General features: G+C 41.6%; 3 protein-coding genes across 8 annotated transcripts in view; all 3 read left to right on the top strand.

Annotated features, from left to right (window-relative positions):
- The window catches only part of fjx1 (four-jointed box kinase 1), a 4,629-nt gene extending 1,031 nt beyond the window's left edge, over positions 1–3,598 (top strand). Inside the window, exon 1 of the mRNA XM_079346519.1 lies at positions 1–3,598. This exon is cut by the window's left edge and continues 1,031 nt beyond it. Coding sequence (XP_079202645.1) covers positions 1–759 — 759 coding nt within the window. The 3' untranslated portion in view covers positions 760–3,598.
- Positions 3,599–21,456: 17,858 nt separating this feature from the next.
- On the top strand, positions 21,457–70,793 carry trim44 (tripartite motif containing 44). Of its 6 annotated transcripts, none has more exons than XM_079346140.1 (7): positions 21,464–21,970; positions 22,150–22,221; positions 22,742–23,430; positions 25,592–25,669; positions 34,124–34,417; positions 42,844–42,866; positions 67,028–70,793. In XM_079346140.1, coding segments are annotated over exons 1-7 (1,242 nt in total). In that variant the 5' UTR covers positions 21,464–21,969; the 3' UTR covers positions 67,113–70,793. The 6 variants fall into 6 exon arrangements, with proteins under 6 accessions (XP_079202271.1, XP_079202266.1, XP_079202269.1 ...); XM_079346143.1 differs by lacking the exon at positions 22,150–22,221 and adding an exon at positions 22,291–22,352 and having other exon boundaries at positions 21,467–21,970; XM_079346142.1 differs by having other exon boundaries at positions 21,467–21,970; positions 22,147–22,221.
- Positions 70,794–88,391: 17,598 nt separating this feature from the next.
- The window catches only part of ldlrad3 (low density lipoprotein receptor class A domain containing 3), an 82,257-nt gene continuing 53,148 nt past the window's right edge, over positions 88,392–117,500 (top strand). The window contains exon 1 of the mRNA XM_079345794.1: positions 88,392–89,033. Within this exon, the coding sequence (XP_079201920.1) occupies positions 88,979–89,033 (55 nt within the window). The 5' untranslated portion in view covers positions 88,392–88,978. The remainder of the gene's footprint in view (positions 89,034–117,500) is intronic.

Below are 117,500 nucleotides of genomic sequence, written 5' to 3'. Positions count from 1 at the left end.
GTGCGTTATGGAATTAACGCGGATCAGGTGCAAGGGGAAACTTTGACTTATTACCTCGCCAGTTTGCTCGGCATCACAAACCTGCCTCCTCTCATACTGTCCCAGCTGAGCGGTGACAGCGAACAATGGGATGCTGTGAGGGCGAGGATAGACGGTTTACAGTGGAGTGATGGAGCCGTGGTTTCCCTCACTGAGTGGGTCTCCAACCTGACGGGGGTGGTCACACCTGCGCCGCTCAGACCGGAGAGCAGCGGGCTGCATCCCGTGCAGCTCGAGCTCCGGAACAAGACGACAGCGGAGCTGCTGGAGCTGATGCAGTGGACTGACCTGATCGTATTTGACTACCTGACTGCGAACTTCGACAGACTGGTCAGTAACCTGTTCAGCCTGCAGTGGGACTCGCGCGTAATGGAGAGGGACACGAACAACCTCCTCAAAACACCACGCGGTGACCTTGTGTTTATAGACAACGAGGCCGGGCTCGTGCACGGGTTCCGGGTGTTGAACATGTGGGAGAAATATCATAGTACAGTACTGAGCTCGGTGTGTGTGTTCAGAAAAAGGACAACGCAGCGCGTGGCGGAGCTGCACAAGCGCAAAGACTCCAGGAAAAGGCTGCTGGAGCTCTACAGAGACAGCGAGCCTTTGTCCCTGGAATTGGGATTTCTCTCAGACGAGCACGCTGCTGTTCTCCAGGAGAGGATAGACAGATTATACAAACACATTTTGCATTGCAAAGGGAAGTACAGCCAGCTGTGAACGTTCAGCACGCGCAGGTGAAGGATTTGTTTTCTGCACGGTATAATGAGCTCTGCGAAAAGCGACTGGCACACCTGTGCTAAACTATTGCGCATTACACTAAACTGTCTTGAATATCCAGCTGAACTACCTCTTGTGAATATAATGTGTTGCCTACTTTATAAATAACTTAATTTTACACATGTTTATAAGCTCCCTGTGTTTCCCACTGTACTCTCACAGAGATGATTATGGCCGGAGATGATGTGTTATTTCATCCATCTGAAGGTTAATTTGAAAGAAAAGGCTAAATTTGTGACTTGAGCTTTATAATACAGTCCTTCTTGTGTGTTTGGGTTATTGCCTTGTTTTCAGCTACAGTATTCTTATGGTACAATTCTAAGCCTTAACATAATTTAACCGTTGGAAACTGTATTTGTTGTTAATATCTGGTGCACATTTTCAAGAAATCTTTTGCACATATGATTAGGCAGTACCTGCACTCTTGTTTTTGAATTGCATATTAAGCCTTAAAATCACAGGTGTATCATACATTGTGTATGTTGTAAATACTGTCCACCAAACTGATTTTTTTTATTTGATGTTTCACTTATTTAATGTGCATTGTAACATTCCAAAATCTCTTGTCCTTTTTGATAAAAAAAAAACAACTTTAATTTAATTTAAAATTGTTGTCTGTGCTTTATATGCAGTTTCTACTTAACGTAATTAAAGTGCATCAAATATTTACCTAGTCTTTGTGGAGCACTGTGATTTTCCAAGGCTCTGTACTGGCCCATTACAGTGCTTTCATTGTGCTGTAGTAATATCTTGCACTGGCTCACTGTTCCCCAGGAGCCATTCTGTCAGCCAAAGGCACGCTACAACAGGAATCTCTAATCCCTTTCATAATCTCAGCCACAATGATAAAGTGAAGGAGACAACTGACATCCTTTCAGAAGGGTTTTACTGTCCCCTAACTCTATCAAAACGTCTTTCTTTTGAGGAAAAGAAGACAGATTACAGAATATTCGTCACTGTAGTAATATATACGGTCAAACTGAGGCCATGGCCGCTTTCTTTATTGGTTCAATGTGTCTGGCTAAAATGCGAGAAAAGTCCATTTGTCGTTGCATGTGCTGTAGTGAGAGGCCAACCCTGCAATAAATGAGCGCTTTGGTCTCAGAGGGGGAGCCTTGTTTACAGTCTTTCAGAGGTTGAATTAGTGACTGTGTAAGAGAAAAAAGTACAGGTAATGCCCTGAGGTCAGCTGTATTACTTTCCTTTGAGTCTATATGCTTTCACTTTGCCCATCGGTTTCTAGTTTAACCCCTGTGAAAGGATCCTCTCCTTGTTAGTTCCACTTTTAAGCCCAGTTCATCCCAGAGCACATCAGAGGGAAAGTCAATGAGCAAACTTTTAAAGGCCTAATTCTTTCCAGCCTCTTCCTGATCCGCAACTCATCTGGTTGCTCTTACAACTTTTTTTTTTATGCAAGCCAACTCCAGAGCCCACCACTATTTTGGACATCTCCAAAGAGTGCCTTTTGCTTAAATCGTGGCACATTTCAGGCCCTATACAGCTTTAGTATCAGTGATTTATGCTCCATCCTTCTTGGTTCACTATGTGGTTGCAGAGACGCTGCAGACGTTTAAGCAGGTGCAACTTGAGTCTTTTTTTCCAGACTAACAGCCTGCTGCAGCTCTAATAGGGACTTGGGGATCAATATGTGCACTGGCTTGTGTATAGAGGAAAGCAGGTCATGTTAATGTGCTGGGAGTGGGGTTAGTATCAGTATGTGAACACGTGTGTTTTGTCAGGGGGGGAGGAGGAGGGCTTGCAGCTGGGCATGGCTCTCTGAGCATGTGGGTTAATGCAGAAAAGAGAGATTTACGACAGCGTGCAGACACCGGGGATTAGACCCAATGTTAAAGTGAAGACTGCAGGTCTGAACCAGACTCGCAACCCTTCCTCTCCCCCTGCCTCGCACGATTTCCCCTCCCTCATGTGTTTCTCCCACATCCAGCAGCTCATCCGTCTTCAGTGTAAACATAACTGTCAACTTCATTTGTTGGCTAAATGGAAAATGAAAGTTTCATTTTCCCTAATTAGCTTTTTTTTATGCTTTCCTTCACACACAAAAAAAGCTGTTTTTTAATCAGGGGCCGTGCCAGCAGTAATCACACTAATGGTAGATTTCAAAGAGGTTGTTGAATCACCCTTTTAACTGTTCACATGTGTTGCCTCCCTCACTCTGTCAGCCTGGTTTATTTCAGTTTTTTTTCACCCAAGGGCAACTAAATCTTCATGCTCATAACTGTGTGACATGTTGTAATGAGTGCAACTTGTCCCTGCTCATGGTACCAGTGCAGCACTTTATTATGCAGTATTATATGGTTCTCACCAGATGTGCTTGTTTTCTGTGTCGGGAAGCGGAATCACACACACATTCAAGACAGTCACACAGCCGGGGGGCCCATAGCAGGCCCGAGCAAAGACCCCAGGTACTCGGGCTGATCTTGTCTTCTTTGTGCACACTGCAAACATTCCAGAGGAGCAGAGGGAGGATCATCTCCATGGATACACAAACGCACACAGGAACTTCTCAGGGAGGAGAGTGGAAGGAGTCCCAGCTGTGTACATAAAGCGTTATCAAAGTTGGCTGAGGTTCTGTTTCAGGTTTTTCAAAAACTTCCAAAAAGGGATAATCAGCAGGTTTTATTTAAAAATCAAATTTATTCGAACACATTCTGTGAAACACTATTTATTTTTTTGCTTATTAGGAATGAAGATCAATACCTCTCATGGCTGTTCAATCACTATCAGGTTAAAGCCAGCAGCCAGTTAGCTTAGCGTGGCTTAGGGCTTTTACATAGCCTGTTGCTTTAAGCAGAATCCGCAAAGCAAACTGTTTGCGCCATCCTCTTATTGATTCGACAAACTCAATAAGGGTTTCAACTTACAAATGGAACAATTGAAAGCAATTGTCATTGAAAGCAACTTAGATGAATTGCAAATATACAACTATTCCTCTAAACCTTAAATCCTTGAAGAATAAACAGCTGCTGCAAGATATCAACTCTGTTAAATTTGATAAAGAGAGCTGATAAAAATTTTAAACAAGGTACTTCATCTGAAATCAAGCATCTAACAGCCTCAATCACTCCCTTTCCCTGAGAGCCTGCCATGTGCGATTGGACGGACATTACTGGCATTCTTTCATGGCTACACAGTGCAAGGAACTTCCTGTGCATGACTGAATGATTTCATTATGAAACTCGGCACACACTAAGGGGGAGAGTCACTTAGTCACAGTTCAGTGGACACGGGCCATGAAGGGTAAACTGGGGGGTCTGTGCAACGACTGGAGGGGCTTTGGCAGTGTAACGACTGGCCAGGCAGGCTGTGATGTGCCTGGAGAGCTGGCACAAAGCCTGGCTTTGTCCAAACCAGGCCTGAAAGCATAAGGTCAGGGCCTTTGGGCATTTTTTCTCAAGACAAAGTGGAAGGTAATGAGTAACAAAGGCAGGCGGGAACAAGGGCTGCACATACCACAGCTAATAAGAGGAGCTAAAATGTGTTAAGTGTACTGACCTCCTCTGTTGTCATCCCAGCATGAGTACGTCCAAATTCATTTAAGTCTACATCTTCTTTGTCTTTCCCTATTAATGTATGTAGGTGTTAAAATTGGGATCGTCTTTCCCCCTTGGCGACGATCCGTAGATGTGGGTTGTGGATTTGCGGCGCAGAGTCACATTTCATCACATGCTGCAAGTTTAACGAGCGTGTGCATCTGGAAACATCACGAGGGACACTGAGTTGTGTTAATCTCTGCCATATGGAATTTTTAAAGTCAGCTGTGAGAACACAGGTGTTTATTAATTTAAAGGGAATACGAATAGAAGAAAGGGAAAGTAAAGGCATGAGTCACGGCTTAAATTCTCCCCCGTGTGTGTGACGATTACAAACTCAGTACTAGTTTTTTTTTCCCTCTACTGAACATGAATTTTCCCTAAACTGCCACGGCCCAAATATCTTCAGCCAACAAATTTGCATCCTTGGGTGTTGAAATCTTTTTTGTTACAGTAATTAATAGACAAGAGAGTCGACTAATGCATCTGTCTTGCTGCGACCCACTCCTTCAGGACAGCCGTTCTTGTAGATAATGGAAAAGATTACATCCCTCATGAGTTTTTCCATCGTTAAAGGCTGAGTCAAATCTTTCACAAAGGAGTTTATATTTAAAAGAAATAAAATGAACGTATGAAATCCACATATGCCTCCTCATTCTTTTAGTTATTATTAGATTGAGAGCCATAATATAGCCGACAGCCCGTTTACAAACAGTCAAATAGATCTGCCTGTAATCCGTTAAAACTGTTTGAGAAACAAAAACTGTTTAAAGTCAATTTGGATTTCCTCCTTTTTCCCCCTTAATACGATTTGCCACATGCCAGTCATAGCACACGTAAAAATAAATCCTGATTAATTTCAGCACATAATTCCATCCTATTTGTTATGCTTAGTCCCTCCAGCACTGTCTAGCAAATGTCAGACCACGTTCTGCTGAATGTCACACGCCTAATTTGATTTCATGAGGAACTACTGCATTTTATTTTGTGAGGAGAATAGGTCTATGGGCACATTTGATGGCAACGTTTATATTTTCATTGACAAAAAAAAGTGCACAACACATTTAGATCTTGGCTGTTAAGGACTACACTAAGTATTCCTGGCACGTTGCAAAGTCCAGTTTTGTTAACTTCATCAAGGATTACCCAGGCATGACATCAGCACTGTTGTTAGGATCTTTGTTAAATGGTTTGTCTTCCCCTCCTTATTAAAGTTGAAAATGCTGCACAGCATTTGATTGACATGCTTGATGGGTTTTGATGCCCCTGTGGTTGATGCCTGTTCATGTCTCAGTTAAGCCAGGGGGACCTGTTTCAAGTACACACTGTTTCACTCATTTGCATTTGGGTTCATCTCTATGTAAATGTGAATTAGTATGCTTATGGAATTGGCTGCTTTTTTTAACTGAAGCAGCCAATTCCACTGATAACTGATCGAATTCACGGTAAGATAATCTATCATTTTGTTCTTGAATGGGTCTTTCTCATGGCCACCTGCACCTTGCTGAGATTGTGGTTGTAAAGAAGATACTGTATTTCTATGCAAATCAGCCAAAGTGTCAGACAAGGAGTAGATTTTTCCTAACAAGCTCGCAGGACATATGGTTGGGTCTTCCTGCAAAGAAAGCAAATTTGTTCTTACAAAGATCCTAAGAATTGTCTTGGGGTGAGTCATAAAGCTGTTAATGAAGAATATACAACTTTTTGATTCAGGAGATGTTGCCCTTGAGCACCAGTGTGGAACCAAAACCAATTTCTATTTGGCGACAACTCCACCATACTGAAACCTCTTCTGTCATACATCCACATTGAAAACTGCATACAGGGATTTTAAGAACAAATGTCTCACTAAGAATGGTTGGTGTTGGAGGCCAAATGAGTGGATGACTTTCCTGATTCTGATAAAGTATTCAACAGCAACCCAACGTATATTTTTTGCACATTTTATCGATGAATTCTGAAAATCCTTTCTAAAACTCTACACCTAGTCAACTCTTGAAGCTATCTGTTCATTTGTAGGACTTTATTAAATCAGGGGACGTGCTGTGGCTGTGTCATACTGTCTTTGTCCTCCCCATGCCTGAAAGTGCAAACAGAATCGATACAGGGAAGGGGACAGAGGACGTGAGATACTTGATAGCGAATACCTACAACCCGCTGAAACAGCACATTCCACCCTGCTTGCTGACCACTTGTTCTCTGAATGTTAGTGCTGGCTAGAGGCAGCAAGCTGTCGGAGATCTGCGTATGGTCACAGCAGTCATTTTAAATGATGGCACCAACGAGCTCGGCCGGTGCTCAGTAATTTGGTCATTTCTATGTAAATTGCGCCCATAGTAGGCTGTTGTACCACACAAATGCCGAGCTGCGCCTTGCTCAGTAATAGTACGCCGTTGCACTGAAATGATTAAGCTCACTGTGAAGAAAATGTCATGACAGTCACTCAGTTAAGTAGATAGGTCGGCAGGAGTAGAGATAGAACAGAGGAGGAGGGCACTCAGGCATGCTGCTATGAAGACAGACACAAGAGGCAGGCAGTCGATTTGGGTTGCGTCCAGGTGCTGGCCTCTCTCTTTAGAGAGGGGAAGAGGGAAGAGCTCACTGGAGACAAACATTAGGTGCTTTATGGCTGACTCTGCAGTATCATTGTAAAGATTGGACATGAAGGTGAGATAAGGCTGCCTAGTACGGACACAGCAGAATGGAGCAATGCATCAACATTGTGACACAGTTATGTACGTATAGGTTAATGAAGCTAATGTATTCTATGTCAGGATTTTATAAACTTTAAGCTTGGGTACAAAATCTTGGCAGCATTGTGAGCCAATCTCAGCTCTGACAGACATTATTATCCCCTCTGTTATTTGCAGCAATATCCATTGACGGCAATGTTACCTTCAGTATTCTAGGACAATTCATTTCCTACGTATTTGGAGAGGGTGATCTAAGAAAAGTCTCTCATAATTGAAGTTTTAAAACAAAGGTTCTCAGTGGATTTATTTTTTAATCTTTGAATTTGAATGTGTTTTTCAGTACTGCCTAGTAAACAACCTGCTGTAAATAAATCTTTTTTATTTCTATTATCAACTGTCTCCACAAGCAGTCTCTCCTGCTGGATTTCTCGGGGTATTCTTTTGTTATGCAGCTCAGAGTGCCTTATTTTGCAGCAGCTTTTTAAAACAAAGCATTGTGAGTTGATTCTTGTCTTATTTTTGTGTGCACGTGTGCAAAGACCAATTAAAACTGAAGTAGCGAGCCCTTGAACGCCCAATTTGCACTGCATGGCTGCGTTCAAAGCTATCCAAGGAAGCAAATGAGAACCTCCACATATTCTGTGCTGCACTCGTACACCACCATTTATAAGAGATAGGAGGATTACGATTTAACAATTACACTCTTAGCTCTTCTCAGAGTGCGATTCTGCAAAGCGCTGTCTTCCTAGATTCATATTGATTCTCAAACGGCGTTGTTACTACTGGTCTGTGAATTCACAGTGACTTACAGCACTGTATGTGGAGTAACAGTAGAAGCATCACATACATGATGACATGCACAAACATGCAGAGTTGTTCTCCCACGCTAGCTCTGCCGATCCTTGATCGATCCTTCGTTGCCCCTGCACCGCCTCTGTACAGAGGGGGATCACTTCGTACCCCCTTTACACCTCTGTTACATCCACAGTTCAGTACAAACGTCACAGTGATGTATATCGTGCTTGGAACAAGCAGTCTGAATTGGTGCATTGAGATCAGCAGACACACATTAGTAACAGAGTTGAATACATCTTCTGATTGGTCAATACATTCAACAGAAGGCATCAGGAAGTGTCTAAAAGGACAGCAAACAGTTTGTTTCACAGAAGCATGGATAACTGATCACAAGTCTTGTGATAATAGTTCAAACTTGCAGAAAAAACTGTGTTAATCAGCAAGGATTGCTTTGGATCACCATTGGACCTGTACTTCATCAGAGTTCCCTAGTTGTTCTTAACGGAGCGAGAAAGTGGCAAAAAAAACCTCCAAGTAAGTTTACAGAAACTTTTAAAAAGGAACACATTTGCTGGGCCTCATTGTTTCTATTGCCATCTCTATACATTTCAGCCAATAGGACAAATATAATTAGCAACATTGATAAAGAGCCAGATTTGTGTGGCAAAACAACTGACAAAACCTTTTCATCATCCCGTTTTATACACCTCTCATCACAAAAATAATGTCTTTAATCTCAAGCCAACAGAATGGCTGGAGGTGACTTGGACTGTGAGAAATAAAGGCCAACTAAAGGGATGATATAAGAAAAATTAAAAGACACTCGAGTTTTCTTGTCTTTTTTTATTTGATCATTTATGCTTTAAAGATTTTGACTCTCAAAGACATTCCTTCCCCCTTTCACACCTGTAACCTGACTCATCTCAAATAACATGTTTGAGAAATCCAGGCCTCCCACGCCAGCAGCCACAGCAATCATACTCTGACACGACTGCAGGGCGAGGCTCAGTGTCTCGCGTTAAACCAGACACCCTTACATTACCTTCACCAAAGAGGAAACAATGCTGGGTGCAGTGGTTCACTTCCTTCCACACTCAGTTCCAATTCAGGCAGCAAACCTTTGTATTTTTCAAGTTCCACTTTACATAACACAAATCCTTTTGCTGCAGAAATGCAGCATGTGGGAGGTTTCAAAATACACTAAGTACAGAAAAAAAAATAATAACTTGACCGACAAGGTGGGGTTACAGGAAATTCATAGGGCCAATCATTTTGTGAATCGCCAAGGTTGACTTCAATGAAACAAAAAAAGGCTTCGACATGGTGAGCTGGCTGCTAGTTTTTAGGACTTTCTCTGTGCTCACCACTCTCTTTTATTCTATATCCTCACATCTATTGGAGGCCTAAGCAAATATTGCCAATGTGAGCTCCTGTGAGCATTGATTGATTGCGGGTGGGGTCTAATCACCCAGGCAAGTTACAAAGACATCTCTTACAAAAATCAATGCCACTGAAAGAGAAACTAAACCTTTTAAAGTTCCACAAACGTTTCTAATAAAGCACTGTCGACCACAAGGGGAATCTACTATTTTCTCTCCTTTTGTGGTACTGCTTCCATTTTTGAAACCATTGTAATTTATTTGATATCATTTATCCTTCAAAAGGCAAAAGGGGAGCGGGGTTTATTGGACACTTAAGGGTTGGGAATTTATCACTGAGATGAGCTATTGTATATAACTCAGTTTTAATAGCCAAATTGATGGTCTCTTATCAGGAAATGGAAAGGTAAAGAGATTGGCTGTAAGGCCGAAAGCAGACATCTTTAGCAAGGGCAAGGAGAGTGCAGCTAAGTGATTTATTCTTCTGCATGTTGACTTTTATGTTCCCAAGGCTGAGCCAGACATGTGTGGAGGTAGCACAGAGAAACGGTCATGTCAAATGCATGGCTTCATTCCCTCACCAAAAGAAACTGTGGGTCAACTAAAAGATCATTTATTTTGATCAACATTCATTATGTTCCTATTTTTTACATTCTGGCATTTTGATATCTTTTGAATGTTTGCTCTTTGACAGGTTAACCAGCTATTTTACAATGTCATCTACTGATCGGGAAAATCAGTTGCTCGCTAAACCTCTCCCTCCCAAACAGCAATTACCCCAAAACAGATTAGCAATCTTAACTAGGCAAGGCTAAGATTTGTATTTCTCAAGTTGAAGAGTTTTAAATGAGGTCAAAGCAAGAGGGACACTCAATGTTTTAAATGGGAGAATGTCTTTTTTTTTTTTTCTTAAACGAGAGCAAAAGTGTAAATGAATGGACTGAACAGAGTGTTTATCGGCTTTAATCTCCTGCATGCATAAAGACCATACTCTCGTATCTGAACAATATTTCAGTGGCCAAGGAGCACATCTGTCTCGTGTCAGTGATAGACATTTCAGTCAGTAAAAAGAGAAGGTTGCTTTAAGATATGAGATGCAGGATTCACCTGATTTAAGGGCCCATTGTTTTGAATTCTGAGCAGTAAATAAACCTCATTAGCGTCATAAACAGCATGTGTTCCTTGTGAAAATGGAAAGCTAGCAATAGTGATGGGCCTTTTTTTCTCTTTTTTGTTTACTTTGATGATATTTGATGAGCAGAAATATGAAACGATGTAAACAACAGTTGCAGCTCGACACTCCGCATGCTCACACAGTACATGCATGGCAGGAAGGACAACCACCTGGTCATCAGATTCTAAACAACCTTTGCTCTCTCAGTCAGACAAACAAATGGAGGGCCGTGCTGTGACTCAACTGGGAATGACTTTGAGTGTGCAGGCTTAAAGAATGTGAGCTTGCTGTGCAGGAACGACAGTCAGGCCAGGCTGCGACCCCAGCCATGTTCTGCTTTTATAACCCTCAGCCTTTTCAAAAGCAACCCCCCCTCCCACCTCGCTCTGCCAATCCCAGAATTCTCTGCCTTTTGTCTGAAGTTGCCGCTGGACCATATTACATGATCCCATCTGGTAAAGACAAAACGTATGCTGGCATGCCCATGCCGTCTTCGAGCTTGTATTCCACGCTTATTCTGTAACTCAAAGGGATATTACCAACACCAAAGACAGTTGACCGCCATGACTAATCCATCAGCCTTGTTGGCTGTCAACATGTCGCCCTTCATAGGTACCCTCTCTCCTTGTTCCCCCCCTGCTCATCCCTCCCAGGTGTTCCCATAACTCACCGGGCCTCAAATCCCATGCGGGCATTCCTGAACTTCAGAGGAGCACCGGCAGATGAGAGCCTGGATTTATGGCTCACAGATAGAATAAGGGTGGGGGTGATCCGGTGCTCTTCAAAGCAAAGGGCCGGTTGTTGTTCTTTCCTTTGCTCGCTGGTGCACACACACATATACACAGCTCTCTCTCTTCCCCTCTGCGCCTCTTACAGCTGGAGTGCTCACTCTCAGGTTTACTCACAGCTATTGCATCTATAAATTCATCTTTTATAACATATATAAGTCCAGATACAGGCGGCCGATGTGCATCTTTTAACTTTCCCTCGCCTTACTCCTCCAACACTGACAGAAAAACAGAATTACTACAGACGTGATTTAACCCCTCGTTTTCTCATAATATCAAAGGTGACCCTTCAAAGATTGTCTCCGGGCTTCTTTACTGCACCTGCACAACATATTCCTCTGGTTCTTAAATGCCACCTCCCTCTGAGCTATTAGAAACTGTTTGTGTGACTTTGCATACAACATCATAGGTCACAGACAAATGTGCATGTGTGATGACGTGTGCATCGGTCTATATTTGCATAATGTGAGTGTGTTTGTACTTGCTGCCTCTGTTCCAAACCAGCTAGTGTTAGATTGCCGGGAGAGGAGGGGGGGGGGGGGGTTGATGGATTTGTGGATCTGGATCTGGTGTCGTTGCTCCGAGCCGGATGTGTAATGAACCCTGCTTTGCTTCTGCAACATTCGGTCTGATTGATTAGGAGCACAGCCGACTTAACATGCAGGATTGCCGCCTCTTAACAATGCAACAACTACACAGAGCAGATCACACATATAGCCTGAGTGCTACATGTGCTTTTGTCCACAGCCTGCTCATTTAAAGCTGTGCAGTAAGCACACTTTTATTACAGCCACATGTGAATACTGACGCAACGTGCATTTACAATCTCCCCGTCTGTGTTCTGTAGCAGAAAAACACTTTTATAGAAAACACAACTTGAAACTGTGATTCTCTTGCAGCTTTTCACGCCCTTATTCTCACCCCTTCAACCCTTTCCCATTCTCAATTTGAACACTCACTCAGATTTTCCTTTTCAACTTTCCAAACTCTACTCATTGTGAAGGTGGAAAGCTGATGTAATTTGTGGCTGTTAGTCCCAGTTACCAGGGCGATCCAAGCGGCTGTGGTCCTCCCGCTGCTTAATCAGACCACTGTTTGTTCGCTCTCCTTTTTCTCATGGTCCGTTCTGCCAAACCTAAACCAGCCAAACACAAATGAAAAAAACTAAATCTGCATCTAACTGTTCTTTATTTTTCACAGAAACTTTGAAATCAAACTTTCAACACCTCTACACACACACACACACACACACACAATATCCATTCAAACATATCCTGTTCCTATTTTGTCTCTGTGAAGGCCCCCATATTGTTTCTACCTCTACCCCTCGCAGGGAGCCTCTCTAACCTGCCTCATTTCAGTCATTGCAGGAGAGCTCCAAAAGCCTGATGCCCGATATGTGTGTGTGTGTGTGTGTGTGTGTGTGTGTGTGTGTGTGTGTGTGTGTGTGTGTGTGTGTGTGTGTGTGCGCGCGCGCACGTAGTGAGTGTAGTACTGGCCCTGAAGTGACACAGTGAGGGTATAAATAGAGCAGGCCCACAGATCACTGTGCCAGACAGAATGTGGCATCTGCTGTGCTGGGAGTGCAAAGTGTTTGAGAGCCTCTAAACTCCTCACCAACCCCCCCCCCCCATCTTAGTCGCTCATCTTTCTTCCACCTCTTCACTCCTTATTGCCATCCTTCCCCTCTCTTTTTCTCCCTCTTTACCTCTGCTATACTTATCTTTCCTCCTCCTGCTATTTCCCTTCCTCTCTGTCTCTGTGTCTTTGCTTCTCCATCTCCGTCCCTCTCTTGTCTTCCACATGCCCCCCCCCCCCCCCCCCCCCCCCCCCCCCCCTTACACACTACCACACATCTGCTGCCATGTGTTGAGTGTTGTGGAGCAGTCCTATTTTCAATTTAGGCTACAAGATCCGATTCCTAAACACACAGCGGGAACCTGAGAGGGAGGAGGGAATGAGAGAGATAAAAACAAAGGAAGTGGGAAGAGCAAAAAAAAGGGTATTTAGCCCTGCAGTGGTTAACATCAAAGCCCAGTTTTCATATTTACCATGGTTTACAGATTCCACCACTGCCATGCTACATATGCGAAAACAATTTAATCCTGTGGGATTAGGTGATGTACTCGCGAAGCAATCTCGAGTGGGACGGGGCGCGCTGTAAATACAGGAGATAAAAGCAAAGTCATTGTGATTCTCTGCCGGGTATTTTCTAACGGGAGCCGATTATCAATCCTCCTGATTTAGCAATTCGTTTCTTTGTTGTCAGCAGAGCCGTTACAAAGTGACAGTAACCCCACGGCCCCCTCTATCTGACATGAAGCAACACGTTTAGAAAAGTATAAAAACAAATGATCGAAAAATGCCACGTGTTGGTACTTTAAATCATTTCTTTCCATGTACACACCATACAAAAGTTCAATTAAGAGCGGTTTCTTTCTAGCCTCATTGTATTTTCCCTTTTCATTCGTCTACCTTTTTTTTTTTTTATTTCCCAGAAGCACTTTACTTTAATCTCATAATCTGCTTTTGCTGTGACTAGAGATGTGTTCCCTGAAAGACCGGGGAAAAATAGACGGCATAAATACAATGTATGTACACACACACACACACACACACACATTTATGCACACACAATCACAATGTCAGACAAATTAATAAGCAGCTTAACTGTCATTAGATTTCCATTTCCAAAATGATTAATCTATTCTTTCTGCTTCCCTGAGCTCTTTCTTGTCATTCTCTCCCTTTACCCTCAGCTCTCCCACGTTTGTTTGCTGACTCGGCGCTATGTCTGCCCCTCTGGCAGTCCATTAATTGTTTTAAGAGAAGATGTTGGACGGTGACAGGGGGAAGACTCAAAGAAAGAGAGAGAGAGAGAGAGAGAGAGAAAGAGAGAGAGAGGAAGATTGGGAAGTGTCTAACCGTCAGTCAGGGAACAGCGGCAGGTCATCTTTTCATCCTTTTGTTTGCTTGCAGGCAGTGTTCTCGCCTGGGAAGGCGAAATTCAATCTCCATCCTTTCACTCACTCTTTCTTTCTCTCTCCTTCAAATCCCCCCCCCCCACCCTTTCCAAAATCCATTCTCTGTTTCTATCCTCCCCTTCCCTTTTTCTCACTCGTCTTCTTTGTGTCTCTTCCTCACTGCCCCGTTAGTCACATCAGCGGCTCTCACACAACACCTGAGGCGCACAGTTGTTTGAGTGAACATTGTTTGAATCCTCTGCCTTTAAAGTAGTAATTACCTCAGCAATCGTCTCACTCCTTTATCTTCACCCATTCCCTTAATTTAGACCCTGGAAAGAAATAGAGGGTTTTTTTTTTTTTATTGCCATCTTTTGCCTGACAGCCTCAGCTTTCGCTTAAGATCAATGATAGACTCTGATCAAATGGAGGACACAAGGCTCAAAATGAAAAGATAATAAGAGGTTTCTTATGTGCTTTAAAGACCTGTTTTCAGGTCTCTGTGGGAAATGTATTCCCTATCTCTTTTCCAAAACAAGAATCGTGTGGAAACTGTTAAATCATCATGTGTACTCTCAAAGTTGTGAAAGCCTGATTTGGTTTGGCTTTCAAATGAAGTACCACTTGCCAATATGCTAACCATTCAAAGGTGTCTCTTTTTTCCTCTGAGGTCAGCCTCCTGAAGCTTCCTGAACACACTCACCTTAGAGCTGTCCTTCTGTCAGAGTTTTGCAAGCTGAGACACGGGCCGTCATGCGTGAGCCCCCGAGGATGCCAGCGTGGGATTTGGAGGGTTGGAAGGCTTTTGGCACAACAAATTTTCCAGGGCCACATCAGAGCCAGGATGCCATACGTCAGGGGGCACAGAGGAGCATTGTGACCCGGCGCCCACGTTTAGAGGCCTGCTGAGAGGGACCACAGAGGAAAACACTGATATCATTGTTACATAGTGCCAATAGTGTGCTATTCTATGATGTCATAGCAGAAAGTCCAGCTGTGGCCAAGCACGCCTGACTGCTAAAAGAGGCATTTTATCACTACATCGTGTGAACGCTTACAAATTCTGCATGCAAGCCATGGTTGTACTTAGGTGCACTTTGCAGCCATCTTTTCTGCTCTTTTTAAAAAGCTCTCAGCTGCAACATTTTGGAAGCTGCTGACCTAAATGTGTGGGTGGTATGTGCTTCTCTACATAGATTGACTCAGCGGCAAGCACACACTTGTTTGCAAATTGACGAAGCACAGATGTAGAAAGAAATGAGCGTGTTGTGAGTAAAGCCGAGACATAATAACCTCAGACAAAACCTCACTGTGTTTTGACTCATTTCTTTTCTTCCACTGAGAGGAGACACTATAAATCTTCCTCCAACAGATCTTAATAACCAGACGAGGCCAGGGCTACTTGATCAAACAGAGGATCTTTGTTAACTCAGGAGAAGCCAAGACATATTTGACTATTTATAAGAAAACATTAGCATGTGACGTGTTCAGCTGATTGTATTACCAAAAGCAGAGAAGATTAAGCATGACGGAGCAAACAGTTTTTATTCGATGCAGCCGTAACGCTCTTCTGCTGGTTTCTTTTTCTTGAAAGCAAAGTGCTCGGGGTGGAAAGAATTTTCCATTCGTCTCTGCCATATGATATTTAGTTTGGTATTCCAGCCTCTTGCCATGCACACCACATCTTTGGTGTTCCAACGCACAGTGTTTTGCATAGTCTGCCTGCTTGCACTTTAAGCACCTGCGCTATTTCCGTGACTGTCTGTGAAGCCCATACAGTACATCATTACCCACACAACGTGACAACCGGTCCAGATGTGTGAAATAACCTCTAACAGAGACATTGCCTGACTGTGGCAGCTTATTTGTGCTAGCGAGTGTTCCCATTCAGACAGCCGTACAGTGTGTTCACACTTAAAACTCCTCGACAAGCATACTTTTCTACTACATGCTCTGTTCTTACAGTCCATTTCCAAAATCTCTCTTTTGGGCAGCAATCCAACAGTAAGTTCAAGGATGGCCACTTCCTGCGATAAAAGCTACAGTCTTTACACAAATAACCTTTCTAAGCTTGCAGATTGAGTTTACTCTCCTATCTGCAGCCAACAGACCTCTTCTACTGAGGACTGGAAAATTAAACACAGGTCCAATCCCATCATCTGTTCTCTGAGACACAGCTCCACAATGTATTAAGTTGCTGGGTTCAAAATGTATTACCATTCGAAGACTGGGAAATAATGATAGTATTGCATTTTTAAAATGTAAAAGGGGGAAATTTGACTGTATTTGGGACATAATTATTTCACATTCATTGGCAGGCTTGCTTTTGAACTTGGTGTATAGCGGAACTGATGCTTTACACTGCGATGTTCAAAACAGATTTTACAAAGTCATCCGTCTATACTGCCTGTAATTCTCTCCCAAGTGTAGCCAATGAATGAAAGGACTACTGATGTAAGATACATTTCAATTTTCTGCAGGAATACAAGCCCAAGCTTAATTGCTTCCCCACACTGAACTGTGCGGAGAGAATTCAAAGTTATCATATTCGCTGTGCTGGATGTTTGATCCTGAGCGTCATAAGCTCTGTCCCCTGACTCCCTATTTCTGCATCTGTGAGCAAAAGCGGACCGTAAAAATCCCCCGCAGGAAACTGCCTGTTGCACATCACTGCCCCTAGTCTGCTGGTGTAAGACAGTTACCGTGGTTACAGAGCGTGTGTAAGAGGTAGATAAGAGCATGAGGGGGGAAGGCAAAGGTTGGGTACTGTCAAGGATGATGTGCAGTGATGTTTCTTCTAATTTGTGTGCTCGGTCTCAATAAATGTCTGTTCCTCTAATGTCAAACATTATTTTATGTGAATGCAAGCTCAGATTTTCACTTCATCAAGGCTGAAAAACCTGTGAATGACAAAAGAAAAACATCTGGTGCAAGAAAAGGGAAGCAGAAAAAAAATGAAAGTGAACGTGAAGGTGTCGTCTTAATCTCTTGTGTTACATTTATGGCAAAAAAAAAAAATATGTTGTTTCATTGCTAATATACACAAATTCAAAGAGTCATGATTTTACATTTTGGCTCAGAAAACCCACTGACTTTCTATTTCTCGTTCTGTCCATTTGTTTCCAATATGAAAACAGACATGAGGCAGTCTCAAGTTATTATTGATTAAATGACTTATTGATGGAAGGCTCCAGCCCTGAAACTGGATATCGATTCTACCTTTCTAGGGAATAAAAGAGAGGGCCATAAAGAGATATGGTAACCGATCAAAGCCTTCCAGAGGTTAAGAGACATAACTGAATAATAATGTGCTAGTGTATGAGCTGTGACAGGCTACACTGTTGTTTTCTTAAATTGGTAATAACTCACCACTTATTCAATTGAGGAATTTATTTCTTTTCTTTTCAATATGACCAACCAAACAGTGAACCTATAATTCCAACATACAGCCTGTTCGAGAGGCTAGGAAAGTCAAAAAACCCTCAATAAAAAAACTGAAGTGTGAATAAAATATTCTAGAAGTGTGACACCACTCATGCCTCAGCTAAACACAAACCATGTCAAAGCTGAACTCAAATGCACAGGGCCAACATTGTGGAAAGTGTTATTGTTTTTAGCCTTCAACCTCTCTAACAAAGTTATATATTTATGTTTTCAAGAGGGAACACTCAAAATGTGTTTTCCTCCTACTCTGTGAGAGACAGACAGTGAGTGGGAGACAGAGAGAAGTCTAGATGTGCGTGTCACTGGAGATGAGTTGGCTCTTCGCATGTTGATGTGACGGCTCAATCTGGGCATGTTATGATAGAGCATGTTGAAAACAAGGGTTAAAGGAGGATGCATTATTACAATTTGAAAACAGAAGGTCTAAGTTGTAAAAAAAAAAGTATGGTTCAGGATGGTATGAGAAGGTGGAAACTCAAACTTCTGAACTTATAAGTCAAAAGGTTTTATTCGCTGCCTAAACTGTGTTCGACATTCTACTAGCTGGCTTGTCGTTACAGGATATGAATTTATTCATTCATCACATATTATGAAAAAAGGACTTCCAGGACTGAAAAAGAAGGTAATGAGAACATTGTTAACATTAAAGGAAGAATGTGCTTCATTTTACACATAAATACAGCAGACATCAAGTATATCCTCTATAAAAGTCTCTCTGTGCAATGACTGTCAACAGTGAGTGAGAATCGAGTCCCGCCAGCTGTACTGTTGTCAGAGTCGTGTTTACATCATCTTTACATGGGCGGGACGGCCTTGTGTATAAAGGTGTTTTAGTTAAGGACACAGAAAAGAAGTAAAACATACTCATCGCTTAATTGGATGGTCTTTAGATCTCAGTTATTCGCTGTCAATTTAAGTGCCATTTGAAGCTACGAGTTAACCAAAGTGTGCTAGCATTAGCCTGCTAACACAACAATGCAGACCACACGCAATTGCAGCTCCATCAAAGGACAATTTTGCACACTGCTTGCTCCTACTGTTGCTTAATTATGGTGCCTTAAGTTCTTATTCATAAGTTCATCATGCGAACGTGAGAGGAGAGGGGTTGGAGGTGTGCTGCTGGACGAGAACGAGGCTTCAAACTGTTTGTTTTGGTTTCATGCTGGTGCTCAAGAGCGACATCAACTGGATTAAACGGTTTCACATTCTTCCTTTAAGGCTATATTATAAAAAAAAAAAAGAAAGAAAGAAAGAAAAAGATTATGTATCATAGCTTTCCTGTGTAGATTTTCTCTTTCAATGTTCTTCATTGCACATTTGTATTCTTGAAGAGTCTGCCAAATTAAGATTTTACAATGTTTCCGATGACATTTTCCAGGAAATGCTAGCTACCTCTGACCTTCATGGTTGCTCTTTTTTTCTTCCCCTCCTTCCCCTGGAGCTCACTGTTCAATGCCTCAAATCAGACCTGACAGCTGTCCTTCCCCTTCTATTCCCCTAACACAAACATACAAACATAACAAAGCTTCCCCGGTGTCTTCTGTCAGAAAGCAGGATTACTCATTTCACGTGAGCGGCACTAAAGTTAAACACAACATATTTTTTTCACTTTTGTTCAGGATCTGGTTCGAAAGGGGCCATAAGTTTTATAAAAGGTAATTGACTTATCTTGCCTCGTGAGACAGGCTTCAGGAGTCCACAAACAACCGTTAAGAAAAAAAAAGCATATTGATTCTGTTTTATGTTATGCCAGGTTGAAAGAGTTGTGGAAAAGTCAAATGAAAGGCTGTTAAAGTGAAGGGCATTTCATCTTCAGACCAGCAGCTGACACTATGGCAATAAAACAATGTTAAAACTGAGGCATTAGGTAAGTGTTCTCTGTCTATATACTTCCCTGCCAAGGCTTCTCTCCTCACTCTTGGCGCTGCTTTTCTGAGAGCTCCACGTTGTTTGTGTTGCCAACTTCAATTCCTGGGCTTTTGCTGAGCTGTAGATAACACCATTTTGGTAAACAAATTAAGCTCTTATTGAGTGTCACATTGTTTTCACTAACTTGGAGACAAAGAACAAATCATAGTTCCCATCATTAACTGCATATTGTATTCATATTGAGTGCTTATTCTAATGAACTGAAAGTCAATGAGCCTTTTAATTGTTTTCGGTGTGCGAGATGATGCTGTCTCACACTGCTCAGCAGAGTTTTAATGTAGTGAAAGATTTTTAAAACAAGTCAGCTGACCATTTAATGTCTCACACACAGTACTATGTTGTGGGGATCACATTATTAATGCTTGGATTTTATATTGCGGGGACGTGGGTGGCAAAGCAATGTGACTTCTGAAATAAAAGTACCAATCAATGTGTAAAAGTAAAATACCCCCTGGAAACATTTCAGTTTTACATTTACATAAGTACGGATTTAGCGATTCTCACCCCAAAGGCACATTTGATTTTTTTTAGTGGAATATGTGTTCATAAAGTCCTCCTTCCTGTTCGGAGTCTTATGATAAATTGTTGTGGTTGCAATCTTTATAAGACCAATCCTCCTCAAAACAGCTTGGAAACCCTGGCAGAAATAGCGTCATCAACCATTTCAAGTGGATGCTGGAGGCTTTCTTGAAGCTTGGTTCGTGGCTATTTATGTAGTGCCATTCAAATCAGAAGGAAAAAAAAAACAAAAAAACAGTCAACAATTATTTGCCAACTACTGCTTGTGTGAAGCCCAGCTCAATAGCCTCTTTAGATCTCTCTACAGAGAACAGCTTGTTTTTCCTCATCTCTCTGTCTCTCTCCAGACCTCTAATCCTGCTTCATTGTCTCTCAGTGCTAGTTTATCGAGAGGAACGACGTGAACAGAAGGGAAAAGCAGACACCATAATTAGAAACTCTCCATGAACAACACTGTTAAAATTCAAAATTCAAAATTCTTACCTAATTGAAACATTAGTTTAATCCTTCAACAGAACCTTTTTCTATACCTATGTATTCCTTACTGAATGCATGTTTGGCCTGGTCCCTCCAATATGATGCACCGACAAAAACATTCACACTTAAAATGCTTACTGGAGAAACTGTGTTGAATCTTGAATATTTCTTTCACTTACTTTCCGAAATCAATAATGTTCCAATTGGGAGAATAATAAATCAGTCTAACAACCTACCTACCTACCTAAGCAAATTGTGCAATAGGCTATTGATATTAAACTGGATGAACATGTTTTTTCATTAATCCAATACTATGCAATATCTCTACTGTAAAACACTGCCATTTGGTGCATGTTAAATATTTTAATTCTGCTATTTTATTCCTTTTTAACTTGTTTACTGCTTTAGGAGCAATGACCAAATGGCTGAATGTCCCCCAGGCATAAAGTAGCCTATTTCTGATTACCCACTAAAGGTTTATTTTCAACGATAGGTGAAAAATTTCTATCAACTTCACAGTTTATTTTTATTTGTCTGTTAAAAAACTGACAATCCCTCTCATTTTTATGTCATTTAAGTCATCACCAATAGTGTTATAAAGTTATGAACAATGACCATTTTTCAACAAGCATTAAAGGTTTGCTGTTATTGTAAATGTCATTCATAAAAATGTAAGTGAATGTAAACAATACAACCAGAATGGCAATTTATAATTTTAGTTTCAGGAAAGTTCAGTTAACAAACTTGATGAGTACGAAGTCTACTTTCCATAGTCTTTAACATTTTTATTTTATATAAAACAAATGAGCTTTTACACATGGTAACACTCATCTGAGCAGCTTTTCGTGTGTCTCGTGTTGAAATGTTAGTTTTTCGTTTGTATTACTTTATGTAATATTGCTGACCCAGAGATGCGTAAAATGTTACCCGTTTATTCATTTAAGTGCTTAGTATAGAGTTTAAAAGATTATCATTACAAGTACTGTTAATTCAAACATCTGGTAGAGAAATAGTAACACTCGCTTGTGACATGATTAAATGAAGGTAGGAGTCTTTCTCCACCTGTCTCCGGTTGTGAGTTTCACAGTGTTGTTGTCAAACAGGTTTTCTCTCTCCAGCCTCTGTGTGTCTCTGCAGTTCTTACTCACACTGGAGACTACAAGCAGGAAGTAGAAAAAAAAAAGAAGACAGACGCGGATGAAAACAAGGAAGTAAGGCAGTACAGTGTCTGGTCGACGCTGTAGGATCCCACCTGTCTGCTGAAAAGTGAAAGCATTCCTGTCGACAGCTTTGTTATTAGAAGTCATAGCACGACTAGTTGTGCTACGGAAGTTAGCCGTCAAGCTAATTCCTCCAGCTCCGACTCTACTTTATCTAAAAACAAGCACTAAGACAGGAACAAACACAGAGAGAGAGAGAGGAGAGGAAGCCACAGACGAGTAAGTACACTGTAGTGAGTTTCAAATTGGTAAATCCCACAGGATAACACGAGAGAGTGTTTGTGTGTGGGGAAACAGGTCCTGTGTGAGTGTGTGTTTTTTAGACGGAGAAGTAGCACAGAGGTGTTGAGGAAAGAGGGGGAGTTTTCACTTTTTCTACCTGTTGTTTGTGTCAGCAGTGGGAAAAGAGTACACAAACAGAGCACAGGAGAGGAAGGCTCGAGGAGATGAGATAAGAAAGGAGAGAAATGGTGTCTTTCTGTGTGTGTGTGTGTGTGTGTTTTTGCACACGGCTCAGTTATTTCCCTTCATTCTCCCAGATTCACTCCTGCAGAAGTGGAGGGGGGGAAAAGAGACAAGAAAACAAACAAGACATGAAAAGGTCAGGGCCCAGTGACACGCAGAGTGAGGTGAAGGAAGGAGAACTTCACGCTGCGGGTCCAGCAGTTCACACTCAGCACTTTCTGTTTGTGAGTCCGTAAACAACAGCGAGTGTGTTTGCATACAAAGGCAGTGTAGTGACTGCAGACAGACTCCTCCTGTTTATGTCGCCTTTGAACGTGTCCTTTATGGAGCTTGTTTGATAGTGTTGCTCTGAAGGTTGCTTCCTGTGGACTCTGGCTCCCTCCATACATCATCTGTTTGGGGGATATTATATCAGAGGGGATTAGTCCTTAGGATCTTGGACTTTCCCCTGTGCAAATTTGAGAGCTGTTCACAGAAGGTCACAGCTATTAATAACTTGTTCTCTCTTCTGTTTTCTCCTGCAAGACTCACTCCTCTTATCCCCTGAATTATTATCAGCCACTATGGACCAACAAGGGGAACCCCAGGAAGGAGCTATGGGACTGAAACAAGAGGAGCTGCCACAGATGGACGGGTCATGTGACGCATGCGAGCCTGACGAGGCCCAACCGGCCACACAAGTGTGCCACATCTGCAGCTTTGCCTTCTGCCCTGTCCATGCTGACAGACATTCCACGAGCACACATCACCTGCTAATGCCTTATAAGCACGAGGGGACACAAGCGATGGGACTTGGCACCAACAGAGACCCAGTTAGAGTCAGAGGTGCAGCTGAGGAGGATGCAGGCGGAGCTAGAGCAGTAGAAATGGGCGCAGGACAGGCGATGGAACTTCTCGGAGTCGCAATGGCTAATGCAGGAATTCAAGGTGAGGCCGCAGGGGAAAAAGATGAAGCCCAGAGTAGTCCGGAGATGGAGATGGAGGTCGAGCCAGGTGGTGAAGCTGCGGGTGCAGAAGCAGGACAAGTGGCTGGAGGAGAGGCTGGGAAGAGGGACACGGTGACAGTAGAAAGGCTGCGCTGCAAAGAGCACGGACAGGAAGGCTCCCTCTACTGCAAACCAGACGAGAAGATTATCTGCGTTGTGTGTGCTGTGCAGGGTGAGCATCGAGAGCACGAGATCATCACTCTGCATGAGGCATACGTGTGGCAGAAGGTGAGTGGGGCACTCAGAACCTAACAGATAAGACAGCACTGTTTGATTTGTACATGTGCAGGCCTGTAATGTAAGAGCACACTCACCATAGACCCAGTTCCCATGTACGGTGGTGAAGCATCAGATCAATACTTTGCAGTTCACTTAACCAGGTAGACATTTTTATTACATTTTTGGAATGCTTCAAGATCTGATCCTCTCTAAAGTGTTTGACATGCGAGAGAGACGATGAAAACCGACACGATGGTCAGTTATCATTATGACATTTAAGGTGGCTTGGGTTTTTTTTTTTTTTACTTTTTCCGTTTTTTGGGGGGGCTTCTAAGCCTTTAATGGATAGGATGGTGGATAGAGTCGGAAAGTGGGGAGAGACATGCGGTAAAGTTGCCACGGGTCGGACGCGAACCAGGGTCGCCCGCGACGAGAACTGTAGCCTCGATACATGGGAGCGCGCGCAATGCCCCATTTAACCAGGAAACAAAACTCATTGAGATTAAAAAAACGAAGCGAATGACTTTAACTCATGCAATGAGTAACGTGAAAAACACTCCAACTAAACATTTCTGTGGCATCTGGAGGTCTAGTCCAAAGTAGAGAACACAACTGTAACTCTAACAGACTTTTTCGAGTCCTTCTCTTCAGATATGGACCTCTCAAACCTTCTTGATTTCTGGATTATTGACGTCGGGGATGGATTTACACGTCATGTCCACGTTGAGTTCCTGTACTGGTGCTCGTGTATTAACATCTGTACCATGCTGAGTCCCAACTGTACAAGGGCCCGTGTGGTAGGGCACGGTGCGGAGCACTCGCAGCAGTTAAACAAACTAGACTTTGGGAGTCAAACGTGATTGGGCAAAGCACGGACCGCCTAATGCGAGTGTGCCCAAAGACATTATGTTCTTAAAGCGTCGCCTATCCAGTTTGCATTTCTAATTCACTTTTAAATAGTATGTTGATAGCTGAAGGCTCTGTAGTCTGTAAGTCAACTCAGCAGAGCTCAGGGAGAGCTCCGTGTGATATTTCAAACCAAACCGTTTCTCCTGATCACCTGGGATCGTTATTCAAATGTATTCAGTATCACAGCTTGACAAATGACTTGTGCTACCAAAGGTGTAATTAAAACGAAACATTACGAGCTTTTCCATTTGGCTTGTTGCCAATTATGGCTTTAGCCTTCCTACTCATCTCAGCTGGCTTTTTGCTCTCAGTGGATCGAACACGTCCGGGGACTCAGCAGTCCTTCACTGCAGGACTGCAGATGGTCCAGTAAACTGCAGAATGTCTCCCCTGTCATCATCTGTGTCGGCTCAATGCTGCGCAGCACAGTGTTTGGGATGATTATAGCGTCATTTAGAGTCTGATGTTATCAGCACGCTGAACACATTCGGACCGTGTTATTGCACAGAGGACCAATTACCAGCGATGTGATAGCATCAGAAAACAGGAGTTAGTTTGGGATTAATATTTTGAACAGTCTAGGGTTTTTGTTTGTGAACGCTAAAATGAACTGGAACAGAGAATCTCAGGGAGAGCTTCATTTGAAAACAAACCCCTTCAAAAGAAATCGGTGCATTTGGCTCCAGTGGTAATGACCCTCATTGTCTGCTAGCTCCAAATTACAATCCATCCTCTGCCCTGAGGCTCCACCTCTAAAAAACAAAAGTAGAGCGGCACGCTTCACTGGCTAACTCTTACATCACAGCCACATGTGGATTGATGGGAGACAAAGGGGTCACACACACACACACACACACACACACACACACACACACACATTACACAGCCTAAGGCCTCATTATTTACACAAATCTTGAGCTGGCTTCTTCTATCATGCAGCTGTATTCATGTAACAGCAACTCTTCATGTGTGTGAGCAGACGTCGCGGATGCTTTGCGTCGAGCCTGACAGACACTGTATTCAGGGGTGACCGGTGAGCTGTCGAGGATGTGACATGCTCTTCCTCGAGTGTAAACATTGCCTATACATGACCCTGAGATGTGCTTGTTTCTGGAAAGTACACACAGCCTTTGTGTTTTTGTGAAGTTTTCGTTAACCTGGGTGCTTTTAAAAACAGATGAGCAGGAGAGGCGTGCGTGTCGTGCCTCGGCAGTTTCAACCTCTGTCGTCTTCACTGTCTCTTTGTCTGCTTATCCTGTAGAGCAGACCGGGTTATGACCTGCTGGGCTACACACAACAGATGGCTGAGAATGTCAAGACTAAGTGGACAAACCCTGAGGTGAGTGCAGCCCCCCCCCCCCCCCCCCCCCACACACACACACACACACACACACACACACACACACACATATACACACACACACACATATACACACACACACACACACATATACACACACACACACACACACACACACACACACACACATATACACACACACACACATATACACACACACACACACACACACACACACATGCACCCTTACTCAGCACATACAGATCACACGGAGTCCAATCCTGCGGCTTAACGGAAAGGGACAAACTTTCCCCAAAAGATTTGCACTCAACTCTTCTCAATTAGTAATGAGCCCCAACCAGCTCTTATCAAATGGAATGAGATTTGTTCTGCAGCAATGCGGGGCGGATTTGACCTCCTCGTAAGGAATGACAGCACGCCGTGTGCATATTGGATCGTTGTTCATTATTTGATTGTGCCATGTGGCTTGAATTAATTGTTCTCCTACAAAGATACCTCTGAGTGCCATGTAAAGATGTTCACGTTCACCTTTCAGCTTTTCAGACAAAGCAAGCAAACATACTTATACACGAGTAACATGTTGACAGTGCTGTGAGTCATTTGTGTTACTGACTTGTGCCACTTTGCTTTAGTTTCAACTTTATTTGACCTTGGGTTGAAATAATTTACCTATGTATACAAATAGTGTGCCAACTTAAAGCTATAACAAGAATGTTTAAGGTCAGGTACCTTGCATGGTCCTTAAAAAAAAAAAAAAACTACAACCAGCCATTTTCCTTTTATGTGTGAAGCGGTTTGCATTGTTTGCTGTGAATGAGGCTGTAGTCTTATCTTTCTCCCACCTCAAACCCTCTTTGATTCATCTGAGCTTACTTCCCTCAGCGCTGCCATCACGTCCGGACGTCGAGGACCAAAAAATTTTGTTTGTGCATCCACATTCCCGCTCGCCGTTTCCTGTAGTAGACAGCGTTAACATCATAGCACTTCGCCAGTTGGATGGGCCGAGAAACTGTAAACAAACGATGATACGAAACGGCTCTTATTTAACCAAGAGGCATGAAAAAGACTCGACTGAGAAAGTAGGACAATGAGTAATATAGGCAAGGCAAGTTTATTTGTATAGCACATTTCAACAACAAGGCAATTCAAAGTGCTTTACACAAGAAATCAAAAGCATCATGACAGAGGAAAGAAAAGATACATACACATAAAAGTTAAAAATCACTGAAATTACTTAAAACTTAAAATTTGTTCAAGTAAAAACAATTCAAATAAAATTAATTTAAGGAAGAATATAAAAAGGATTTAAAAGTTACAGTGCAGAGTAAAAGATTAAAACCTTTATTAAAATATTTTACACCAGCCTCAACTCGAGCTCTCTCGTTTGTCACCTCGATACTGGAAATGTGTCCACAGCACTGAAGTCTGTGAAAGTCATTTTGATGTGCGGCTGCAAAACGTGTGTCCTCTGTCAGTCTGATCAGTATAAATAATTACAGCGAAGCATTCCCCGTAAGTCTGACTAATTAAACCTGCACACACTGCAGCTCCATGAAATGAGCTTCTCTTTTTTAATTGCTCCTGTGCCTGACTTTCCTAACTAACACACCAATCGGATTTAAAGACGATTCATTATTCATACTTACTCCTCATGCCTTTTATTTTTTATTAAAAAAAGAAAAAAAAAGAAAAGTGTTTTAATGGACTGTGTCTGCAGATTGACGGTGTACTAAATGTTTGATAAAGTTTAAAGAATAGTCTTGTTTTTAACCTGGTTTTGAAGTTGAGGCCGAAGAAAAGCTCAATAAAAGGTCTAATTTCTTATTCAGTGAGCGCAGCAGAAAGCACTGCAGCGCTGTAGACTCTGCGGCCGCGGAGACACAGCAGTCGAGAATGAGATAAAGAGGGATTAAACAGGATTATGTCATAAAGGCACGAGGTGGTAAACATGAGCGTTAATGAATTCGGTCCATATATTCATCATGTTAACCCGTACTCATCTCAGAACGGGGGTTTGTATTGCTCATAAATCCACTTGATGTGTGACTGTCGAGTCGTGTCACTGTCAGGCGTCAGTTGTGTTTTTCAGTCAGATTGCGGCGTTTCATTTAGACTGACTGTGATTCAGAAATTGCTGCGAATCAACAGAACAGAATACTGACGAGGAAAGCCTTAAAGCTGCTTTTAAACCTTTGATGAACTTGGTAAGTTGATACAAATCCATGTTTTCTATTCGGGCAGGATGTTGGGTTTCATAAAGTGTGCTAACCCGAAAAGGTTGCTGATATTTAACTTTATTTTTTTTTCTTCTTGGGGGTGTTTTGTAGGGTTGGTTTGACTTCATCATCGCGTGTTTCTATGTGTGTTCTTTTCGCACACACTTACTCACACAAGCCCTCTATACTCATTTGTGAAGTTGAGCTATGTGTACAGAGGGTTCAGGATAGTTGTTGGGGAATGCAAAAATAAAATAATTAGTTTTTCGCCACTGAGATTATCTCAGGCAGTCGTATGAAAAATAAATAAATAAATGAAATACGGGTCCAAGGCTGAACCAGTAATCAGCTTCTATTTCGCCCTTTTAGTCTGACCTTTAGCAGGTCGGGTCTGAAAAGCCGGTTGCCGTGTTCATTTCACACCCAGCCGCCTTTGTCTTGATATCAGCAATATCAAAACCTGCAAGCTGAATTTTCACAACAAATCAAGCATGAAAAACTGTGGCTGTACTTCCATTACGGATGCCATATTGAGGATATGTTGTGCTTCTGAAAATGCAACTTGACTGCAGACGGGTTATGTGTTGTTGGTCACAGCTACCGTTGACAGCAGCTACACCTCCTCTTCCCTGAACCTTCTCCACAATGTTTCCCCCCCCCCCCCCCCCCGCTAAGAATAAAGTCTCTGAACATATCGGAGCATTTCTCACTAGCCGAAGAGATGTGACCCCAGCACAGTGGCATAGTGTCGAAGGTTAATCTGTCTGGCCTGCCAGAGGTAAGACTTTCACTTGCACCCCACCTGAGTTCATGTCGATTATCATACTGAAATATCAATGCTGCCCCAAGGACTTCCTGGACATTTAGTGTGGGAGACTGTTCCACTGCGGAGGTGTGCTCATGGAAAGCCCTTACCTGCTTGGCTGCAGGGGAGGCGGGGGGGGGCTGTGTTGGAGACCATTATGTGGATTTGTCAGTGCGTCCTCTCTGCGCTTTCAAATGTCAGCGTTCCTTATTATGCATGACAGGCAATCATCAAGAGTGACTGCTCCTGGCGAGGAAAGATGTGTCTGAGTGAGATCCAGAGACGGAGGCGCAGAGGCAAGTAGACCGAGAGAGGTTGAAGCAGGCCGAAATTGCATGTTATTGACGTCTTACAGGATCTAAGTGATGGAAGAGGTGCGAGCTGTGAGGAGGTGAAGGGGTGAGCGAAAAACAACCCTCTGCTGGGGTTTTTTTTTTTTTTTTTTGCTTATCATATCTCCTCAGCCAAATGATGCACTTTGCTGCAGGTGTGGAGGTTTTAATCTCTACAAGCTCACATCTCTGCCCTGGGGGGGGGGGGGGGGGGTGCAATATAATGCAAAAGACAGTGATGACGCTGCACACTTAATGACAAAGGACCAGAGGCGAAATGTCACATGACAGGGGGGCTTAGGTGGCTGTCTCATCATTCAGCCGGTCAGCCTGCTAAAAGTTGTGTGTGATGAATGTTGTGGCTTCAGAGCAGGACAGCAGGATGTCAGAATATTTACCTCACGTTTCCTCTCATGTTTTATTCATCCGACTTCTGCCGCGCAGGGTGTCGTCCAGGACACCCGCTGCCTGTGGAGCCCCTCACCGCGGCGTCAGAGAGAGGAGTCCCGTATCTGGAGGCGGCACAGCGGCATCAAGCCCCCAGTCACATGTGTTTGTGTGTGTGTGCGTTTGAGTGTGTGGTGCCTGCATCCATTTTCCTTGCTTCATAAAATGTACAAGAGCAGGCAGCAGCAGACGCATTAAAGCTGTCTTAAAGGGAGCCGAGGCTGAGGAACAGACGAGAGAGGCATGAAAAGACTTGGCTGCTGCTGTTAGGTGTATTCATCTTGCTCTACCTCATCCTTTTTTCTTTCTCTCTCTTAACCCCCTCTCCCATTGCTCTTTAAGGCTGCCATTCCCTTTCTTTCTCCTCTCACGGCATTCTAATTGAATTACTCGGTATCATTCCCCAGAAAGTTGCTTGGCTGACATTGGCTGTCTGAAAAGCAATAAAAAGGTGCTGCTTGTTGAAACTCTGCTATTATACAACCAAACGCCTTCTGTCTCATTTTCTTCCCTCTCCCTCTTTTAGCTCCTCTTACTCCGACACTTTATACTACTTTGTAGCGCCACTTTGAAGAGCTTATGTTTTCCAAATTAACTTTCAGAGAATTGTTGTGTTATTTTAGAGGCTAAATTAGGGGATCCCATTTCTGAAGGAGATAAAAAGAGAGCCGCAGAGGAAGAGGGGAGTATTTTGCACTTGGAATGAGGCCACAATCGCTGAGGGCAAGGACAGTTCATATCCATTTGCTCCTAATGTTCTATTAATGCTTTTTGGGGCCTTTAAGAAATCGTATCACACAAAAAAACAACAACAAAAAAGATACCACTAAATAAGCAGCAGGGCACTTCCTTTTCAAATAAGGTTTACCCTTTGAACTCTAGTGCTCCCGAAATTCCCCGCATGGAGCATCAAAGTTAGATTCAACATTTTTGCCTCCTTACGCTGATTTACAAAAATGTATTCCGCTTCTGAATTTTTCATCACTTCATTGATGCTGCAGGATACTTTAAATTGGGAAAATGCTCAAGTCCAGGCTGGCAATTTTTTTTATTTTTTTTTTATGCACCATTTTGGATAAGTTGTAGATTGTGATGCTGAACAACTCGCTGGCTGTCTGTTACAACTTTTGAAGGTATAAAAGGAAAAAGGAATGCTTTCGCAATAATAGACTTACTTCTGTGTAGTTGAAGGTTAGGATAAAAGCTGAGGCTACTTTGATATCAGACTGAGCTTTTTTCTTTTTTTTCAGTCTACTTTTGTCTCACGAAAGAAACAAGACGACACACTGTTTTTGTTGTTTTTTTCACACTTGAATATCATCCCTCCCAGGAGCTTTGGTTGTTTTTTTTTTAATCAACGCTAAGGAGTAGCACAACATTTTTAATAGTCGGTTACAAAGTGTGAGAAGTTCATTCTATTTGAGTGTCGCTTTATTGTTATCATGTGAAGTGTAAGAGCGATGTCTAAGAAGGATCCTATTTTAAGGAAGCCACAGATCACAGCTTTCTTTAAGGGAGGAAACATTTTCAATCACAAGGAGATGTTTTCTTCTCACTCACACTTTTCATATTTCCTTTTTATATGGAAAAAAAAAAAGAATGAAGTCACAGTTTCATTATTCCTGCAGAATTGATGCAATACTGCAGATTGTATTGCATCAATTGTATAAGCATACTAAAATGAACTTCTCAAACTTCATTTGCTTGCATAATTTTTTCCAATTCGGAAAATACGAAGAGTACCAACTAACACAACATCTGTAAAATCACATTTAAAAATGAATTTGGCTTTCCTAATCTGCTTTCCTGTTGTCCTACTTATGCTCGAAAATAACATTTGCTTTCTTAATCTGCTACCCAGATGTCCTACCTCTGGCCCAATCTCTCTCTCTCTCTCTCTCTCTCTCTCTCTTTTCGCCTGCCCTCTCTCTAACTCTGCCCTTGTAAGCAGAGTGCTGCTCTCTCTCCCGAGGCCTCATTCTGTGGTTTCTGCTTGCAGCAATGCAAATTTAGATTAGCACACATGAATGCTTCATCCTTGCTCCCCGGACAAACTCTCAGATAAACTCTGTTGCCGAGTGAAAAGGATCGAGGGGCCGAGAGCTCCTGCTCCACAAACGGAGAACACTGATCTAGGATCACGACTCCTATCTGCAGCCAGGGCTACTGAGGCTCGATTAGAGGGCCGGGGGGCTCTGTGGAGGTTGGCACATTCAGTGGTAGAATGTGCCAGATGAGAAATAAAATACTGAGGAGTTTAAATTTTAAATAACTATTCATACCAAATTTTTACCATTATTTATAAAGCTTTGATTTTGCACCATGAGTGACGCTAACTGTTTTCTCTCCGTTCTCTACAACCTGTTGCATGAGACATCAAAGCTTTGTCTTTATACGTTTGTACTAAAATATTGCTTTGTGAATATAAAATAATACTTTGCAAAGTGAAATGAAGCCAGCGATAATTGATGAGTCTGATTGAAGGGCTGAAAAGTTTGAACTACACGTTTATTGTGTAGTTTATTGTGCATGATCATGTTTTATGGTCAGTGATTGCTTTTGTCATTAACAAGAACATGTATTTCTTATTTAACAGCACTGTGCTGCAGCAGTAGTAACATAACTTAACATTTTTACCATTAACCACCAATGCCTATTAATCTTTTTTATTATTATTTGAAATGGGTAAATATTCCAGTTTCCAGTCCTGGTTTAAGTCATTGACTGCTTAGCATTTCAAAATAATCCTTGAGCGCATGAGAGCAGTTGCATGCTAAAGTTAGCCTATCATAGCTAGTCATCAATTAACTAAGATTAAATATGACAGTAATTAATTAAAACATTTTAAATGCTGATGGCATTTTATTTAATAAAGTTCCAGATATGTCCTTTGTCTTGCTAAAGATAAATGCTAAAGTTTAGCAGTTTCCAACACTTGTGGCTCTGGATTTTTGAGACATCAAAACCTGAGCCATAGCCAATGATTCTCGTCTTTGGTTCCATATTGGGTGGAGTTGTTAGTCCGTCAATCATTAATATGGGGGTTCAAATCCCAGCTCCTGCAGCTACATGTCCAACCTGTGATCTGGCAAGAAACTTAAAGTGGCTCCTGCTACTTCGACGATGTATGAATGGGGTCAGATAAGACTGATGGACACTTTACATCGCAGCCTCTGCCATCAGTGTGTGAATGTGGCATGGCTAGGTAGGTGTAACCTGCAGTGTAAAATTACTTAGAGTAGTCAGAAGACTAGAAAAGCGCAATACAAGCTCAAGTCCATTTACTGCCTTGTCAATTTTGAATGTATCTTTTTTTAGTGCTCTGTACTTAGATTAAAAGTCATCACTTCTCTTGAAGATGAAAGCAGCTTTATTTGAGCCCTTCCCTCTGTTACTGTGTGAAAGAATAAGAAGTTTTAGAGGGGTTGTAAGAGTGGTGTGAAAACTGCTTCAGTCTCTCTGATGCCCTGCAGACATCTCACCTAAAGGTAGGGAGCCTGCTGCCTGTTCAAGGCCGTTTAAGTGTTTTCTAAAAAAAAAAGAAGAAGAAGTCAGACTTGCATTTAAGGCATTGATTTTTGTTACGAAAAAAAAGAAAAAGAAAAAAACTCCACTTCTTTACAATTAGATATTTCTAATTTACTTCAGTCTGATGCAAAATGGACCTTGTGCCTTTTTTTCTTTTCTCTGCTCTTACTGAGAAAAGAGAAAAGATTAGGAATGCTATTTTATGCTCTGGGTTTAATGAGCAATTTGCAGAATCTGATCTCTTGAGCAGAAATGGGCAAATACTTGATAAAACCTTGGGCCCCATGGGCGACGTGTCTCTGTCAACCTGACTAAAGACTGATGATCCTTGCTAAACTGGAGGGAGCGAGGCGGCAGGAAGCAGAATAAAATAGACAGAAAGGAAGAGAGTGTCAATGTGCTCGAGGGAAGAGGAGAGACCGAGCAGCTGATGTTCAGAGATTGAAACGATTATAACATATTCAAGAGATGAGATCATGACAGGAGACTTTGGGGTGTTTTTTTTGTTTGTTTGTTTGGGGTTTTTTTACCTCACGACAGGCATCTGCGCTGGAGGTGGAGCCTCCTCCTAGGGAAAGAGTTTGTAGGGAGGCGTCTGTTTATTGAGGTGTTTTAAGGTAATGAGTCATATCTAAAGAGAGCCTCATCAGGGAAGAGGGAAATGGATTAAAAAACTATCCGAGTGAGCAGTTCAGTTGCCTCGCAAGCCAAACAGATGGCTTGCTGTGGTAGAAGGAGCCTCTGAGGTCTCTATCTACAGATGGGATGCATGGAGTTTGCCTCCAGGGGATGTTCTTCACGCTAACAATTAGGCACTGCGCGACAGAGACGTAGCGCGCTTATTAAAATAATATTCACATGTCCAAAAGACAGACGTCTATCACAACACAGTGGTCATTTCATATCTCTCAGCTTTGCCTCAGGATGTGTGAATCATCCTGTGTCAGTTATATCCTCTTTATTTTTAACTTTTCCCTCATCTCTGCGTTCAAAGTGAATCCTCATGACTCATACTCAGACTGAGGTAGCTCATTTATGTTCATATAAAAAAGAAGCCAACTTGGCCACTTTTTGACTCCCCTGATCTCTCTCTCTCTCTCTTTTTCTGTCCCCTTTTCCTCATTACCTCGACTACATCTCTCAGATGTCTACAGATGAGCTGGAGGACTATGTGAATACCCAGTTCGATGAGCTCCGCAGACTGGTGCGTCTGGAGGAGAAGAGGACCCTTCACCTGGTGGACCTCAAGGAAGCGTTCCTGACGGCATCCGCTGCCGAGAAAATCGCCGAGATCAGCGTCGAGACTGAGCGCCTGCAGGAGGAGATGGCCAACATCACACACCAGCTGTGCCTGCTGGAAGAGGCTGAGGAGCAGGGACTATGTCCTGGGTTGGCGTTAGAGGCCCTGGCAGCTGCTGCACCAGTCCACAGAGTACAGGTGAGAAGGATCTTCCTTTCGTATTATCCCTGCTCTGCTCCCTAAACTGCTCACTCGCTGTGCAGTAAATTGCAGGAAGAAAGTTAAGAGAGTTGATAAGGTCAAAGAAGCTCAGCATGACTCATATTCAGGATGCTGTGATTTATTAAGTGTGATATTTTAAGCTCGGAGGCTTTGGCTTCTTAGAGACAGTCCGCATCTTCATTGAGTTTCCCTTGCATAAGCTTTACTGTCTTATGCAGTTCACTTCACATGTCCAATGTGCTTTTGTAAAAAGGACTTGGCCTTGCTTAAATAATGCCCCCTGACACCAGGGAGATATCTAGGTTGAAGAAATTATTGGGATTTTTCCATCATCTGTGTACCTGCTACAGATGGTGGGGGAATAGATTCATGCAAAAATCGAGATTCTTATCTTCTGAGACTTTAAATCGATTTGATGACAAAAAAAGTTTGAGTCAAAAATACTTTAATTCAGTAGACAAATGGAACACCACGAAACTCAGCCAGCCAGCCTGAAGGATGCTAAAATTCAAAAATAGACTCTGCATCACGAATCCAGAATCGCTTTGAAGCGAAAATGGATTCTCAATCAAATCGTGATCCCAAGAATCGGAATCGAAGCAAATCGTGAGACACCCAAAGATTTGCAGGCCTCGTACCTTCCGATTTATGAAGAATTCTCAAATGAAAGCGGGTCTTCAAGTTCCCTTAAAAGACTTAATAACTTAGGCCCTGTTGTTTGAAATGATGTCAGTGGCATTAGAAAGGTGCTGGAGCAAAACAGACAGCCGAGATAACAGCACCACACTAGATCATGTGGCCCACTGAGAGCATAAAAAAGGGTCAATGATTAATTAAACTAAACTTTAAACCGGGAGGTCCAGTGCCAACACTGTTACTGAGGGCAGCGTTGTAAAACCGGACACTATTGCTTCTGTCAATAAACAATTTAAAACACTTTGCCAGCCAGCTCAAAGCGCCCTTTACAGTGCGTGCTGAATGTGATTCAGATAAATATAGATTCAGTAGGTGGCAGTGAGCAGTGTTATCGCATCATGTTTTTGAAAATAACTATACAGACCTGACGCCACAGAGGCTCGATCCAAGACCAAGAAGTTAAACGGTCATCTTTTTAATGATTGCAGCAGCTGCAGCTGCTACGTAGTCATTGCAACAAAGTAGACACTGTAAACAGCTTTGTTCTCAATGAAAGAAGAGACGGCCTCTTTTATCCACACATACATTATGCACACTAAGAGAAATGCAGTTTTTCTTCCACACAGTCAGCCGTGTCACTATGATACAGGTAGTTTGATGCACATGAAGCGTAAAGGTAACGATGGAAGCTTGTTTGTAAGTGACGAAAAAAGCAGCTGTTCGCTCTCTTTTAACACGTCAGCCCTTTAGTCAAAACAAGGTCCTCGTGCCAGACTACTTTTCATACCTGTTCTTACAGTTATTGTATATAATGTATAGTGTTACACAAAGGGCAAACCCTGTCAATGCACCACTTCACATTCTGCAGCGCTGCACTCCTTCATCTCTCTTTCGAGCACTAAAGAGGGTGCTTTTACTGCTGATAGTTCCCACATTAAAAATAACCCATCGCTCCATTTGTCACTCTCTATACTCGATTCACCACCACAGTAAGAAAAGAAGGCTCGAGTGCTCCCTTGCGATGCTCCACAGGACCACGGAGGCTGCAGTAATAGTGGGAGGCTGATGTGCAGATTGCTTTTCTAGCTGAGTAAATAATCCACGCCAGGCCAAGTTCATTAAGGCCTTAATTGAATGCCGATGGTAACCCTGTTTGTTCTCATGTGTTATTGCTGGAGTAAGTAATGGGCAGTCTTATTTGGAAATGTGTGGTCACAGGAGAGGTGTGTGTGTAGGTGGAGAGGGTGTGCTCATTCAGTAATATAGCCATCCAGGATTGCTGTAGCTTAATGTGTGTATTTGGAGACACATTATTCAAAATAAGTGGGCCTGAGTTTTTGTTTGTTGAGACTGAGATTTAAAGTGGATGATTTGGAAGAGTTGACTCAAGTCTAACTGAACCCACCTGAAGTAGTATTTTCTCCACATCCCAACATGCTGAACAAGTTAAACCCCCTGGATCAGGAAAATGCTCAGAACACTTTCAAATATCATACTTGCTCACCCACTCCTCATGACATCACAAAAGGAAGTGTATAACCCCTCCCACAGCTTGTTCTGCCCTCTGAGTCGGCCTTTCCATCACATACAATATGGCATTGTGTGAGAAAGGTCAAACTTTTCCAGAGAGGGGTGTGGTCAGACACAGCTCGTTTGCATTTAAAGCTACAGACGCAGAAACAGCCTGTTCCGGGCAGGGCTGACGTAGAGGGGTTTGTAGGCATGATCAAATACAGGATCAGAGTGGATTTAGGACAACAAACTTCACAGACATGTTTTTGGGGAGCTCTGAGACTTATTTAAAATTGTTGAAAAGGGGGAGAATATGTGACCTTTAACCTTAAAGGGTACTTCTTGTCTACAAATCAAGGCCTTAAAAATCAGTCTGTCTGATGCTGATGTGTTTTTGATAGTTGCAATAGTTTGTATTGATAAAGCTGAAACATTTCCTATTATAAACCAGTATTTTTAACAGTAATATTGCCAGAACTTCCTTCGTTTTTTTGGGGGGTTTTTTTGGTCTTTCCAACAGTCAAAACAGCAAAGAAAAAAAGACTAGAAATCATAATTCTATGATTGATGTCGTTACTCTGTCATACCTACACTGCGGCGCAGTACCAGCAAAAACTCAACATTTATACTTTATAGCCATTCATGACACAAAGGACATGTTGTGTTAAGATTTACCCTCGTTTAGTTTAATTTCTGTTCCTTTGACAGGAGCAACACGTTGTTGGGCTAAAGTTAGCGATGAAGCTACACACGTGGTCCTGAAGAAGGATGCTCTAAAAAACAAACAAACATTACACTGCAAGCAATTCAAATCAATAAACAACATTTAAGAACAATAGTCAAGGATTTTAATCAGTGATCCCTTGATTGGTTTGCCTTCGCCATGATTTTCTTTTCGGTTTAGAAGCACTGAAGCTTGTGCAGTCTCTGATATGGGTGGGAATGGGTTTTGTTTGTTGAGACTGAGATTTGAAGTGGAGCTATCTGAGGAGTTGAATCAAATCCATCTGAACATACCTTCAGCAGTTTCTGTCCTCATCCAAACCTTCTAAATTGTTAAACCTCCTGGATCAAGGAAAAAATACTGGCAAATACTATTCCCCCTCTTGCTCTCCCACTCCTCCACTGTCAGTCCTTCTCTATTATAGAAGAGGGAATCAAAGATCAGAGACTTGGCACTAGAAATACATTACACAGCACTAAAATAAAGCCTCTACCGATCCTTTTGTGTGGATGAAAAAATACAGTGTTTAAACATGCTGACCCTGTTTGGCTTTCGTTTATTTCTTCTCATGTAAAGCATAAACTAATCCTGTTTGCCAGAGAGCTGCAGTCGTAGCCTCCAGCACTTTTTCGAAGTTCCAACTTTTTAGAAAAAAATAAATAAAAGAAAGACTGGCAGCTTCAGAGCCAAGTCAGAGAAGGGATTTCTCTTTTTGTAAAAAAAAAAAAAAAAAAACATCACACAGCAGCAGTGCAACAGCAAACTCCGGGAATAGAGCAACAATGATGTAAAAATGTTCTCACCTGCATATAAACCCATCCTTCAGAAAGTGGCTCCCTACAGAATAGACCATGTAATTGAGGTGAGTCTTTTTTTTTTGCTTAGGGTCAAATAAACAAATTACCACCGGTTCTGTTAATAATCTCACGTCTTTCTTTTAATTCAGGAAGAGGACACACACACACACACACACACACACACACACACACACACACACTATAATGAAGCTCTGCAGGGATGAAAACAGCAGTCTGAAAATTGACCAATCAGCGCAAGCCAGAGGGAGATTATATTAAAAGAATTGGTCTTGATCTGAGTCCATTTATCATCAAAGTTTCTGGCCTCACATTTTTATTAAAAAGTGCCAGTAGGTACTCATTTGTAAAACCACGCAGTGTGTTTACTGGAACGTTCCCAGATGACGATACAGTAATTAAAAAGCTGCGCTGTGTCACTGGGCAGTCAGATATCGGTGAACATTTTCTTAAACATCCTCAAATATGCACGAATGTGGGTGCTCTGGACAGAGATATCAAAACCGTTTTTTTTCCTTACCAACACTAATTAAGTACTGACCAATACCGAACATCTCTGCTGTTATAATCCTAATGTGATTTTAAGTGGAAAATCTATCAAAGTAGGAAACAAAACACGGACGAAAAGCTTGCTTACATTGATCTGCATGTAACTGTCTGCTAGCATCAAACCTTTTTTTTGGGGTGAGGGGGGGGATTGTTCAGAAAGGAGAATAAGATGTCCTTTATTAATTCTTCAAGGAGAAATACAATTTACTCTTTGCTGTAGAGACATGATACACACATGGGCTAAAATACACATACATGCACAAACAGGATCCATGTGGATATACACTAACGGAGAAATGAAAAGAAGAATGAGGGGCTGCACAAGTGGAGAAGCGCCTTGCTCAGAGGCATCTTGGCCTTTCTCAGGAAGTAAACTACCGGCAACTCTCCAGCTACAAGACTACACCAGTATTGGTTATCCATATCCCTCTAGGTACCAGTATTTTGGAATTGCTCTAAAATAAACCCCAAATGATAGACATTTCACAGTTGTTGGAATTAAACAGGCTCGTTCCTGTGTACCGGCCGTCCTCCTTTTTGTCTGCATTGGCGACCTTGTTGTCTAACTACATTTTCACATGTACAACTGAACAAGTCATATAGTCTGTGATAATGTTTACAAAAGTTGAGGCAGATGCTCCACACAGTTGAAGTGATAAAAGACTGGTGGCGTGAAAAAAAAAAAAAAAAAAAAGCCAAGATGCCTAATTAGCCAGGCATCAGAAGTCTGCACCAGTGACCCAACCCTGACTCAGCCGTGACCCAGGTCACAATGAGCTGCCCGCAGGCTCATTTGAAACAACACAGCCCTCTTAAGTTCTACCTTTTTAATCAAGCGGCTGCTCAGTGTTCAGACTGCTTCTCTTTCAAAGCTGTTTATATCCGTTTAGTCCATTTTTAATATGCATGTAGGGGAATAGCTTTGAGTATGACTTTTACATTAACCATGCAACCCTTTAATTCAACTACTAATTAAATTCTGCATCTGCATTTTGAATATTTATGACTGAATCACTGAATGCAAATGTAAGTGTGTCTTTCATATTAGATGTAAAAATTCCTTGTATAATCGTGCTGCATGCTACAAACAGTTAAGTCATGCTTATTAAGCACACTGATTACCCTTATTTAATAGTAAAGAGCAGTTTTTCAAATGAGCTTTCAGCGATGTCACAGCAGATCTTTTGTAGGCGCCGTTCACAGCACACTTCGGATCTGCTCTCATTCACAGTTCAAGAACATTTATTTCCTGGCTGTTGTTTTGAATTATGATTGGAGCAGCTTCCATGTGAGCCCTGGTTATTCTTTGCATTCAGAGACCAGTTTTAATGTGAGCACTTATTGATTGAACTGCCACGGGCCATGTGAATGATATTAAAAAAAAAAGTTGAATCTGGTATTATTCAAGCCTGAAGGTATTGATTTTCCTCTTTACTGTTACAAAGGTAACTGTGGTAATTACAGTCAGAACAAAGCTCTACTGCTAACCGCTGCTCTCAGACAGCATATTTCTTTTAATTTTCTGGGCAGTGGCACTGAAAAACTCTTTAATTCAACCAGATGAAAACATAGCACACACGTGGGACTATAACAACATTCCATTTTATTGTTGCGATCCAATTCAGCCGCAGCAACGATCAGACAAGCAATACAAATGAACTCGACATGCAGTCATCAGTGAAATGGACTGTTGGGCGAGTGAGTCTGGTTGAAACCAGTCGTAGTAGCTCTTATTTTTCATATTAGTAGAGTTACTATCCTGCTCCGTCTGATCAGCAGGAATGACTGCAGTGATAACATTATTGATACGTCACAGTGAAGATCTCCTGGTGTCAAGCCATCAAAGATGATATTTGTTTGGAGCATAACTTTGCCGTTTGTTCTGCTCACTTTAGGGAAAGGGCTGAAATTAATGAAATCATAGAGCAAGTGTTACTCTTTATTAAGCATATTTTTGTAGCGCTTAGTCACTAAGGGCTAGTATGATTAATGATGTGCCATGTTACAGTCCATTTATTGGCTCCGAGCTAAGGGTGATAGAATAAAATGTATCTATCTACAGAAAATATTTGTACCGAAGCAACATAATTAGTTTTTTCAAATAAAAATGTCAAGTGTGTCTTTAAAGGCCACATATTCTACTCCATTTCAACTAGTTAAGTAAGTCTCAGAGATCTGTAGTCCGTTACTGTATTATAGCATGCCTATTTTTAAACCTCTCTTACAGCGCTGCTCAGAACAGGATGATGTTGAAGAATGTGTCTCCATTAAAGGGACACTTCACGTCCGTTGAAACTTTAATCTGTATTGAAATTAGCTCACATACGTAGTAGAAATTTAAAATGACTTTTTAAGTCGGTGCCTTCTTGAAAGCGAATAGGCAGAAAGGGTATTTTTGGCTCACGTGGATGAAAGAAAAGACCTCCCAGAATGCACAGCACGGCAGCAGCCGCCTCCTGTTCCTCCATCAGACGCAACTGCTCATAGCTATATTTCGACTCATAGAGATGCTCCGAACATCCGATTTGAGCACAAGACCTTCAGAGCCCCCTTCATCCATATCAGTTTCAGGTTAAAACATACGTCACACCATTGTCGGTTGTTCTTAGCATAGCAAGATGGCTGAAGTTGCTTTTACATGTTGGCAGTGAGGTCCCGCCCACTGATCTGTGATAGGGCTTTAGCTTCAGTCGATCAAAAAAATGAAGAACTGGCCAAGTAGTTTCACCCCTGCTAACCAAAGCAGCCTCTGATCGGAGGCTCCGTTTCACTCAACAAATACGGAGCTTTCCTGTCTCAGGGGAAAATATAGGCGGGATGCACGACTATTGAAAAATATTACCAGATTTCTAATGATACAAAGCTTAATGCAAATGGATGAGGTATCCCTTAAAGTGTAGGTATATCTGAAAATCTGGTATGTATACATCCAAAACGGGGGAACTGTAGCTTTGATTTACAGAAGGTTTTAGTTAGAGGATATTGTCTGTCGTCTTCTTAGCAGCCTGCCATAGATCACTATGGTAAGATCAGTAAAACAACCAAGCAATGCAGACAAAGAAAGAAGTTTGCCATGCTTTACTTCAACCATTCCAGAGCCTCTTAAGTAAATGTCAGTTTTGCACGCTGATTTCACTAATTGACTCTTGAATCCGCTGAAGTGCTCGACGAAGGTAAACCGTGAAATATCTCCCCGTGTTCTAATATTTGAAGACCTCGTATTTGTCCGGATCTGAAGCTAATTAAATGTTGGAGCCAAATCTTAGTCATTGAGTCAGACAGCAAGTCAGAGCTCAGCAGTCTGCACTCATCAGCTCTCCTCTCTTCTGCTGGGCTGCCAGCGAGCCGCTGCCTCCTCAAGACGCCATTAGTTACACAGTGTCAAAATCCCTTTTCTGGCGCAGCCATCTTAACGCTTCTAGTCAGGGTCCAGTGCTACAGTACAAATACGTCTGGGCAGAATATTAAAGTCAACAAAAAAAGCTGTCTTGAGCTCCATATCTGACTGAAAAATACCAATTAAGATCCAGAATTGTTTAAAAAGTAGTTTTGATCTAGAGCATGACAGTGATTTGTGTGGTGCATAAATACAGAAGCGGTGTGTCATGCATGCTGAACACAGAGAAAACTTGTGTATAGATTCATCGCAATAATTCAAACCTTACTTAAAGCCCTGTGAAAAAAATGCAGGGACAGCTTGCAATTGACTGAATATGTGATTAACTTTTTCATTTGGCTCATGAATACAACCTCCTTCTTGCATTGTTTGTGTATTTGTCAGGGAACAAATCACGTCCATCATTCTCGCATGGAAAAATCTGTTTGGCCCCAATCAAAAGAGAAACAGAAACACCAGCATGTAAATCGTGTTGTTGTTTTTTTTTTTTTTCTTTATCTTTCTTTTTTTTGTGTTGCTTTTTATTTTGTTCCAGACTGCTCCTTTAAAAATGCAACAACTCATGAATAAACATTGGCACAGGAGGAGGATGAAAGTGAAAATTAATGGATCACATTTACAGCCACACCAGCTGTGGACCAAGTTGATGTTAATGATGTTGTTTACCTTTCATTTGTTTTCTACCACACCTGTGCAAAGATTTGAAATATATTTGTTTCTCTCTCTCTCTCTCTCTCTCTCTCTCCCCCCCCCCCCCCCCTGTATTCAGAACGACTTTGAGGCCAGGCCAAGGTAAGTCTGCCAGCTTGATTCATAATGACCTTTTCATAACTAAGGACACTTCCAAATCTCCTCACTCAGGTCCTTGTCCCGTCAGCCACCACAAGACTGACAAGTGTTTATGTGTCATAATAACACACACACACACACACACACACACGCCTTCACACTCACTACAGACAGCAGAGTCACCCATGCACGTAAACCCTCCCCTGCCTTTGAACCTCTGCGATCACATGCGAGTCACGTCGGTGCCCCAGCAAGGCAATTAGTAACTCTCATCTGTGTGTGCTGCTGGGAATCAGAAAGGGTGACAATATGCCGGGTCCAATAAGAGGGTTGAGGACAGTGGATGACAGGCTGGAGGTGTACGTGTGTTTATTTTCATGCATACTTTATGTGTGTGCTTGTGTGTTAGAGCAAGCTGTTTGGTCATTTGCAGGGTCAAGTTGTACCCTCTGTTACAGAATAGTATTAACTACAAAGCTGATGATGTGCATTTGCACACGCGTGTGAGTGAGCTGGACGCGTGTAGCCGTGTTGTTTTTTTCTCCTTTGTTTACGTTTGCCTCGTCTACATATTTCACTTTGTCTGTCTGTTTCAGACAATCTGAAATGGATAGTCCTCTCCCACTCTCCCAGTCCTCTCTCCTTATTGATCTGTTGACACACAAACCCATGCACCTCCTTGTGGAGTGCTCCTAGCACCACCTGCAGTCTCTGCGTCTCCTGCCGGATCTCTCTCCAGGCTTTCATCTTAAAGCACTTCTTCCCTGTACACACACACACACACACACACACACACACACACACACACACACACACACACACACACACACACACACACACACACACACACACACACACACACACACACACACACACACACACACACACACACACACACACACACACACACACTGATAAAAAGAAACCTTCAGCACATCTGTCCTCAGACAAAGGAACCTTATTTTGTTCTGAGAATCGTTTTAAAACTGTTGTATTTTGCAAACTTAATTTTCAATTTCTTGTTGAGGATATACTGACTTTTTCTGCAATTTAGAATGACTGATTATGACATCCCTGGCAAAGTAAGTTATGACCATGGCTGTAAAAATGTGCCAACATGGAATATGTTATTGATCGGTCGGCCAGCATTACGACCCCTAAGCTCCGGAGCAGATGGCAGCAAGCTTGGGCCCAAGGGTGAGATGGAGCTAATAGTTTGCCCTTGGTCAAGGTTACCGCCTCATCTCTGCACCCTCACAGACACTCTGTGATATAATTACTCCCAAAGTCCCTGCATTGCTTTAAAAGCCAGTTGGTGCAGAATCTAGTGGCAAATGACACACAATTTGGAGAGTAATACTACAGGGGAGGCAAGTTTTTGAAGAGGTGAGCAGAAAAGAAATGACAAAAGGGAATTGTGGACAGCTGCAAGTGTAGGTTTATTAAAGTGGGCGAGCGATAAAGATTGGATTTTTTTTTCCTAGGTTTGATGGTAGAACAAATAAAGGTCAAAACAGGTGAACAAGAGATGAGGTCATATTAGAGGGGAGTAGAAAGACAGAGAGATTTTTTGCAGGATCAAACGAGGCGAGGATGTTGAGGGTTTCGTGCAGTGGGATCCAGACAGTAAATTGATTATGGAGCAGAAACACTAATCCGCTGTCTGAGCCCCATATCGCTGCTGTAGACAGAGCATCCCCACAGGAGCACTATCCTGCACCCACATGCATCTTTCCCGGACTCTCTCTCTCCACCCCCCAAACCTCTTAACATAGGTATTCCATGCCTGCCAAGAGTGGTCCTCCTCTGAATATAAATCTTGTTTTACTCCCTTCAGCCCTGCTTTCTCCTCTCTAATGTGATGCACTGCAAATTTCAATTGCAGTCATCGGCTCTAACCCTCTCACATCCCTCTCGTTCCCTGTCTCTGACTTGAACTTTGCATCTTTTTTCACGTATTTATGCATATATTTCTCTTGTATGCTTGAATAGAGAACATCCATGTCATATGTATGAGTGCTTGTAGGAATTATTGGCCAATATAGAAAAAAAAAACTGAACAATGTGTTGTTTTGAGAATTTGCATCTCTTTTATAAATATTTATTTGTTTTTTAAATGCAAAGACCATCACTTGCCCGAAGGTATGAACATATAGACTTTTTTTTTCTCTGCAAATTCTGACATAGTGTTTGTGTGATTGATGTGAATTAATTGCACAATTAAATAATCAGATGGAGCAGTTGAATTCATGATTAAATTTTATATTAATAATAATTAATAACTAACAAAGAGTTTCTTTCAGGAAACTTACCGGTAATCAAATTGGTACTATTCATGAGCATTCACATTTTGCAGTTTTTTGTCGTCAGTTATTGTGTCAAGCCATGTTGCATCTGAAGTCACCACACTACTGATCAATAGATAAGATGAAAATTGTCTCTCTCTCACACGCACGCACGCACACGCACGCACGCCCGAACAGTCAGGGAGGGCTTATTGCTTCTGTAGCACTTTAATTTGAGAAAGGCACTTTTATGTTGTCTCCTGAGATGCACGCTTAAGAGAGAAATAGACACAAAGACAGTAAGACAGTCAATGAGAGGAGAAAGATGTACACTGAGGATTTTCACTAGTTAGACTTACATTTTCCTTACTGCTGGGGAAAAGAGAATTTATTTTTAGTCTTCTTCTATCTTGAAGAAAATCTTTATCTTTTGGTTTCTTTGACAAAGGTTTGAGCTTGGAGGTTTTAGATTTCTAGCCCCAAATAAGCAGTTATTCAGACATTCCTTAAATGAATGTTTCAGTCTCTTTTTTTCTTTCTGATCTGAAACATGTTCACAATAACCGTCAGAATCACACTCAAACTAAGTAAACCAATAAAAATCACAGGAGTATCACAGCAGTAAATTAAAGTAACAAACATAGCTTAGCTCTTCAGTGTCTTCAGCGCACATCTATTTAAAAACAAGGCATAGACAAATTATACTGTAGCTATTGCCATTTTTGTTTTAAAATAAGACTGTTAAGCTTAAAATATTTTATCACAAATATTCACTGATTTGAACTGTTTGTCATGATGAATCACATTTTTGAAATTCTATTTATTTAGCTTAAAGTCTTATTTAATGTGCACCCAAAAGCACAAAATAGTTATAAAGGCTATTTAGAAAAATTAACAAATTCATTTTGGACCTTTCTTCCACTGTAATTAACGGATTACGTTCACAGAAATACAAACAAACATTAGGTTCGTTAGCTAGCTCGAGCTCTTTTTTCAATTGGTTTATTTTTGGGGGGTTTTTCAGTGCGCTCCTTTAAAAATGTGGCAGAAAATGGCAGATAACCTCTTGGGGCAGATAGTTTTGGTTTCATCACAAAAATAAAAACATGTTTTTAAGTCATTGTAGCTACCAGAGGCATTCTATGCTAAACTTTGCTAATGTTAAATTCGAAAGCTGTCTAAATGACTTTTTTTACACCCTTCACATTAGCAGATGTCATAAGCCCTGTGTGGTTGTTTTGACATAAAAATATTGATAATTATATACAATTTGAAGAAACAAACTTAATTTACGCCTTATAAACAAATGTTAGCTTATGGAAACGTTAGCCTGTGGTCGCATAGCTAAATTTGGGACACAGCTGCATGTTATGAGAGCTGGATTTCTAAACTTTTGCTGTGAATGTTGGTGTTCAATTTCATAGGGGCGGAAGAAACATTAAACTCTGGCTGACACCACAGGGGGGATTTGAATTTTTTATATAAACGCTGGTAACCGTCAGCATTAGTAAAACTTAACATACAGCTATCCACAGCAGTGGTTCTTTGGTTTTTTATAGAAGCAAGATCAACTTTAATTTGCGGTACCAAATGTACCAGGCTGCTTTCTTTGCCTCCCGCAGTGAAGCGTCCCTTGTGTTTACGTATCTATCTATTCTATGAACAAAAAGGGAACTGTGGCACAGAAAAAAAATTAAAAATGTATCCTTACAAAAGAGAAAAAACATCCATCCAGAGGTCTACCTCATAACTGATAGGCTGTCATCTCTTGCCTGTCAGTGATGGTTTTCAATGAAATGCATTATCCTGTATCCACTACAGTAAAACCATACTACCTTAACTCTCTCCAGCTGAGCTCAATGCTTTTCTTGCTCAAATAAACGCTCTGACTTATCAGTATCTTGAAGGAAGTTCAGTGCAGATTATTTTTTGTACCATGCTAAGAAATTAAGAATTTAGTTGTGTCATTTGAAAAGTTTATAGATTACATATGATCACGTTTTCTTCTACAAATCCCTAAAAGTTGTGTTTTTTTAACGTATACTCGTACAGAGCAGGTGAAACTGCTGCACACACCAAATGCATGATGCAGAGGAATTAAATAATGAAGGGATCTGATCACATGAAAGTGACATATTCAGACAGCTTACTGGGTTTTTTTCTATCTAATTTTGTTTGCAGATAAAAATAACTGTGGAGGGAAAAATAGAAGTTAAAGTCTGCCAAACCCCCAAGGCTTACTGGAAAAAAAACATGTCACCCTGAAGGAAAAAGAAGAGATACTAGTCTGTGAATAACAAGTAAAGGAAATAGAATAGGTAAATATAACTGATGCTTGGAAAGGGGAGCCTTTTGGCAGCAACAGTATCTGATTTCCTGATCATAGAAGAAGAAAGCATCATGAACTTCGATGACTGTAGCTGATAAGAAGCTTGTTTTTGAACTCAGCTTCATTCAGATGCTTTTTTATGAGAGGAAAAAAACAATAGCAGTTGGAGAGTTAAAGCTCGGTAACATGTGGTAAGTTTGCTTTGCCAGAACTGTGGAGGCTTTCTGGGTGTATCAATCATACAGTGTAATCACAGTAAAATGGTTAATTCTGCTGGGGGAGCGCAGCACTTCTAATTGCAATGAGAGGTCCCCTGTTCATTGCTCCAATCGCCTCTGTATCTCAGGAGCTCCCATCCTATGCTTCAGTCAGTCTAATCATGCAAGCAAGGCCTGGAACACACACGCACACACACACACACACACACACACACACACACACACACACACACACACACACACACACACACACACACACACACACACACACACACACACACACACACACACACACACACAGAGCTGGAAGTTGGCATAATCTGTCACTTATTTTCCTTACTGGTTATTTTTCTCTCTCAGACTTTCAAGAACATAGTGTTTTGTTCAAAAAGAACATTATTTTCTGTTCTGAAATGTCCAACTGTTACTATTAACAGTCTGTACCCTGGTGTATTCATTTTCTCAATCTAACACGGTAAATTGAATTTAAAAAAGGTGTTAAAGGATGTTCATGCTAATAACATCCATGTGTATGCATTAGCATTATGTCAGGATGAATAACAGACATTTAAAAAAAATGTATGGTTAGAAATGTATTAGTCATTTGCAACTAATCATTTGTCATTGGTCTGATTTCAACCCCTTCATAGTTAGTCTTGCGTTGTTTTGAACATATAGCCTATTGATAAAACACGAGAAAATTCACCAAATGGGCCAAGTAAACTCCATCATAACTTATGTCCATCCTCCTCTATAACCTCCTCACTGGAAATATGAATAGTCAGTCAGAAGTAGCACACACAGAAGTTTGGAAAAGTGTTTTCCATTTTCAGTGCTTAAAGCAAACTTTTCTTAATATATGCAGCAGATCTGTTTTTAAATGAGTTGTGTACATTTTCTGTCCCATATTCTCTGTTTTCAAACCACTGCTTTCAATCCCCTATCACTGCATGCTGGCCGCCAGGCGAGAGCAATGGGGCAAAACGCTCAGTATGTCTGACTGAGTGACGGCCGTGGACCACCCTCAATCACTGGCACGGCTAACGTTCACGCCGAACACACAAACCGAGGAGACGGAGCTGACAGGGAAACCAAGCAGGCACTTTGGGACGCGGCTTATCAGCGTGTCTGAGCTGCTTCCCCTTCACTGGGTCAAATAGAAGATGTGTGTGTGTGTGTGGGGAGGGGGGGGGGGGGGTTCAGGGGAGCGTGTCCAGAGGACATGGGATAGCGATGAGGACATAAAGGAAGGATGGGGGTAGGCTGTATTCCTATAATTAAATATTTACAAGCTTTACAAGAGGACCCTCTATAGGACTCTTTTGCCTTCAGACCATTCTGGTGTGTGTGCCAACATGCCCTCATTCAATAATTTAGAATGTAACAGCGAGATGCAGCTGCATCTGTTTTGCTGTGTGTAAGGCCCAGCTGCTTTTTATGACTGTACTAAAACTTTATTATTAATTCCTCTCTCTCTCTCTCTCTCTCTCTCTCTCTCTCTCTCTCTCTCTCTCTCTCTCTCTCTCTCTCTCTCTCTCTCTCTCTCTCTCTCTCTCTCTCTCTCTCTCTCTCTCTCTCTCTCTCTCTCTCTCTCTCTCTCTCTCCCCCTCTCTCTCTCTCTCCCTCCCCCCCTTTCTTTCTCTCTCTCCTTTCGTTCTCATTCTCATGTTTACATGTGTCATATTATCTTGTCTGTCCCTATCTCTCGTCGTCTCTATCTGTCTTCTTCTCTTCTACCTCTCTCTCTCGAGGCCATCACCACTCCACAGGGGTGTATCTGAGGTCCCAAATGAATGCAAGAAACACTCGCACACTCACACTCACACACACCAAACTGACAAATACAGAGACATGCATTTTGAAGACAAGAGACTATAAGCATGCATAATTCATGCCACATGCACAATGTTCTGACAGCTATTTTGATTAGTTACATTTGCGTTTGGTTGCATCTCAAAATGCCTGTTTGGGCATTTGTGTTTCATGGGTATTTTTGACACTATCATTGCTCAACATCAAACACTTTTTAGAAACACAGGGAGAGAAGTTTGCAGGAAAAATGTGTCTGTGTTTGTGTATGTGTTTCTGTTTGCTTCGTCTTTTGTGATGACTAATGGCAGTTATTTGTCTTCTCCTGAATACGTATGAGTTCACTCACCTCCAAAGAGACGCCTCTGACTGAGACTTGTGACTTCTCAGCACCACCCATGTATTTGTTTAGGTGGGAGCATTTAGATTCCATCCAGAGCTTGCAGCGTGATATGACAGTTCAAAGAGCAAGTTGGAGAGATGGAAGCTGTCTAATTGAATATCCTGTTAAAGTGACAAGAGTAAATCATGGCTGTGTACCAGACTGTCAAAATGTAAAACAGACACCAGACCTGACAGGTATGATAATATTCTTCTTTTGATATTGGTTTTGGCTGCGGTTTTGATTGCCAGCTGATATGTTTGATGCTCTTCTGGAATTTTAATTTAGCCGGACTAAAATTGGCACTGCTATTCCATTTTTTAGTAGAGTTGTTCAGTTATTTGAATATACCAAGACCATTATTGGAAAATGCCAGGAAGGTATCAGCGAGCAAAGAATTTATCAGCCCAGCATGACATCAATTTCCTGCACTATAAATGTTTGTTTTTTTTCTTTTCCACTCGGAATCAGAAGCCTACACAATATAGTGCGCTTCACTGCCATCATGGAGGTGTTATGGCTTCCAGTTGTTACAGCTTTATTAAGGCAACGAAAAAGAAACGCTTTTCGGTTATTTATCTCTCCAATAACAATGCCGTGCTTAAAGGCAACGCAGTGCTGCTCGTTCAGTTCAGCAGTATGATGCTAAAAAGCATATCTTAAACCCACAGCAGACACAGGCTGCAAGCTAAGCTACTGTTAGCTCAGATCGATCGCGTGTCCCTGTCTCCAAAACAAACTGACCAGACAGTTCAAACTGGTATTAGAGATTTGTCGTAGCAAATTTTCCTCATGCAAAATCTTTATTTATTCCTTACATTATAGAACCAAACATTCTGTCATTCTCCCACTGAGGGGGGAACACATCAATTTCAAACTGGATTTATTGTATCCAGTTGTTATCTTTCAAAGTCTTTAGATGTAGGATCAGTACTTTATTTCAACCAATGTTTAAATCCATGTACTGGAATCAATATTTGAAAGGGGGGGAGGGAAGTGTTGGGAAATCTGTATTTATTAGCTGTACTGTACATATAGGTCTTTGAGCAGCAGGGACACGGTGTATAGAGTTTGACCAGAGCTTTAAAAGTTCTTCTAGTATTGATCTTCTGTGTAGATAGATACAAGAGCTGTAGTCTGTGATCCAAGAGAGCACAGAGTCGGTTATAAGTGTCTGCCATGCATCCCGGGCTGCACTACAGTGTGGCAGAATCAGATTACTGCTGTGTTTGTGCTGATGCTCTGAGCCCATATACTGCCTATGAATAATAGATTGTTAATCCATGTGTGTGAAATACATCTTTCTCTCCATCGCATACCTTTATTTCTTTCTAGCTTTTTTTTTTTTTTGCTGTGTTTTTTTGGTGTGCGTTCAACGGTGTGTTTGCGCTCACACCTCTCTTTGTCTGCGCGTGTGTGTGCTCTGAAGTGCCTCTCCTTGCAGATCAGTGTCAGCCGCATTGTGACTTTATACCTGGAGAAAAGAAGCTTTGGGATTGTCAGTTTTATTCTGCTGACATTGAAAAGCTGGTAAGAGAGAGTGATTTAACAATTTAACAAGAAGCACCATAGGACATTTTAAATATTCAGCTTTGTTGAACTTTGCCTTAAAGCCTAAAACGAGCTCGATTTAAAACAAAGTAAAGAGTTGGGAACATTTGCAATTCCTATTTCTACGTATCAGACTGCTTTGCTCTCATCCAAAAATGGACATTCTGCGAGTGAGAACATGAGCTGTTTGTGCGTTTACATCATTTGAGGCTTCTAGTAACAACACTGGTGCCGTGAAAGCTTGTGTCGAGGAAACGTAAGTGCTTGTAGTGGTGAATTTTGGAGATGAAATTGAGCACAGGTATGGCGCAACCAGGCTGAGACGAGTGGGTGCGTGAGGAGATGTATTTCAGCTCCACCAAGGAAGATGTGGGATGACTGCTGAAGAGGAAAGTGGAGGTTAAAAAAAAAAAAGAGAGAGAGAGAGGGAAAGCCAAAATTTCAGCAAGCTTTCTGGGCAGGTTGGTAATACAGAATGGAAAGGTATGAAAAATGAAAGAGAGCAGGGCGAATCATCTTTCAGACAGCTCCGGTGAGCAAGCCTACAACAACAGGTACATACAAGCTTCCTCTTGTATGGGCGTGTTATCTCGTCCTGTTTGTTTATATTGTGTTACATCTGCGTCAACACATGACCTCCCTGATAACCTCGTGCCGCGTCGTAACGTGAACGTGATACAGAGTCACCTCCACTCAGCTTTGTTCAGGTCTTCAAGTCGTTGACTGGGGACGTGGCAGTAAATTGAGGCGTAAAATGTCAGGTTTATGTCACATCGTAAAATGTGTTGATGTGTTATTATCCACTTCATCATTTACGGGTAGAGAACAGTGTTTCTACGTTCTGCATCGCTCTCGCTTTCTCTCGCTCTCTCTCTCTTTCAGCCTGTCTTGTTAATTCCCTTTTCGCTGCACCTGCTCATTAGATTACTGACGCAGATTTCTCTGTCTGTCCCTTCTAATAATCACAACATGATTCTGCCGTTAGAGGAGGGCTGAGAGGAAATGGTGTTAGAAATTCAAAAAAATAAATAAATAAATAAATCCAAATGTGATAATTGCAGCGGTGCGTGTGTTTGCGTGCGTGTCTGTGTGCAATCATCTGAAACGAAGAAAGTTCAAGGAAAGTGATAGAGGAAGTGAAGCGAGGAGGTGGTTGGCAGAAGATGGATTGTTACATTGAGGGTGCAGATGTCGTGATTTTGTTTTGTTCTCTGTCCAAATTGCATCACATCTGGCGAGATGCAGCTGTGATGAAATGACCTTCAAGTTTGGATTCATGGGCAGTCTTTGAAATCACACTGCCTGTCTGCCGCTCTTCCTGTCATCACCTCGTCAAGCCTGTGTGCTACTACACGTGTAGATATAATAATGACAGCTAAGTAAAAACACATTTTCATTTCTTAATTTATAATGACTGAATACGATTTATAGATTCATAAGTCTGCAGCCATCCTGGCAGCTCTAAGGTGAACTGCACGATTATGTTAGGAAACGAAATGCTGAAATCTGAACGCCCACATACAAACACTGACATTTTTTAAATGTAAATGTTTGTCTGTGGTTTTACCATTTCAAGACTTTGATCATTCACGTCAGGTTGATATTCGCTTACTGATTTCAAACAAGGATTCACTGGAATGTGGTTAGCATTGCAGATATTCTGTCATACAGCAAAGTGTTTGCAAAACGTATCATTTGGACACCATGACTGGAGAAAAGAGGTCATCAAAATACATCATTAAAGAAGGCATAATATTCTATTTCAAAAAGTCCTTTGGTTGTTCAGACATTTCATTCAAACTCTCCCAATCTAAACCTTATGATGACTCGAGAGGAAAAGTCAGAATGATATCGAGATCGAGTGGATTCATGGACTGCAATTCTTTAAGTGTCCACCGGAGGCTGGCTGCAAGAGTCATGTAGTCCTCATTAGATCGTAAATTAAAGTGAGAATTTTTGTCCAATCATAGTCACAGCCTGGTTTAAAAAGTATTAAGAGCCTGTGAGTTATTCATTCATTTGCATAATTAGGGGCGTGGCTGGTTTGACTGACAGGTGAGCACAGTGGAGATTGTCAAGAGGCTAAAGACCCGCTTCAAATCGTCGTCTTAATCTGCTATTGTTTCAAGATTAATGCAATGTTAGGTTTTCAATATGGCGACCGCCATCATTGCACTTCATAACTCCTCTTCAGGAACCAGTGAGTGACGTCACTGAGACTACGTCCATGCTTTATACAGTTAATGTGTCGAATGGACGGTCCAGCATCTCTCTCTAAAGCCTCAGCACAGGCTTGGATCATGTTAAAAATAGAAGTATAGCATTAATGTCGGAGGATATATTCTGTTTGGATTTGTAACTGTAACTGGTACTCTTTTTGATGTGTACTTTCAAACAGCTAATCAAAATCCTGTCTGTAATGATCAGTAAATGTCAGCGGTGTCGAGCAAACTCAACCTCTCGGGGGGGGGAAAAACTACCAATAAGCTGGTTGCTAATTGGTCTGATGGGCATGTTTCCCACTGTAGCTGTAGGCAATCTGCTGTTAATTTTTAAGTTTTATAAAGCCTTTGATGGGAAGTTTGGTTCAGGTAAATATGACACTCGCATAAAAAGTGGACTGAGCAGTCAGGGCTTCCTCTTTCTCAGTCTGTCGTGTTATCAGCAATGTTTTATAAACATTTAAAAAAAAAAAAAAAAGGACAAAATAAGTTCTTCGGAAAGACTTCCCACATTCTCTCCTTTTCTCATATTTCATCTCTATCTCATACACACACACACACACACACACACACACACACATCTGCATCAGCTCTCATTGCTTTATCCACAAGGCAGACTGTCATACCGAATCTGCCGAGACTTTTCCTTCCGTCCGATCATGCATGCTACACTCACGCAAACACAAGTGAAAGCACTCAAAAGATGTCTCACTGTGTACAAACTTTCATTATTCATTCTAAAAGCCACCACATAAACACAACACACACTGTAACGCGTACTCGCACAGTTCCCGTAATTAGTGGCTAGATGGAGGGAAGAAGCGTCTCTGTTCGCAGAGAGGAAGTAGCTGCCGCACACAGACGCCTTCCTCACACTGTGTCACCTGCAACCTCCCCTATAACCAAACACACACACACACACACACACACACACACACACACACACACACACACACACACACACTTGCACATCAACGTGTTGGCCTTTAGGGGGATTGCAGGTCTGATTTCAGCTCGGTTGAGATGTAGGAGCACGATAGAGGCGGGATGAACCGAGGGGCAATGATTCAGTGCCTTATCAGACCTTTGGCCTTAGGTGTGAACTGTCAACGCTGAAACAACTCTCACACACACACACACACACACACACACCTACACACGCACACACACCACTGGCAAACATCTTAGTTCCACAGTTGGACAGAGCAACTACGTCACAGCATGTGTGTCAGACGGCTCAATGGGACAGTTGTCAGGACACTCTCTCTCTACACTCCACCCCCCCCCCCCCCCCCTCCACCCCCCCCCCCCCCCCCACTCTATTCTCTCTGCACCAGGAAGAAGGAGGAGGAGCGGTGAGCGAAAGTTAGCATGTTTAATTCATCAGCTTCACGACAAGCCCCGTCACCATGTAGATTTATAGGACTGCTGAGAGAAGAATGAGGAGGTAGTTGGGATTTAACTACCTCTGGATGCTAATGGGGGATTTAGCTCGCACTTTAGAGAATCGCCTTAATCCAGCATTGTTCCTTGAAGGGAAGGATGTGAAGGAAAATATGAGAGGCTTTTACTTTGAATTTTTGATTTAAGTCCACAGATGGGGAGACATTAGCATTTTTTTTTTTTTTAAATAGAAACGATGTCTCGTCCTCAAATGTGATTACAGATGAAGATCCAATTTCCGAGGATGTGTCTGCTTCACGATTTAAAACCTAAAAAAAAATATAATAATAATTGCCCTCAATTTCCTCAATGATGAAATATGTGACTGGGGCGCGTCACCTTCATGAGAAGGCAGGCTTTCAGCGCTGCTGTTATACAGGATGCATTAGTGCACATAAAAGTTTATTCGTGAGGCAGCACTGGGGAGCTGTAAAGACTTTATTTCTCTATGTCGCCATGCTGCATCTTGCTGCTGCTGCTTCAGGAACAAAACATCACATTTCGCCGACTTATTAAGTCACAACCAGGCTTTCAGGTCTGCAGCGACCACTTTTGCATTATCGCACAACATTTGCATTGAACGCTTTTCTTGTATGTATCTTTTATGGCGGCGATCATAACTGGCCATTTTTATTTTTGTCCAAAGAAGACGATCTCAGGGCTGCATCCCTTTTTTTTTTTTTTTTTTTTTCAGTGTGTTTAACATTCTGCAGAGCAAAAAAAAAAAAAAAAAGCAGCAAAGGAAGGATGAGGCATATGAGACTTTTATCAGGTGAGATGGGAGTTGTGACAGTCTGGAGCTCAGGTTTTCTGGGTCTGTCTGTCTGGGTGTGTCCTTCACACTGAGAGCTTGGATGACGGCTCTCTGATAAAGGGGAGGAGGGAGTTTTCATGTGACAGAAGGCTTCGCCTAATAGCCGGTCTGTTCGCCAACTTTTTTTTTTTTTTCTCTGTCTCATAGACGCACTCCCTCCTCCTACTCGTCCTCTTCTCTGGCCATATGCCCCCCCTCACATCCCTTCATCTGGTGATGGAGGGACAGTGCAGACGGAGGAGGAGTCTGTATCATCGCTCCAAGTGTTGGTGTAAACAGCCTTTTAATTTTCCAAATCTCTCCAGAGCAATCGACATTCCGCGACAGGCACCTGGGCCGTCGCCTGATTAAGGTGGCGCCGGCGTTCTGCTGTTAGAGAACGGGGGGTTATTTGAAAGAGGCAACGGGGGTGGGAGTTCTGCCAGCCTGCCAAGTGTGTGGGCGCTGCTGTGACCAGTCAGTCTTCATAATGGCTGTCTGGCCCTGGGACAAAGCCAGCTCAGTGGTCACATGACATACATGACAGACTGTTGCAGACCCGGCGAGGAAGGACTCCCCATCTGTAACGCTGGATCAATGGTGCCTATGGAGACAGCAAAGGGCAGAGAGGGGAAAGTTATACAAAGTAGGAGAGAGGAGAAGAAAGTTTGTTCAGTAAATCCAGGAAATAAAGGAGAACAGAGACTGGGTCATATCTACAATAACAGCCATTTTAAAGTGACAGAGTGATTAAAGAAGGCTGAGTTTAAGACGTCCACAGTAAAAGTGAGAATGGAGGCAGCACAGGTTCTCTCCATTCATTACCTATAAGCTGATGCTGCGTGCTTTTTGAGAACAGATAAGTTTATCACTCCAGTGTGTGTGTGGTTTTTTTTTTCCTCCTCACTTCTGTGGATTTGATTCCCAAACTTCAAAGGAGTATTAGGTTGAGAGTTGTATTCTGCATTTCAATTTAAACACATCTGAGGATTTTTTTTTTTGTATTTTTTGCTGATCTTGTTCAGTATCAGATATCTTCAGACCTTCAACCTGTTTAATGAATCAAGATCCAACGGGCTCTGCCTGAGATATCGTGGTTCAGTAGGTATAATAGAACCTGGTCTGGCAAAGCAGGTTATCAGGTTTAATCACAGGAGACATTGTTAGAGGGAATAATAAAAAAAATAGAAAAAAATAAAAAAACATGGCACATAAATTCCTCGGTGCTGTGACTTCCATCTGGTAAGGACGTTTAGATATAGAAGTGTTATGTGTTGAGGTTGTTGGACAGCCAGAGTCACCCCACAGGGGGGGGGGGGGGGGGGTGACTCTTGGATGCTGGAGCTCACCGTCTGGTGTTCCCGAGGTTTTTGGGGACAAATCCGTAAAGGGAGGTTCCCACTTAACAACCCTGGTAATGTACTGGATTTTGCTGCTCATCAGTATAATACACAGTTGAGTTATGGGGCCCGGATGGGGCCATCTGGTAGGTTAGGTAGTATGTGTTGTCACAACCTGGCTCTCCAGTCAACAGGACCCGGGTTACTGTGGTAACTAAGGGCTACAGGGTATGTTACTGAACGTTTCAGGAGGGCTCATATGTTTCCATGGTGACATCATTTATTGACGTAATTAAAAAATGTTGCTTTGGCATTTTTGGTGTGACTGTAAAAGAATGGCAGCTCCTCAAGACAAAAAAAAATCTGTAAATAGTCGAGGTCCATTTCTGTGACGCCTATACCATCGTGTAAAACTGTGCAGACACCCAAAGAAACCAACACTTAGTCAAAGATTTACGATATAAAAGCTCTCATATTGGCAGAAGTCTGAACTGTGGCAGCTCGGGTCATCAGTCATCAGGTTTTTTTTCCCCTCTGCAAAACAACCAGCAGTTATATTCACTTTTAAATCAGCACAGCAGACAGTGGATACCAGAGCACAGTGAGCCATTCACCCTGTTTCACTGATGTCTTTTAATGGCCAGTCTAGCGGTTGCTGCTTTAAACAGCTGTGTATTTATAACTTTGTCAAACAAGTAATGGCATACAATGACACAGTATGAGCTCCTGAAGATCAAGTCTCTTGTTAGCACACCACATCCAACACGCCTGTCCTCTCTCTCTTTCTCGCTCGCTCGCTCTCTCTCTTTAGTGATACTGTTGGGGACCATTAAGGTGATTCCATTATAGCCTCCTCGCTCTCCTCTAAGGGATCTTTTTTAACATCATTCATTGCCATTTAATTTGTGACCGAGAGTATAATGGCCACTGCAAAATTGGACGCCACAGTCCTGTTCCTACACAGGAGCGTGCTATTCAGGATAATTGTTGATCGTCAGATTGCATCTCATTGGAGAGTGGCTATAGAGGAAGCATTATGCTGTCCAGCCCCCCCCCCCCCCCCCCCCCCACACACACACACACACACAGGCATCATCTGCCCAAAGCTAGCGACAACAGGGATGTTCAGCTCCTTGTTCAGGTCTGTTAGAATTCATCACCCATGCTAATGAGTAGCTCTGTTTTTTTTTTGTGGGCGACACGGGTGGGGCCGCTGCTGTTCTCCTCAATGAATCCTTCAATTGTCCCTGCGGCTGCTGAAGATGTTAAAAATCACTAAATGAGCCAGCATAAGATAGAGCCTTCGCCGTAGTTCGATGCTCTTATCTGAACGGCTCTGTGTTAATTCCTCTGTATGATTAAGAGTGGGTACCAGTGTCAAAGTGAGCGAGAAATGAGTTCACGGAAGGATGACGGCGTTCATCCAGCGGCCTACACCTGCTGCGACAACAGACAAAAAGCTGTGTGATTATTGTCATCGGCTGAGCGTTTCATCCCGCTTCACTGACCCTCCCCCGCCTCACTGTTTGTCGCGTATTCACAGGAGATGGCATCCTCGGAGTAATACATGCATCATGTATGGAGTCGACTGCACGCAATCACGGGTCGTAGCGGTACACAACATACTCTGTGATGTACATTTTTAAATAATGGCATGCATGAACATGAGTTTGAAACAGGGTCTACTTGAGGCAATCTTCTGCATGATAAAATGGATTTATCCTCGCCTCTCTTTTTTTTTTGGTGCTGATGAATAATCTACGGCGTACACAAAGAGTCATAATAAAGAGGCCCTAGCTTGCCTGTTGCCTCCTCACTCCCTACATGAACTGATTCAGTCTTTGGATCAGAACAGGAACCAAACTGAGTGTTGCACTACTGACTGAATAATCTGAAGAGACCAGGACCGTTTAAAGTATGGACTAGCTCTGTTTGGAGAAGTTATGGATGTCTTTTTTATATAATGCCTCTCTCTGTCTAATGTCAGGCAGTTTGTTTCTATTTCTCTCACTGATTTTCAGGCATTGAGAAAAAGTCAATGACTCATTTGATTTCTGTATGAATTGTATTTTTGTAGTTTTTTACGGGTTTCATCCCAAAGAGCGTTATAATTACAAAAAGACTTAATTAATATTTAATACGATAAAAGAGACCACTTTTCTCGTCCTGAGCAGGCTGTCATTTTTTAAAAATTTGAATGATAACATTTGGCCAAGCTCAGTCTGGATGTAGAGCTTGTAGGCACTTTATTTCCTGGAGAAAAAAAAAAAAAAAAGAATCGCCCCAGCTCAATAAATCACTATGTAAACAAAGCCAATTCTGCTGCGACTGTGGCTCAACAGGGGTTGCTACACAGATGTTGGCTATAAAGTAATGTGATGAATTCATCATAAAAATGCCCAGGGAGTTCTGAGACCCGTGTGGATAATTCTTTCATCTCATAGAAGAAGAACAGTGCGGTGTTGTTGTTTTTTTTTTTTTTTTTTGTCTAAGGGCAAATCACTCACATCATTTAATCCTTGAACGTCTACTTTGCAGAGTTTGTATTTGTGTGTAATATTTAATCACTTAGAGGCCCGGCGTAGAACGTATCGAGTTGAGACAAAAATCCAAGCAAGCCCACTCAGAGCTCATTTAAAACATTCTATAAAAACAAATGTTGCATTGTCTTCACTTGAAGCGTTTCATGAACGTATAAAAGGTTTCATTGAGAGTAATAATTGTAGCAGTGGGAGTTGTTAATGATTCAATGCAGCAGGTGGTCTGCAAAAATGATCCCATAGTATCACACAAGACAAATGAAAGATTTTTTTTTTTTTTTTTTTTTTTTTTTATTAACTCCTGTGATCATTTCATCGTCAGTGGTAAAAAAAAAAATGATAAAGTGAAACAGTCATAAAATCCAAGCTGTGAGCCATCCTTTGTGCAGCCCACCTCCAGCACCTGCAGAAACACCTGTGCCAACACAGCAGCCTCTCTACACTCAATCTCAATGGAGGCTTCTCTGTACGCCAGCTGCTGTGAAAACACAGATTTTCTATTTCTGCAATGACAGGAGGAAAACTTTTTCAGAAGCAGACCCTGGAGACTGAACACATGGTGTGTTTGATCGACAAATAAAAGAGGAAAAGAAATATTTAAAAAATAAATAAATAAAATAATTTAAAAAAGTCAATCATCATCTAGTAGTACAGTATAAATACAAAAACATGATACACTTTTTAACCTACGACCTCTTCATGTGTGCCGAGTAGATGTCCTCAAGCTTTGAGTTCTGCAGAGCACTTTTAGCTGAATTCACCAGTTCACTTTAAAAAAAAAAAAAAACAGACCCGCCTCATCTAAAAAATCACAATCTGCTCTGTGAATCTTATGTAGTCTGAAGGTCTGTCATGTACAGAGGGGGCAGACTCAGTCATGCATTGAAAGTAATCAAAATTTTAAAACATTTCTAAAAATAACCAGCATGGAGAACAAACGGAGACTCAGGGCAGAGTGCCTTGTTCCTTTTTAGCAGCTGTGTTTCGAGTGATGCAAGATGCATTTATATCTATCTATATCTATATCGACTTAGACAGTCTTAGTAATGATAAGAACGGGTATCTTAAGTTACCTGCTGTCTGTCTTTAACCTGTTGAGCCTTTATTCCGGTGAATTAAAGCTCCTCTGAGGAACTTTTGGTTTGTCTTGAGTTTGTCGCCCCCTGTGGACAATGCAGTACATCTTAATTCCTCCGTCTGTATGTGGAAGGTTTCAACAGACTTGTCTCGCTGTCTTTAAACAGCCACATTGATCAGGCACTGTGAATCTTTACTGTTTCAGCATTGTGCTGTAAAGTTGTCTCATCTGACACCTGGTGGCCTCTACATGCGTAAATAAAAAAGTCAGTGTTTATGCCGGTGGTCTCGTTTGCTTTTAAAGAGGCGTCAATGTTGATTTAAGTTTGTTTCATAACCACTTAAAAACTTCCCAAAGGCGCTTTAATCTGCAATCTACTTCCTTTAAATCTTCAGACAGTCACGTCTCTCTGATAGAGTTTTAAATGTTCTTTTTAAATCAGTTAAACAAACTCTCCTCATGGTAGCTATCAGACGTGCACGTGCCCCATGTACAGAGGCTATAGTCCTCCAAACGGATGGTGCGAGTTCGAATCCGACCTGTTGCTCCCTTACCTGCATGTCACTCCTCTCTCTCTCTCTCTCGCTCTGATTTCTGACTCTGTCCACTATCTCTAAATGAAAGTTTAATAATCCCAAAAATAAACTTTTTTTCAAATGTAATTTTATCGAGTACTTTTTGAGGGTCACGTAAGAAAGCGCAGTCATCTTATTAAAATGTCAACCATGCTCTTGTCTCATTTGTTGAATTAATTAATTATCTTCTGAGACGGATCTGAGAATCATTCAGCCCAGTTAAAACTTGAATGTTTTTGTTTTTTAAATCCAGGTTTCATTACCTCCCCAGTTTTTTTCTTATTTTTGGCCAATCAGCTGCTCTGTTTTGGCTTCTTTTTTTTTTTTTTTTTTTGTAAATATATTCACAGTGACAAAAAGGAAATTGTTTTTTAAAGTGATGGATTCTTTTCCACAGTTTAATTCACATGGTAGAAGGTGCCGCTGACGGCCCTTTATTGTCTCCTATTGTCCCCATATGACAGATTGTTGACACTTTCTGTTCCTGGCTGTGCTCTTAAAGTGCCCTTTATATTAGAACAAAAACAAGCACCCCATCTGATAACGTCATGAGTAACTAGTGACAACGGAACTTTAATAGAAACCAAAAAAAAAAAAAAAAAGCATTCATCACGACTTCCACATCACTTCTATCCATTTTTTGTCTCATCCACAGCAACAAGCTCCCATCGAGATGCTGCCTCGTCCTGCCCACACTCTGTCTCTGCTCTCTTTCTTCTTTGATCCATATCTCTCTTAATCACATCTAAACTGTCTTTTTCCTCTTTTAAAAAAAACCTCCCTCCACCGCTCTGTGTCACTCCTTCACATTTCTCCTCATTAGGTTACATCCATATCTCCGATTCTAGCCAGCAGGATTATCGCGGTGCCAAGTGTTGGGAAGCTCGCGGGGGGGGGGGGAGGTGTTGTTAATGAAAGGTGTGTGTAGGGGCTTTTTCTACATTACACACAGCTATAGAGAGCTGTCAGATATAAGGAGAGAACATAATCCATAGGGGAGAGAGGGGTAAGCTGGCGGAAAAGATAGGAAAAGATGAAAAAGGATGTAAACCTTTTCAGGACAATAGACAGTTTAGCTGGCTGAAAAGAAAATCCGATGTAGTCCCTTATTATTATTTCTTTGTACGTTACATCACGATCTACGCATTCCTTCGTCACGCCATTACCGCCCTACACTCCTTCCTGTGCTCTCCTTTATTGGATCTATTATCTCACATCACAGTCATCTCTTGTCTCTGAGCTGTTTGTAGTGTTAAATCATCCCGCAGAAGCGACAAGATTTACTTCATTAAGTAGACGCAGAGCGCAACGCTTCGCTGGAGACTAAGGGTAAGAGTCTGTCCTCATGGGTCCTATCAGTAACCATTAAGGATCTGCTCTCATTAGACCAAACCTCCAGGCCTCTGGGTGCTTGAGCAATGGCTCCCGCCGTCTGATGTGATGGAGGAGATGGCATCACCGCTGTTTGGAAATGCAAATTGTGATAGTTATTTTCTCTCCTGAGGATGATGTTTGCCACCAGCTAAATGTACACAGCCATATTCTCACTCAACCTCTTTGCTTCATCAAGAAGAACCTCACCTCTCCTCTACCAGGAACGTCGAGCCTTCTCCTCGGCTCTCCCCCCCCCCCCCCCTTTTTTTCCTCGCTCAATTTCTTCTTTTCGTACACCTCGTTTTTTTTTTTTTCATTCAGCATATCAGCGAGCTTGCTGCAGCATGATTATTCATACGAAAACGAGGCTGGCAGGCCTGCCGCACCATGATGGCAGACTTTTTTTTTTTTTCCGGATGATGACTTAGGAGTCCTGCAGCTTCTCCGCCAAGAGCAGGGAATTCAAACTTAATCAGGGCAAAGACCCCTCCCTCCCTCGTCTAGCTCCAGAGAGAGCTCCACAGGGTCGAGGCTAAAACAGGAATAGAACCAGAGAGTCAAAGTCTAGGGTGAAGTCACGCTTGCTCTCCCCCTGTTTTTTTGTTTTTTGTTCTTGCGGGCAGCCTGAGGTTTTCTCTCATGAGCGATGGGTTCATTTTAGAGCTGTTGGAGAAACTTTTCTATTTCACTCAGAGAGGAGACATTAGTTAGATTTGCTTTGCTCCAGTCTATCAGCCCCATCGAAACTCTTATCTCTCTCTCTGACCTGCACACACGCACACAAACACACACACAAGCTGTTCCAAGCTTTAACACACCCAGGCTGCTGTCCATCTATCACAGAGGAGCCCAGCCAGACAGCGAGCTCTGTCGCAGGCCTCCAAGCCCTCACTCCCGCCCCCTGTCCACAGGCCATGGTCACACCAAGGGGAGGAGGCAATGATCGGCCCTGATCAATAATACATCGGCTGCATTAAAGCTTATGAATAAGTCATGGACGGGAAAGGAAGAAGCAAGTCGTCAGATCACACGCACGCACACACGCACACACACACACACACACACACACACACACACACACACACACAGCAAAGTGATCTTTTACCCAGACCAAAGAAGATGAGCAGACAGAAAATAGAGAACAAAGCTGCAGCTTAAACTTGTAGCAAATTTATCACCCACCCACTGACATTTTGTCGCATGCTGAAGCTCCTCTCTGTTTTCCCATTGGCCACCATTCTCTCTCTCTCTCTCTCTCTCTCTATCTCAAGTAATGGCCTTTTTCCTGCAGGCGGAATAAATAAGTTATTACATGCATGTGTCCTAAGGCTTAGCAAAGACCGTTTGAATATAAATAGTTCATTTGCCACCATAGTGTGGGCTGCGCTTTGTGCCATATAAATATATTTGTAATTACTTTTTTCTCTTTTTTTATTTTTTTTTTTATTCCAGAGAGCAGGGTGACTGTTTTGGTTGAATGGAGAAGCAAGATGAAATTTGCCTTACACAAATAAGTTTGCAAGCGTTGCACCCCAAACACCAGCTCAGACTGTAGGGAGCTGTGTGAGCGCAGTGGGCTTAACGTGATGCCATTTTTTTTTTTTATCACGCTCCGTTCCTACAAGAAGGAGTGAACGGGCCTGTGTGAATCTGTCGATGTTTGGATACTGAGCACAAAGCACAAGTGGTACGTTTGTGTAGAATTTGAACGGGAACAGTGTTCTTAAATAATACATGTTTTATGGATTCTTTTGAGAGTTTGTGTAACAACAAACTGTGTGTGTGTGTGTGTGTGTGTGTGTGTGTGTGTGTGTGTGTGTGTGTGTGTGTGTGTGTGTGTGTGTGTGTGTGTGTGTGTGTGTGTGTGTGTGTGTGTGTGTGTGTGTGTGTGTGTGTGTGTGTGTGTGTGTGTGTGTGTGTTTGGCAGTCAGTGAGTTGGCATTTGATGCCAAGCTGTTTGTGTGTGTGTGTGTGTGTGTGCATGCATTATAAAAACCTGGAAGTGTTGCTTATGACTTGACCTCTAAGCATTTTGGAATTAATGCGTGTTGTCTTAAAGGGCCAGCAGGTCTTAAAAATGTTGCCAACTCCCTGCTAGCAGGCATTCATGTTTGTACGCACACACACACACCCACCCACACACACACACACACACACACACACACACACATTTGTGTCTGCTCTTTGATTCGTCGCCCTGATGATGTGCGTAGTGTTGTGATGATGTGCTCCGGGAGGACGTGCCAGGAAGGGAGAAGGAAGCTCTTTGTTTTCTGCCAGCAGAAGTATGTCAGACAGGAATACTCTGAGAGCAGAGCGCCAAAAGATTTCTACCTAACAAACCAACGTGTGGATATTTACTCAAAGACCGTTCAGGGGGAGGTGGAGGTACGCCGCTGAAACAAGTGAGGGAGAAAATCCGACATGGAAGATGTGTGTGGAGATAGAGACCTCAGAGTATTACAAGATGCTCGACTCAGATACTGCACCATGTGTTACCTAACGATCAGCTGCCTTGTGCTCACACTTCTTATGTTCACTTCAGCCAGTTTTATCAACAGGACACAGGAAGTTTAAAGCTTTGCCCGATTGAATAATTTGTAGGAAAAACAACAGTGAGACGACTTTCACCCATAAATATCGAACAGCCTCAGAGAAACGTGTGGTTACATCTCCGTGGAGACCCTTCACCGTTTCAGAGGCCTTTTACATGTTTGTGTGGAATAGAAAAATCAAGAACGAACAATGGTGATTAGCACTGATGCTAACTAAGATCATTTGGCCAAATAGCTGGTCATTAATTCACACATCTAAAATGCACTTTTTTTCGAATCGACACGTAATATTGGATTCTGTAAGTCATAATAAGGCAAAGTGTTTCAATTTGAGGATGTTGCATGACCACTTAAAAAACTTCTCGTAGGGATTTCAATTGAGTTTAAAGTGTAAATGTTTGAACATCCAGAAGGACTAAAGGGCTCTTTTTTTTTTGTACTTTTCTAACTCTACACACATACAACCCGACTTCTTCTTTTCCAGCTGTTTCCTCTTCTCCGTCTTCTTTCTGTGTATTTTTATTAACGCTCACTGTGCTTCTCTCTCGGATAAGTCCTTTATCTCGCTCACTGTGTTGTGTAAAATGTTTGTGAGATGAAGTGATTTGCTGCTATACAAATAACCTGTGGTGTTTTCACAAACTACTCTCGCTACAAATGTGATAAAAACAGAACAGAGGATATCTGCTAATGGACTGATGAAGCGGCTTTATCAACGTGAACGCACTGAGCAGGTTCATTCCCCACAACTGTTTTTTTTTGTTTTTTGTGGTTTTAATACATTAGTGTTGCCCTTGAGGTAAAAACGTCCCTTATATCAGTTTAGGCTGAAAAAATGAAAAGTCATTTAAGCTATAATAGAATCCAAACTCACTTTTAATCCAGTTATGCCTCCAAAAAAAAATAAAATAAAAAAAAGAACTGCATATTCGTATGACCTCTGATATATGAGGGAAAAAACAACTCTTTTTTTTTTTTTTTGATTCTCGCTCACGATTCTAATTCACAAATCTAAATGCAAACTCTCTGCCAAAGGTCGCATGGAAGCGATTGTTTAAAAAGAAACATTTGAGCGGTGAAATTAGATGGCACAGCTCTCGAGTGCATCGAATCTCATTGAATTAAACAGCATCCCCATCCAGAAAACTGTGTGTGCGTGTTTAGACAAACATGCTGACATAAAGTCGACTAAAAATAGAAATGCTGTAGATGTCAGAGGGGGTGGCAAAAAAAAAAAAAAAATCTTAACAAGAACTGAGGAAGGAAAATGACAAGTTTGTGGAAAGAGTCTCGGCGCTCTGGGAGGAGCACTGCTCGATCACCCTCACGACAGCGTCCAATTAGAGCTTATGATTAGTGCAGAATGTCTCCGGTGGAATTGAACCTATCAGCCTGGCTCCGATTGCTACAGGTCCCCAAGATTTAGCTATCACTTTGTCTCTGTCAGCACAGAGCTGCTGATATAAAACGGACCGAACGGATGATCTCCACTGAAGGGGCAGCTTGATTGAAGCTGATTCTATTTCACAAAGTTTATTATGTTTTCATCATCAGTGTGGAGAAGGTGGAGGGGGTGTGATTGAATAACGACATGCAGGTGTTGCTTAAACAGAGGAAAACAAAGCTGATTTGTCCCCTGTTTGTTTTTGTGTTTTTTTTTTCCGTTGCAGGCTGCCAGAGCCCAGAGCAGACCCCAGGAATCCCCGGGACTTGGAAGACAACGATTCAGGACCTTCCATGGACCACGCCCCCTGATCCGTGCACAACAGACTCTTACTCCATCCACCTGTCCTTCAGTGTCTGCTTTAGCCAGCTGAGCTGTCAGGCTGCTCCTCTCTCTCCATCAGCCGTCTGCTCTTTACCACCACCATCTTTCTCTCTCCTTTCCCTCCTCCTCTCTCGGTGCCTGCTGCCAGTGAATCGACCTTGAAGAAAGAAAGGCTGCTGTGACATATATGGATAGTTCCCCCCACCCCCCCTTTTTTTCCTCTGCTCTCCAACTTTTTCTTTTTTTTTTTAATTCCTCGCTGGCTACTAACTTTCTTTAATTGAAGTACGTAAGCTGTGTGCGATCAATTACCATCAGACTCCATTTGCACAGCCAGTCACGTCCTTGGCTTTCTGGTGAGCCTGGCTGACTCAGAGGCGAGCGGAGCGTCTGTTGAACCCAACAGATGTCAGAAGCCGGGAATTTCTTTGACACGTTGCGCTTCACATTTCATTTACTCGCAATATCGTTTGGGTTTTTGTTTTTTTTTGTTTTTTTTTTCTCTCTCGCTGGTTTTGACAAACATTTTGGACCGTCTCACGCATAGAAAGGGAACATTTGTCAGACGCCACAATGCCTTACGCTGTCAGGAGAATATATCAAAGAGATTTCCTGACTTTTTTTCTTTTTTTTTATTGTAAAGAGGAAAAAAAAAAAAGAATGTTTTTCTATTATAAAGTTGTCTTTTATACTTTCCAGCATCATGATGCCTTCACCCCCCTTACTCTTGGCCCCACCTGTTTGTAGGTTTGAGCGCACTTCCTGGTGTGCTTGTCAGATCTATTATCAGAAGCGGGGGGACATTTTGACACCTATTGATTCCACGAACGCTGTTGAATCTTTGCATGGCGAGAAATCGAACTGTAATTTGACTGTGCAAAATAGCACTCCCGCCGTATCAGCTTTCTACGTACTGTAATGTAAAGGCTCATTACTCCTGGCCAATCTGCAGCGTGTGACGGATCACAGCCCAGACGAAAGAGTGCACGTGTGCGTGTGCGCGCGCGTCCACTTTATACCTTGATTCACTCAGCCATAACTATCATTCACCGCCACACATCCGCCTGTATCAGCAGTTTGTCTTTAATGTGATGGATTCCGTTGCCTTACATTCAGATTTGAAAGCAGTGTCACCCATAATATGTAGGACATGTTTGACATGACTTCGTTGCTGCAGCGCTGCACTAAGATTGCACTGAGAGTTGTACACACGCCCAAGGGGGAATGTTTGTGTGTCAACATCCCAATGAAACAACAGCTCATTCTTTATTCTCGAGAAACAAAAGGCGGGAGTGATGCTGCCTGATGCTTCCTCTTGTTTTTATTTGTCTGTTTTTGTCTTAAATCTATAAATAAATAAGAAAAGCCTCTTTCTAAGATTCGATGTGGAAGATGACGTTCTAATTCAAACTCCAGAGCATTTCTTACATTGTTGGATCTTTTTTAGCACACGTAAAAACCACCAGTCATTCAAGACGCCATAACTCCATCAGCCTACAAGCAGGTGAGGATGGGTGGAGACGGGGGGAGACGGGGGGAGAAGATGGACTGGTGTGAAGAGAAAAAAATCAGGAAGAGGAGGATTTGGCAAGTTCTCCCTCATCGAAATTCAAAGCAGCAAACTCATCCCAGATAGGCCTGGGAGTTGGAGGTTTGGGAACAAAGGGAGCAGCAGAGCTCTTTATGGTCTCCACTGCTTTTTCACAGATGCATTTAAAAGGAGACTGGTTTCATACCGACACACCCAGACAAGCCAGAATCTGCTTCCATCAAGTCGAATCCTCAATCCCAAAGCTTTCCCTTCTACTCTGCTCATGTTTTCCTACGTCTCACTTTACCCTGTCTTCCTCCTCAGGATCACACCACTCAGCCCTCATTGGCTTCCCACCTGCTGCCTACCAAAGCCACTTCATCAAGCCCAGAACGCTTCCTCAGCATCTCTCCACATTGAGATATCGACTCAAAGAAACTCATTTAGCCGCTGCCACTGTCTTGTGGGTGGTAACACGTGTGTGTGCATGTCTGTGTGTGCGTGTCTGTGTGTGTGTGTGTGTGTGTGTGTGTGTGGTGGGTTTGCATCCCATTGCGAGTTTCCCTTTGCAGAAATAATGGGGCTTAATGATTTACCGCATGAGGCAATTGATCCACGGCGTCCACTAAGCCACTGCTGACCGACCAAGAAGCAGAGCACTCAGACGCTTTTAGAGGATTTTTTTGTCTCCTTGTGTGTGTTTAAGTTTGGCGTGGGCCTAATTGAATCGGCTCGGAGGAAGGTAAGCCAGATGCAGCTTCCTGTGGCGATTGTAGGGAGGCTGCGTTTAGAGAAGAATCATTATCCCGTCATCTGTCGTCGGAGTCCAGCCTGATCAAAGAAATAATAACAAACCAGCGAGGGGGACAATGTGCCTGTTGTCTGGGGAGGAAATGGAGAGGAAAAGAATTGTCTCATCTCATTTAGCCAGGAAGACCACGAGGTTCTTTCATTTATTTATTTTTTCTCCACACCCAATTACACCTGCTCCTCCAGGTTCACTCCACTGAGCGTGTTCACACAGACACAAAGGCGCTAAAATAAGCACCGACGCCGCCGCCAAAACCTTCGCTTCCAGCAAACGAAACGAAACAAAAGAAAGGGACCGTTTGTGTGTTTGTATTGACATGAATTAATTGCTTCATGGCTTGTGAGATTGAATTAGCTACGTGACATGCTTGCTAGTGGTTACGCGGCTTTGATTACGGTCTTTAATAGAGCCGATTTCTCTCTGCCATCGTTTAGAAAAGGGTTGGAGCCTATGTGGAGCAGCTCCGCCACCCTCCATACCACTAGCACTTAATGATTCTGTTTATGAGCATGCGGAGAGGAAAAAAATGTCTTCAGTAAGAGGCCACGTATTGTCCTGATGCATGTGTGTGCATGCATGCTGCATTTCTGTGTGTGCGCGCGCGTGCGGTGCTTTGCTGTATGTGTGCTCATTGATACTTGTGAGGATGTGTGCGTTAGCCTGTGAAAAATGACAGTTTATTCCGAGAGAGCTGTACCTTTCAAGAGAGTGTGTTGCTTGCCTCACTGTAAATGAACTGTCTTATTCATCTTTCCCCTCTGCCTCCTTATACACAAACACACACACACAACACCCCCCCCCCCCCCCCCCCCCAAAAAAAAAAACAACGTAAACAAGCATGAGCCGAGAGATGCTAACCCAGATTTTTACATTTTCCACTATTTGGTTTTGGTTCAAGAACTCTGGGGAAGCAGTCGTTGACTATTTCAAGGGTGTAAGATGTTTTGGGGTTTTTTTGTATCTTGGAGATGAGCATTTTTTTTTAAAGCTTTGTGGTGAGTTTCAGGAAGTTTTCAATGCATTTTGATCTTGACTTGCAGTTGTAAAGCAAGCGCTTGTAGCGCATTTGCGAGGAAAATGGCCAACCTTAGATGTACATATCAAAATAAGTGTTGCTTCTTGCTGAAAGGAAATGGCATCTTACAATGTGTTGGATGGAAAATCACCTTCCTTTCTCTTTTTCCACATTTGGTTATTAATTACAAAAATGATTTTATGTGGGAGGAATGAAACAAAAAAGAGTTTACCACAAAATTGTTAATCACAGTATGTTGAATAAGTCGTGCATTTTATTCTTTTATTTTTCAAATAAAAATTTGAAAATTCTTTGCTGTGAAATCCCTTAAGATGACTTTCTTCTCTTTAGCCTATGGGGATAAAGGTTTCAATGAGCACCCTGCCTCCAAAGATTATAAACAACGGACTGCCCTGAGGTTGTGCATCCTTCACTCCGCCAAAATCATTCTTCGTTGTAACACTGTTAAAAGTGTACCGTGCTTTGTGTTCACAATTCAAAATAACACGTCAGCTGGTTTCCATTTTGTGGCGGTGCACAACAAAGGGTTAAAGCGCCTCTGAGAAACGCTAACAGGAAACAAATCAATCTCTTCCAAGTTGTCGATTTCTTGGCTCATATGAGATCCAGCAGGCGAGAAGGTGATACAGATTGTGGACCGTCCCAGACTGACTGACTGACAGCAGGCATCTGTCAGAGATGGCAGCTACAGACAGCTGTCTGGCAGCCCCAGCTCATGAACAATGAATGGGTGGAGACAAGACGGTCGGGGAATCCATCTCTCGTCTCTCGACAGCTTCCATTACTCTCACATCCCCAAGTCAGCAAAGACACCTGAGGGCTCCTGTTTCTAACCTCCTGTGCAATCCTCTTTTTTTCACTTTGAGCATCCTATACTCAGACAAGGAAAGTAATGAGAAGCTGGAAAGGTAAAGGACACTGTAAAGTAGGAGGCTCATACATGGGTTTTAACTCAGGATTAAGTTTGCCATGGTGAGAAATGAAAGTGGCCGCGTGAGGAAATAGAGACAAGCAGGTGTGCATGCAATGCAAAGGAGCTTCTTCCAGCTGATTATTGAACGTGCCTGTGAATACAATTTTGCCCAGATAGCACCTACCGCTGTTCTGTCTGGGAGCTGTAACACATTATGCATAACTTTCTCTGTCACAGCTGTGATGAGTCACCTGCACAACATGGACAAATGAGGAGAAGTGGGTGGTAAAAATACAGCATTTGCAGGCAAATGTAAAAGTGAAAAAAAAAATGCCTGCAACTTCTAGGCTTACACGAATGTGTCTGCATAAGTGTGACGTCTGACATTAGACAGCTTGCATTACTGCCCTGCAGATGAAAGTCATCATGTTATTGCAAAGTTTGACATCCGCCCACACTCAGAGTTCACAAAAACATGGCAACCATGCTTGCCCGTGTTATCCCACTCCATCTCTTACTTGCTCCTCATCGCTCTCCATGCCTCTCATCATTCATTCTGTGTACACAGTCTGTCCCTCCCTGGTTGCCCAGGCTCCTCCGGAGCTTGTTAATTGTGTGGCTGACACAGGTCTGTGTTTGAAGCGGCAAAAGTAATTGCTCTGGCTCGGCCTGAGGGGAGGGGAGTTGCAGACATTTGGCCTCTAGGTCTGCCCCAAGGCTATGAGATTAGACACATGCTTGCGTGTTTGATGAGATGGATAGCCTTAGCTGTTGTGTCAGGGACGGAGTCTTTATTAAAGTTAAATCTGACTGAAAATATCTCCACTGTTTACTTTAATGGTGAAGGAAAAACGCATTTCGCCTGTAGCTTCCTCAGGTCGGTTTGATGGAAACACTTATTAAATACAACTTTATTGATTAGCATTTCGAGACCAGGTTAGGACACAAGGATATGTTCAAAAGAAGGATATCAATATAAACATAAATAAAATGCAGAAATCAATCAATGAAGATTCACACCATGCAGCAGAAGAGATGTGCAACAAGGCTAACCGGCTGGCACTATGTTTGAAGACAGAGAGAGAGAAGCCAGGAAAATGTGTTTGACTTCCTTTATTTGGAATTCTAAAGTTACAGGCTATTTATGCTTTGTGATAGCATCTTAAATGAATGTTGATGAAATAATTAATTATCAATTTGTTCTTCTTCCAGCAGGCCTCGCTGTAATTGAACAAACTAACTGGACCTGAATCTAATTCTGGGTACAGCTGAAGACCTCAAATGACCTGAGAGGCCTGATCACTTTATAATGGGTGAGCAATTCAGAAATACGCTATACTGTACAGAGTGATGACCTTTGGAGTACAGCAGGGAACTGTGCTATCCATTCCCTTTATTTGTTTCCCTTCACTTTAATGCAAGGAGCGCAAATGCCATCACTTAGCATAATTTGTAGCCTCACATGCACAAGAGCGTTAGACTTTAACTCCTGTTGTTGTACAAATAGCTTTTCTTCAGTGAGAAGCTTAATGTCAGTGGCACTGATTCATCAAGCTGGCCTGGTTAAGACTACAGAGTCTACTAAGGAAATTGATCCTAAGAAAAAAAACAAATGAAGGAATCCAGTATAACGGGTCAACAAACTTAAAACTAAATATGATTTAATTAAAGGAAGGTCTGACACATCCTGCTACACCTAGCAGTTACATCAAATGTTCAACTACCACCAGAAGTGTGCCAGATTTGTAAAGCCCAAAGCAGCTGCTAGAGGTGGTAGGTTATGGAGGAAGGGAGGACTTAATGTACCTGAGCCAAGAAGGTATCGGTGCTTTACTTATACAAATACTTCACTGAAAACTTTGTACTTTCCCTCCTATCTTACAAAACAAATGACTCCCTTATTTAAATGTACATGTTTAATTCATTGACATTAAATTATCCTTCAATTTTCATCTCAGGATAGATAATGGTTACAGAAATAAGTCATCATCATGACTGATTCAACCTTGATATTCATCGTTTACATTGTATAACAAAAGGTGATTTCTTGAAGTGTTCATTTATGCATACACTATCGCAGTGCAAACATGTTAAAGTTATAAATAAAAAGTATGAGGACAGGAGGAAAGCCATCCAGTGATTTAAATGTCTGTGACCAACAGGAAAAAAAAGAATGTAAGAAAACCAGCAAGATGTTGCTGTACATTTACTTACTGAAAGGAAGGATATGTTTTAGTTTTATAGTGTGAGTATATTTCAGAACGGTCTTTTTCATCTCAAGTCTGTAATTTGCCTTGACTAAATAATTCTAGTACTTTTGCCCCTCCACCTGCTGTATATGTGAGGAATTGCCCTTGACTAACACACTGGCCTGAGAGCTGATTTCTACCTTCAGGCTATAACACAGCTGCCCACTGCAGCTAAACAGGTCATATACAGAGGACATGTTTCATCACAGTGATTGATGAAGTAAAGCATAACAGGTGTTATTTGAGTTTTTCAACTTCAAGGTTGTACAGGTTTTTGCCAAGAGTGGTGTTTTTTTGGCAGTCCAAGGAGTGCTCTCAAAGGACGTCACAGCATCGGATTTTGGAAAGGAATGCAGGAAGCGATTGTGCTATCTATCTCCGTTTTCTTTTATCCAAGAGTATCATTACCCATCCTAACTTTGTTCAGGTCAGAAAGAAACCATCTGTTGTCTTTCACAATCTGCTGCACATATTTATGCCACCCTCTAGTGTGGAAAATGCCATTGATTTGCATGTACTTTTTCAGCCAATCAGGATGAATCCACCAAACCTGGGATATGGACAGCTGGTTGTGAAAAAGCCTGCTCCCAGTCAGGCTCTGTAGAGTTTTTGAAGAGTTTCATAAAAAGACTCAGATGCAGCCACACTGCAAACTTTAAGGTTCTTGGCTGTACAACAACAGACTAAATATAATGGACATAATCATCGTTAACATCATCCATAGGTTGGATGACCTACACAATGGCTGAAAGAAAATGTGATAAACCCTGACCGAGCTTACAAGCAAGGTATGGTGAGCGCTGTACTTAGCACAAACATATCAGTGCAACGATATAAGAATTTCACTCACTGAAAAGGTTTGAGCCCAGATGTCTTGCATAGCCAGTTAGTGCCATAAGTAGTAGGAAAAGCAAACATGGCCAAGAAGTTAACTCCAGTCCCTGAATAACATGTTGCTGTATTGACGAGTACTGTAATAAACGATTCTGTAGTCATGTACATTTAACTTAATATGTCTGATAAAATGTGTTCAATATAAATGCATCCTTGATTTTGTGGCAATTAACTTTCAAACAAAAATGTTTGAGATAGTATCTGCTAATTTTGATTGCATAAAATATTATATTTATGTTTATGTAATTCTAAATTGAGAGAATTTTTAATGAATCCAACTCAATAGAATTAGCCAGTTTTTATTTGACCAGCACTTCCTGTTATATTGCGCCTTTTTTCTTCTTTTGAATTCAGCATTTATCGTCTGGTCACAAGACATAAATAAATGTGGATGATTTACAGTTGTGGTCAAAAGTTTACATACACTTGTAAAGAACACATTCTCATGGCTGCCTTGAGTTTCCAATAATTTCTACAACTCTTATTTTTCTGTGATAGAGTGATTTTTAACACATACTTCTTTGTCACAAAAAACATGAATGAAGTTTGGTTTGGCTAATTTATTACGTGTGAAATGAAAATGTGGCCAAATCTGCTGGGTTAGTAATGCATCATGATGCTCACCTTAAAGCAAAGTGTCAAAGGCTATAATGATGTTTTCATTTACAGGACACTACAGTATTTTTTTTTTTAAAGTGGGTGTTGCCTTGAGAACTTGGAGCACGATCAGTAGTGTGGTATGTTCGGCTGTTTGTCTTTTGTTTCTGAAAATATGCTACCGCTTATTTCTCTCAATTAATTTTCTTTATAAAATACCCGAAACCATCAACTCCTGAATGGAGACTCTTTGGATTAATAACTGCATTTGCAGTATTATTGACAAAATTGTTAATATTCGCATATGGTCCGATTATTGACAGGAACAAAGTTAGTCGGTCTCTATAATCTCAGATGTTTTTGTTTGGTAAGGTTCAGCTACTCAAAACAATTTAAGAACTTACATTTATTGCATACTTTACATCGTTTACTGCAGAATCTAAGCTATGTCTTTCCTACTCAAAACTTTTTGAGCCAGAATCTCTGGGTCACCTGACAGTTTGTTTGTTTATATGTTGTTGTTTCACTTTAATTAATTATATTAAGGAACATTTAAAAAATGCACTGAATATAACAAATATTATTCAGTATATATTAAGTATTATTTAAGTATATATAACTTATATATTGGATTGAATAATTTATATCAGCACCTCTTACTAATTTAGACATTTTCCCTTATTGATTTTTACTTAATATTTTTGTTTGAATTTGGTTAATTCATGTGTGTGCTTTGTTTGAATCTACTCAATTCAAACAGGTTATTCTTTAGCAACTGATTTGAGTTATATTAACTCAACTTTTAACAATGTAAGATTTTATTATTAATAATTCGTGCAATCTGTTGCCTCAATTTTTTTGAGTAGTTAATGTGTATCTCTTTTTACAGATAGTCGGCAGAATCCATCTGTCACTCGTAGCGTCAACACCACATAACTATAAGGCTTTACATGATTAAAAATGTATGACATATCAAAACTCATCCTTTGAAAAGTTGACATATGAATATAGGCTTTTAGACCAAACTTGTTTTTAGCCGTTAGCATGTTTATTTCAACCTGAAAGGGTTGGGTTTTTTTTTTTGCAGCTTTCAGAGAAAAAAAAACCTCAAGAAGAAGCTACTTTCTTTTTTTTTTTTTTGCTTTAATATTTTGACGCTGGCATCATGTTTAAAGTCTGTGCTTGTGTGTACATAAAAAAAATGCTTTAAAAATCCAAAATGGACTGTTCTTGACATGAGAGATTGATTAGACTTGTACTTCCCATTAGAAGGCTGTGCTCATTGGAAAGGTAGACGAAGACTGAAGTTCAAGGGATTCATTTAGTTAGCCATGTGCTCGGTCTACTTCAGCCTTAGAATGTAGTGATTATCATGTTCTCTATAACCTCATGAGAAACAAATGTTAGTACACTAGGTATAATTTTACCAACAACATGGAAAGTTATTTGTGAGCAGCAATGAGACTCTAAAATAATCCAGATCTGTAGATATGAGTAAAGGAAATACAAAATCTCATGCAAATATAGACACAGAAATGTCAAGAGAAGTAAGAATTGAGACAACATGATTATATCCATTTAAGTACTTTGCTAACATCTCATATCGCTGAACTTGTACTTTCTGCGTAAATTAAATATTTCTTCAGAGGACTCTCAGTGAATACTTAATCAGAATGACAAGAGGGTTAAAAGGACTTTAACTAAACGTGCATGTTTTTTTATTTTTAGTACCTCAAACATTCAATTTGATTTCAATGTATTCACCCCTGTCTCACTTTTAGCCACATTTCACCACACATCTCAGTTTCCTGTTTTTGTTGACGTGCCTGTCACTTCTTTGAAGCTGCCAAACTTGTACAATCCGGTACCGACACATATAGCACCGACACCTACAGCTATAGATGTGCTAAAGACCTCTGTTCTGACAGGGTGAGAATGAACTTTCTAAATGTGGCATTACAAACACTTAAGCACTCCCTCTGCATAGAAATCGAAGCATTGTTCTTGAATCTGCTGCAAGTAGACTCCAATCAATACATACCAATGTTACACAGTGTTTTGGATTGGTATTACTGTAGCCTTCAAACTCCCAAATGACATCTGTTCACTACATTCTAAAAAGTATGAACCACAAGAGGAGAAATCAAGAGAAATGAAAGAGAAATTGTGATTTCTTTTCTTTACCCTGGGAGTCTTCCAATTTCTGATGGATTTCTCCCAAACTGGAGCGGCAAATTGGCAGAATAGATGTTTCAGTCGGTTTGGTTTGTGATTTTGAGTCTCCCTTTTTAAGGTAGTGAACAAAGGTTTGGACTCCAGGGGTGATATTCTTTCGCAGGAAAAAAGACAGAACTACATAACAGGCTTGTAGAAATATATTAAATGAGATAGATGGGAACTGTGATGTGGTTTGAAAGCCATAAAAAGAGAAACCTGTAAACAAGGCATGAGGAACTTTCTGCCTATGGATCCTTATTCTAGTGCAGCCAGCTTGAGAATATTTACTTTCATTATACCTTTCAGTCAGGTAGCTGCATTTATGTCTGTAGCCCAGGATTCTAGATTCAATCACCCTTTGGAATTATTGATGCATCCTTTATTTGTGGTAGAGGAAATGGGACATGGGACTTTTAACAAAGGGCAGACAATGTGAGGATGGACCTGAATGAAAAGTGGTATTCTCCAAATTGATAGCAGAAGACTGACACATCAGGGCTTCTGTGAAACAATTGTGGGAGGTGAGCTTTACTTCCAAGGCAAAGGAAAGGCTGTTGGTTGAATTCAAATCATGGTTGGTACACAGGGTAACACAGAGGGATTGAACGTGTTTGCATTTTGCACTGATGTCCACATGCGCCACAGGAGCTAGGAATCCTGTCTTTCTTCGATTTCATTGTCTCTCTGAAAGAGGCTAACATCCATTAGCGCTGGCAGGCAGGGGATTGAGATGAATGTGTTCCAATTTTAACCACACCTCGAGTGCCCTGCAAGGTCTCACATGGATACAGGAGAACTCTGAAGTGTGAGCTGGAGCTGTCCCAAGGTAGCTTGGACTGTTTCAGTGTGGCTTTTGTGATCTCTATGTGGGTGGAATAGCAAAGACACATCTGTGAATGTTTCAATGTGTTATATAAATAGTTTCACAAACTCTCTCTTTTTATCCCTTTCTTTATTTGTATTTGGCTTTCTCTGTGTGTATATTCATGTGCACACATAAATATCCCTTTACAACGATTAAATGTAAGGCTAAAAATGCATTTGGTTACTTAAAATGTGGCCAGTATACGGTATATGGATTACATGCAACGGCAGATAGAGGTATAGATAGAGGAACAATATCATCGCAAACACTCCCTGAGAACCCTTCCAAAAAGAAAGAAAAAAAATAGTAAAGTAATTCTTACAGAGCCTTTCATGTGTATTTACTCTGTGATAGTTAATGAAAGGGAAAATTGGAAGCATAACAGTTCCTTAAGCTTTTCCCTTGAGAGGAATCTCTTTTTTTGTTTCTTTGAGAAGCGTTTTGGAGAAATCTTTCAGCTATTATGTAAAACAATCTGGGATAATTTTCAGCCTAAACTAACGACTAGAGGTCCTACAAAGAACCCTTTATGGTACAATGGTTCCACTAACATTAGAACCCTCTCTGTGGTTTCTACCCATTTCCTTTTCAAATCTAAGGGTGTTTGTTGGATCTGTCCTTTGTTTAAAAAAAGAAAAAAATGGTTCCAGGAAGAACCATTTTGGAAAGCATCCACCCTTAGGCCTATCAGGATTTATACTTGGATTTATCAGGGTAATATGCCTATTGTAGTTCAACAAAGACCCCTTCTGTCTATTAATGGTTCCACTCAAACTCTTTCTATGGTTTGTATCAAAAGTCGTTTACCACCTGTTAAATGCTCCGGAATATGATTCTTTCGACCTAGGGGTGATAGGTAAGCTCAAGCCCCCCATGAAGAACTCATTTCAAACTCTTATTCCTCAGAGCTACAAAATCTTTTCTCTCCAACTTATGTCTCATTAAGAAGATGTTTTCTTGTTTTCAAGGCCAATCAGAGTGTTCACGGAACCCTGATCCCACCTCACCACAGTGAGTGGAGGCTAAACCGTGGTGAACAGGGTCTGACTTTTAACCATGATAAATGACTTGCCATTAAGATAATGATAATAAAATGGCCGTCTGATTAAAGGAGCATCCAGTCATGTTAATTGTTCACACAATGAAGGTCAGCCTCCGCACGTGTCTGAGCTCGGGCGCTGGCAGCAGTGGTATTTAATGAGACTTTTCCCAATTAAATTATCCACAGGGAAACAAAGACGGAGGCCAATGCTTTCTGCTCCCAACTGACATTTATATTACCTGCTGGGCCCTAAAGGTACTTTATACCATGCAGGCAGTTTGTCGCCCCATCAAATATTATGGAGGATGGATTGTTTGGCACCTTGTTCAAAGAATCATCACTGTCAACATTTCAAACGCATAAATAATCATTTAAAGTATGCTTGCTTGGATACTGTATCAGGACGGTACCAAACACAAACATTTCCCCTTTTCCCTGTACATGCTGGATTTGGCCTTCCCCTGTTGAAGTGCTGAGGTGGCCCTCCTCCTCTTCTGAGGATTAAAAACGATCAAAGCAACGCTCATTCCACGCTCACATTACCTCCCCTTCTAACAGCAGGCGGGAATCCCCCATCAGGCCACACACACCTCAGTATTAGCCAGCAGGGTTAGCCCTGGGCTCATGCTTGAGAAGGCAGCGAGACACACGCCCTCATATTGCTTAGACACTATCTCTTACAGCTCATGAAATCTTAGGATGTTTTCCTGTGTTTTGTGAGGGGGCTCATTCTTAAATCAGAATCTTACTAAATATGCTACAGCGTATTAAATGTTTATACTTGAGTGGCTCTTTTGCTGTCTTCCAGTTGGATATACTGTAAGTTAGGGTTCTAAACTTGCAATCTTCAAAAGAAACGTTTGTAATTGCACATTTGTTTCATTTTTCTGCTGTTATATTGTAAAGATTATTCTGACAACATCATTAATTTTCTCAAACAGTGTCCTGAATGGCAGTCTGGAATCACCATATGTCACTGTGTGCCACATCCCCATCGCTCCTCAGTTTGTTCAACTAAACAGTACAAACCAATTTATTGTCTTTTGTGTCTGTCAGTGTGAAGGCTATGATTGTGTATATTCCGTGCAAGAAAAATGAATCAGAGATGTGTGGCAAGAAAGGTATTTGAATATGAACATTTCTCGTGGTGCTTTGGGGTTGGGGCCCAGCAGTAGAGGGCATTGAGCTGGTAATTCTTCACTCTGTGATCAAAGACCCAGTTCTCAGCTTGCCTCCCTACTAACCCTCTTGCCGTTCCCCTCATTTTCCCTCCCCTCCCCTTTCCTTGCTGCTCCAATCAGAGCCCAAAGCAACCAGGCATGAGGTATAACCCTGTGGCGCTTTTGCTCATTATTCCTGAGTTTTTGCGGATCTTACTGGTCCCGCCCGACTGGCAACCCCTCACAGCGCTGACTGTTACCCCTTCAAACCTCACTACCTCCTCTCACTCTCAATCTCCATGCTCCAGCTGCACCTAGACTGAAACAATCTGTTTCAGTCTTGGCCTTTCTGAAAACCTTAAGACACCTATAGTTCTGCTACCTCTCTCCACCCTCCTTGGTGTTCAGTTTCTTGAACAGTTTTGAGCACTACATTCACCCTTTCACGCCCTTGAAGGAACTTCTCTTAACACCCCTAACTTTCATTCCAGTTAACGTAGTCCATGCTTCCTTTCCTTCTTGTAGTACAATCATCTATAAGCATACACTCTTCTTCTGAATCTTGTGTGTGAACCATTTTTTTCTCTTCTCAGCGTCCTCCAACTTTCCTTTGTGCTGCCTGCTGCTCCTTTATTTATTTTTTCAAGTGCTCAAATGTGTCAGTCACTTGCTGGCACTGTGCATATTTGTTCATTTTAGTGTGTCATAGTCATAAGGAGCTGCTGTAATATCTTCAAGGTTACTCTCAATGTTACCCTTTTACAAATCTGATTCTTAACGCAAACATAGCCTGGAGCGCTGAGACTTCTGATGAAAAACACAGAATGGGGCCAAGGCATGAGGGGGAAGTCTGAAACGAGTGGCCCACTTTGGCCCGAGAAAAAACACCTGTGACAGTTGGTGGTCCTCTAAACGAAGGCAGCCTGCGGGTGTGAGCAGTGGGCCAAGCCAGAATGATTGCTATAAAACAGGCCAGGCCTGGTGGGAGGACTGGTGCCTCTTTTTATCTTGGCCTCACTCCATCTCATGACCTTCTGGCCGTGATGCTTTGTTTTTCTTCTCTCTTCTCTCACTCACTCTTTGTGATATTTCCACTTCTTGTATCCTTCAATATTCTGTTAGAATTGATCAGCGCTGTTGGTCCAATTTACGTGTGCCCAGACTTATGCACAATTGAATATAGGTTCAATTATAAAATTTGGTTTGAATCCCAAGCCCACTTTAATGGTTTCTTTGATAAGCTGAGTTATTGATTTAAATATTGAAGCCTATTTAAAAAGATGGCCCTTGCACTTCCCGGAAGAGGCTACGAAAGATAAAGTAAATTGAATGAGCGAATTTAATGAACAGAGCAAGACATAAGAAATATGATAGCAAAGCATGTTTAAAATTACTGGAATGGATTGGATTTTTTTTTTATTTATTTATTATCATTGAAGTCAACAAAAACATAACTTAGCTATTTCAAATGCTAGCTGCAGAGCACTGAGTTTGTCAGTGTTATCCAGTATAAACACCACATAGTACCAGCAAAATATCTTTCGTTGTCCTGAATGAATTAAAGTAAGTTTTCCAGACAATGTCTTTAGAATTAAGTCCAGACTTTCCCTTTCAAACATTTAGCTCACAGCAGAATCTTTTTGTCAGATGCACTCCCAAAAGTTTGAAATATTATGTTTTGTTTATGCACATTGAAAGATGATCAAATTTGATGTGTAGTATATATATTTCAGTTATTTGGACACATCCATCACATTAACAAGAGAGTTGAAAGCAGTCCACATGGGGCTAGTTAAACAGTCTTTGGGCCATGGTGATATTCGGACTTTTCTAATCTGATTTCTAGTTAGAACATTTGTTTTGAGTAAAAGAATTTGCAGCTGCTGTATGGTATGGTTGAATTCAATATTGCAAACAGTATTTAATCATTTATATAATTTGATTAAGACTGAAATGTCTTTATATTAGTTTGTGCTGGTGTTTGCCAGACATTTGTGCTTTACACATAATGATTACTACACTTTTATTTTATCACCTCAACAGTTAAATTGCAAATTATCTCCTGATACACTTTAAAAGATTTTTGTACAAATTGACAACCATCAATTATCCATGTGCTCTGAAAAAGGAACAAAGAAAATCGTCATCTGTAGCAGTTGTAAGCATGTAAAAACTTTGACCAAAGTCTATCACAAGGTACCAATTTGATGAACCAAACATGCCTCCCTGTCTCCTTTAATAATTCTTTACCCCATGCATGTACAAGCCCACACTCAAAACGTAAGCTGAGGTTCGCTTCTGGAGCAATGGTAAGGGGAAAAGGGTTGGTGCAGATGGAGCACTGAGGGAATACCACTTTCAAAATCATGCTAGTTTTCAAAAAAATAAAAAAGACAAACCCTGCCTTTAAATGTTGTCATACTAGAAAGAAGTAGTGATCGCACCCCACTGTTTCTGAAAGGAGCCCCACAGAGGACAGTCCAGTACTGACACATAGCTCCATTTATCTGATCTCTGTAATCAAAGCTCATTTAAAGTAAATTGACAACAATTTTATCAATTAAAGTGACAAAGGGGAGTGTGCTAGCAACAGTTTACTTTATTCTTTCCCTTAAGAAAGGGATACAGTCTGAGGTTTGAACCTTGATGAGTGCTTACAGTTAACCAATGTCTACTAATCAGCTGTAAGTGAGAAAAGATTGCCATTGTTTAGCTTGACTTAACCTTGATTGATGCTGTTGTTTAGAAATGCCCCTGTGTTGTTTAGAGACATTATAATAGACAACTGCAGCCTTGAGAGTTTCCTCACCACAGAGTGAGAGAGAGCAAATTTCTCCCCGTGCAGCTCAGAGCACATGTGGATCTTCATCTACCTCTGGCTGGTTTCTATTTAAATATCCACATTAAGTTTTGTTCCTTATGTTAACTGTTAAAACCTTTTCATGTAAATCACAACATTCAATTGAAAAAATGTTTGAGCCCATTTTTTTTTTTTTGGTGAGGGTCCATCAATATTTTTCTGGGTGACTTTCAATTAACATTTTCCATTAAGTTACACAGCAACATAAGCCACAAGCCATTTACATTTAGGGGATCAGCCCATGGATTGGTCCTACTTTGTAGAAGTCACATGCCTAAAATGTTCCATTGCAATAATGTTATGCTAATGCTCCTACTTATTTATTATCATCCTTGTTTTTTGTTACCCATTCCAATCCGTTAATCAGTTTGTCTAGCTTAATTAAGAAAGTGATTGTTGATGCTCCAGGCATTTCTCACAAAAATTATCATTGGGCCCCTTGCCTGTGAAATCCCAAATCAATACCTGTTCCTCATTTAATTCTCAACTTGGGATTTATAGATTGACACACACAGACACACACACACACAATCCCATTTGACTCAATAGTTGATGTGTATCTGCAGCAACACTTCGCTTGCAAATGTCAGTGAAACAAATCTTAGATTTTATAATCAAATTATTTTTCATTTCATGCACTTTGAGGTGCATGAAGTGTATTCTTGAAAAAACGTGAGCTTTGGCAAAATTATGCAAATACGACTGAACACATTAACCTACATATGAGTGTGTGGTTTTGTTTGTGGAGAGCGTTTTGCTCTCAATATTTGCTACTTAAATCATTATCTGAATGATTCAGCCAAAACATTTGCTGAATGTGCATCGTCCCTTAATGTGTCCTCTCTCCTCTATATTACTTTCCGTCGTACACAGCCACTCGCAAACAAAAATGTCCTTCACATGGGCACCCTAGTTATTAAATGCAAGATGAATGTCAGAGGACTAACACTAGCCGGTCAATGAAGGGCCTTGGCATTTCACAGTTACCTCGAAGGGAGTCTGACAGAGCGAGGACGTGTCATCCTGAAACTCGCAAGAGTAAACCCTCATTTCACTGTTCAGATAAAGTGATATATTAGCACATCTCTGACACAGGACTTCCCTGCACTTTTATTAACTTTATATACCCTAAGTACCCTTAAACTTGCAAGTTAACACAAGTAAATCCATCAGAAGAGTGTTGGGAAAGTATTGAATTGAATGCATTTCTCCTCCTTCCTTTCTTTCTATTTGACATCTTCACACAGCTGCTATTTTCCCCCAATGTTATGCTTCCACATTCATCCACAAATGATAAAATGAAAAAAAGATAATACATGCTGAAATGTGTTACAAAACCTTGCATTTTTTAATTTTAAATAAATACAAACGTGATCACCCATTAGCTTCACATAGACAACAGTTGACCTAACATTGGTTTTCACACCATCTTCTTCACCTTCCTCATCTCTCACTTCCTTCAACCCTCTGCTGTCACATTCTTGCTGCTGGCTTCCTGACTCAGTCTGCTTCCCCTCTCCTTTGTAGTGTCGTTGTCTCCACACCAACAGAGACACACACTTGCATACAGTGGACTCCTTTTGTGCTACTCCTGTTATACATTCCCTTACTCCCTGCTATATCACTGTCTGAATCTCTCTTTCTCTCAATGCCGTCACCTACCCTGAGGCTTCTGAAGTTGTTATTACCCCCTCCCTCCCGTAGCTGATCACATCATCACACTACCTCAGAGTCATTTTCCAAAGTTGGCATCTAATTGGGTTTCTCCTGCGATTAAGTCAATAACAACCTTCATATTAGAGTTTAATGTCCCCCTAATGAGTCAATTTGTTGGCCAGCGGCTAATTGACTCTGATCTGTTTATAGACGGTCTATACTAATTGATGGACATTACTGAAACACTATTTTTCATTGAGTAATGTTGAGTCCTTGTCTGCTTTTAGCTTGGAGCCTGTAGTGCAGAGCCCCCCACAACAGATTATACGGTTCTGGTTCATGGATCAGGCTGTATAATTTGTGAAACAGCTAAGCATTAACGTTAATGATAACTCCAGGGGAGCAAAATCAAATCCATTAAACATTGACTGACAAATCTTCTTCCACCCCAACAAGCATTTAGTTTTATTAGAGTTGATTGTATTCAGGCCTGGTGTAGAGGAGACTTGTGTCTGCTTTTGTTAGCTTTGGCATTCATTAAAATATGAATATCTGCCAAGTGTAGACTCTTCAAGAGTGGTTACGCAGTGCACGTACACACAACTGCCTAGCACAAGGACTTATCACAACAGACTGACTGCAATATATAAGGCCCGGAAGGCAACATTAGGGGAACACGAGGACAACACGCCCCAGTGTAAGCTATCAAGCTTGAATCTTTGACAAAGTTTTAGCAGATCATACTGACATGCCAAGACCCTCCCCAGGAGTTTGAGTCTGCACAAGGCTTCGGCTTGATAAGGCAGTATGTGTATGAATACAAAGTGAGCTGCAGGAAACTGATATTGGGACTTGTCCCAATCATATGCCTTCAGGTTAGCATGCTATCAAAAGGAGGGTTTTGTTTGAAGCGAGGTTGTCTTTCTGCACACAGCTGCAGTTCTATGATAAAGAGGAAAGTGTTTTGATAGGTGAGGCTTCCTGTCCTTCCATCCCTCTCTCTCTCTCTCTCTCTCTCTCTCTCTCTCTCTCTCTCTCTCTCTCTCTCTCTCTGTAATTCAATTCAAATACAATTGGCATGGAAACACCAAAGCATGAGGATGTTTTCCTTCTTACTCTCTGCCTTGTAGTTCTGTTGGTGTCTGCACTCTGTGTATCACTGCCTGGACAGTGACCTATCTGGGTTGTTAAATATTTAATTTCTCACTTTTTGAAAGTTAGAGCTGAACTTAGAGGAACACTTTACAATTGAAAAGGAGTGACTATATATATTTCTTACAGGGCAAACAAGAACGTTTCGTTCAAGTGTCAGCGTCAAGTCAAGGAGTGTTGCTTCAAGTAGTCTTTCCCTGTGCTGACAAACCTGTACCTTTAAGTTATTTCATACAGCTGTTTGCAGAATTTGAGCATAACAATGTTCTTTTTCAAACCAGAGATAGTTGCTAGTAACTTTAAGTTCAGCATGAGATAAAGCAGAACTGATAGGTCTTATTGAAATACAATAATGGGAAAGGGAAGGCTAAAGCCTAAAGTTGGGCCTAAAGACGCCCAACTAGAACATGATAGATAGATAGATAGATAGATAGATAGATACTTTATTGATCCCGAGGGAAATTCAAGCAACATGCAACATTTTACTCAGTTTTTGTCCATGATCAGTAGTACATTTTTTTCCCTTTTTCAATGTATTAATATTGTTACCTAGGTATAACAAAACGCTGGTTTAATGTGACAATTTGCTTGAGATTTCAGGAATTGATCTTATCACAGGAAAATCTGCGTTGTTAGCTTGAGATAACAAAATTAAAAAAATAGTTGAGATCACATGAAAACTACAGAAATGTACTTGTTACAGAAAAACAAAGAAATTTTTTAGGGCTTTCAGAATAGAGACCATAAAACGTATTCCTTGCTCACATTTTTGTGTTAGGGTTAGTTTTACAGCCTGGAGAGGGCTGTCCTTACAGTGTTCTCTTTAGGTTTTAAAACAATATTTTTCTCAGGGGAGCTGATGGTTCACCCATTTACAAAATAACTAATAGAGGGCCAAATTGTAGGACACAAAAACGATTACAGTCAATTATGTCGATAATGATATGATTTAGTGGCAAATTTTGCCATGTTTTCTTCACATTTTCAATTCATTGATGTGAAAAAATTGACCTGCGGGCCACGTTGAGGGTTGATGGGGACCGCATGTGGCCCCCGGGCCTCCAGTTGCCCACCCCTAAACTAGTATGATCTAACCAACACGAATCAGACCGCTGGCCAAAATCATGGATTTTTTGTAAAAGAGCTGGCAGTGTTGGTGTTGTTAGCTTTGCATCCAATTTGGCTCAGTATAGCCACTGTTAGTATTGCAGTAACAAACATATGCAGCCAAAACAACATTTTCCCCATAACACCATTAAACAACATTAAAACTTTTTTTTTTTTAACAGGACTCCTAAAACTGCAGACAAGTTTGTATGCAAATCCACTCTTTCTCTTATGAAAGTTTTGATTCATGGAGATTTTACATTTTAAAAATGTACTTAAATTACTTTTCAGGTTTTGCAGTCATGAGCCAGCAGGAGATATGGCTTGAGTCGTTCTGGTGTACCTTGACAACACCTTAAAGGAAGAAAACCAACATGAGCTAGTTAGCAAGAAAAAGTGTCCAAATATTCCAAGACTGATTTGGCAATGTTTTAGAATAGATTTATTGTCTTTTCAGGGGTTGTTTATGATTTTTCACTTTTTAAATTAACTGTAAGAGTAAAAAGAAATTGGCTGGACCACATTGAGTTTTTTTTTTTTTAACACATTGGCCAGCCTTTTCATTGAGACACTAAACCTGTATAAGAACATTATCTAATGTTTGCTTATTCATATACATTTTCTGTTTAGAGTAAATGCCTTTTTTTGTCATAAACTATAGGCTGGACTTAAAGTTATTGGAGAGCCAGGTTGAGATTCAAGTTCATGAGTGGTATGGCATGCATCAACCAGATTTGATCTGTCCATATTCCGACATATGCAACCATATAAAACGTTATTTGGGCCTACATAAAGTCTCCCATGATCACATGCTGTAGAAGTCAGGCCTAGCGCATGTTCAAATAATATAATAAGAAAATGATTTGTGGCAAAGGCAATAATACTTAACTGTACATAAACCTCTTGTAGAGTCACTTTATAGTGTAACGGGCCTTAAACAAAGTCATTTGGATAGATATTCATAAAGTGCAATTGGACTTATGATACTTTTAAGCTCATAAATGCTTATCTGTCACATTTAAGGTTAATTTTTCCATTAGATGGTTCCGTTTTTGAAACAATTAGGCTGGCCTAAACCATCGAATGTTTAATTGGGTTTCCTTAAGTTCTGAGGAAATGACTTTGGTGCTTCTATTGTGTCATAGCCTATTGAATGACAGGATATTCTCCCATATCCTCCTTATCTTAATGGAATAGTCTATCAGCATCCTTTAACACACATTTTCCGGAGGCTCTGTGCGAGCTAACTGCTCCAAGTTGTATTTGTGTTTCTTCGCCCATTTCTCCACTCCGTTTCGTCGGCATTTTAAGTGAATCTCAGCACAGGATAAGATACGGTTATTGTGAGTAACGGTGTTATCATATCGCGCCTTCTTAGACCGAGTAGTCCCGAGCTGTCCCGGACTGCTCGACCTCTGCTCTCCCGGCTCTCTTCCTCCGACTCCGCCTCTCAGAACCAACACACGAGAGACGGACTCCCCCAGCCTGCCTGCCTGTCTGCCGCCACCCCGAAGCCCCTCCAGCTCCAGTCTGCCGACTTCCCCACTTCCCCAACCGGATTCTATTACTTCTGTCCCGACGCGAAACCCTACTCTATTCTCACCCAAAAAATGTTCTCCTAGTTTTGCCGGAAGAAAAAAAACAAACTTGAAAAGTAAAGCAGGCGCGAGTAGTAAGCTGTGTCGGAGAAGTTTTCCTCTCGCTTCCAGTTTTTGGCCCCGCGGCGGGGCAGGACAGCCAGGAGAGGCCGACCAGCAGACCGTATGATGTGGATCTGGTACCTTCTGCTTGGTTCGGGTTCAGGCTCAAGAACAGTCGGTAAGTTGTTTTTTTGTTTTTTTTTAAAGCTCACGCAAAGTAATGTTGTTGTCACGGCGCTGACACGCTTCAGTTTACGGGTGGGATAGAGGGAGGGAGGGGGGAAATGTACAAATCCATTCAAGCACTGGTGAACGACAGTGTTTTTTTCCTTCGACGGAAACGTTAAGGAGAAACTTACACGAGGGGGAAGTTCTCTCTGTCGACTCATCTTTCTTATTTCCCCCCTCCTGAAGTTGTTAAAAGGGCAGTTAGTTTCGGAGCTTTTCATGCATGACGACTGAGCATGGTGTGTTTGTTCCCTTCACTCACGAGTGAGAATATTTTGGCTGCAGACACACCACATGCCATTTCCATCTACCGTGTGTGTTTTACACAGATAGGGTTATGTTCACCTCCAGGTTAACTTCTGTGACTGAGAAGGTTGTTGACAGGGCAAGTGACAAGTCAATCTGTGCTCCAGTCCTGCCATGGCAGCTGGGGCCCTGTGGAGGACACACACAGGAGTTCATAGCAGTCACTTCAACTCTTTGCAGCTTTAGTTTTTAACCTGTATGTTTATCAGTGGCATCCATCATGCAACGTTTCAAAGATGGCCTTCAGGGAATGCATTACTACCAAATAGACATATAATCAGTGAGTCAGAAGCAGCCTTAAAGTATGTATGGTCATGATGACAAGGTATGGAGCTATTTATAAAGTTGAGGAAAGCCATATAGGCCCTATCTTTTCCTCCTAGTGTATCAAAAGGCCCAGAAAGCTGCAGTCCTTTAAATCAAGGCACGAGTTCTAATTCTTCCAGAAAAAACTGACACGTGCAATGTACAAATGCAACTCAAAAATAAAAACACACATCTTGAATCAATCCACATTTAGTAGTTAGTTTTCATAGTTACTACTCGAGTCACATCTAAAGGCGATAGCATTAAGTAGGATGTGTTTGGAAGGATGTACACATTAAGCTAAGATGCTCCTCGTGCCTTAGGTCTGGTCTTTTTGGGGATATTTGTGCACGTTGTCATACGCAAAGCACAGACGTAAACAATAGAATATAAAAGAGGACAGAGTTCCTGGTATTGTCGATTGTCATGGCTGACTGGAACACTTGCACAGACAGACAGAGCGGCATGTTATTAGAGACACGGTGCTTTTTTCCGCTACGCCAAAGACTGTGAATGAACCACACCATGCGAACTAACAAGACCTCCGATATTTTAATCAGCTTTTAACTTCAACGATTCAAATCAAACACAAGTATGCAAAACAAGTTCTTTTGTATGTTCTTCAAGACAGACACTGTCAAGCGTCTTTTTATAGATACAGTATTTTATGGTCAATGACAGAGTGAAGTTATAAAAGTCAATATATTAGATTTGGACTTTGTGTGAGCTGCCAAGTGGACAAAAAAGGAGCAAGTAGACATGATTGATGTCAGATATTTATTCCCCAGAATATCACTGTAGTTTCTTTCATCCATATAACTCATGTGTTGTCAGCTTTGAATAAACACATTTGTTTCAGCTCTTTTTTTTAGTGGCTTACAGCCTGACCAGGATAATAATGATGTCAGCTAGGCTGTGTGTGTGTGCGTGCGTGAGTGTGTTGTATTGGTTCCCAGGCTATTAAGAAACGCAACCCAGTGTTGTCCTCTGACAGGATATTGCTGTTGGTAAATTCTCGCTGACAAATTAGCTGGTGATATTAGGTGTAAATTGGGCATCCTGTCACATTATTTAGAATTGAATCTAAAATGTTGCCCTATATACTTCAACTTATGTGTGTCACACCTGGGCACTCTAGTCTATTAAAATGCTAATAACAATATTGACAATTAAAGATATGGCAGTATGGACAGTTACACTGGAAGAACTTCCCGTCCCACAAGGAGTCTCTGCTAAGAAAAAAAAAAATGATGCAAATGAAAATTATGCACAAAATATCTGAGTAAGCCTCGGTGCCTCAACTCAGTAAATGTTGCTGCGAGTTTCCCTTAAAAAAAAACGACATTTGTTTGTGGCACAAAACAAATGAGAAGTGCTCAAAAGCTGTGCTCCGATGCAGTTACTGCATCTGTCTCATCGTAATAATTAGACAACAAATTCTGCAAAGTGCTCTCCCTTTTCAGGCGATGCTTACATTTAGAAGATTATTTGGCATTGCACTGGCCTGGACTCCCTCTGGAGCCTCGCCGTTGTGTACTTGCACTCAAAGCTAGATATAAATCTGTGCTTTTTATGTAATATGAGATTTAGCCACACAATCCACTCACAGTGGAATGTTGCAGCCGTGCAGTCACAAACAAGGCAACTTTATGTTATTGTGTTGTGCGGCATGGAAATATATTTCAGCTGGTCTGCTCGCCTGTACACCTGGGGGAATGTTGATACAAATAAAATGAGGAACAGTGTCAGAAAGACAAATGAGCCTCACATCAGGAGTTTCCCCCAACACCCAAAGATCATTTACTGTTTATTAAGGATGAGCATTGTAATATTCATGCCAGCTTTATTAATGTTTGATTACAGTGCTGCGAGGATAATTCATCCTTCAGTGTTCTACTGATGATCACATAATGGACATTTCCTTTTAAAGTTCATCACAGGCCCCGCATTATAAGAGCCTGCAACCACTAGCTCCCATTCTCCTTCTTTTACAATACTTCTTCATCTTATTGTTCTCTTTGTTTTGTTTTCGTTGTTATTCCTTGTTAAAGCATCTTTAAGTATTTAGAAAAGTGCTTTATAGGTCTCATCTATTTCAATATCACATATTCCCAAAGATCAGACAAATCGTCTTCTCCGTCCCTTTGTGGTTTTAGTGATGTGTGCAAAAGAAATAACGCATGATGTCATTGGGTTGGTTTTCTTTTAATGTCAACCAGTTAAACACAAGGTTATGTTTCCATCATCAACTGTACATACAAATGGACGTAGCTACCGTGATATCACATATTGGTTTTCAGGCTGTCTTTTAGAAACTTTGAGTTAAGCATCTTGACTATGATATGATTGGAATGCTATTTTCTTTTTGAAGCAATATGTGATAAAATGAGGTTGACAAATGCTAAGCTAACAAAGCTTAAACATCTATGTTCATGGCTAATTAGCTCGTTCACGGCTTCATTAGCTTGGTTACCATCGTATTTAGGTAAGATAGGTGAGAATAGTTTCTTTTTCTGATGAAGGCTAAGGTTTTGGTTTTAATTTATATTTCAGACTGAAGAAGCATAGAAAACCTAAATGCAAAATAGCACATTCCATGGTGCTATTTATATCATATTCTATCTAAATCAATACCACTGAAAGCATCATGCAAGTTCTATCTGTACACATGTTGTCATGTTATATAGTGTGTTTGTTGTGTGTTGTCAGGTATTAGCTAACAAACAAAGGCGCTCCTTCAGTTAAAAGTGAAACATGGTTAACTCGGGAGTGATGTCATTTAAAGCTCCGAAATCTGAGTTCCTGGGTAATTTGAACGCACCATCAGCTTGCTCAAACACAAGCTTCTTAAACAAAGCCTCATATCCGTTTGAATACATCTGTTTACATAGAAGACAACGGTAACATTACACTTGTTGAATGGATTTTTTTCCCCATCTTGTTTTCAGTCACGTTTTCATAAATCTCACATTTTTTGATCACAAGTAAAGCAAACGTGAACATCGTTGCATCTTCAACCATTAGGTGTAACGCCCCCTGAGCTGTGGGTTCAGTGTCCATTCTCTTTGAGTATTCCTAATGTATAAGTCATGATGCTAAAAGTTTCATGATGCACGGGATATGTGAATCGAATCAGACAGATAGAAACAGAGGAGTAAAAAGAACAGGGGGGAAAAAAGTAAGAAGACAGCTCATTACATATTGATTTTAAATTGATCGCAACTAATTTGCCATGCAGTGACGCAGGAGCTGCAGTGTTAATCTCTGAAGGTTACCTTATATCGATCCGTCACGTCCTTGGATTCTGAGATCAAACCAAAGCCTTGGAGGAATTTTGCTTATTTTCTGAATATACTTTTTTTCTGTCTTAAAAAATATGTAATAGACAGTATACATATGTCAGTATTGCTTTCCACAAATTAAGTATTAAGTGTTCTCCGTCCTTTTTTTCCTTACACAGCAGTCGGTCAGTCAACTGTGAGGAAAGGTTGTGTGAGACATTGATTTACTCTGTGTACACATTGACAGGCCTATAGGGTAACTTGAGATGTTCTAAGAAGTTTGTTTTCAAGGAAACACTGGGCTGTAGATGGTTTTTTGGGCCATGTCTGGCCCTGCTGCATTGTGGGTTGTTTTTTTTCTCCACAGATGCACAGTTTTGACAGAAACAGCAGAGGGGTGACATCCAAAGTTTCACAGAGTTTTAAGAAGGAAAAGGGTGAACCACACTCCCTAGTTATCATTTGAAACAGCCTCCCCCCCTCCTTAACCGATATCCTATTGTTTTACAGTTTAGAGTAGGGTAGGGTAAAGACACCCTGTGGACGGAGAGATAGGAGAGCTGCAGAATCTCATTTACTGTCTTTGTAAAGCAAGAAAACACTTATGAGAAGCTGCAAATAATGAAGAGGAAGTAAGACTTCATTCAAATTAACTGTGACAGAAAGAGGAGAAGGCTTGCATTACAGTAACCAATCGCATCTGACATTTATTGTGTTTTTAAAGGATGGTCTGTAAGTGTACCGCTGAGACAGGATGTAGTGTAAGATCTATATTATTTGTGAGTGTAAACTGAAGCATGTTCTACAGTTTATGGATTGTATAGCCTTGACAGTTTGGCTTCACTTAGTCACCTACACCAAAAAACAAGATGAAAAAAAAAAACACTTTCGTTTTGTCATTATTAGACTTCAAATCTTGTAGAAGCAGTGTAGGGCTTTCTGTCACAACTTCATGCAACTGCAATGGCGCTTGGAGAGTGACGGGGTCAAAAAGCTCCAGCAACACTTCAATCAAGTTCATTGACACGGCTGTTGAGCTTCCATGCTTGTAAAAAAAAGTGCATGTTGTCTAAGGCGTAACAGCACTAGGGCTGGAGCTGTCGGATATTTTAGTGATTGAGTATTTTATCAATTATTCTATTGATTAATCAAGTGTTCGGAAAAGGAATAGTTCCGTTTTTTTAAGCAATAGTGAATTTAAAAAAAGATTTTTTTTTAATTAAAAGAAATCAATTTTATTGCTTAAATTACATAGTATTATCTTACCCATTTTATTGCATATAAGTGACATATTGGGCTACATTCTGGGTGATTTTTAAAAGAAGACACTTTCTGAAATGCAAAAACAAAATAAACAAAAAAAACCCTTCTTCTATTGGCCTATATCCCAACAAAACATCTCAGCACATGACAAAGCTGTGTGGAACATTAATTAAAGGATTAGCTGTCATTGGATTTTAAGTAGACAAAGGGGTATATTAAAATTCCCCAGAATTTTTGATCCAGTAGATGTCACCCTTAAGCACCGGCATGACAACAACTCTTGCTGCATTGTTGTGTTAGCATGCTAATGCTAGCACTCTATATTTTTCTCGTATCTTCACCCAGCACATGCATATATGCACATACATTTACACAAAAAGACCGTGCTCTAAAAAACACTCACATGACATTCAAATAAGCAGAGAGTACAGTATGTTATCTTTCTTTTCTTGAGTCTTTTAATTAAACAACTTTTATACGCAACAGGATAAACCGGAAATATTCTCTTCTCCCCTCGCTAACGTTGTGTTCTTTTCCTTTATGCTGCAATCAGCGCCATCAACTCAGCCCTCTGCTAATAATCATCCGTGCAAACAGTGTGCTGTATGTCGTCAAAGATCGATACAATTCATTTTTTTCAAGGATTTTTTGTCTGCGAGTTACTCGAGGAATCGTTTCAGCCCTACGCAGCACTGTGTTGCAGTTGCACTCAGAGACCTTCGGTGGGCGCCAAAGCGCACCAAACTGAATTCCCTCATTGTCACTTTCAGTGTTCAATGCTTTTTGTGTGTCATGCTTCGAGGAGATCTGTCTCAGGTTGTGTTGCAAGTCGGAGCCAAAGACGTCACATTAAGAACACAGTCTTGTCTTCTGTTTCTTCGCACTGTGGTCCAGTTTTCAGTTTATCATTGAGCCTTTTCCAAAAGATGAAAGCCCTCAGATATGTTTGACCTTGACGTTAACGATGTCTTCTTGTGATGGATTTAGACTACAGCTGCAGTTGTTGGTGGATGTGAACCAAGCTTTGAGAGACACCTTGAGAGATTATTTTGTTTCAAGCTTACATAGCACAGTCGCTCCATTTTCCCCTGGCCAGACACCTCGGTGTACCCACCTTTATCTTCATCCACTGCGCCCCTCTGAGAGGAGCTTGAACCTGCTGTATGTGTCCCCTGTGCAGCTTTGCCTGCTGTCAGAGAGGGAGCGGACCCTGGCAGGCTGACAGCTGGCTCCCCTGCTGTCCCCCGTGATCAGCAGTCATTTGCTGTCCTGTGTCTCACAGCCGCCGTGGCAGCCAGTGTGGACACTGACAGGCTATTTTGGACTGAAATTCCTGCTTCCCTCTGTCAAACCAAACAAACACTACCTTAAAGGTCAACAAAAACCTCAGGGAGAAACACAGATAAGATCAGGGGCAGCTGATTCTCTGTTTGTTTGTTGACCTGGGTGGTGTGGCTGTGCTTTGTTTGATTTGAGTCTCGATGACTTTGATTTGTCCCTTGAGATACTGAGGAATCTTAAAATATGGGCTCAACGATTATGTGCAGGAGATAGCACACTTTGTCTTTCTGTGGCGAAGGGAATTCAAGAAAAAAAGATCAGTCGTTGACTGTCCGAAGTCTTTATCGGACACAAAAGACAAGAGAAACAAACAAGCATCAAGAGTTGAGTAATCTTCAATAACTGTCTGAAAGGGGATTCGTCTAAAGCAAGAACCCTTGATGTACATTTCAAAAGATTGTTACAACTTAACAGCCCAAATACTGCGTCATCAATCACATTTGTGTATTTCACACACCAGCTGTCAAAAACAGTGATGATGATTATGCTGCACTAGTGTGGACATAACCTTTAGCCTCATTCATAATTGCTTCGTAATTGTGATACAGCTCTGGCAGTTTCCTCATTTCAGTGAGCGGCCAAACTCCATCCACCCGCTCTGAATGCTGTAATTAGGTGCAATTTTCCAAACATGTAATCAGAAGTAAAAGGGTTATTTTGACGAGACAGTGTTTTATGATTGCAATCACACTGTCCTTTGTTTCCCTCGGTCTTCTCTTTGTTTTGCCGAGTGTGATTACGGTCCATTCAACGTCCTGTACTTATAACTTCTATTCAACAGGAGGTGAAAGCTGTTCAAGAAGGACAGTGTTACTGCTCATTTATTTATCTGCAGGATGAGATTAAACTTTAGGATTATTGAGAGCTTCAGAAAATGTTTTCGGATTACTTGATAGGTCAGGGGTAAACTAAGTCACACCAAGAGAAATGCTGACTCATGAAATGGGCATGCATGAAACAAAAAAGTTATAATTGAGGTGCTGCAGAGGGAAATTACAGCGATTTAGAGACTGCATTCTTAACGTTATGAAGCTTTTTGTTTTCTTCATGACAGTCTGACAGATAGACTGTCGAGTATTATCCTGGTTGACTCACCATGACACCATTTCATTAACGTATTACTTTCAGAACAATCCAATCCATAAACCATAGATCTAACCTGACATAATATGAATAATGCATGTTGTTTACCCTCAAAAAAAGGTGCTCATCTGTGAATAAAGGAGGGTGGTGCTGGAAGGGATCCAGGAGATTAGAGGTGATACTTGAGGCTACACCTCGGTGTTTTCCAGGTTCAAATAAAGCCTTCAGCTGAGGGAGCTTCTTTATCACATCGGGGAATAAACAGGAGTGACTAAATATGCAGGGATTCCGTCAAATTAAAATTATGAGACGGAATTTTTTTTTGCATCTAGACTGGTGTGAATGTACAGGCTGCCAAAATTCGTAAGCATTCCTAAAGCGCGGCGCGTCGTAAACATTCGTTTGCAGTGTGAATCCACGTGCCTGGTCTCTCCGTGCGTTTCTAGCGCCCTCTATCAGCTGTCATACAGCCTATGGCTGAACAAACCAATGTAGCTCCTTTCCTCTTTAGCAACCAATCAGAAACAGAGTCCGCCCCTGTGAGAACGTCAAGTGTTCAGTTGTTTACACCGTGATATACGGCAGTAACTCACAGCTGTGGTGGGCCTAACTCAAAAGCAATAGTTGTGTTGATACTGACCTGATATGGATATGGTTGGGCCATGGATAAAGATCAATTTGTACGGTAAGTTAAAACATGTCCTGCTTTTCATGTTGACATTTTGTCTTTCTGCAGTAGCATAGTAGGCAGTAGACATTTTGCTATTCTACTGTAATGTTAATGGTAGAATATTGTGGCTCGTTTCTCGTTTTGATTTGTCGTTTGTTTGGATTCAGCACGCGTAGTTCGTGAAACTTTCCCAGCTAACGTGACTGAGCCCAATGACGGCATGGAGTCGTTGTTTACTGAAGAGGGTGCTGACACTGGCCACATCGACAGGACGATAAAAAACAAATGGAGATGGGCTTGGTTTCGACGAAGCGGGGGAGGATGGAAAGCCGTTTTGCACATGGTGCAAAAAGATGACTTTGTCTGGTGCGTGCATGTGCGCGATTTGCCATAAAAAAAAATCCCTTATGGCGGCAATGGCAAGAAAGTGTTAGCACGCCATGCTGCAGATGCTAAACACAAGGCTGCTGTTCGAGCCCATAGCCCATGGTAACATCTGAGGCCCCCGTTTCCATGGCAGATCGCGTGTGGCCACATTGTTAAGGGCCTTTTTGAGACCGACGTAAATTAGTAGGAGAAAGCGATGGTGCTTGTTGACTGTGAATTGATCCGTTCTGACCAACCTAAAAAAAAATTTGTTTCTGTCATTGATGCTGAAGTTTAGGCAATTGGTTCGGTGAGCTGAAAGATCTCTAACAGTCATTCTGATTTATAGGTGTGTGTGCAGGTGCCTATGTGGCAGCCGCTTGAGCCGGGAAAGCACTTTGGATGGAGTGTTCTACCGTTAAAGCACTATATAATGCACACCATGTGGGTTGGGCATGCCAATTTTTTTTCAGTTAAAACGTTTTTTTTTTACTTTAATCCCTGAAATATGTCACTGAACATTTTTATTCCACAATTGCCAAACAAACGTCTCTTTTAATAACATAGGAGTTATAACATCTTTCAAATAGAATAAAGAAATGAAGTTAAAACAGAAGCTAAACAGAAGCTAAACATCAGCGTCCTGACTGGTTTAGAAAACTACAACTTGAAATCCACGTTTTGTTCAAACAAATACCTTGGAAAGAGAAAAAGAGTGATTTCTGCAGGAAGCCAACTTTTAAGAAACGGACGAATGCGACGTTAAACTTCGCGACTGTTTCAAGTCTTGTGGCAGCTCAGGAAAATCGAAAGGCATGATAGTCAGTAAAACGGGCTAAAAAAAACAAATCAAAGGATCTGTTCTTAGCGCTGCATTTAACCCCGAGAGTGTTCAACACAGCCCGCTTATATGACGGTAAAACTGTCAGTTTGTCGAAGTCCCTGCTCTGCTCCGCACACATTCAACGCTCCCTCTCTGTCAGTCGCTCGACCACTCACGCACGTCACTCTGCCCGACCCTGACAACAGCAGGTGAGCTGACAGAGCGCTCAGATACAGAAGGTGCTCTAACTAGACAGAGGAAGAAGCCTCTGTAGTGACTTCTCGTTTAAAGTTGTTCTATAGTGTACTGTATGTTCTCTTCACCTTCGGTTCTGTTGTTGTTTCTCTGGCGGCAATGTGCGTCAGATCCCACCGCATTCAGGCAGCGTGTGATGGATGAAACTCCTGCTGGAGAGCTGTCACATGTAATGTGGTGAAATATATACATGAATGCTCATTTAGATCTATTAGTAAAGTGAATGGGCTTCGCAGGCCACATAAACTTCAGATGGATGTTCAGGGGAGGGGAAGCTGTTGGCAGAAATGGCTCCTTTGATAGAAAAAGTTGCCGACCTCTGCAATTACCCAAATCAAAGTAAATGATGTTATTCCAGACATACTTCTCTTGTCGATGAATCACGGACAAAAAAAACAAAAAAACTAAAGTGGATGAGTTTTCCTTTTCATAAATCAGCAAAGTAGTTGTAGAGTGACGTTTTTGGGTTGATGTCCCTGATGGGTTAATAATATAACTGTCCCTAAAGCTGAAATCTATCAACAGACTGGATTGTACTCATGCAGCATGTCACGGCCGTGGTTCTATTCTGACAGACACACTGAGACGCTGTGCAGGCTGAGAAATAGACGTTTATTGATTGGAGGTAGAGCCCTTATATACAGCACAACAGATGCCACAAATTCCTTCCCACTTTAGATACTTCTGTACATGGTATGAAGAAACACATGACCTTTACTCCTTAAATGTCGTTCCTATATTTGAGGAACACTTCAACCTTATACTGTCACTGAGGCAGAATATTATACTTTCATGATACCTCGTGTGTCTCTCCCAATATGGTCATGTCTTCTCTAAATAGATCATGGTCTGCTCACAGCAAAGTCTTCTCTACAAGATATATCCAAACTGAACGTATTAACAGAAATTCGTACTATCAGTCCCCAACTTGACATCGCATGACGTCCTGCGTCCTTTTGTTGGTATTGTTTATTTGTTTTCTTTATGGTGGGTCATTCGGCATTAGTAACCATTTCTGTCTGTTCTGAAATCACAGATGTGTAACTAAAAGAGTAGAGGACAACTAAATCCTGATTGGCATTTAGGCAGTCTCAGTGGGAGGCACATTTGATTCTGCAAACCTCTGAAGGTGAAATTCCACTCAGGGATGTAAAAGCCATTATGCATTTGAAGCAACTCCTCTTCTGTGGGAGCGCATCAATGAACAAATAAGATCAATCTTCATTTATAAGAATTGGCTATTTGTTCTAATTAATTCCAGAGCTTGGACTCAAGACCTTATGCTGTTGATATTGAATTTCCCATTAAAACATACTCGCAGCCATCCTCATTAAACCGAGCCGAATGCCAAGAATTAGTCTGTTTCTTAAACGGATGATAAAAGGGTCATGGCAGGAAGCAGGGATCATTTTTCTTCCTGTTTGAGGGAGGAGAGGTGAAGTGATGCAGAACCAGGAAGTTAATGTGTGGAAGAGACATGTCTTCACCCCTGTCCTGTCACAGACGTGACTTAACCCCTTCAGCTGTTGGCGCCTCGATTCAAAGGTCTCTTTGATCCCCCTTTTTGCTGGCTATCCTTCTTCTCTGGAAAAAAACAAAACACTATCAACATTTCCTTGGAAGTCTGTGTTCGTGTGCTTCTAGGGTGCAGTGTGTACGTGCTGCGAGAATAAAGGGTAATCATCTATTGGACAGGGACCAGGGGAGGTGAGCCTCTAATCTTCACAGGAACTAATCATCTGATCCCGCCTGCTGTTGACAGAGGCAGTCTCGACAGCCACAATCAAATGCAAAGCTCGTGTTAATTACCTTAACGCTGCCTTCCCCTCAACCGTGGCTTAGTACTGCGAGGCCACAAAATGAATCCTCGTCCAATGGGGTTCCTGCTCCTCGGGACTGAAAACCCAATTGTGATGCTCTGACGCTGGGTAGCACAGGAGAGAGGAAATTGGAGGTGAGTTAGTCGTGGAGCGTTGGGAGAGGGCAGGAAGTTCACGCCTGTCTTGGGTCATTATAGGGCCAGAAGCATTAGTCTTAGCAGAGTCGAGTGTGTCAGAGACGGTAATTGAGTCTGTCTCTGTACAGCATGCTCTAATGAGAAGCTGCAGCCCCAGGATTTGACTAATTTCTTCTTTGCCCAGGACGATATGTCAGCCTGGCCACCCTGATGCCTAATGACTCCAGGTACTTAATGACACATCTGTGGGATTCCAAAGACTTGGATGGGGCTTTTTATTAGTGCACCCTGGAGACTTGTGCAATCACAATCCATTGCTTTTGATGTCTTGACAGCACATGTGCCACTGATCAGTTGCAGTGTGTTGGAATTCTTTCTATTTACAGGTATTTTGATAGACAAGTAAAGCAATATTCCCAGATATTTTTCTAACAGCAGACAGGTGATATCTCTAAAAAGATGCCGTGTGAACATAACAGTCCATTCTTCTTCAATGACCACGATGGTCCTAGTAGATACCGTGACCTGCAAGCCTTGAGTACGCATCGCCGCTAAGACCTGTGAAAGTCCTGCACAGAACCCAGTGGAGCTGGTAAACATCACATTTCACCCTCATGTGATTCTCATCTCCACCGTGTCCGCCATGGGTCAGGGGCTCATCTGTCCTCAGGGAACAGCACAGCTGCTGATTATGATGGATTATGATAGATTCCTCCTTCACTGACCTCTGCAGCCAGTCGCACATTCTTCACTGCACTGGCACACACCCACACACGAGTAGACACTCGGGAGATTTATGGACGGACAAGTGTAAACACATAAATGTCGATACACAAATGTGCAGACACTTGCAGGTTCATGTTGCAGCGGGAAAGTACATATTCACACAAGGACAGGCACACAGTCACACATGGACACGCACGGAAAACGCAACCTGTTCCAGGTTTGCTCAGATCCGTGCCGATGAGAACCCTGAAATCAAAACCAAATAAAATCCCCACATGACTCAAATGAAAGCAAAAACAAAATCTTCCCAAACTAACTCCAAAGAGTGGGCGCTGCTTTATTTAGAGGCCATTTGTTTTCATTTAAGGTCGGTGTCATTAATGGTGCCATGCAGAGCACCTTCAGCACTGTGTCTCTGTCAGGACCAGCCGCCTCCGCCTCCACCCGCAACCACCACCCCTCGCTCAGTCACCACAGACGGTGTTGGTGAAGCTGCACTGAAGAGAAATGAGGCGGATGCCGCTAATCACTGGTGCAGACTGATGCATGTTCAGTCACCTCATCACCAAGCCGATAAAGGGCTCCTCTTCTTCTTCTTTTTTTTTGTCCTCCTGCGTTTGAAACACAGCAAAAAGCCCTTCAGAAGTGCTAGTTTAAGACAGTATAGCTACAGATGGTGGTCAAAGTGACCTGGGGGGGAGGGGGTCTACAGAGATGTCAACGCCGCAGCTCTAAGCATGAGCCTGCATGTGATAAGGAGCAGCAGGAATACTGACAGCAGCGAGGAGGAAATGGCCCTCATACTGGGAACCCCGTGAGAGCCATGTGTGAAGCACCGGAGAGCACTCTTTATCCATTTCCATGACAACCCAGAGGTCTAGGACTCTGTGTGGGAGTGTGTTAGAATGGCATGTTTGAGTGTTGCGGCGGATCTCTACGAGGGGAGGTGAATAAAAACTCACAATCAAACCTGAATGAAGTTGCAACAGGCGGAGGCGCAGACTCTGTGGAACAACGTCCAGAAGGAATCAGAGGACCACAAACAATGTAGCCTCTTTTCTTTCTGATAGTAAGAAGCCCGTATCAGTATCATCACTGCTTGTACAATCTGCCATGACACAGATTTTTTTATCCGTACCTCCATGACTGTTTTCAACACACATTTTTATTGTTGAACACACACACACCCACACACACACACACACACACACACACACACATACACACACACACACACACACACACACACACACACACAGAGGGTAACACTGATTGCTCAACCCACCAGCCACAGCGACGGGTAAATTAGCGTGAGGTCGTGTTTCGCAGCTGACAGCAGCTCTGCTCAGAGCAAAAGCCAGTGTTTTACTGATCAAAGGGCTCCGCCTCCTCCTCGTGTCAATGTTTAAAATGAAAGAGAATTGTGGCGCAGTAATCAGGTAAAGTTGTATTCTCCCTTCTCCGAGTTTTCAGCAAATACCAGCAGCATTAAGTGGGCGTGCTCGCCCGCAGCGCATCTCTCTCCCTCTGTCAGGGGCTTTGACACGGGGCTACGCGATGGAATGGATTTGCATCTCCCTTACGACCCGTCTACCTGCTTCAAGGTTTGTTTAAACGGATGTCTCGTGTATCAAGTCCGAGATGATTAAAACAAGCCGACTGTGAGTCACGGTGAGCTGAGGGCTGGAAAGACTAAAAAAACGCCGACAGTGTTGTTGTAACATCGTCGCTTAAATGATCAATACGTGCAATTTCCGCCAAATCTTTCACAATGAAAGTCCACCCTTTTCAACCTGTTGAGACCGTTTTATGAGCAGCCTAACACACCTCTGCAGGAGAGCAATGAAGGCAGATTCAGTTAAAAGATACTGAACGCACAGTGACTTTAAAAAACATCCTTCTCTTGTATCATGCACAGAAATAAACTTGATCCCGTGTTTTTTTTTCAAAGCTCTTTTTTGGGTCTTCTTGCCTTTATTGGACGGGACAGCTGAAGAGAGACAGAAAACGCTGCGAGGCTAGAGTAAGGCACAACATGCAGCGAAAGGGTCGAGGTTGAACTTGAACCCACAGCCACTGCCACGAGGGCGCTCAACAGCCAGGCTATCTCAAACGGGCTTCTTTGAGGGGGTTAAAGGGGGTCTTACCATTGTAAGATTTCAAAGTGAAGTACATTCATATATTTAAGTTAATTCATTCATTTAAGTTTAAAATACTGCTACATTTGATGAGTTTAATTATCCTTGCCTTTGATTGGCTAAGGACGGGTCATATGATGGGTAAGGAGGAAGTGGTTGTGGTTGTTATGGTAAGCAGCGGGGGCTAGCTTGGGGAGAGAAGTAAAAGTGCTGTTTCTTTTAAGTAGAGTGTTCCATCCACCATATATCGGACCCTCACGTTACACCATTAAGAGACAGTTCTTCAATTCTGCCTGGAATGTGTAATCTTGTTTTTGGCAAGCACTTCAGTCCAACACCTATAATACCTTGGAGGAAGTAGGGAATCAGCTCCACTTTGCCCCAACAAAAAAAAAAAAGAAGCCAAACACAGGTCAAGAAGAACTGAAACCTAGCAGAAAAATTCATATAGATGTAAAAACCGGCTATTTAATAATACCCACTTTGTATGAAAAAAAAAAAAAAACAGAAGGGGGAGAATTAATAACAGAATGAGAAAGTGAGTCATACCTGTTCATGGAGGTCATTACTCGGACTCCAATTATTACCAGTTTCTAGGGGTCATGACCTTCCTCACCATCATTCATGTCGCTTCATGTCACCGCGCCTCCATGTCTAAGTTGGCCTTTAACAGATCTCACATTGACTGAAATCGTATTGGACTGACCTTTAGTAAAAACATCCAGCACCACGGTGCGAACCATTCAGACACGCTCTACCTTTTAAACTAAAGCCCTCCATTGCTCATACCGTTTTGACTCATTACTATTCAGTTGAGTGGATATGATATGAGATTATAAAAGACAGACGTAGAGAAAGAGACAGCGAGCACAAGCGAGGCCCACTGGCGCTGCCTCTTCCCTCATCTGCATTCTGTTGAAAGAAACATTTCCATTGTAATGTCTCTCAGTCACCCACCCTCACCCCCCCTTCACCCCCACTCCTTAATATAGTGTCTCCATCTCACAACCTTTTATTTCTTCCCCTAACTCACCTTGTGCGCTCTTTTTGTTCCTCCATCGCTCTCTTTGCCCCTCTGTGTTTTTGGCAGATATAGCTCACTCCCACTTCTTTTCAACCCCTGCAGTGACTTCATGGCCTGGCTACACAATTAGGAGCTCATTACTTGCTAATACACGGACTGGAAGACAGACAAAAGGCAGTCTTTCCTTTTTTTTTTTTTTTTTTTTGTTGAACGCTTTCCCTGCCTCCATTTTTATCTCTCTCTCTCTCTCTCTCTCTCCCTCTCTCTCTCTCTCCCTCTCTCTCTCTCTCTCTCTCTCTCTCTCTCTCTCTCTCTCTCCCTCTCTCTCTCTCTCTCTCTCTCTCTCTCTCTCTCTCTCTCTCTCTCCCCAGGCACATTTTGAGTAAAAGGTTGCGTCTTCTTCATCTCCTCCTCCCTCACTCCCATCGTACCCCTCTGCTACTCTACCTCTTCTACTCTATGATAATGAGCCTGTGTGTGCTAAGCAGAATTAATTTAAATCTCTTAAGAATAGTTTTATTTATTTATTTATTTTTTGGATACACCTATGACAGTTGAGTTTGTGCGTAACAATCTCTGGCTCATTTCGCATCTCGACAGCTTCATCACATCAGATGTTTTGTAAGGAGGCTCTGTTTTCAGAGAATTGGCGGACTCTATGTGCACATAATCATCGTATTTAGAGCTCAGTGTGTGACCCAACCGCCCCCCCCCCCCCCCCCCCCCCCCCCGCCTCTGTCTGCATCATTTCTCGCAGTCTGGGTGGCGCTGCAGAAATGCCAATTTGCTCAGCATGGGGTCTCCTGCGGCGTAGCGGAGGATGATGGCTGTGTGCTGTTTACCGGTGTGTTCTGTGACAGTCGACTGAATGATGAAAGAGACGTGGGGGGGACGGTGTCATTTTGGATTTAGGCCTTCTTTAGGCCTGATAAGGAATTCAAGCCCCTAAGAGGATATGCATTTTTCTCGCGAGCATTGTGTGTGTATCCTGGTGTTTATTGTTTGTCCACCTCTCTGTCAAACAAACTCTCAGTGCCATCCTCCAAATCTCATTTGAGTCATCCCTCTCCTCCTCTTTCTTCGTTCCCTCCTATCTCCATCAGCTTGTCCTCTTGGTGAAGGTAATCCCAAGGTGATGTTAATGGGGATGCTGTTGAAAATGCCACTGTCATCTCTCAGAGGATTAGACGGACAATTGCTTCTCTGAAACCCAAGGCAGGCGTTTAAAAAGAAGACTGCAACAAAACAACTTTTCCTGAAAGTGACTTACAGCGTGACAGAATGTTGTTGGGTTTTTTTTGCCTTAAGGCTGCTGGCAGTCACACGTGGTCACGGTGGCCCTCGGACTGTGTAATTATGAGATTATGTACATGACAGTTAATTTCAAAATAAAAGAAAAGAAGAATGAAGATTCAATCCAACACTGAGCTGTTATCATTGATGTTTCTGTTTTGTGTCGGAGAATTGGTTGTACTGACTCTCTGGTGGTAACTATGACATGAGCTGTGAGACTGATTCGCAGAGGAAAACGGAAGTCACATGACAGGGTCTTGGCTCTAGAATGACTTCAGCAGTGCTGTTCTGGGTTCAGTCTGCCACAGTTCCATCTGAAATACTTTTGATTGTGAAAGTGTGGGTTTTGCACTGTTGAGTATGAATTGGGACGTATATGATCTCTCACCCTGCATTTAACATCTAACTCCATAACCGCACTATAACCCACTCTTTAGATCTATCAGTTATGCTTGCATTGACAGTGTTGAAAAACTAATAAGGGCGTCTGAGCGACTATTTCATGTCAGGACAGAAAGACAATTTCAACCAAAAACATAAAGAGTGCATCTGGAGGACATTACCTACATTTAACTGAGATGTTGTGACCAGTAAACCACAACACTACATGACTTATTCTCACTCAAATAAATCTCCCCCTAAAACTGTGTGTGCCAAACCTTTTATTTCCTGAGTTGTCGTCTATTTGTATTCGTTTATTAGTTTATGATGGAATCCTCATCACATAATACATGAAGGGCGTTATCAAGTTCTCATTGTAGAATGAGAGTGTCGGCTGTTATAAACAATCTATTAGTTATTTCATGTTACTCAATAGTTTCACTCTTCAGCTGCAATTCAATTCAATTAAAAAAACTTTATTTGTCCCCGGGGGGAAATTCAGGAATTCAGAATTGCATTCTCCCTGACGTCCAAAGAATTTATGAATCACCCAACAAATAAGTACAATTGGTGACTTTCTCATTAAGCTTCCAGTATATTACCTGTCTGTAAACAGTGTTTACGGCTGTAAAACCTATTTTTATAATCGTTAAAATCAACATGCATTGATCCAGTATTTCCATCTAAGTGACCACACCCTCACACTGAGGTTTTTATCCCATGTCCCACCATGAGAAACTAAGATTACACACAGATTTGACTGAAATAATGAGGGACGGAGCTGAGGCGACACAGAAAGGGTCTTTAGATAACAAAGGCTGGTGTGTAGCTGTCTCATGTGAACGAGTCCTACGCAGGTTCAGTGTTTCTGTAAGCCGCACAGATGGGCGCCTCGCATCCACACCGCCTACATGTTACCTACTTAGTGCGTTGGCTGATAAAGCGTTAGTTCCCTCTGAGTGCATGGTGTGAAACTTGCAGATCATGAATCTGATATCAGCACAGATATTGGAAGTTTTCAGAGTGCTGGTCGCCGATCACGGGCGATCAGGCTGAAAATCAGCCAATTCTGGTCGACAGCCGGTCGATGGTTGCACCTCTGACGGCGACTGTTTGACAGGCGATTGCTGTGTGTGGAGCCAGAGAGATGTCAATCAAAAGATGATTGGCTATGTGCCCACACAAGAAAAGATCCAATCAGCACAAGGATTTGTTGTTGAAATATAAATGATAAAGCGTAATAAGACTCACATGTGCCTTTTTATATTCTAAGCCATACTTCCAGAGGCTGGAAAGAAAGCACGCTGGATTCTTCCCCCCTCAGTCCTGCTTGCTTTGTGATGCATAAATGCACTGATCTCCTTTTTTTTCATTTAGCCACAGATGAGCTCACAAACAGCCAAAATCAACCAATAATGTGGGCTTATAGGCTCAGTGTGATCTGTGATCCCAGATTAATGACACACCAGTGTGACATTAATAGATCCCTGTTTGGCCAAGCTACGCTAATTTGGCTAGCAACTTTTGTCGAGCTCCAAACAGGAACGAGTGAAACGTGTGAAAGAACAGAGACTGCAAAAAAAAACAACAAAAAAAACAAATAAGGCAGGGACGAATGGAATGATCAGGGTTTCTCTAAAGAGCTGAGTGTGCATGTTTTGTTTGCACAGTATCCATCTTAATGTTCCCGTTAACCTTTCTGTGTCCGTGTGCAGGGAACACCGGACGAGCTGCAGGGAATCACTTTCAGGGAGTAAATCACTGGATCAGAGCAGCTGTCGCTTGTTATTTTCTCACAAACATATCAGACCTTACTTTTTTGACAAAAAAGTTTTCATTGTTTCCGTTTGACAAGCCACCCAGCTCTACCAAACAGCTCGTGCACGTGTCACTTTGCACTTTAACAAACAGGAACTCTAAATGTTCTCTGCACGTAGTTAGCCTTCCACTTCACAAAACATAGTTCCATATTTTCACTTCGTATTATTTTACAGAGTAAGAGATGGAAACTTTCCTCTAAATCAACATTGTTAGTCTTTTCCTTCAGTATTTTGCATGCCTTCATATTTTCTTATTTATATTTTCCTTAAATATGTTGCACACCGAGGAATTTGTCTTTTCGTGGGAAAATACATCAACAAACATTGGTGACTATTTTCTGCATGTTGGGAGTCTACATGGCCAAAAAAAATAAATAAATAAACTTTTCCTTTTCTGTTTTTCCTCATAGGATGTTCTGAATTAATGGTTAACCAAGTATTGCTTTATACTTGATGACATTGTGATCCTGTCACATGTCTCACACACTGTAAATGGATTGAGCTTGTGTTGTACTTTCTGTAGCCCTCCGACATACTCGCAGCGCTTCACACCGACCACTCAAACACTGATGACAACAACCCTAATGTGTAGATTATCCTACGCTGTAGCTGTGAAACATGCACCTTTACAAACCACAGTTATTGTTCCTCACAGTATATCTGTGGCATTAGTTCAACTCCAAGCTAGTTTCTCTATTTCTCTCTCTCCTTTCTGTTTAGCTTCTTCTCACTCTGGTTTTTCAGCCCACAGATGCACCATCAATAATGCAGCCTCTTTACCAAGGCTAAGGCTTTTAAGAGGGTTTGTCTGTGCCTTCCAGATTCATGCTATAGGTACTTGTCGGCCTCACGGTAGCAGGAGAAATCTTTTGATTATTTTTTTATTTTTTTGTAACAGAACTAAAAATCAACTCGCTGCCAACAAGAATACTCTGCTTTATCCCTGTCGTTAATCGAGGCGTTTCCTTCTCAACGTTGCAAAAGCCGGGGAAGCCCTTCATGCTGGGAGGGCAAGAGGTCACTATCTCTCCGGGGGGGGGGGGAGTGGAGAGCTTAGCTGCAAACAAACGAAGGCTAAAGCAGGAAGGAAACTTCTTTACTACTTGATGAAGTCGTTATGAAACGGTGACGTATGTTACGTGCATATACGCAGACAACAGAAGGATAGGAAGCAAATACAAAAGAGACTTCTACATCCTCAAAGAAAACCCTATGCAGTGCTTTATATGTGTGAAGAGTGTGTGTGTGTGTGTGTGCTTTGGTAAGTCAGAAGGCAGCCTTGAAGAAACAAGGCTATAGGAGGGTGTCAGGAAACTGCCATTCTTTGATGCATGTTTACTGAAAACCACACTGATAAAAACAGATCTGAAACTGAAGAACAAAAAATAACTTGCTTGTAACACTCTCTTCCCCTCGAGAGTGGTTGCTGACACGGTCTCTCAAAGTAAATGTCATATATCTGGTTCACACAAAGGAAGAATGATGACAATTCAGGCGTGACAGTGTAAATATTTTGATTTTTGTTTTTGTTTTCAAATATTTATGGTATTGTTTTCTGTGTTTGCTCAATCAAAAATGCATAGGTACAAAAAGCTGTGGCGGGATGCTACATTATGATACGTTTATGAGGCTGAACTCGGTCTTCCTGCCTCGAGGAATTAACTCTGACTTTCAGCTTTCTGAGTGGCAGGGTGCTGCTTTCAGTACACAGCAAGTCCTGAATCCAAACAATTGCCTTGCTGTCTTCTGCATGGATGGTGACTAATCCTGCTTGAGGCTACAGAGAGGACAACTTTGTGCTCCGTTATTTGTTCCTCTGCGGAGGCAAACATGGGGATTTGGCTGATGCCCCAACTGTGAGAGCTGTGTAATCTCCTGTTGAGAATCAAACCCTCTCTCCCTTTTCAGTTTGGATAAGAATTTGTAGATTTGGTCTTTCGGTGTGATAAAGTCAGCAAGCAGCCGTTAGCCACATGTTTTTTTTCTCGACAACGTCATTAGAGCAGTTTTCCCATAATGCACTGCTGAAAATGTCCAAAGAATTTCAAGAGAACTGTTCCTGGAATGTGATCGGGCTGTTCACACATGCACCTCACAGCGGGAGAGGCGTGGCAGGGGTCTGCTGTACGGCGCTAAATTGATTATTTATATTGATGCTACGTAGCACTTGAAAGACGTGCAGCGAGATCAAAACGGTCAATGCGTACGATTTATGAATGGTTATGGTTATGCAGCAATCAATAAACATGATTAGCCCGTCCTACTCGAGAGGTGAATTTTTCCGTTGATATCCTCCTGTCTTCTCACTTCAGCTCAGTCACACTTCATGCTAAAAGAAAAAAAGAAACAGAAATGGGAGCCGGCGGAAGAAACTCCGAATTAAGTCTGTGGGGAAAATCGCCAATCGTTTGCATTCACACACGCACTCAGTTTTTGCTCATGAGCAAAACTTAGTGAACGCTTTCTGCTGTTAATTTAGGCGTCTTTTATATTTCTTTGTTAAACAGGATCAAAATCAGAGAAAAAAAAAACATGTTTGGTAAACAACTGGAAAGGTAAAAAGAAAAAAAAAAGTACAGCTCGAGGTCAAAATCAGAAATGTATTCACTTGTTATAGTGGAGATTCTGCCATGGACCCAGAGTCACTGGTCAGATCTCCATCTTGATCACGACAGTATTGTAGCCACTCAAACAGCTCAAAGTTAAACTCTTGATTCTCAGCATTTGTCTGGGTTGTTACCTACATAGTTGTTCATCCCTAAATTTAGCATGACGGATGTATGATGGCATGTTTACTAAAATGCTCCAGCCTTGTGATGCACAGGACTTTTTTTTTTTTGTCCTTCAGTAGAAGTCGTGATTGGTGGAAGCACAATATTGCTACACCGCTGACTTCAGTGACTGAGGATGATTCCTAACCATTATTTTCGCTCTTTCTACCAGCTACCATGCTGCGTTTGTTTGACTTTCTCGCTCAGTATGCCTCCTCCGCTCCATCTTTTTTCTCTCTGTAGCGATGTGTGTTTAGTGTTTCCCCCAAACGACATAAAATGCATGAATGTATCAGACATTTCCATTTCACTGAGAGAACATTTTTCTGTGTCACCCACCGGAGAGGACATATTAGAAGTTGTACTTAGTCATCATTAGGTCCAACTACAAAATATGTAAATTCACACATGAAGGCTGCTCACCTAGTTTAGTCACAATGTCAGTTAAAGCTAAAGAGAAAACAGACTGACAGTGACAAGGACTGCACTGGCTGTTCCAAACCACGCAAAATTGCTAAATTAATAAAACTGCAGCAGTTCTTCACTTTCTTTATCAGCTATGTTACACTCTTATTGCATCAACACGCCCTTTGTTCACACCCACATCGTTATAAAATCCTATCAAAGTTGTTGGGCCTCAGCCTGTCTCTGTGAATTGACAGGAGGAAGCTTCACAGTGAACAGTGTACAGCAGGAGTTAGCATTAAAAAGGCGAGTTAAAGATGAATATGGAACACAGGTGTTGTTGGATTTGTAACGCTGACGTGTGTGTGTGTGTGTGTGTGTGTGTGTGTGTGTGTGTGTGTGTGTGTGTGTGTGTGTGTCCTCACTCGGCGACCTGTATCAAGACTTCATCCAATTCCTTTTTTTTTCTGTTTGACCGTCAGAGAACAAATCAAAGAGCCTGCAGCCGAACAAGTGATTGAAATTCACATTCTTATTCTTGCATGCTGTAACTGCAAACACATTGTGAACTTGTCGCCAAGGTAAAGGGGATTTGGCTCCATTATCGTAGGATTGATGAGATTTCGCCCTCTGTCCAGCCTGATTGAAATATCTTGATGTTGTGATTTTTCTGACACTTTCAAATAGAATTTCATTAGAACATTGACATTATAGTATCTAAATGAATTTAAAATGATTTTATTTTATTTATTTTTTTTGTTGAGTTCTTACATTACCTCAAATATTTCCAGCAGTGATCAAATCCAGAGAAGTCCGTCATTTTATAGTTGTAATGAGATTGTAATGTCTTGTCACGGTGGCTGATATGATAGAGCCGCCATGAAAGACAAAAATGTTATCGTTGCCAAGGAAACACAGGATGTTACTGAAAGCTGCTGTATGTACTGCTATGATAAAAACTGCACGTCGATTATATTTGGAGACAGATTTGTTGGTAAGCGTGTTCTCTTCCTGCGGTCGGTGTCGCTCGTTCGTCCTGACTGCAGCCTCATTTTTAAGAGGTGAGAACTCCCATGATTCCCTGCCAGCCTCGGCGTCCTCTATTTGTTATTGTCTTATTGTTTTGATTGAGGAGGTTACAGACTGTGCCTTTAATATTAACGTGGAGTTGCTTCTACTACAGCTGGTGATGTGTTTTAGTTTCATACTGTTTTCCTTTTGGCCCAGTGTGCCTGCCGTAGTTTTGCCAAGGTCTTCATGATTTGTTAGACACTGAGTGGTTTGTGTTTTTGTTGTTACCTTTAGATATACGCGTTGTGTACAACTGTGTAAATCTGGGATTTATTGAAAACCTGCCTGGTTAGAGGATTACTTGTGTCTGTTTGCTTGTTAAGCTTTGAATCTGCAGAGCTGTTGTGCCAACACCACGCGATGAGACGTGCCAGTGAAATGAAGAATAGTAGATAGATCAAAACTGGGAAATGTATACGTCTGGAATACATGTAAGTAAGCGTACCGATGAAAACAGAATGCAAAAAATACAAGAAGGATACATTTCCTTCCGAGATGCTTGGTGTTTGTTGAGGTATTGTTTTTTTTTTTTTTTTAGAAAGGAATCAGACAAATATGAAGCAGGAACATTGTCAGCTGTCTTTGCCAAACAGAGAACTGACACAGAACATCTTGACAAGTTGTCCTGTGAGAAAGAAAAAAATTATTTAGTGTTGTGTAACAGATTAGAGGCGACAAATAAATATATGGTTTATAATATATTTGATTATTGGGTACACTGTATGTAGAACTGTTATAATGGAGTAATGTGTACGTATGTTACGGATGAAACCTTTTGTCTGAAGTGAGAAAGATTTAATTAAATAACTGTAACAATGATGGATTCTGTTCTGTTTTCAATTTGAATAGCACATGTATCAGTCTATACATCTCATGTCTTGCTGCTGTTCGATCACAGCTGGATTTTTGAGAAGTGTTGGACGACACATAAGAGGGATTGACCTTACTGTCGTAGGTTGAGGTCAAACATGCTACATATTTATGAACAGTACGTGTCGCTATCAGTGCTCTGACACTCAGAGTTATAAATCCTGACGTGAAGCTGAAGTTCTGAACACAAATAAAGATGTCGTGTTTTTGTTTTGACTACGTTGCCATGAACTCTAAATACGAGATGAACATACAGTCCACTGTGTCAGGGCGTCTGACATGTCTTTCCTTTTTGCTCTACATGTCGTCAAACTCATTTTCTGATAATTGGCCAGTGGTGCACTTCTGCCTCTTGTGGCTAAAATAAGTATTACAGTATAACGAACAAACAATTATGCTAACTGATCCTTCTTTGACCTGTAGGATTTACTCCCCAGTTTTTTTACAGCCAAAACAACCCAGTGCTGTGAAATACGATGATTTGATTTGTGTTCTTTTCTTTTTCTGTTTTTGGAGGCGACTGGGCATTTTTTAATTCAGAAAAAGCCAGAAACCACAATCCCGTCTTGTGATATAAACACCTGTTAAGACAACAATCAATTTTCCCCGCTTGCTTCTCTGGGCCTCCAAAGAAACATCTAAACAACTATTGCTGTCACCTCTTTAGATGCCTGTCACCTCTTTTATATTTTGCTGAATCTGTCAAACAAATGAGCTCAAAATACAGCTTTGACACATTTCTTTCTTCAGGACTGTAAACAATTAGAACGTGTTACTCTTAATGCCTCTGAATAGGAATGTTGTAGCAGCACTATGAATGAGTTGACCTGGCCTTGACCCTGCAGAGTCAAAAAGGGCTCACGAGTTGCATGTGGAAGTAAATATGATGCATTGATTTTCAGCATCGTAGACCTACCTGCACACAAAGCCTTTGTTTTTCTTTTTTTTTAATGCGTTAGCATCATTTTCCTTCTACAGATCTGCTTAATTACCTCAGATTTTGCTCTTCATATAAGCCTGATTGCATTTATAATCTGCTTTTGTTCTGTATTTCCTTCCTGTAGTATTAACACTACGTTCTGGATTATACGGGGATTTGGTTATTGATTCATCTGGCTGAACATGGCGTGCAGCTGTTGATGTGAATTGTTTGGGATCAGGATCATTTTACTTCTCCTCAGCCTCTCTGAAGAGCTGCTTTTCTTCTCACTTCAGAATTCCGTTCTGAATCGACGCAGACTCTTTTGTTGTCATTAAGATAACTGTGAAGAGTTGACAATCGACTTATGACTGCATCGGAGCTTCCACCGTTTCCATGAGACCGTTTAATGCTGAAAAAAGGCTGAACAATGGCTACATTTACTGTCTTTTCCCATGCATGATTGGATCATCCCATTAAGGCCTTGTTTGCTCTGTTGGGCTGTTTTCCTGCCTGCCTCTGTGTCTGTCTTTTCTGTCTATAGGGAGTCTTTAATTGAGCAAACCAGGTTCTTTACACTTGTGCTTATTTATACTGGACGCTTCAGTGAGCCGCCGGAACTGGATGGACAATCTGTTCCTCTCACTATGAAGCTCCTTTCTTTCATTTTCTCTCTCTCTCTGCCGAACACACATAATGAAAAGAACGGGCAGGCAAATCACCTTCATCCCCACCTGCTGCTGCACAGCCGACCCATTAAGACTTGTGCCTAATTAAAAGATACGTTTCTCTCCTTGAACCTTGAAAGAGCTGGTTTTTCCTCCTGAGCTCGGCCCTATCGATTCTCTCCTCCCTCATCGTCTAACTCCAGCAGAGCTCGCTCGACGCAGGTTGGTGTTGACACCATCGCTCTGTAACGTCGGCTAACTTTATCTCGTCTTTTTCTGCTTCCAACAGTATTTCACATATTGACTTTTTTCGGCTGTCTTTTTTTAGAGTATGGTCTACGATTGAGAACAGAACAGGCAGCGTTTTACCGTGTTCCACTTTCCCCGTAGTCTTTTCCTGTTACGCTTCTTTCTCTAGCACAAATACGAAGACCCTCCAATTTCTTTCCTGATTCTGTTTTCAATCTTACGCTGAACTTCTCTCCCGGAGCTAATCGCCTCAGGTCAGGTACCTTCGCTCTCTGTGTAGGATAGGGTTAAAGCAGTAACAGCCAAGCCAATAGTCATCTTAGATATAGATTTATATCTCTGACCTTTCATGTGCAGAGCACGGGGAATAGGAGTTGCTTAGGGCGGCCATTACTTTGAATCTGAGGACAGAAAATCAAGTTACCATCCACCTCTCTGTTTCTGTTTTTATTACCCCTCCACATCTGTCTCCCTGCGTTGCTTCTCTTCATCCCGCTGTGTCCTAATATCCATCTCCCTCGCATGTTTTCCCCACTTCATCTTTATATCTTTATCTCTCTTTTTCCCGAGAGAGCCCCCAGCGTACATGTTTCTCCCTATGGAAACATACCGGCGCAGCACATGTCTTTCCTCTCTGTCTGAGGTATAATTCTCCCCAATAATACACCACCAAAGTCCAGACAGAGAAAGGAGTGTCTCACATGGGGAGGTCATCTTCATTCTTTTAGGTTTTATTCCATGTTAATGGCCTCTGATGAGAGTAATATAAAATTGATGATCAAATTAGCTTCCCTGTGTCGGGACGGCATGCTGACATTTGGTATTCAAATATTCATAAGACCAGGGAGACAGTGGCACATGTGGGTGGCTCGCCTGGAGGCCGCCTCGTGTACTTTCAGAGAACTGCTGAGGGTGTGTTTGAAGTCTCCAGGCTAGCATTTGTTGAACCGTTATGGAGGAAGAGTACCCGAGGAAATCTTGGAACGGCGGTTTGGATGCATGCCATATTGTGTATCGACAGGATGTTTGGCCAAAGATATTGAATGCTTGACAACCGTTTTAAGAGATTGTGAGCTTGTGGTCCACATGGTTTCTAATTCAAATCATGCAACAACAAAAAAAACCCATCTCCTTAAAATATGTAAACAATCTTATGCTCAGGAGGTACTCGCACATCAACCAAGGCTCATCTCCATTCCCTCATATTTTCATTTCATGATTTCATTTGAATAACGGATGAGGGTAATCTTTTTGCCTTCACTTTAACCCAGAAACTTGTTTGATTAAAAGTGCCCTGAGGAATTGTCTTGCAAGTAAACAAATTACTTTTTTTTTTTTTTTTTTTTTAACAGTCGTTACTCAGCGGACACTCATGTTGAACATATTACCCTCCACAGAAAATGTTTGCAAAACATATTTTAGACTACCGGTATTTTTAAATCCTGGACTGTTGACATGCATGTTTAAAAGTGTGCACCCTTCTTTTACGTTGCCACGTTGCCACGTTCCTTTGAGCATCACCACCAACTGTAACCTTATAACGTCTAATAAGAGGCAGGAATGTGGCAAGTCACTTTTGTTTTCTTGTGCAAGCAGAACCTGTAAAAAACAACAAAAAAATGAAATACAACAACAGCTAAGAGCCAACCTCGTGGCTTCAAACAGTAAAACTGATGCAGAATAAAAACAGCTTTTTCTAGTTCAGCTTCATTCCAGTTGAGCCTGGTTTTAAAATTCAAACCTTACAGTTATTAAAACAGTATAAAACCCTGAATTGCTCACTTTTACCTATTTTACCGCTTTCACATTGTTTTCATAAAGGGGGAAGAGTATAAATGTTCACCATCAATCTGAGATAGGGAGAGCGATTGGAAGGCAATTTTCCCAGGGGTTGAAAAACTTGCAACCACATCATTGTCAAGTTTCTTCTTAAATCATAATGAACTCGTCCTCTGTCGTCCTCTTGAAGATCAACTATCTAACTTCAGTGTTTGTGAAACATGATGACTTGATTCTACACTAAACAGAAACCGTTGAGTTTACGTGGTATTCATCATTGAACGTAGAGGCATGGTAGAGGAGAAGGGTAAGTGATGTCATTGTATGCTAAAACACAGCGATGATGAAACTTGAAGAAGTGTGATATAAAAAATAGAAACCACTGTTGCCCGTATTTGTAGATTTTGGTTAAGAAGGAAAAACCCTGAAAAATAAAACGTTTAAACGAGTCATATTTAGAAAGGGATAAATCTGGATTTCTTATGAAAGAAGATCAGACGTTCCCTTTAAACAGGGTTAGTAAACATCTTTGATAAAAACCTTTGAGACATTTTTTCACGTGTCCTAAAACATATCTGATATAACACGAGGTATTCTAACTTTCATTAGTATCCATATATTCTGCAAAAATCCTCCCACAGCCCAAGCAGTC

This window comes from Symphodus melops, assembly GCF_947650265.1.
Source record: "Symphodus melops genome assembly, chromosome: 6".
Lineage (NCBI taxonomy): Eukaryota > Metazoa > Chordata > Actinopteri > Labriformes > Labridae > Symphodus > Symphodus melops.
The sequence above is the reverse complement of the archived record's forward strand: the minus strand, read 5'-3'. Positions and strand labels throughout refer to the sequence as shown.

Excerpts from the sequence above, each read along its gene's own strand:
- trim44 (XM_079346140.1), top strand. Across the intron at positions 23,431-25,591 it reads AGGCATACGTGTGGCAGAAG|AGCAGACCGGGTTATGACCT; the intron begins GTGAGTGGGGCA and ends CTTATCCTGTAG. Across the intron at positions 42,867-67,027 it reads GACTTTGAGGCCAGGCCAAG|GCTGCCAGAGCCCAGAGCAG; the intron begins GTAAGTCTGCCA and ends TTTCCGTTGCAG.